Source organism: Podarcis pityusensis, assembly GCF_964106645.2.
Source record: "Podarcis pityusensis genome assembly, chromosome: 1".
NCBI classification, from domain to species: Eukaryota; Metazoa; Chordata; class Lepidosauria; order Squamata; family Lacertidae; genus Podarcis; species Podarcis pityusensis.
The window spans coordinates 31,124,920-31,264,184 of record NC_138028.1 but is presented as its reverse complement, the minus strand read 5'-3'; the positions used below and the strand labels follow the sequence as shown (position 1 = coordinate 31,264,184).

The following is a 139,265-nucleotide window of genomic DNA, read 5'->3' as shown; positions in this document are numbered from 1 at the left end:
TCACAATCCTGTGGTCATAGCATTAAATTCCACAAATTTCATGTGTGTATGTGAGTTGTGTGTTTAAAACATTTAAGTTTCCGCCTGAGGGTGAGTAAGTTGGATGCTAACAGTCTTGTTCCCTCCTCAAGAGCAGCTAGAAGAAACCTTGGCTTGTAAAGGAGATTCAGCTAGTTCAAACATGCTGTTTCTGATGTGATAAATTCCTTGGTGGTCTGCACCGCATTTAGGTGCACATAGGGCATTTGCCCTAGTCTTCCCTGTAATGTATTAGCTTTCCAAATGCAGGGAAATGTTGACATGATGGCTTCATCAAGCAAGCGAAGCCTCATGTACATGCTGAAGTAATTATAGACTGCTGAGAGCAGTGCCAGGTTTATGCACAACCAGCTAAATAAACTACAGCTTAGGTTATCAGATTATTTATTTGTTCAGTTTATATCATGCCCTTACTCCTTAAGGAGTGCCGGCTGGCCAACAACAAGTGTTAAAAACATCTTTAAAACAATTCTAGTTCAGATGCAGAGTGGGAAAGATTTTAACTTAAAAGGCTGGTTGGAAGGGGAATGTGGTCTGTAGGCCTCAAAAGGCAACAAAATGGCGCCTGCCTAATATTTGATGGGTGGGAATTCCACAGGGTAGGGGCCACAACACTGAAGGCCTGGTTTCTATATTGTAACAGAATGGACCTCCTGATAAACTAGAATCTTCAGGAGGCTCTCAACTGAAGAGTGTACTGATAGATTGGGCATATAACAGGTGAGGTGATCTTTCAGATTATGAGGGGCCTTGAAATAAATAAATAAAATGACTAAATGTCACGTCATGAGCAGAACACACAGACTCCTCTATTTGGTAAGTGCTGAACTGTATGTTACTGATCTTGTATACATTAGATGTTTTCATATATGCTAAGTCAGAAATTGTAAGATATTTTTGTTTAAATGTATTTCAAATGCAGATAGGCTTATTGCAAGATACATGCTTTTGTTAGGTGGCTAGTTTTAATTTCCATCTTTACCTATGTACCAGTGATGTATGCAAATATGTCTATTATATCCATTAGCATTGTCTTTAAGGTTAGAACAATACACATTGTTTTGGTTATACTGCGTGAGAGAGGACCATCCCATATGTCATAAAGGAGCCTTTGAATCAAATCTGAACTAAACTATGGGTTGTTGCAGAGGCCAAAGGTGTGGCTTCTGGCATTTATGTGGCACAAGCAAAGCTTACATATCTGAGATGGTATGTCATGCACAGCATTTATTTATTAAACTTATACCCTGCCTTTCCTCCCAAAGACGTCCAGGGTGGCAAACAACAAGTGATTGAAACATCTTAAAAACAATTCCAATTCTGATGCAGACCGAGAAAGATCTCACTATATCCCACTTTACAGCCCTTTTAGATGTGACAGTAAAGGCAAGGATTTGGGATCCAATGAAGGCAGGTGGCTAAGGTTAGGACGTGGCTCACTGAGAACTTTAGAAAAGGTTTTGAAATAGAAAGATAAGAAGACGATGTCCTGATTTATAAGGGGGCTAAGTGTCATATTTGATTGATTGATTGATTGGTTGGTTGGTTTCATTCTGCTCTCATCCAAGGTCCCTGAAGCAGCCATCATCCCTGGCAAGCCCCCACAAAGGCATGGAGGGAGAGAAATATGAATCAAGAGTAAAAACGCAAAAATACGAACAATATTTCAGCTGCTGAGTGGTTCTTGCGTACATGTCACAGAAAGCAAGCCCACTAGACTTCGGAATGTTATCAGTAAGTCTGTTGATTTATGCATATATGCAAGGATGCAGTTCTCTTCCTTTTTTGCTGGGTATCACACCGACCTTTGGTGGTGAAACTGAGCACTTTAATCTCCTCTGCATACCTCCCATTCCATTAACATTCTTCAGAAGCAGGAGGAAATTTGGAGGGAGAAACAAAATAAGCAGAGACTCAATAGAAGGTGCAGCAGAAAGCAATGCATACTCTTGGGAGACAGGAAGGCAGTGGTGTTTGTTTCAGGTCCCTTTTGGGTCCTCCTGACACAGTGGGTGTATCCAGGTGGGTGTTTATTGTGGGATAGGTGCTTCTCATGCATGTCAGTATTTTGCAATCCCACATGACATTGTTGGCATGAAAATGCCAGCCTGTCTTTCCCCCTACACCCATTAAATCCATTAAACCCTTTCTGGAGAAAATTCATCATTATTATAGTTATTATAGTTATTCTTATTTTTAAAACCGTTGCGCATTTGCACCTTGAAAACAGGTACATATGGCATGTCCCCTCAACCCCCTTCCCCAAATTCCAACAGTTCATTGCAAAAAGTAGGGAAAATGTGCAAGCTGCACATATTATAAGATGTCAGTAATTATTATTGCCACCCATGTCGTGTGGAAAAGCAGGAGATTAGCTAGAGCTGAAACACCTTGCAAGACGATATATAGTGTGGATTTGATCCTCTGAAACTGTGCACCCAGTACTCCAATGTAAGAACAATATAGAAAGGCTGAGAGCCTTCTGAGTGGAACTGCACCATTATAAGGCATGTCATATAGCTGTTTGGTAAGCATAAAGCTCCTTGTAGTTCCAAGAGTTGGTAAAAGACTGAGACAGAACTGATCCTTTGGGAATACAAAACAGAAAAGATTTATTTGGCATGAAAATGCGCCAAGGAGAATATTTGCAAGTTTGCAGTCTGCTGTTTCCTGTAGCATAAGCACTTAGGCCAGGTGTGCCAAAATTCCATGGTCCTTAAAAAAAACAACCACTCATGTTTTTTAATAACTCAATTTTGATCCTGTTTGACAGTAATGAATCTGGGTAGCAACTCAGCTGCTATCACGGATCCATGTTCCCGAAGTCATTCCACTTGAGGCGTTATGCATTAGTCTTTATTCGTCCTTGTGTTTTTTCAGTTTCACAGTTATATCCATGTGCTCCCAAATGGGGACCTCATATCACAAGTGGCTCTTTCGGTCAGATTTTTCTGCATGTCCAATTTGCACGTTAGCTTCCACACATTCCCATTTCTTTGCCAAATGGATATTCACTGTTATATTCAACTATAACTCCTTTCAGAATGCTTTTAACTGTAACTGCTTTTACATGTTCCTAATGGCAATTGTTTTTAGATTGTTTTAACAGTTTTCACCTTGTGTTGCTGTTTGCCACCCTAGGCTCTTCGGGAAGGAAGGGCGAGGTATAACTTCAGTAAGTAATAAATAAATATTATTCTGTTGCTTGCAATTCCCATCAGTCAGTGGAGCTTGATGAAATATATTCAGCCTGTGTTCTTTCCCCCCATCTCTTCATCACTCCTCCCTTGCCCTCCATTACCTTTTTGCATTCTGAACATGTGTATAGGTATTTCGGTGTCTGTGTGTGCACACATTGAAAAAGAAATCCCAGGAAGTGTGCAAGAGCACACATTACCATGTTTCACAATGGGGGAAATGAAGCATTGTGCTTTGGGGGTGGTATTATTTACATTAGGTATTTAATTTTTTAAAATATATAATAATAGTTAATATTGAAGTCTTTTGCAAGACCTGTATTAATTATTATTAATATTATTATTATTGCCTGATATATGTCCTTCAATTGCAGTTTCCCAGGTAATACCCCGCATTTACTATATGGAGAATTTCATAGACCCTCTCCTCCAAACTGGCATGTGGCAATAAGTGAAAATAGGTTTCTTTCCATTGGTATTGGGGGCCGCCAGGTGGGGAGCAAACAGAAGTGGGGGTGTAGCAATAGAGGCAACCTTTTGAAATGTCACCACATGTATGCCAAACTGCCCACTAAAACCAGATAAATGCATGCATGGATAAATAAATAAATAAATAAATAAATTCATAATGAGTTATTATTACTTACCTGGTTTTCCATGGTAATGGGAAATCCAGACTAAATGTATGAAAGATGTGCACTGGTGATGATGCTGTATAGATGCTGCAAAAAACATGTGTGCCTGGGTATCACTGATTCCACAATAAACTCCCATCTGGAAGCACCCTGCATTTAGCCTGGGAGAGTATAAGAGCCTGTTCTGTAAGCTAGAAGCCCCTAGTTCAAACCTCTGCTCAAAGTTACTGCAAAAGCCAGTGATTCTGAGCTTCAGTAGCACTGCAATATGAAAATAACAACACTGGCATATGGTCACATCCACATCATACATTTAAAGTAAATTTAACGAGATTGTCCCCCACCCCAGAATTTTGGGAACTGTACTTAACCCTTCACAAAGCTACAATTCAAAGCACTTTTGACAAACTACAGTTCTCTGGATTATTGGGGAAAGTAATGTGCTTTAAGTGCATAGTATGGATGTGATTGAGAAAATGCAGCATTCGCTAAGATAATGTTTGCAAAGTGTTTTCAGCATTTTGGAATAACTAGGGCTGTAATCCCCAAGTACTGTTACTTGGGAATAAGTACACTGACCTCGGTGTAACTCCTGAATAACAATCTATAGGATTGGGCTGTAAGCATTTTTATATTTGGTATGCAGCCCACATTCCACTGTAAGCAGGGACAAAACCTCAATTGATTCCAAAGGATCTGTATTATATCCCTATTTTTATTATCTTTAAAGTAGGTGGTCTTGATGCATGTGGCCTTGATTGGTTAAGATGGTCTTTTCTTCTGGCTGGCTGAACTCATTACTGTTTATTGATCAAAATGTCTAATACTACCAGTTCTAAGAAAGAAAGAAAAACAAAGCAGGCAACCCAAGTATTTCACAAGAGTGTCTGGATTTTGATAATGCCGTTGCATTCATTAGTTGCCAGGACATAGCCTAAACATATGGAAGCATTTAAATCTCTAGTAAGCAAATGCAAATCAGCTTTAAGGACGAAGCGGGATTTTATATTTAATCACCCACCACTACGTACCTTTGTACTCCTCTGAAGCAGATGGACACACCCATAGCTTTTCTTCATTCATTCATTTATTTTACTTTAAACGTTTTTACATTTCTGCCTTTTTTATTACCCACCGAGGGCTTGCAAAAAGATAAAAACAAATTTAAAATTTGGTGTTGGACTTTCAGTGCAAGCGGATGCATGTCCACCCAGTATTCCATTTCTTTCCCAAGGAAAAGAGCTCCCAGAGGGCTTGTTTATTGAGGATTCCTCCTAGGATTTGTTTGTAGGGAGATGAGACGATGTTGCATCAAAGCCAGGGTTATCCCCCCCCTTTCAAACCACAAATGAAAGTTTCCCTTCATATGTTTATAGCTAGGTGCTGCCAGCCAAATGAGGGCACGACTGCACATTTTAATTGGCAGCATCTTACCTGAAACATGTTCAAAACTTCTCAGTGAGCCTTGCTGCAATACAAGACTTCTATTTTGGGCTGATGGAGCCCTGAAAAGAAGCTGGGGATGAATAGCAACATTTTATTGCTGGTCCCCACTTTAGTTATCTATCCTGCAGGTTCCAAATGAAAAAAGCATCTCTCTGTCCCTTTGTTTGCATTAGCCAGGATTGAAATGCATTGTGCTTAAAACCCTTTGCCTGTCCACACCTGCTCTGATCCAGATTCCCCTAGCCTCAGCTGCTGTTCCCATTGCGAATTTATTTATTTATTTATTATTAGTATTATTTATTTATTTTTAATACCATGCTACATCTTGAGTATTTCAAGGCAGCTTGCAATATAAAAATGCACAAAAAAAATATTTGCACCCCATGCATGCAAACTCACAAACAGGTTTGGAATCTCTCTGTAAATGTTTGAAACCCCAGAAAGGGAAAAGCGGCTGGGGGAGGGGGCATTTAGAGCAGATAAGAAGATTAAAGCAGATTAAACACTCTCCTAACCACTTCTTTGCCACAAATTAAACCCACCCCACCCACCCCGCAAAAATAAATAAATCTGCTTTTCCATCAGGACTGGGTCAGCTGTGCTGCCAACAAGTGAACGCAAAGGTGAGAGAGACAATAGTCTTCCTCCTACACACAGTTGAAAGTGGTTTGGAAGAAGAAGTGTTACATGTAGCATTGTGGCAGGTATTGTCATCCCACTTTTGTCTCTGGTAAACAGGTTTGCAGGTATTGCTTCCAAAATCTATTTGGACAAGTTGGGCCAAAAGAAATAGGTATCTACCCCTTGGGATAGTAAGCACTGCTCAAATAATCTTCAGTTGTTGTTGTTGTTTTTTAATCCACTATTGTCTGTTCCCAGCTCAAGATGCATTAACAACACTGGAGCGGTTTAAAACTCCAGAACAGATCAAAAGATGAAACCACTGGGAGGAAGTTGAAAAAGGCAGGGATTGAAAATCACAGCTGGAATAATAACTGATTTTCCAAATCAGGGCCAGGGTGCAATGAAATAAGAGTCCCTGCGGGCTTTGGCTTATGGCAGACTATATTTCTAAGAGTGGTTCAGGTGGGATTCATCACATACCAGCAAAATCAAATTGCACAATCCAAGTTGATTAACGCTCTTGTGCAACAATCCTGTTCTCCACTACCATCAGACTTCTTGCAATGAGGAAAGTGATAAGAAAACGCACCGTTAAATGTGAGGTAGCACTTGCTTCACTCAATATCTTTTAACCTCCTTGCAAACCAATCAGGATGCATGCTCAATAAATAGCTGAGGTTATCTAATCTCCCCACAAACTAATCAGGATGAAGGCTTAATAAACAGGTTATACAAGCAACTGGATGAAGTTGAAAATGTGTTTGAGAGCAGCATCACTCCCCAAGGTGTACCACCTGTTTGTTTATTTTTTGTCCCACTGTCACCTGGTGTGAAGAGGTCCTTCAGGTTTTGGAACGAATACAGAAGCCTGCCAGATCTGTTTATCAGTGGCAAAATAAGTGTACTGTTGCAAAGGGTGGGGGTGTCAGTCTGGATGGAACCCTGGGTCCCCTGCCAAACCTTCAATTCCATACAAGTGAGAGTAGAATGTATAAGAGGAAGCTTGAAAACTAGTTCCTTTGTCAAGGTAATGGCTTTGGCTGGCTAACTAAGTACCACTATTCAGCATAACCAAATAAGTTGTTTTGTGCCATAGAACAAATGGGTGGCGCTTTCCCCCACCCCCTAACCTGGCTGCTATGTAGGACAATAGCCAGAGTTGTGCGTTAACTGAGCTGGAAGCAGGCTGGAGCCTGGAGACACACGTTAGCTCTGTGCTAAGCTTTGGGGCTCCCCTGGAAACCAATGGATAAGCAATATCTGTTGGGGTGTTAATGCTGTGATGCCCTCCACCCTAATTGGTTAGAGTGTGATGCTGACAACAGCAAGGTTGCAGGTTCGACACCCGTAAGGGACAGCTGCATATTCATGAATCTGCAGGGGGTTGGACTAGATGATTATGTGGTTGTATATATGTGTAAATAAAACCATATATCCTAAAGACACCACAGTTTCTGCTGACCTTTCCAAAGGAAACAGCCTGAGGAACACCTGGAGTCTCTCACCGCTTGGAAATTGGGGGGTGATGTGTAACAGTGCACGTCACGAGCAATTCCACAGTCAAACCACCTCCAACCTCCTGGAGGAAAATCATTCATGTTTGGCCTTCTTTCCTGTGTTTGTTTGTTTGATTTAGAGTGTGTTTAATTACATGAAAGTAGCAACTCACCCACTATTGTCAGAATGTTCAGAACACTACAGCAGAATATTCTTGTGCCATTCACTGAAAATTCCTATTGCATGTAAGTTTCATCCAAGCCAGGTGTCTTAGGGCTCTGCTTTGCTCAGGAGACTGACAATTGAGGGAAGTGTTCTGTGTTGATCATCTCCATTGCCATGTGCCATTGTTGTTTGTTTCTGTCAGCAACAGCAGGAAGCTGCAGGCAATTACTCACCTCCAGCTGCACATGGCTGGAACAACACTGTTTATTTTTACTGCCTTAGGGCACATTTGTCTGGCACCTGAGAGCAATGTCAGCCTTGCCTCTGGACAGATTCAAAATGAAAAGGATAATACCAGGCATCTTTGTCTTGATTTGATGCCCAGTGGCAGCAAGTTCTTGGTTCTGATTACTGTGTCTAATCTATACACCCTCCCGACTTCACCTTCACACAAAACACACTGTAAGGGTTTTGTTTTGGTGAGGTGAGGTCAGAGGTGAAGAAATGATGGGCAATCTTTCCCCATTCTACATTTTAGGAACATGTTAAAGGTACAGGAATATCTATGGTGTGCCATCCATTTAAAATGTGCATTTTTTTGTGCATTTTTGTTGTTGTTGCCAAAAATGATTGTGCATTTTTTTGGGAAGTTTTGCTAAAATATATTATTGGTGGAATTTGCCAATATTTAATTAATCCTGCCTTCAGTTTAAAATTATGCATCAGAGGGAAATGACTTTTTTAAGATGGCAAAAAGCAACAGCAAGTAAACAGTTATTAAATGATATATTGTACTGCATGATTATTCATCTAATAATTTTAGTTATGGCCCACTCTACCTCAGAGTTGTTGTTGTTATTTAGTCGTGTCCGGCTCTTCGTGACCCCATGGACCAGAGCACGCCAGGCACTCCTGTCTTCCACTGCCTCCCGCAGTTTGGTCAAACTCATGCTGGTAGCTTCAAGAACACTGTCCAACCATCTCGTCCTCTGTCGTCCCCTTCTCCTTGTGCCCTCCATCTTTCCCAACATCAGGGTCTTTTCCAGGGAGTCTTCTCTTCTCATCAGGTGGCCAAAGTATTGGAGCCTCAGCTTCAGGATCTGTCCTTCCAGTGAGCACTCAGGGCTGATTTCCTTCAGAATGGATAGGTTTGATCTTCTTGCAGTCCATGGGACTCTCAAGAGTCTCGTCCAGCACCATAATTCAAAAGCATCAATTCTTTGGCGATCAGCCTTCTTTATGGTCCAGCTTTCACTTCCATACATCACTACTGGAAAAACCATAGCTTTTACTATACGGACCTTTGTTGGCAAGGTGATGCAGTCTAGGTTTGCCATCGCCTTTCTCCCAAGGAGCAGGCGTCTTTTAATTTCGTGACTGCTGTCACCATCTGCAGTGATCATGGAGCCCAAGAAAGTAAAATCTCTCACTGCCTCCATTTCTTCCCCTTCTATTTGCCAGCAGGTGATGGGACCGGTGGCCATGATCTTCGTTTTTTTGATGTTGAGCTTCAGACCATATTTTGCGCTCTCCTCTTTCACCCTCAATAAAAGGTTCTTTAATTCCTCGTCACTTTCTGCCATCAAGGTTGTGTCATCTGCATATCTGAGGTACCTCAGGGACGCGGGTCTAAAAGGGACACGGGTGGCGCTGTGGTCTAAACCACTGAGCCTAGGGCTTGCTGATCATAAAATTGGCGGTTCAAATCCCCACAACGAGGTGAGCTCCCATTACTCGGTCCCTGCTCCTGCCAACTTAGAAGTTCGAAAGCATGATAGTACATGTAGATAAATAGGTACCACTCTGGCGGGAAGGTAAACGGCGTTTCCGTGCACTGCTCTGGTTCGCCAGAAGCAGCTGAGTCATGCTGGCCACATGACGCAGAAAAACTGTCTGCGGACAAACGTCGGCTCCCTCGGCCAGTAAAGCGAGATGAGCACCGCAACCCCAGAGTCATCCGCGACTGGACTTAACTGTCAGGGGTCCCTTTACCTTTTTACCTTAGGATAGCTTTGGCAAACATCGTAATCATCCATCTTTGTCTGATGCAGACAAACCTGTAGCCATCCAGAGGTTGATGGATTACAACTCCTGTCATCCCTGACTGCTGCCCATGCTGGCTGGGCGTGATGGGAGCTGGAGTCCAACGAGTGGCACAGGGGCACACATTTTCTCCATCCCTGGTCTAACGTAATGCAGTCTTGCCAGTGAGTCTGCTTTTGAAGGTGACAGTTCCCCTCAGATAAGCACAATTCCAGGATTCATGACATGTGATTTTAGTTCAGCTCCAATGTCTGTTTAGGTTTGGAAGCTGACAGATAGCAATGGCGTGGAGGGTTCGTGCATGCATACAAATTAACTTTATAGGCACATGTAGAAGGAAGCTGCCTTGTAGCAAATCAGACTTTTAGTCCAGCTAACTTAGTCTTCTCCAAATTCGGATTGGCAGTGGCTCTTCTGGATTTCAGACAGGGTTCCCTCCCAGCCTTGCCCAGAGATGTTGGGGGGATTGGGCCTGACGGCTTCTGTGTGCAAAAAAGATGCTCTACGACTGAATTAGAGCCTTTCTGTTCTATGCATTTGGCATAACCTCCACACATGGAGTGTCCCAGGTTTCCCTCTTATGCAGATGAGCTTTGTGTGCATCCATTTCCACTTTGTGCATGTGACCCCCTCACTGACACAGCATGTCCATCTGACAGGTGATGGGGCCAGCATGCACATTGTTTCCAGGTAGCGTGGGAAACCAGATTACATGGCTGCATTATGTATTTAATGTTTTTTATTTTGTAATTTTATGTTATGAACCACACTGAGATTTATGGGTATAGGGTGGTATAAAAATTACGCAAACAAACAAAATATGACACACACCCCAAAAAACCATGGGAACTGTAGTTTTGCCCCACAGAACTACAGTTCCCAGCAACTTTAACAAACTACAGTTCCCAGGATTTTGGGTGTGTTTGTCTGTGCTTTAGCTGTATGGTGTATACACAATCTTAATCCTACTCCTCTCAAATGCATTCCTGAGAAGACACATGTGAACTCCCTCTACTGACACAAAGAACTGCAGGATTACTCATAATTTTAAAGTATGACATTCCTTGCTAGTTTTTAGTCCTGGAAGTCTAGGACTTCTGACCACTTTTGTTTTTGGCCGCCTTGCAGGAATCCCCTTGTAACATCCCCAAGGCCCAGATAGTATTCCCAGATCCCAGTCCAAAGAGACAGAAGGGGGAAAGCCCACCCGATGCAGTAAGTTGCTCCCATCACAGCTAAGCTACGAAAAGCTGCACCTGGTGAAATGCTGCCTTCCTTGAAGCAGTTAAAGGCCAAACATTTATCTCAGGATCTGTGCCTGACAAGAAGTCTTGGGAAATGGAAACAGCGAGGGAGTCTCCTGTTGCAGGAATGAGAACTATAGAGTGGCCAACATCTCAGCTGGTCTCTGTTGTTTTGACTTTGGTTTGTTATGCAGAAATTAGCTAGTGATTGTTTATTCCCATATTGTGAAAAACTTCACTTATTGACTTTGGCTGTGTACACACCATACATTGAAAGCACATAACTTCCCCCAAAGCATTCTGGGAATGGTAATTTACCCCTGACAGAGCTACAATTGCAGCACCCTTACCAAACTGCAGTTCCCAGGGTTCTTGGGGAGAAGTCATGTGCTTTAATGTACACTGCAAATAAAGCTGTTATCAGAGGCTGCTAACAGTAGGCCAGGCCTGGTTTCAGTAGGGTTTCCTCCTTCCTCTCTCATTTGGTCAATTAGCCATCCTAGATCTCTATCTTACACCCTGGGCTCATCCCATGACAGGGTTTTCCAGGGCTGGGAGGTCTCGGAAACGGGGGAAATGTCACAAGGAGGGTTAACACGAGTCTTCCTGCTGTCTCTGACCTACCTATTCTCGGAACCACGGCAGACAAAAGGTCTCGCCATTATTGTGGACCCCGTGAATGGAGCTTGGCAGGCCGAGAGGCTCTCGTTCCCATGGCGATCCTGCTTAATCGGCTGCAGTGTTCTGAGCCCGGACAAAAACAAACAGCAGGCTCCAGCTGCCAGAGAGCCGAGCAGGGCTGTTACCATAGCGAGAACAGGCCAAGGAGGATGTCTGGCAGGATTGTGTTTGTGCTGCCATCAAGCACTGTTTACACTGCATGCACTTGCATGCACACACATCCTGTAGCATGTGCAGGAGAGCAGATGTCATAATGACGCACAGTGGGGGCAATCGAAAAAGCAGCCAGGCGGTGCAAGGGGTAGAGGGGTTCCGCTCCACGCAGAAACAAAGAGGCATCGCTTCTCTCCAAAATGCAGACGACTCAGGGCTGTGTACACTAAATGCGCCCCCCCCCACACAACCCCAAAATGCTGCCCCAGGTAATCTGAATACTATGCCAAAGTAAGCTAAATTTATGCATATTGTCTGATTTTTTATGTTCTCATAATTATTTCTACAAGCATTGGCCATGTACTTTTGGGCACATCTGGGCAGCCAAAAGGACTAGAAACGTGTTCCCTGCTAAATGAATGGGTGTGTGCCTTGAGAAAAAAGGGGGGTCCACTGAGGGCACCTTGCCCAAGAGCCCCCCCCCCAAAACCGAGAACTGCCTGTCTGTAATACAAGCTAAGACTCCTATTATAACTAACACCTTGTTTATTTCATTGCTCACAGTTTAATTATCCATATGTTCTGATGAATAAACCTAATTTTTTACCTAGTGTGTTCAGATCTGGCTGGATTTTGAACCAACTGAACCACACGAATGCCTTCATCTTTTCAGTCCAGCTATTGCACTAGGGTGCTTAAGCAGGCTTTCCCAACCTCCCTTTATATATTGGACCACAACTTCCACTCTCCTTGACCATTGGCTGTGCTAGCTCTGGCTGATGGGAGATGGGAGACCAGCAAAAGGTACCAAACTGAGGAAAAGCTTCTATAGGTACTTGGGTGGGCAGAATTCAAGAGGTGGCAGAATAGTGACTTGACAACACCTGTCAGATCTACACCATCACCGCCCATACGAAAAGAGTCCTACTGTTCTGTAAACTCGTTACAGTGGTACCTTGGGTTACAGATGCTTCAGGATACATACTCTGCTAACCCAGAAAGAGTACCTCAGGTTAAGAACTTTGCTTCAGGATGAGAACAGAAATCGCGCAGCAGCGGCGCAGCGGCAGCGGGAGGCCCCATTAGCTAAAGTGGTACCTCAGGTTAAGAACAGTTTCAGATTAAGAACGGACCTCCAGAACGAATTAAGTTCTTCACTCAAGGTACCACTGTATTTTTGTGGCAGCTGGTTATTAACTGGGATCTTTTAGGGTAGACCTAATGCCAGGGATAAAGCTAGGGCACCCAGGCATCTATTTAATTTGGTTTACCCAATGACTAGTTTAAAGAGAACAATCCAAAATTATACTAAGCTTCTGCAAGTGACTAGCAGCTGAGAAAGGTTCTGCAGAAGCATATCTGGAGTAGACGCTCCTCCTTTTGACACACTTCCCTATTCTGGGACACACGTGTGCTGGACAAGAGCCAGCAGAGCACCTGCCCTCACCCCAACAACATGGCCATTGTACGCTTCAAGCCTACACTGAGGAAGGGGAGGAAAGCCAGGGCTTAACCAAGAGCTGGAATGAATGGTTAGGTATTACACAGTGCTTTCCTTTCCTTTCCTTTCTATTGCTGCACCCATTTTTCCAGGCAGAAAACGTCACAGGAGTTCTGGAAAAATGTATTTAGAGAAATATCTTTTGATTACAAGGCAGACTGTCTCCATGACTCCAGGGCTGGCTCAACGTAACTTGTATAGATGTGATATGTTGCAATTTACAAAGAAGAAACTCATAAAACATATATTAACTGCTGCAAGAACAACTATTGCCAGGACATGGAAATCCTTACAATTATTAACTGTGGACCAATAGTATAATGCAATCTGGCAAACAGCATTACTGGAAAAAATGACACAAAAATTAAAAGGAGCAAGAGTCCAAAAGAAACATGATAATTTTTATGTAGTCTGGTGTGTCTTTATTGATTACTCAAACAATGACGCATGCCAAGACCCACAGTCTGGCATGCATGAAGTATATACAGTGGTACCTCGGGTTACAGATGCTTCAGGTTACAGACGCTTCAGGTTACAGACTCCGCTAACCCAGAAATAGTACCTTGGGTTAAGAACTTTGCTTCAGGATGAAAACAGAAATCGTGTGGCGGCAGCGCAGCAGCAGCAGCAGCAGCAGCGGGAGGCCCCATTAGCTAAAGTGGTCTTCAGGTTAAGAACAGTTTCAGGTTAAGAATGGACCTCCGGAACAAATTAAGTACTTAACCCGAGGTACCACTGTATTTTAATTCTTTCCCTCTCCCCCTCCTATGAATTCCTATAGGTTCTCATTGTTGATACAAAATACCTGTTACTTATGGTCACCAATCTAAGCAATACATGCTACAACACATCATTTCATATCTGTAATACCTGTACTAATTTTGGTATATACTCTTCAACACAGCTTTGTTAATATATTCAGAAGCATTTCAGAGTTTACTGTTGTTTTATTTTTAATTTTACATAATTGCTGCATGTCATATGCTCTAATATAAACTCAGATATATCTCAATGCAACCATATTAAACAGCTTAAAAATGAAAAAGAATAAATACATTACAAAAAGAGGTCACAGGAACATAGCAAACTGCTTTATATTGTTATGAGTTTGGGGGGAATCAGTCAGGATGATACTTGGGATCCCTTCCAATTACTGGGATATGTATATATGAGGGTAGAATGCACTAGAGGAAGTTTCCCATACAAGTTCTTTTGTCAAGGTGATGGTTTTGGCTGACTAGTTAAGTACCATGATTTAACATATCCAAAGAAGCTGCTCTGTGTCAGAGAACACCCCCCCTGGCTGGTACATAGGAGAACAACAAGTAGAGTTGTGTGTGTCAGCTGGAAGTTAAGAGACATAGGCAGTTCTTGCTCCTTGCTGGGTCTAAAACTGGACTTGGGGCTGCCCTAGAAACCTAAAGGGAAAGCAAATTCTACAAGAGTGTTAATGCTGTGAGACCCTCCACCCTTTGTTCAGGTTGTATATATGTAAATTAAAACACATATCCCAAAGATACCACCATCCCCACTGATCTTTGTTCCAAGGATACCGAACCTGATAAGCGCTAGACTGCTTGGAGTTTCTTGCTGCCTGGAGACTGAGGTGGGGCCACACAGTGTAGGGGATGGCCTACATTGACTGACAGCAGCTATCCAGACAGGGATCTTGGACTTTTTTTGCATACAAAAGCATGGGCTCTACCACTGAGCTTTGGTCTAATACATGTCCTTGGTTTCTACAATTCAGAAGCTCAAAAAGTCTATGCTCTCAGCTCATCGTGTCTATTTATCATATGGATACAGCTGGCTTTAGCCGTCATAATAATATTGACCCAGACTAAGATAACAGGGAATATGTGTGATAGGTGAGGGATGCAGAAGAGCGAGCGGCTTTGGAGTGGAAGCAGGAGTCAGTACGGTAAAGAAGACAGTGGATTGGTTTTGGGCATGGAAGAGCGGTGAAGAAACTCACTGGGTGGCCTCAGGCAAGATCTTCTCTGCCTTTGCTTGCTTCACAAAATTGCTGTGAGCATAAGTGAGATAAGAACTGTACTGCAGGTTGTAAACTGAAAAGAGTCACAGAAATGATTCATCTATAGCCTATTAATCCCCAACTCAGGCTTATCGTGCAGAGATATGATACTGGGGTATTAGTATTTACCAGAACACTAAACAGATATGGATGAGGGCTGAAACAAGAGTGAAAGAGTACACATTTTGAACATAAATGAACAAAATGCACTGTGGGATAAGGGCAATGCACACTGCAGCTGACATGCCTCTGAAGGCCCAGGAAGGAATTCTGGAGAAAACCATTAATGTGGTCGCCAATGTACATTGTGCTGCTGATTTTGGAGGGTGAAGTAGGGGCTGCCTTCCACCAAGTTCAATAGATGGTTGCATCATCTTCAGCAGTGGTGGCAGCAGCAGTGGGAAGTAGCACCTGAATTCAGTCTGCACACCACTGCCCTTGCAGAAGAAGATGGGGGTGGGGGGAGCACACTGCCCCCGGCAGCGCAATCCTGGTGGGGTGCCATCATGGCTGACCCCCCGCCCGTGCAGGCAGCACACCACGCCCCCAGGATGCACCCCATGCCCCGGGGACGTGCACCATGCCCCCGCCTGCTCTCCGCCCCCCCCGGTGCCAGAGCATGGAGCTCCGCCACTGCACCACTGACCTCTTTTACACCATCAGCCTTTAGTGCTGCTGAAGCGTTACTTTTCCAAATCAGCTGGAAGCAGACTTATCACTGTCGTTCCACATGGTACTTAACATAGCACTATGTAGCACCACATTTCCCATAATGTTCATTCCTTCAGCAAATGCAAAAGTGCACATTGTTGCACCAGCCCTAGCAATCCCCCCAGACCGTTAACATTTGCTTTTTAAAAATTTGTGTATTTGTGCTGTGGGGCAAAAACATTTTTAAAAAGAAAAGAAAAATATGAAAATATGAGCTGTTGAAAAGCAATGGAGGAAGGAGTTTTGCTGCACACAGAAAGACGGTGTTGCAAAGTAATGAGAAAGAGACTGCATTACACGGCATATCATGACGGGGTGCAAAAGAGCAGGGATAGGGGATAAATTATTTGGATTGCATTTTTAAGCAGAGCTTACTAACTTTCCTTTTCTGAACTAACACATGGTGATCATGCAAAATTTGCAGTTTTCTGAATTTTGAGTTGCAGTATTCTAACCAAGAAATGTGTGTCCCTATGTGTGCACAAAAATGAATTACATATGGGGAAATTGCTTTGCACAAATATTAGGGGAATTGCACACAAAAATTAGTATGATTTTTTTGTGCAGAACTGGGTTTTTTTTTGCAAACTGGTATACAAATGGGGCAAATGGAACTTAAAATCAGAAAAACAATAAACTGAAAGAAACCAGAATTGAGAGATTTGCCCGGGCCTACAAATGAGGTTTTTATTTTATAATTCACACACTTTTTATTTAAAAAAAAACACACCTCAAAATGAAATTAAAATAAAGCAAAAGGCAGTGAGGAAATACATTGCAAAAATGTGGAATTTTGCCAGCCCTATCACCACCTGCATCAACAAACATACAGAGGTGATCCAGTTGACACTGTGTACTTTCAAAAAGCCTTTGACAAAGAACCTCACCAAAAACTGACTGAAGTTTAGCAGTCATCAAAAAAGAGGAGAGGTTCTCTTGTGGATCAGTAGCTGGTTAAGAAACAGGAAACAGAAGGAAGGAATAAATGGGCAGTTGTTTCAATAGAGGGGTGAAGAAAGTGGAATCACCTAAGGATCTGACTTTTTAACTTGTTCATAAAAGATTTGGGAGTTAGGGGTAAGAAGTGAGGTAGAAGTGAAGATACAAAATTGTTTAAGGTGGTTAAAACAAACAGAGATTTTGAAGATCTCCAAAAGGACCTCTCCAAAGTGTGTGCATGGGTAGTAAAATGGCAAATGCAATTCAATTTAAACAAGTGTAAATTGATACACACTGGGGCAACTTCCCCTTATGTTCACATACACAGTAGTACCTCAGGTTACATACGCTTCAGGTAACAGACTCCGCTAACCCAGAAACAGTGCTTCAGGTTAAGAACTTTGCTTCAGGATGAGAACAGAAATTGTGCTCCGGCGGCACGGTGGCAGCAGGAGGCCCCATTAGCTAAAGTGGTGCTTCAGGTTAAGAACATTTTCAGGTTAAGAACAGAACTCCGGAATGAATTAAGTACTTAACCCAAGGTACTACTGTACACTCATGGGTTCTGTCCTGGCAGTGACTGAGCTACAAGAAAACCTTGGGGTTGTAGTGAATAGCTCAATGAATGTGTTGACCCAGTGTGCAGCAGTTGTGAAACTGGTCAACTCCATGCTAGGGATCATTAGAGAAGGAATTGAAAATGAACCTGCCAATATTAAAATGCCATAATGCCACACATGGTTCAACCACATCTGAAATACTGTGTCCATTTCTGGTCACCTCACTTATTGTAGAGCTGGTAAAGGCAGCCCTGTTTAGGGAAGTTTTTAATGTTTGATGTTTTATTCTGTTTTTAATCTGTTGGGAGCAGCCCAGAGTGGCTGGGGAAAGCCAGCTGGATGGGCGGCGTATAAATTATGATGCTGATGCTGATGTTCAGAAAAGGGTAGGCAAAATGGTCAAGGGGATGGAGCAGTGCCCCTTTTATTTATTTTATTTACTGAAAACCAAGAGTGTATACAAAATACTCCAATAAATTCAGCCTGATACAATCTCACACATCATACAGTTTGCTTTTTAGGAGTTAAGAAGAGAAGGGGGGGGATGAAAGAAAAATAGCATAATTAAATTAAAGAAAGTGGGAAAAGCCTAACAAATAAGGCTATTAGCATACTAACTAGGTTCAAGTTCAGATTTCAAATCATCGTAAAGTAAATGTCTATCAACATCCATTTCCCATTTTGCTTCTTGTACAGTCATACCTCGGGTTGAATACACTTTGAGTTGAACGCGTTCGAGTTGCGCTCCGCGGCAACCCGGAAGTAACGGAGCATGTCACTTCCAGGTTTCGCCACTTGCGCATGCGCAGACGCTCAAAATAACATCAGACGCATGCGCAGAAGCGGCAAAAAGCGATGCGTGTGTGTGCGCGCAGACGTGCCGTCACTAGCTACGTTTACCTCTAGATGTGAACGGGGCTCCGGAACGGATCCCGTTCGTATCTAGAGGTACCACTGTATTCGTTATAAATAATAAGATATAAAACCCACATAGCTCTGTAATCTTGTAAGCTTTAAAAATGCTTTTATTTGTGTGCATTAAGGTGGACTAGTAGTTAAAAACAAAGCAATTAGTTTGCTGGTTTTGAAAACTTACAACATTATTTGTTTTTTAAACCCATATAGCTGAGCTTGCCTTTTTTTGTATCTTAACCTATCTCTGGTTCTTTCCCCTTGCTAACAACCTTTCCGGAATCTCTATTCTTGGACCACATATTATCCATCTACGCCAGCCATAGTTGAACAGATGCCAATGGTGGGGCTCTGGTGACTGGTTGATTTGCATGAACAATAATATCACACCAAAGTGGGCTAAAAGTGTAGTCTTTTGATTAGCTGCAAATTCAAGCTTCTCTGGCAATTTTTCCAGCATGGCCATGTGCCAGATCTGGTGGTGCCATATCGCATTATGCTCTTACAGAGCATTCCTCCAAGCCAGCTGACAAGTCTATAACACCTGTCCATACAAGAAAGGTTGACACTGCAAATATGTCACTGTAAACCAAGTATTAAATAACTATGGCAGGATAATGGAGAATAAAGATTTTAGCCACAAAATCCCCTGATGTTTCCTCAGGATATGAAGTTTTTGCTGCAAATTTGTCTGGATTCTCCCTGGGATAGAAAGTTTGAGTAGCAACATGACTAAATTAGGTGCATCAATTTCAATGGGTCTATTCTGATTAAAGCCTAGCTAGATACCACCCGCTTATCAAGATTCTCTGAGTATCATAGAATCATGGAATTGTAGAGTTGGAAGGGACCCTGAGGGTCATCTAGTCCAACCCCCTAGCAATGCAGGAATCACAGCAAAAGCATCCCTGACAGGTAGCCATCCAACTTCTGCTTAAAAAAGGAAGGGGAGTCCACCACCTCTCGTTGGAGTGTTCCACTGTCAAACAGCTCTGAATGGCGTTAATTCCAGAGAAAAGGTCTAGTGTGGAAGTGCCCCATTTCTCCCCAAATATTAGTATGATGATCATGTCATTGCTATTCAGCCCTGTTACAGGGATGATCTGCTGTTGGGACTTCATTGTGAGCTGCAGAAGAAGGAATAAGTCAACCAGCGTCATGCTAAATATTTTTTGCTTTAATTACAGCTATGGGGCTTCCAATTCTGACTGGGACTGCAACATGCTGGGAGCAGATGATTTACAGATCAGTACCCTGATCAAACTAAGTGTGAGTTGTGTTATATGTAGCCTGCATTATCACAGCACTAATAACGTGTTTACAAAGCTTCACAGGTTCTGGCTTCCTTATACACTATTTGCTGTCTTAAGTTTGTACATTTGACACCATTTTGAGATTTACTGTGTTGGTGCCTTTCCAGAAGTTGGAAAGAAGAGAAAGAAAGAAAGAAAGAAAGAAAGAAAGAAAGAAAGAAGCTGAAGTTCCATTTCTGAATATCTCATTGTCACATAATTTGTGGGGTAGGGGTAGTTTTGCTACCAGATAGTTAGCTTTGCTGGTGAGCTATGTTGAGGGAGAAATGGCATCTTTGCTTGTCTATATCTAAGAACCAAAAATACAAACTCTCAGGTAAGTTGCTCCATGCCAGCCGAGTGTTGGGACAGGTCCCACGCACCACAAATGCCCATTCTCCCCAAATGCATTTCACTTCACTAGCACATATCAGATTAACAAGATGCATATTACAAAGCTAAGACAAAGCTGGGGAAAACATTGTACAACTGAAAAGGGGAAAGGAAAACGTAGTTGCTACATCAAGACTATCAAGTTCACATAATTCATGGGAAGCACAGTCTTGACAAGAGGAAAGGAGAAGACCACTGAGTCAATGACTCAGCCTTGCAGTGGAAATACAATGAAGTAAGGCACATCTGTCCAGAAAATCAGCCATAAGGCAAAAAGAAAATGAATCAGTGTTGTCTAAATAAAATCCCCGTTTCCTGTATTGGTTGTAGGACTTGAATATAAATCTAAAAGGACTTTAAACATGTTCTTTCTTTCTTTCTTTCTTCTTCCTTCCTTCCTTCTTCCTTTCTTTTACATTTCTTTTTTTTCATAAATTTTTATTATTTTCCATTAAACAACATTTCCAACCATATAATAACCAACACAAAAATCTTTTTGCTCTGCCGAGCTTACGACTTCCCTCCCTCCCTTCAACAGGTATCCCATATCAAATCCAATCGCGCAATTTGTCTCTTTACTCTACGTCTACATTGTAGGATTTATTTCAGTCCTGCTTTCTTCAAATTCTTGCAATTATCATTCAAATATGCAATCTTTCTTTTACATTTCTAGACCACTATCATAAAGACTCGGGAAGCATCAGAACAAACTGGAGAATCCTTTCCTGTTTCCAGAGCCCTACAATCTGCTCTCAGTGGCAGAGGTGAGAGCAGAGGAGAGGCTGGTACTTCATTCAGCCCCACCACTGATGGTATGTTGGGCTGGGCTGATTGGTAATATTGTGAGCACTGGGGTGGGCAGAGCACTTTAAACTATCTGCCCAACTCAGTGATGGGAAAAAAAACCACACCCCTGATTTTTCTAACTGTTGTAGAGCTGGACTGGATGGATAGGTTTAAACGTTTCTGCCCAGCCCAGCCCAGTCCAGCAGAACTGTGATAAGGAGACAAAACCCCCTGGTCCTCTGCTGGCATGGGTCAGCTGAGGAATGGGGGTGCAGTGTCTGTTTGCCAGTCTGTGAGGTGGCTTCAAACATAATAGCACCTTGAGCTGTGGCCAGAAACTAACTGGGAGCCAATGCAAATTAAACAGCAGTGGAGAAACACGGACCCTGCAATGGCTACCTGAAAGCAGTCTAGCCATAGCACCCTGTATCAGCTTGCAGTTTCTAAACACAAAGACACCCTCCCTATTTTGCACTTCCCTATAATGTATCATGTGCCCTTCTCCCTTCATACCACCTTCATTCTCTGATTCTGACCCAACATCCAACCTCCTTGTCAATCACTTTCTGGGCACATTATGCTTTGGAAGTGGTTTCTTCCACTACCAGCAACTAGAGGCTACTTGTTGTGGCTGGAATTATCATCCCCACTGTGTAACTTGATAGTTGTGACCAGTTCCTTTGTCAGCTGCTGGAATGCAAGCCACAGTTATGTGGAAGCGGAAAGCTCCAAAAATATCCTTTCAGGCACTCTCTGGGGATAAAATGGGCATGGCAAATTGACACCCAAGGCTTCATGAAGCCTTGCAGAGTGTCAAGTGTGCTTCATTGACCAGAAAGGGGTTTAGAAGATGCTTAATAATGATAAAGGACAATCCAGCCCCCAAGAGGCAAGCTTGGCCTTTGAAGAATTGAGCGTACATAAGCTGAAGCCGACTAGAGATTGGAAGATGACTTTTCCAGAAGTTTTCAGCAGGGTGTTTAAAAATAAACTTATAAAACCACTTGTCCATGTAAAGCTTCAGTTCCCATTGACTCCCAAGTAGGAATCAGGGAGAAATTTGAGTCAGTTTGCATTTAAATGCCAACCTGCCTATTTTGCCCTTTCTGAAACAATACACAATCTGAAAAAAACAGCTATCCTTTGAAATGTGCGCTTCTCTAAATTTTGCAATGCCATTCTCCAGGCAAATGTGTACAGAGTTGCATACACAATGATAAACAGGGCATAAAAATGCATTATATATGGGGAAATTGTTTGGCAAAAAAAAGGTATATTAGGCAAAATCAGGAAAATTCTGAACCAAAATGCTGATGAATTTTCATGAGGAACTTTCCACCCCTCTCTTTAATTGCAAACTGGTGTGGAAATGTGGAAGAAAAACTGAGTTGAAGATAGGAAAAATGAGAAACTGAGAGAAACCGAAACTGGCAGATTTGCATCATGGCATTCATGCAATTGCATTATAATGGAATGTTCTATGTGGACAAAGAACTGCCCCAATAACAATATAGAAAGGCTTTGGGTGTTAGGAAAATGCAACTCAAATGAAACTTTGAGGGAAGATGCTGTGTTTCTGTGCTTTAAACTGATACTCTGGAATCAGTCTGGCATCGCTCTGTATCTCACCCATTTGTCCTGTGGCCTCACTGTTTATTTGAGAGGAAAGTAAACAAAGCAGACAGGTCTGGGATCCCCTGCCAATCAATTGCATTATTTATTTTGCTCCTTTTTCACAGGTATAAATGTGTCTGGCAGGAATATTGACTCATGCCAAAAGTAGCGGCCAGCCGTGGCAGAAATATTTTAGATGGGATCAGTTGCAGGAAGGGTATCATCTAGGCACTAGATCATACAAAAAAAAAAAAAGGGGGGGGGGGAGCCTGAGACAGAAACATGCACAGAAGCCGGCAAACCCTGCCAAGCGCATGCCATTGGCCAGCACAGCAGCAACGTGATATTTTTTTCTGGGAGATGAGTTGTGCCAGCACAACAGACTATGCAGCCTGGGAAAAGAGTGGGACCCCACTTAGAAATTGACCTTTATGACTTTATAGCTGGCTACAAGAAGGCCCCAGGGACAGAGGCTTTCAACTGTGGGAAGGCAAATCCTTTGGTAATGGATAACAAGGGCTGCCTAAACACATCTACCCGCCCCCTCCAATTTATTAAGGGTGCTTGGAATTGTAGCTCTGTGAGAGGTAAACTATACCTCCCAGGATTATTATTTTTTTTGGGGGGGTGCTTTAAATGTATGGTGCGCACACAGAGGAGGATGGACAGTATGATTTCTGTGGTGGGAAAAGATTTGGGAGTTCAAACGCCCCCTCTCCCGAAAACATTAGCTTACCTGCAACAATTATTCAGGCTGCATATGCACCATACATTCAAAGCAACTCCAAATAATCCAGGGAACTGTAGTTTACCCCTCACAGCTACAATCCCCAGCAGCACCCTTAACAAACTACAATTCCCAGGATTCTCTGGGGGAAGCTATATGCATTAAATATACTGTGTACTGTATACAAAGCCAAATGCATTTCTTCTTCTTCCGAAGATGGCCAGTCTCATTTCTTACCTGCATAAATTCAGACAGATATTAGGATTAAGCCCGGAGTTCCAGCCAAAGTAAGTTTGATCTGGTCCCCAGGGAGATTAAGGAAAGTGGAGGGGATGAATAAGAGAGGCTCCCTGGGGTGAGAACAGTTTCTGCTGCCTAAGCAACAATTTCTACCTTCCAGAAATTACAGAGAAAGGAGCTGCTTTTGGCTTTACCGACCCTGTCCTTCAAGCTGCCAGGAACAGCTACTTTCCCATCCCATTTACTTTGGCTCAGAGTCTCTCAAATATTGCACTATCCAAAATAAATCTAGCAGTTCCCCATAGAGACTCCTTCCTGATGCTTAACATAGACTCTGCATCACTCCCTGAAGCCTCCATGTTTTCATCAGATATAGACTCCTTTTTCTTCTTGATATGGACCCCATTTCCTTCCGATTCTGCAACCTGGCACAGGCTCCATGTTGCCATTAGAAACTCGTTGGACAGCGATGGCTGGCTATTTTAAGGCATAAGGCTGATGGCCTGTCTCGTTCAGCATCCCTCTAGCCCAGGAACTATGGGAATCCAGCAAACAGGACCTGAGTGCAACAGCACTCTCCCCACTTGTGGTTCACAGCAACTGACTGACATACATACATCCTCTTGACAGTGGAGGCAGACCGTAACCATCATGGCCAGTAGCCTTTGACAGCCCTATCCTCAGTAAACAGGTCTAATCTTCATAGGAACTGAAATATACTCGGAGTCAAGAGTGGATTTCATGCTCTTTATTCAGCTCATAGTGGTGGGGAGGAATGAAAGTCCCCCCAAAATATCTGCTTTATATACATTATTTACACAATGGGCTGCACGTGATTGGCTAATTCCGGGATTTTCCTGTAGGCCAGTCAGGTTGTGGATTCACTTCCACCTGAAGCTGGATTGGGTGGCTCCTGCGGACCAATCATACTGCTGCATTGTTCTAGGACCAATCAGACTGCTGCATTCTGGACCGTTTTGTTCAAGGCCAATCAGACTGCTGCATTCTGGACCCTTTTGTTCTAGGACCAATCAGACTGCTGCATTCTGAATCCTATTGTTCTAGGACCAATCAGACTGCTGCATTCTGAATCCTATTGTTCTAGGACCAATCAGACTGCTGCATTCTGAATCCTATTGTTCTAGGACCAATCAGACTGCTGCATTTTGGATCCTATTCAACGCAGTACATAACAGGAACACAGGAAGCAGCTCTATCAGTTTAAAACAGGGGACGTTCTCAGCCCTATCTGAAGATGCTGAGAATTGAACTTTGGATCATCTAAATACAAAGCAGATGCTGAGCTATGGCCCTTCTCTCTTTTAAAGTGGCCATCGCTACATCTTGTGGGAGTGAATTCCAGTTTCACTATGTGGAAGTTCTTTCTTTTGCCTGTCCTGAGTCTTCCAACATTCAGCTTCATTGGGTGGCCTTGGGTTCTCGTGTTATGAGAGAGCGAAATAAGCTTTCCTCTCCACACCATGCAGAATGCACCACTAATGTATCCCGCCCTTACCCAGCTGCCCCCTGCCCCAAATTAATCAATATTTAAAATTCAGCCCTCTGCACCTCCTGACCCTCGGTTCTTACGCAAAACCCTCCTCCCATCTTTCTACTCCCTCCTTGGCTCTAATTAACACTGGCAATAAAAAGTGCTGCGGGCAAACTTCATGGTATGCATAAAGTGATCTGGGAGGGTGGGAGTCGCATGAGCGGTTGAGAAACAAAACGAATGTAAGTCCCATGAGACCAAGCAGTGAAATGAAAACCAAAGGGAGAGAATCTCTTGAACCAATTGTCCTTATCCCCAGCCAAAACAAAACCTTAGTACATAAAAGTTTCCTTTCCCTTTCTATCCCCGGCCTCCCTCTTCCCTCCTATCTTCTGTTGCCCCCCTGCCTATTGAAATTTAGACTCTATACTCCTTGGGATGGGTGGGGACCACTTTCTCCTTTGCTTGTACTTCTCTATAAAGTTCTAAGTACATTGTTGGAACTGTCCAACAACCACCCAGTTCTGGAGGGGAGGTTTCAAACAATCCCTTTTGTCCCCGTGAATCTGGAGAGACAGAACTGATAACTCATGTCCTAATGTATTGCTCCTTCTATAGACATAAGTTTTTATTGAATCCCTTTTATGGAAATCCCCAGGCAATTGGGTGCATGTTATGCTTTTTTCCTTCCTTCCGATCAGAAGGCATCCACCTCTTCCAGGGTGGCTAAATATTGTGCTGCTGGCTGTAAAACTCGCCAGGGAGTAATTTTAGCAAACTCATAATTTTGTTCTTTATGCCTAGCATTCTATATTATGATACCTCTACTATTAAGTTTATTGCTATGGTTCTCTGTTTTGTTTGGTACTATTATATATATTTGGACGAAGTTTTTTTTGGGATAATTGTCAATGACTGTAAAAACGAGATTATATACATACATACACACTCAAAATTCCATTCATAATATAAAGTGATTTCTGCTATTCCTGGAAGATTGATAGCAGAAGGGAGAGGGGTGGGGAACTGGTGTCTGGACCAAAATAATGTACGTCTTCTCCCGGCCATATCACCTCTCTCCCCTCTGCTTCTTGAGGGTACTTGGTGCCAAGGTTACAATAACCTTCCTGGGAAGAAGCCAGATGGGCTTTCTCAGAGTTTAAAATGGATCTGCCTCCCACAGCTGAAATAACATCAGCCTTAACCCAAAACTTTGATATTGGGGCCAATAGGAAAGATGCTAGACGCAGAGCAAATGATACAGGGGCCGGTGGCGACAACTCAAAAGTAGCATCCTACTGTAAGGCCAAGGGAAACTGACAAACCAGGCTGGGTTGGAATAAACCCAGCCAATTAGAAGCAGGTTGCTGATACTCAAAATCGGAACAGGAAGCTCTCTGCAGACATGTATAGGAAAGAGCATGACCTCAGAAATGTCTTGTTCAAATGAGAAATCGTGGGATTGTTACTATTTGGATCAGGGAACACCAAAGGGAGTTATGGGTAAAGAAAACAAAGTTCCTGAGAATTGCCAAGATGAACCTGTCTCAAGTCTCATGGCGTTCTTTTCCAAATTGACCTCACCAGAACCCAAGTTATTGAATATCAGACTGCAAGCTGATGAGCTGGCATGATGAAAGCAAAATGTGATGGGCTACTTCCAGTAAGCCTCAGACATCTGGGAGCACGTTCTGGGTAATAAAACATTCTCCAGAATAATGATTCAGTTACCAGCACAAGCACATATCATGACATATTAATACAGAAATGTGGAAATGTAATGTGGTTATTTCCTAACTGTGATATGATCAGATTAGAGAAAAAGGAAGTGTTATTTTTATTGTTTTTGTGTGACTTGAAAAATACTGAATTTAGCTGTACAACAGTTGAAGAGAACTTATACCACCCAAAGATGAGACTTCATTCTCTGAGCATTCCTTCTCTCTGCTTGCTAAATCTGCTCAGTTTGGCTCAGTGCATCTGAAGGATGGTGGTTCCAGCCCATCAAGGACGGCTGTGGGCAGCATTCCTACATGGCTGGGGTTGGACTAGATCAGGCATAGGCAAACTTGGCCCTCCAGATGTTTTGGGATTACAACTCCCATCATCCGTGTCCTGTTAGCTAGGGATGGTGGGAGTTGTCGTCCCAAAACATCTGCAGGGCAGAGTTTGCCTATGCCTGGACTAGATGATCCTTGGGTTCCCTTCCATCTCTACAATTCTATAATCTATGATTAACCTAGCACACCATATAAAATGAATATTCACCCCTGTTACTGGAAGGACTGCCTAGATTCTCTTTATTTCTTTTCCCTACCTACTAAGGAATCTGTACCTCCATCTATGAATGGAGATAGAACTGAGGAACAGCTGGTTGTATTTCTAGAATTGGAGGACCAACCATCACGTGTTTCCTTCTGCCAAGGAGGAATTGGTACAACCTGATACCTACATAACAGCTAAAAGAGCCTCACTTAAATGTCTGCTAACTCAACCCACACACCTTCTTAAGTCTCTTATCAGATGCAGAGAAGCAAGGCTTGCACACCAGCCAAGAAAAGCATCTTTTCCTGATGTCCTGCCCCTTCCCGATCAAGCATGATGCATAGCTCTGGAGCACTTGAAAGGTTGCACACTATTTTGTGACATTTCAGTTGGCCTAATAAAGGTATTGAGGATGTTATTCATTGCATCCCTTCCTTCATTCCGTATCAGGCGTTCTCACAGCTCAGGTCAGGCTAAGAGAGAGACTGATCCAAGGCCAGTCAGTGGGTTTTATGGCCAAGCAAATACTTGAAGTGTTTTTTTAAATATATATATATATATTTGCATGAAAGAATGAACTTGCCCGGAAGCCACCTTCTACACATCTTCTACACAGGTTTAAGACAAGAGCATTCTTAAGAATTTTCTCTGAATCATTTCCACAGAATTCAAGTCATCTGCTCTTAATTTTATCACTCTTAGCAAATGTAGATGATGTTGAATTAATTATGTACTGCTTAATGCCAAAATAGGCTTCCAAGCTAGGGGTTCTCAGATTTTCTAGTCCCAGGGCCCTCTTGAGATGGCTGAAAATTACTGAGGCTCACAAAATTGTGGCACAGAGACACAATTGCTAAATGGTAGAAAATGGAGGGAGAGTTTGGCATATCAGCTGGCAGTTACTAACAACATTTTCTACTGATATCCAATCCATTTTTGGAAATTGTTAAATTCTTTGTCATGGCATTTTCCTTGTGGCAATGAGTTCCATTGCTCAATTTTTCTAAGGTCCTGTACAACCTCCCAATTATTAAGCAGAATTTGCTGATACAGATACACATGGTCCCCATCTATACTGCACATTTAAAGCAACATCATGCCAACAGTCATTCTAGGACCGTTAGCTTGTTAGGTTTGCTGAGAGTTGTTAGGAGACCCCTATGCACAGAGCTACAATTCCCAGCGTTCCCTGGGATGAGAGACTGACAGTTAAACTACTCTGAGAATTTAAATCCCTACCCTTTTCCTGATCCTTAAATATTTTTGCTCTTGTCTGTGCAAACCTTCTTTTTAAAAAGTCCCAGGAGGTGTGCAATATACTCCGCAACTATCTCTCCTCTGGCTCCTTAAGCATAAAAACTGTATCTTCTATCCTCAAATAAATCTCCTTCCACTACCAACCAGTATCCCTTTATCCTTTGCCTCCAAAGTCCTGGAGCATTAAAACCCTCCATGGCTTTGTCCCACCTTATCTCTCACATGATCATGAGCATAGCCAGGATTTATGTGGGTGTCCTGCCCACCCCACCCCACCCCATAAATCCTGGCTATGCCTATGACCACAATATAAGATGTGAGAGATCTGTCTAGCAGTTTGGAATGAAATGTCTCAACAGTTTTGTTTTTTTAAATCTTTTTATCCCAAGCGCTCAGAAAAATCTGTCAAAAGCTTTCTACAATTTCTATGTTTAGTTAAGTGTTTTTATTCATTTACTTGATTGGGGGGATGCAGCACTCCCTGCTGCCTTTGCCTGTGATCGTGATGCACCCCTTCCCATGATAACCTTTGCTCACCTGTGCCAACACTCACAGCCAGCCAAGGGTGTTCTGCTCTGTCAAAAGACTATTTTCCTCCCCCAGCAAATTATGACAATTAACAGTGGTTCAGAATGGGGGGTGGGGTGCAGGCAGGGCCGGATTTAGGTTTGATTAGGCCCTAAGATACTGACGGTAATGGGGCCCTTTATATGTCCAGCTGCCCTTTGTCAACAACAAATTGTTGCTTTTTTGTGTGTTGAATATATGCTATATGGTAATTTATGGACCTAATAGGTATCTAAAGCCATTTGCACATGTTGCCATGCAACCAGTCCATGCAGAATGTAGCCACCCTATATATAAAGTTAAAGGGACCCCTGACCATTAGGTCCAGTCGTGACCGACTTTGGGATTGCAGCGCTCATCTCGCTTTATTGGCTGAGGCAGCCGGCGTACAGCTTCCGGGTCATGTGGCCAGCATGACTAAGCCGCTTCTGGCGAACCAGAGCAGCGCACGGAAATGCCGTTTACCTTCCCACCGGAGTGGTACTTATTTATCTACTTACACTTTGTCGTGCTTTTGAACTGCTAGGTTGGCAGGAGCAGGGACCGAGCAACGGGAGCTCACCCCGTCGCAGGGATTCAAACCGTCGACCTTCTGATCGGCAAGTCGTAGGCTCAGTGGTTTAACCCACAGCACCACCCGCGTCCCTACCCAATATACAGAAATGAGCAAACCAGTGATATTTTAGGGAGCAGGCTAGCAGGCGGGCCCCATTACTTACATCATAGGAGCCTACACAACACAAAACACTGTTGCTGTATGTAGGTTTTGTTTTACTGTATTTGTTTTTTATCTTATATTTTGGAAATGTACATCCAGGTTTTTTTCCCCTTAATTTTTTTGAGGGGCCCTAAGCTATAGTTTGTTTAGCTTATACGTAAATCCGGCACTGGGGAGGATGCGGGGTACAGCTTCTCCATCCTAGGCAGCTACCTGACATGCTACACCTGCCAGCATCCCTTTTGCAGCTGCGCAATAAGCAGGGACAAAGGAAGCTGGATTAGGCCACTGGCCACCGTAAACACAGAATGCTGGACGAGATAAACCTTTCTGGTCTGGTCCTGCAGCGCCCTTTCCGTTCTCAAAACAGGTGCCGCTTCCTTTGGTCTCCCCGTCCGGAAAACAGCGCCTTCCTCCTCCTGCTTCTTCCGCTTCGATGACGAAAGGAGTCGGAGCGGCCACAACGACGCCGCGTCCCCCCCGGGAATGCACAACCAGACCGCGAGGCAAGCCCCGCCCCCTCTGGGGATCGGGCCTATCAGATCTCAACGGGCGGCGGGGCAGGTTCTTCGGTCGTCCAATGGCAACGGGCCTACCCGGAAAAAAGCGCGTGTGCGTCGGTCCGGCTGGCTACAAACTCCTGTTGCTTTTCGTTCCCCCGGCCGGATTAGTTCCCCTGCCCCGCCAACCCTTTCCATCAACCTTCGCTTCGAATCGCCGGGATGTCGGCCGCGGCTGCGAAAAGGGAATCCGATCTCTCCGGGCAGATCGAGGACTTTGTGGCGCTGCTCAAGCGGGGCGGGAAGAGGCCTCGCTCGGAGGATGTTGCCCGGCAGACGGTGGGCCTGCTGCGGAGGATCGTGGCGAACGGGCGCTGGGACAATGCGGGTGAGAGAGGAGCAGGAGCGGCGGAGGCGGCGAAGGAGCCCTCGCCGCATGCACGGGCTCCTGTCGCCGGGCTTAAACCCTTTCTTCCCAGTCGTGCCCTCCACCCGTTTCTTCCCTAAACCGAGAAACAAAACCGCGATTTTACTTCGGTTGGCTCCTTTCTCCACAAGTAGCTGCAACGATGGCAGGACTTGCCTAGCTCACCATGCATAATTTGCCTTTCCACCTCGAGCGGCCACAGGTGCAATGGAAGTTTATGACTCCTGCACCTTTTAAGCAGAGATAGGAGACCTATGGCCCTGTAGGTGTTGTTGCCCCTCCAGATCCCATCAATCCTGACAATTGATCGTGATGGTTGGGGCTGATGGGAGCGGGAACACCTGGAGGGCCACTTGTATTTTAAAGGGTTGTATTGGAGAGCTGATTATGGAAGGTGCTTCTTTTTCCCCCACCCCTATGTAGCTGCCAACATTTTCCTATACACAATTCTTAGGGGGTCCCTAGATTGGTGTGCAACCCGTCTTCCATGTGATAATGGTGCATTAGTGGTGGTTTTCTATTGGACCTCCCATACATTATTACATTTTATTAGTGGTTCTGCAATGCATCCTCAATGTTATCACAATATTGCTGTCTAGAGGGTCACTCTTGTGCTGGCAAAAATAAGGCAAAACAATAACTCCAGAGCGTCTGTGATATGAGAAGTTACAACATTTCAGTTAAAAGCTATGGGAGATGCCCTGAATTGAAATGAAGCAGTATGTTTGCCCCAAAACATTTGCAGAAGTAAACAGTATTGAGAGTGGGATTGCATATAACCACTCCAATACAGTCATGAACACAAATAATATTGAAAGCCCAATAAAAAGGATGTCTGGGGCCCTTAAAAGGTACATAAGTCAAACGCCTGCAAGTGGTTATCCTGTCCTTGCCTCTGTTGATCTGTGTAATGTAAGCACTTTTTACTGGATGTATCATCCTGATCTGGGTAGGCTTATTTTAATCACCAAATAAAGGGGGGTGGAAAGTAATGCAATGTGTCACACAGCCCCCCCCCCCCCAGGTTCCTGCCAACCGGATGCAGGCAGAGTGAGTAGTTTGAAGTATCATTTGAGTGTCTGCTGTGAGGAGTAGACACCCTGTACTATGTAATTAACTTTGAAAGTTCCTTACATTTCAGGAGAGCTGATAAGCATAATTCGTCAGGAGGGTAAGAAAATGACTGCTGCCCAGCCATCTGAGACCACTGTAGGCAATATGGTGAGACGAGTGCTGAAGATAATTCGAGAGGAGTATGGCAGGTAATGGTTGCTTTTGTTTGATCAGAACCTAGCCAATTTCTCTAATGTAGAAACCACCTGACCTTACCACACCTAAAACTTCTGTTTAAAATTTATATATAACCATTGGAAATCGTTTGTAGAAAGGCTTTCAGAACAGTTGATTTTGGAGTGTTGAACCTTTATTCAGCTATTTTTAGGACCCAAATTATTTATGTGATTATAAGCTGTTTTATTTATTAAATTTCTATACTACCCTTCATCCGAGGAACACAGGGTGGTTTACAAGCAAAAAATAGAAAAATACATAACACAGTAACAAAACAATACCCGCCTGCCCCATTTAAAAGGCCAAAGTTTGTTTAATTAGTAAACGTCTAAGAGAGGAGGAATGTTTTTGCCTGGCTCCTAAAGATATGTAACAAAGGCACCAGGTGAGCCTCCCTGAGGAAAGCATTCCATGTCTATGACAGGGGACTGATATCAAAATTCCCCACTATCAGACCACCCTCTTCCTGCCCAGTTGAAGGTCCAGAGTGTGACCTGCCACATGGGCTGCTGATATGTTGAGACAGCCCCATGGTCATCATGGTAGCCATGAAGCCCTGAGCCACCCCAGAGCACTTTACCATGGCTGTTGAAAGCCCCTAAAACCAGGTGTCCAGGAGCCCTCAACACCATTCTGAGACCTGCTCTTTCAGCTCAGGTTGGGACTGTGGGCAGTGAGGCAGGCAGTAAACCAGCAGAATCCCTAATCTGTCCCAATTGCTTAATGCCAGGAACAAATACTTAGATCCCCCACAGCAGCCCTGCTTTTATTTCACCAGTCCAGCTAGATGATGTAATTCAGCTAGGGGTAGAGTGACAGGTGTTGGTGAGAGTGGCTGAGTCCAGGCCTCAGGGCTTTGGTCCTGCAAAGAGGCATCCAAGCTTAGGAGTCTTCAGCTGTTCCTGGGGTCCTCCCTTGCTTACACAGGAGTGGTGTTTTAATCTGTTTTTAATATTGTGTTTTAATTGTAACCCGCCCTCAGCCCTTAGGATGAAGGGTGGGTAAGAAATTATAATTAATAATGTGTTGCTACTGTATGTACCATTCCCTGGCAAAGTAATTACCTTGAATTAAACCACAATTGCACATGCTATTCTTTTTCTTTTCTGGCCAAACACACTCGAGCTGTGTAAGCAATATTGACCCAGGATATTTGGCTTTTAGAAGGACTAACATAAATATAACCAGATGTTCTTAATTCCTTCTTTGATGGGAAGCCACAATGCCTGGTCCAGCATGTAACTTAGTCTTCCAGCAGGATTGTTTTTCCGTTTTGAAAAAGTCCCTTTTGTTTTGTAGGCTTCGAGGATACAGTGAGGAGAGTGACCAGCAGGAATCACTACACAAACTTCTGACTTCGGAAAGTAGTGACGACACTGAGAGTTTCAATATCTACTATCCTCCACTCAGGGCCAATATCATTGAAATTATTAGTGAACTGTTGATTGAACTAGGTAAAAGAGAGGGTATAATAACAGAAATAACTGTGGGAACTACATGATTGCTAGTAAAATGAGAAAGTTCCAATAATGAGTATTGCTGAAGTGTTCCACCCTTAACTGCTGCATAATGCTGCCTTCCTATTAGGAAGGTCAGAAATGGGAAGAAACAGGTAGAGCTTTTTCCATCATTTTCAGCTGGAGTAGTATAAGAACTAGTGTTAGTACTCATGATATAGTAAGTGGTACAAATATAGCCCACCTAGGTTCAAGATACGCATGTAACCACAGGAAGCTACTTCTTGCATGGAATGAAAGCTAAACAGTTTGTGTCTGTAATCTGTAGGGACTGTTAAAAGTTTATATAATGCACATAATGCCCTTTCATCCTATTGTAATTGCAAACCATAGATACTGTCTCAGCAAACAGTATGTGTCCTTTTTTTCTTTTTAATGCCATAAGCCTTTGGCAATATACGATTCAGGTATGGTAGGAAATAATGAGATTCCACCCTGTTTGGATTAGTGCCCTATTTCCTAGCTAATTTGCAGTGGAGGAGGTGTTGGGCCTGTCTTTTCTCTTATGGCTGGATTTCTTTTTTCTTTTCTTTTATTTGCAGAGGGCACCACTGACAACATTGCCATGCAGGCCCTGGAGCATATCCACTCTAATGAGGTGATCATGACCATTGGCTATTCACGCACAGTTGAGGCCTTCCTGAAGGAGGCAGCACGCAAGAGGAAATTCCATGTAATTGTGGCTGAATGTGCACCCTTTTGTCAGGTGAGGCCTGTTATCTGGGCTATCCTTGTCCCCTGCTCACTGTTGACTATGGAACACTTCTAATTGTATTTTTGTTTTGTTTTATTTATTTAACAAATTTAACAAAAATAGAAACTGTATATTTTAATCATAAATGAAATTTTTTTCCCATTTATGGGAATGTATAGGCTTTGTGAACAGGCAGCAGGTTAAGGGAAACTTCTTACCTTTCCCAGTAGGAGGATGGTAGTGTTTCTGATGATAATGGCTTTTATGGACAGTGTGAAAACCTTGGATGCATGAACAGCACCCATTTCACAATAAATTCTGATAGCTGGCAGTTTTGAGATATAAGAAAGCATTTCTTCCTATAATGCATAGTCAACACACCATTGATATTATTCCCACGCTGTATCAACCAACACTTCTTGTTGTTCCAAAGTCTGCTGTTGCAGGCAAAGCTCTAATACGGGATCAGACTTTCTCTGTGATGGAATTCCCTGTCTGGAATTCTTCTGCTGGAAGTGGCAGGATAATAGTGCCAGCTTTAAACATACCTGTTCTCTTAGGTGTTTGGTGACTGACATATAGGCTATTCAGCTTTGTGTTTACTGATAAATCTATTTGTTGTTTCTTTAATACATAGTTTTATAGTATTTTGGAAACTGTCCTATGGTTCTTTTGTAATGAAGAACAGTCTAAAGGTTCTGTCAATAATTGTTATAAATAAATAACATAGTGATTTAATTGCCACAAGTCTTTGTTGGTGAATGATGAGCATTACTGTTTGTTTTTAAAGAATTAGGTGACTACTTGAGGGCTAAATAGTAGAAAAAATAAACCATAGGTGTGAATCTCCATTTTCAGACTTCTGACTGACCGATTCTGGGATTAAGAGATGACGGATATTGTCAAGGAATCTGTCTCGTTACTGTTGACAGAAATAATGCTTGGATTAGTGGGACCATTGGTGTGACCTGGCATGAGATGAGCTGTGTGCTCATAAAGCTTAAGAAACTCTAGCTTACAAGCATTACTTGCCTGGCCCTTTCAATGCACATTGTCACTTTCCCCTTTTTCCTTTTCAGGGTCATGAAATGGCTGTCCGTTTGTCTAAGGAGAACATAGAAACTACCGTCATGAGTGATGCTGCCATCTTTGCTGTCATGTCTCGCGTCAACAAGGTCGGCAGGATGGGACTGTTTGGTCTTTTCCTGCTGCTATGTGGAGCATCCTGGGAAGCTTGTAGATTCAGAGTGGCGAAACTCTTTTAGGCCAAGGGCTGCATTGAACTATTGTAAACCAGCCAGGGGACAAAACGTAAAAAATGGATATGGCTTTTTGAAAAAAGACAAAAGACAAAATTCTGTGGGCCACAGAAAAAACACCCCCAAAACTTTTGGCATAACAGCATCACAGTGCAATACCTATGGAAGTAGCCATTGAAATAACTAGACTTTAATTATTATTTTTTAAAGTTTTAAATAGAAGAAATGGAGGACGGGCTGGGGGCCCCCACAAAAATCTTTTCGCATCATGGCATCAGAGCCAGAGTCCAATAGCAGTCAAAATTCCTGTTCTGAAAAACTGGAGCTGGGGGGAGGGGGCATCAAAAAATGCTCTTGGCTGACTGCATGTTATCTGGGGATTCCCAAAGGACAGAAATTGTGTTGGGTCAGATGGGTCAAGACCAGCCTTTTTGACAAGCAGAGGGCCAGACTCAACTACAGTTTTGCTAGTGAAAGCCAGTGCAAGAATCCCTGCTATTACAATGGGCTCCCCCCTCCCCCCCATGCTTCCCCCAATACGCTCTGATGGGCTGAGGGACACCCCCAGAACAATGTGTAGGAGGAGGAGAGGAGAGATCATTGGGAAAACAGAAATGCATGTGCTGCCAGAATGATCTCCTTAGTGCTATGATGAATTATACCCAAAATTTGCTCCCCCCTCGAGTTACTGGTTCTATCATACGTTAGGAATGCTTATCATCATGCTGTGTCATGATCTAAGATAAATAACTTCCACCACATTGCAGTTCATTATGATACTCTGGTTTTTTAATATTTCTGTATTGCAGGTAATAATTGGAACAAAGACTATCTTGGCCAATGGTGCCCTGATAGCTGTCAGTGGAACTCATACCTTGGCACTGGCAGCCAAGCACCACTCCACCCCTCTTATTGTCTGTGCACCCATGTTCAAGCTCACACCACAGGTAGGTGTAGTAACCTCTGAATAGTATCTCTATAGTCAAGAGCAACACAAATGCTCAGAGAGAGCCAATGCTGCTGCAAATGGATGAATCCAAATGCATACATTAATATAGACCTTTGCTAGCGCAAGCAAGTTGCAAAATGCCCGTGTGTCTTTTAGAGAAGACCATAAAGTAAATGTGTCAATGCACTCAAAGTCTGTCCTGCCCCGCTGGGTACTATTTGGATCGTATCTCTTCTGAAATCTAACAAGGCATATGGAACATACAAGCGCTGAAAATGATATTGGATACAGAATTCAGAGGCTTAATAATAGTAAGAAATGATAAGTTTTAAAATGTACAAGAAAAGTACCCATGCTGCATCTCCTGCATAGGATGATAGTGATGGTGCCTTTGCTGTTCTCTCTTCCAGTTCCTGAATGAAGATGACTCATTCCATAAATTCGTCTCTCCACAGGAAGTGTTGCCTTTCACAGAAGGTAGAATTTTTAAAAATTCTGTTGAGAGGAAGCTACTCTGTAAACTATTTTTAGTGACTCTGGACCTTTGAAAGCCCAATCTATAAATGTTTTCTTAGAAAGAAATCCCATTGTGTTCAACAGGGCTTACAGCCTGAGTTATTAAGCTTCAATCTTCAATTCACTGACCAAAAAGCAAGTCTCATTGAACTTCATGGGACATACTTCTGAGTAAACATGCAAAAGGTTGCACTGTTAGTACTAGGGCTTCACTGTGCTTACATCCTGATCTACTTTAAGCAATAACTGTTCTGTAACTGTTTCTTCAGCTAATATATTTCGTACATGCCTTCCTCCAACTCATATTGGGCACCGAAGGCAAAATATGGTGTGATATAAGCAGTGATAAGCTATTAAGATGATTTTGCCTAAGCAAGCATGGGCAATGGTCCCTAGCGGTGTCTTTAACGCTGCTGTTCTGAGGGATTATCAGTGCAGTTTTCTTTTGAATAAGCATGCTTATGTTATACTGTTGTGTACTCAGGCTTTGAATAATAGAGCACATGAGGCAAGATAGGTTTTTATTTCACCTCCTTTTGCTGCATTGTCTCAGTTTTTTCACTGATTCTTATGTGCCATACACTAAGTGCAAGGCCAATTTTTTTCTTGTTCACTTCTGTTGTTCATTTTTCACTTAAATTGCATATTTTTCTTTCAGGAGATATTCTGTCTAAGGTCAACATTTATTGTCCGGTCTTTGACTACGTTCCTCCAGAACTTATCACACTCTTCATTTCAAATATTGGAGGCAACGCTCCTTCCTACATCTATCGTCTAATGAGTGAACTCTATCACCCGGCGGATCGTGAACTTTGAGCTGTGGACACCATTTATATCATGGAGTAGACGTGTACTTTCGCCTGAAGAAGCAGCGGCAAAATAAAATGTCAAACTGCAGGAAATGGACTTACTGTCTTCAAAAGATACATTATTTGACCTTTGCTTTCTCTGTCAGAAAAAGCACTGCTCTAGTCCTGGGTTCTGTCAGCTTTATTGAAAGACATAGTATAAATCTTGGCTGAGAAAGTTTTAGGATAGCATAGAGGCCATAGTTTAGTGGTGGCCTAAACATCGAAAAGGAATTTGCTTGCAGCTGCTAAGCCACCTTCAGTCTGTCATCACAAATTCTCCTGTAACAGGTCCAGCTCCTTGATTCTTCTACTTTGCTTCTTGAAATAGGACATAGAAATAAAGTTTAGCTATTCAGATGGTTTCTGGTGGAAAGCAGCCTGCTCTCATTCTTGTTTCAATTAAATGCTGATACTTGCATTCAGGGCAAGCTAAAGTAACCAGTTCTACAAAATAGCATCTGAATGCTTTAATTATTTAGTGAATTACTATAATTTATTGAATACCGCCCTATACCCAGACATCTCAGGGTGGTTCAAAGAATAAGAAGCATTTTATTTTGGTGGTAATTCAGTTTGAAACTCTAGCCTGCATCAGTTGGATAATGCAATCAGCATTTAAAAGTGACTTGAAATACCAAATGACAAAAATACTAAGGTAAGCAGTATAATAATTTGGTTGAAGCAACAGTTCTGATCAAATGTTGAATCTGTGCAGGACCATAATGGTATGACCATAAAGCAATGAGGCAAGAGTGTGATTCTATTATTACTTTACTATTATTATTTTACAAAACAACCTTTCAAAAGCATTTAATTATACAGTGCTAGTGCAATGCAAGTCACTCCATATTTTTCAGGAGCACAGATGTGAATATTCTGCCTCATATATTTTTTAAGTATTAGACAATACTGGTCCTTGCTGAATGAATTCAGGATGCTGAAGTTCCTTCTTCTTTTGTGCTTTCAGAGTTGATCCCGGTCCCACAGTAATTTGTGTTCCATAAAAGGAACATCTATTGGTGTTTGCCTCAAGCACTACCTGTTGAGAGGCATCAGCATTCAATGAAATGTTAAGATCTGGTCAGCGCTTTCAGGTACAACAGTCCTTCTCTTTCCCAAAGAGTTGCCAGCACTTCACCATTTTCTTTAGTTTAGCCAGATTAGGTTTAGGCTGAAGCGGAAAAAATAACATTAATGACTTGGTCACACATACCTTAACTCAAAGAAAACAATCCAATAATATTGCTTATAAAATTCTGTACAAATTGATATTTAAATGGAGGGTACCCTCCGAGTTTACTTTTTGTTTTTCTGCAAAATTAATTAAAACTTGTTGTTATACAATCATCATGAACAGTGCTTGTTTCTACTTGCCTGAGAGTAAGCCCCACTGAACTCAATATGACTTACATCTGAGTAGACATTGTATAGGATTGCACTGGAAAATATCTGCAAGAAATGTATTAGATTCTTGCCTGGTCCTGTTCAGAAATCCACATGGACATGGATGTTCAGTTCTGATTCCTCATGTGTTCCTTTACAGGTATTATTCAAAAAGCTAAATCGTATTTTGAAAAGGCCTTTATAATAGTAGTTCACATAGGACTTCAACTGAACTAATTCTCAGATGAGATGCTGGATAGTTTTTGCACATTATTAACGCTCTCTGTCCAAATTTGAAGTAAACCACACTGGGAAGGTTCTACCCTAAAAGGTTGCATGTAATATACACACATACAGAAGAAGAAAACTGAAGTAGTGTGTTCTATCCAAGCAAACTTGATGGTTAGTATGAAATTTCTGTTAGGATAGGCACACTCAGTCACCACCACATCCTGTGCATTTTGTCTGCTGAATGTAATACCTGACTTTCCTGCTGCAAGTGATCTATATCAGCAAGAGGCAGCATCGAAGGTCTCCCATGAGCACATTGAAAAGGTAACTGACAACATGACAAAGCTTCCATAAGATGGCAGCTCTCCTCCAAAGTCAAGCTGTGATTGAACTTAATAGCACCTGAAAAAAGAAGCTGGATGGAGTAACTCTATAAGAAGGGCAGCTCTTTCCTAGCCATGAAGTTGCATAAAAGGAGAGGGACCCCCCCTCCAAAGGCCTATAACTATGTTAATATCTGTTTCACTACGGCAACCAACAGCACACAACTTGCAACTCATACCTGTAGTAAAACCCATTTTTCCCCCCGTGAGGGTGAGGAAGAAACAATAGTTGTGAAAATGAAAGGCAAATTTTTCTCCACATTTCTGCTTGTGTATGCAATTTTTTCACAGAATACACATGACACCATCCACACAACATCCTCCTCATCAAAATGCCATTTCATTCCCCACTCCCCCATTACTGTTCATGGGGAGTTCGCTTTGGATCCTCCATGAAAATGGTAAATCTGGATTAAATGGGAAAACAACATGGGATGGCATTTTGATAAGGATGATGTTATTTAGATGCAGCACAAAACCTGCATGCATGAGCAGCACTGAGTTCACAGTAAACTGATATACGGAAGCACAGTTTCAGTATGAAACATTATAGATCCCTGCTGTTCTGCTTTTAATGAAAACTACACCAGTCCTCTCTGAAAGTGTGAGGAAGGTTTCTGTAGAAGAAAGGTGGCCCAAGATAAACAATGCTTTCCTTACCATGGCAAGCCTGGGAAGCCAGAACCTTTAGAATTGTTAGAGGCAGTGTTCCTCGTGCCCCTCCTGTGGATTGCAGAAGCTGAAAAACAGCAGGACAGTATTGGGCAATTGTTTCTAAAGACAACTAAGAATGAAAAGGCACAGCAACTAGAGATAGTGAGGTCCCAGGTGGTCCATATAACCTACTTGCCGTTCTCATGCCATGCTCTGCACCAGCAGTCAACTAAGGGCATATCCACACTTCCTGTTGTCCTGCTGCTTTCACTGGGCGAAACCCCTCTTTAGCATTCAATCAGAGCAAACAGCAATTCAGCTTTTCCCCTGGATTCACATTTGCTCCAGTTTAGCACTAAAGAGCAGTTTTTCCCTGGGAAAGGAGCAGGGCAAGGGGGAAACTGCTCAGACACAGCACAAGTGGAAATGGGGACGAGCTCTAAATTTGAAACAATTTACTGTTGCACCCAAGCATTGGACTCCTTCCTCAGCAAGGGGGGAGGGAGTGCTCAGCAGAGAGCTCCCTTCAAGTATTTTGCTCACAAACCCCTTCATAATCCTGGGGGTGGTTTGGTCTAGAGTTACTAATCATTTTCCTTCTTGAGTAATTAACCTCATCCAAGTGTAAGTTGTGAACAGCCCTCAGGCTGTTACAGACTGTTAGTTCCTTTAACAGGGGAATATGAATTCTCCTCTGGTTATTTTAGAACCCTACACAATAAAAGAACAATTTATGTGGAGCACTGTATATTTTCCCTCCTTTTCCATGTAACAACAGCTTGTACCACAGATTCTCCAGTGAAAGGCCATTTGTGGTTTAAACATACATGGTTATTTATTTACTAATGTATCTGCTCCCTTCTAGACACTGTTTTGTTACTGTGTTTCTTCTGGGAGCTTCACTATTTCTGGGCTATGTTGTTTTAGAATATCAAAGAAGGGGGTGAATTGCTGTCTACCAATGGCAAGAGTGAAGAATGTACATTTGCTATGAAACAGTTAGATGTCACAGGTCCAAGGACAACATGATGCGGCTGCTCCCTTTCTTCCAACTCCTCCCCAAGCACATAGGGAGGGCTGGCTTTTCTTATCCTCCTGTTCTGGCCACCGGTGGGAAGGAGTCTGCCCCAACCTCAGGATTCCAAAACATGCAGATGGAAATTCAATATGCTTTCCGACTTTAGGAGGGTAATGTGCGAGTCATGTCTAATTCATACAGCTCTTCTTTATAAACCACACCCACCCACCCACACCATACCTCAATTTCCTCTCGAATGAACTCCTAAAAAATACAAAAGATACAGATCAGACAAATGAGGTTATGTTCTTTTCTCACCCTCACAAACAAAATCTATGTCCTTCAAAAAGGGATTATCAAAACCATGGTAACAAAAAATTAATCAGAATACAAAGGATCTATACATGCCCATTTCAGCACAGCAGATGCCTCAGAGGAAAGTATGTGGATGGAACTAAGAAGCCCACTATGTAGTAAACTTGCAGATCCAATGTTAAATTTATTGTGTTTTAATTAGTTATTATAAACTGCCCTGGAAATTTTGAATTGAAAGATAATACAGAAAACTTTCAAAATAAATTAATGGGTAGTAGTCAACCAAGTTTACTTGGAGTACACCCACTGGAATTAATGGACCTAACTTAGTCATGTTCATTAATTTCAATGGGTCCATTCTGATTAAAACTTGGTTGACTATCAGCCTTAATGGCTTTTCATGCATGAGTATGACTGCAGTTTCCCCAAACACATCTTGCTAATTACAATGGAAAACAGGCTAAGCAAATCCTAGGTATAAAATGCTCTGTAGGTTTAAGCATCATTTCTATATATTTGGATGTTAAATATCTTATGATTTTTAACATCCTATCTACCGTATTTTTCGCCCTATAGGACGCACTTTTTCCCTCCAAAAATGAAGGGGAAATGTGTGTGCGTCCTATGGGGCGAATGCAGGCTTTCGCTGAAGCCTGGAGAGCGAGAGGGGTTGGTGCGCACCGACCCCTCTCGCTCTCCAGGCTTCAGGAGAGCCCCACCGCCAGCCCCACAAGCTCGGGGGACAGCGGGGAGGCGGAACGCCGCCATCCCGCTGTCCCCCGACTTGGTTAGAAGGCTGGCAGGGGGGAGAAGCCTGCTCCTCCCCGTCGCCAGCCCCACAAACTCGGGGGACAGCAGGGAGGCGCAGCGCGCCATCCCACTGTCTCCCGACCTGGTTTGGAGGCTGGCGGAGGGCTTCCCCCTCCCCCAGCCCCGCAAGCTCCCAGAGCGATGCCAAAGCTGCACGCAGCTTTGGCATGGCTCTGGGTCCCATTCTGGGGGCTGGGGGAGGGGGAAGCTCGGGCTTCCCTGGCCCCAGCCCCGCGCCTGGGAGGGGAAAGAATTTTTTCCCTTTTGTTTTCCCCCCCAAAATCTAGGTGCGTCCTATGGGCCGGTGCGTCCTATAGGGCGAAAAATACGCTTTATGAAGCAGCTAATACATCTGCAGAGTAAATAACCTATCCACTTTAGGTAAGAATTATTAGCAAGCTGTTCCAGTCTGTCTGATCAAGACCTGTATGTAGCACTGCCAAATCTCAGGAAAAACTTAACAGGTATAGTGGAAACAATACTGAAAGATCATGCTTTAATCTGGTAGCATCTCTGAATAGAATTTTCCTCATACGTCTTCCAATATTTTTATTCTCCTCACCATTCCAGATCCTCAGAGTCTATGCCTAATGTGCAACATAATCCACATGTGGAAACTGTTTTCAAATACAGATGTCCACAAGTCATTAAATGTGAATGTAATTCCCCAACTACATTAATTACATTATTTCCCTTAAAAGTGCGGCCTTGGCTGTCATTCAGTGCATTTTGTAAAAACTCTGGTTATTACAGAATGTCAAAAACTGAATGTGCCCTTCTTCCACAGTAAGCAAGATGGTATGTGTGCCAACACACACATGAACCAACTTGGAGGAAAGGCAGCTGTTAATTCGCTTCTTTGTCACAAAGAGTACCCACTCACAAGTCTCAATATGCCAAGTTGAGGAAAGCAAACCTATCTCTGTTAACAACGTAAGACTTCCAATACAATTGTACGAAGTGCTCCATCCCTCTTTTTTTAGTATTGGAAAGAGCTTTATAAAACTGCATTGACAACCTGTAACCCACGAAGCAATCCTGAGGTTGAAACGACTCAGAAATCATACATGGTAAATGAGGACATCTGGTTTCCGAAAAGTCATACAAGTTCTGAACTGATCTCTAGCCTGGTTCTTAAATTAAAAAGTCACAAATATGAGGCTGTAGTGGATGGCATGGTAGTGGTGCTCACCTGACCTCCCAACAGCTGAGTTGCAGCTGTTTGCCCAGAAGGTGAGGGAGAGGGGCAAGGTGGCACAAAGGTTGGTGCAATGCGGAGCCAATCTGCCACACCAACCGGTGCATTTGCACCACACCAACCTCTCCAGCTGGCAAGCAGCAGTGACTCCGCTGTCAGGAGGTCAGTTCCACCACGCGGTCTGTTACTGGTGCGGGGTGCCACATAAGAGTTCTCCCACACTTCATGGTATCTTTCTGTTTTCAGGACTTCTTACAGACTCCTAGTTATGCAGGGCAGGGAACAAGAGTAATTGTAATGCAGACAGGACTTCCAAGCAACTTGCTGCCGATCGTTATTATAGAGCAGACATAGTAAATTATTCACATCCACATATCACCTGCACAATGCTCTTCGTCACTGTCTGCCTGCCACGGCGCAATTCATTGGCCTCTTTCTCCACAAAACACAGTGGCACTTTCCCAATAAGAATCTGAGAGCGATTGTTCTCTGGAAAGGATAATTCAAGGCCTAAGTCCTCCAGACTTTTTTGGCAGCACCTAGAAATTAAAATGGAAGCACAAGACTCTGAACTGGAAGATCAGCCTTGGATATTCCTTTCCAGCCAGTGAACAAATTCCCAAACTACAATTACTGCACTTTCTTTAAAAGAAACACAGTATACCGTAATCAAGGATCACCACAATCATTTGCAGATATACTTTCTTTACAAAGAAAAAGTGAGAAATAGTTCTATGGAGGAGCAGAGTTTCTATTATAGAGCACTACTCATTGTCATAGCTGTCAACTTTTCCCTTTTCTTGCGAGGAATCCTATTCAGAATAAAGGAATTTCCCTTTAAAAAGGGAAACGTTGACAGCTATGGTCATTGTTCAGTTCAGGGGGGAAAAGTTTATGATTAGATTTAACAGCAAATGAACTTGCATTTGAACCTATCTTTTTAGACTGTAAATTTTATTATGATTTATGGTCAAAACATACCGTTTTATACCACAACCAAATAAATGTTTATTCAGAAGTAAGTTGCTTATTTCCAGGTCAGTGGATATAGTACGGTTTCTTTAAAGTTTGAATATTATTTATTTGTATAGCTGAAAACATTGCAAAAGATTAAAAATGTAAAACAGAATAAAAGCAGAACAGAATACATTACACAGTTAAAATAAATATTAAAACCAAACTTTCTGTCAGATAGGAGTTTTCTCCATTGAAGAATTTAGGTTATCATCCCCACAAACTTTTCTCCTTAAAATTGCTGATTTAAAGGCAAAACAAGCCACTTTTTCAGAAGTGTTGTGGGGCCTGTACCCTAATAAAGTTTAATCTAATAGCCAATTGATCTCCAACTGGGAGATTTAAATACTTGAACAAGACTGCTCTTCAGTCCTTGGAGATTGAGCAAACAAATCTTTTTCACTTCCAACCAATGTAACTTGGAACTTCATAATCCGTCTACCACAGAAGAGGAACAACTCAGAGGAGGAGATACTCATTCAGCTTCAATATCACCTGTGCAATACCAGCTACGCTGGCTGCCGGTGTGTGTCCAGGCCTAATTTAAGGTGCTGGTCTGTCTTATCCTTGTGAATCTGTGTTATTCTTGGTTTTAGAAATAATTGATTTTTGATACTTGTAGTTTTTATTGTTGTAAGCTGCTTTGGATGGGCTTAAACCAGAAAAAGTTGCATGTATTTTAAAACAGAAAGCATAGCCAATTCACAGTCTGGCTAATACCAACCATAAGAGTCTCCTCTGCTCCTCTGTAATCGCAATCTCCAATGGGGGGCAAACACTGGAGGCCAGCAATTTCTTCTTGCCCAATTTTTCTGGTTGCTTCTCATAGGAATCTGATAACAACAAATGCACTGTTATCTATCTTATATATAAGAAATGTACCTTACTGCCTCATCCTACAGCCCTATGTTTTAGAATGCAACATGCATGCAGTTTGAAGTAACATAGTACAGTATTTTCTTCAGCAGTGGACGCAGGACCTTTAATATTAAGAACTGAATATTCTCTATTTTCAACCACAAGCTTGTTCATGAGACATGAGGATTCCCAGCCAGTATCAACCATGGCCTTCCGAATAGGTAACAATTATAATTTCCTTTAACGCATGACCCACCCAAAAAATAGCCAAGCAAGCTGTTACAAGTATAGTGACTCCATTTAAATCCTTTAGCAAACACTTTTTGCAGTCCCAAGGGCTTTTTACATTCTTGAGCAATTTTCGCTGCCAGGCTACAACCAGAAAAGTTTCTCTTGGACTCTTCCCTGTAGAAAATTCATAACTCTTGTTGACAAGGAGGTCAATGAACTGTTATAGGCACAATGGACTGCTGCTGTGTTCTACTGAGTTGTGGCCAGAATCTCATGAGGCTTGAAAAATACACATCCCTTGTTGGACAGAGGAGATTATTCACAATCAGCTAAAAATATGGGATGTAAAGAAAAATCAAAAGAAGCCAATGTTGGGGATGCTAGTTCTCACAATGAAACTGATCCCATATTTTCATTCCCTACAATTAACTGACATACATCACAACAAACCTAATACAGATTTGCATCAGAAAAGGAAGAAAGCTGCTTTTTTTTTTTTTTAACCACCTGTAACTATACCTGTAATAAGTTGCTCTAGGCGGATTCGCTCATGGGCTGCATGCTGGTCCACCAGGACTAAGAGATTTCCACCTAGATCAAAAGCATCATAAAAAAATTCAGCATATAAACTTGTGCTACAATTTCCTTTTGATCTCATCTCATCCAATAGAATAAATACAAGTTTTCTGAGCATATGCTAGAAATGTTAAAAAAAGAAAGAAAGAGGGGATATTATCTTATATGTCATGCAGCAAAAAAGTATCGGGGAAGAAGATAAAATGCATAATGGTTTCTGTTATTGTTTAAGAGATTCTTTTAAATCCCATTTTTTAAAAACTGAATTATGTCAAAGGCTTGGTATGGGGAAAACCCCCCACCAAGGAAGTAACTTCTTACATACAAGCTGTGGCAATAATATTGTGTGCAAAGGATTGGAGATAACAAAGAATACTGTAAGTAAAAGAATAGCTAAAAAATGTTTAGATTGGGCATTAATGGAAAACCTGTTATATTACTTTCAAGCACTAGAAAAAAGAAAATTGCAGTATTTTTACACATTACCTCCCCAGTCAAAGAGCGATCTTAAGAGGTTTTAAGGTGTTAATATTGTAAAGTCTACTCTCGATGCAAGGTTAATTAGGTTCTCTTTTGATATGCTCTACAGATGAATTCAATAAAAGTCTATTCTACACACTAATTTATGAATTAGCAATCATTATTTGAATCTACATCATATCATTAAGATATTTTGCAGATTTGTCCTATTGACCAAGGGTTGGGAACCTCCAGCATGCAGACCAGTCCTGACCCACAAGGGGGATCCAATTTGGCCCACAAGACCATCTTCCCCAGGTCACCCCCATTGGGCCATCAGCTGACAACATTGGTGACATCAGCTGAGAGGCTGGATGATGGAGTTTAGTCTTGCACTGCCTGTGTGCTCCATTCCCAACACGGAACAGGATCGTGCAGCCAAGGGAACAGCATTTAATCTCTGCTCTTCAACTGAGGAGTAGAGATTAAAGTCTTCTCAAAAGCAACATGGCCCAGGATGCCAGCTTAGAAATGCCATTACTGGTTCAATATGAAAAGAGTTATGTCATTGTCCCAGGTAAAGCCTAGTTCTACAAAAGCTGCAAAACCCCATTACTTAGAGGAAGTAGCATTCTTACCTGTATCTTCATTCTCATCAGCCATAGTATTTATTAAACAGGCAATAAATTTATTGTCCACTTGATTAAGAACCTGTAACACATTCAGTTGACTATTCATTAAAACTTGCAAATAAATCTATAATAACTGTATAATAATTCAACAAAGATGGGACGCGGGTGGCGCTGTGGGTTAAACCACAGAGCCTAGAACTTGCCGATCAGAAGGTCGGCGGTTCGAATCCCCGCGACGGGATGAGCTCCTGTTGCTCGGTCCCAGCTCCTGCCAACCTAGCAGTCGAAAGCACATCAAAGTGCAAGTAGATAAATAGGTACTGCTCTGGCGGGAAGGTAAACGGTGTTTCCATGCGCTGCTCTGGTTTGCCAGAAGCGGCTTAGTCATGCTGGCCACATGACCCGGAAGCTGTATGCCGGCTTCCTCGGCCAATAAAGCAAGATGAGCGCCGCAACCCCAGAGTCGGCCATGACTGGACCTAATGGTCAGGGGTCTCTTTTTAATTCAACAAAAATATTTCACTAGTTCAACAATTTGTTGACATACACCAATAAAACATTCTTTGCTAACAACAGCTATTAACTACTGCACTGTCTGTATCTTTCCAACTCAAAAGAAATGTTTTGTGCAAATTGTTAGCATATTTACCTGCACTGAATCAATCATCTTCTTGGTGAACCTATATGGGTACAGGATGTTATGGATTTTCACAGCAAGATTATCAGCTTGCCCACTGCTCACATTAAGAGCAACCTATAAAACATATAATCAAAATTAACTTATTAGGATGTCTGCTGGAACAACAAATATCAGAACTCAAAATCATATGAACAATTGTTTTTAAACCATGTTCTTCGTAACAGAACTCGAAGTCCCATTCAAATAGTACTGACATGGGTGTTTCCCACACCATCTTGCAAACCTCTGTGGGACGCTAAATAAAGTTGTAACATCAGCAGTGTGCAGTCCTTCTGATCAAGATAAGTGGGTTTTTTTGCAGCAATCTTACCCAAAACATTTAAATTGGTCCCACTGATATTTGAGAAGCGATGTGGTCACCCACTCTAGTATCAGCATTTTGTTGTATTTGGAGTGGATGCAACGAGCTAGTAAAACTATCACCCACTATTGTTGTCACCTTACATAGATGCTTAATGTCTACATCAGTTTGAGATGATAATGATAATGATAATGATAATGATGGAAGCTATCCTTTACTGGACTGAAGCTTGAAGCTGATGTTATTTTTTAAAAGGCAACAGCAGAAGGTTTGCTGCTTTGACTTGACTACTGCCAAGTTAAAATATGAATATAACCTAATGGGCATGGTGTATACTTTCCATCACTGACCAACTCCTTCTATATATTTACTTGAAAACAGTTTCCTTGAAGCTCAGTTGGACTCAATTTCAAATAAATACATTTATTCTAAAGATAGCCATATCCCTCATGAGTAAAGAAACTTAATTTAAATGAGCAGTAAATGCAATGGATAGTACTATAGCTTCCCTATCACATTATAGAATCCAGTTAGTCCTACAAGAATAATCACATTGCACTATTTACATTGCCAGAGATAAGTGAAAACTGTGCTATAAACCATTTAGCTTATAACTAGGGCACAGTGCTTTATCCTCAAGTTAAGATTGTTGTTTTGGTAATCTAAGCAGGGCCTATAAAAGCAATTTGGCTTCCAAATGAAACAGGATAAGCTTTTGGAAAAGTTTGAACAAAAATACCACCAATTTCCAAATTGCATGAAGGACTTGTAGACTCAATAAGCATAATGGGCGTGAGTGGTAAGTTTTTGGACAGTTCCATAAATCTATATAACAATTATTATCTCAGTCCAAAAATCACAATGCAACATAAAACAGAAGCAAATCCCAATAATTAATGGTGACGCAATTCAACCCACCTCTGGAAAGTGAGCAAACACAGGATTGTCCCATTCAGAAAACAAGGACTGGAGAGATTCTCCTTGCGTATCTAGAAGAGAATATATGCAAAGTATTGAAACTATGGGGGTTGGTTCATATTTTTTTCATCTACAAGTTAAGATAATATCCAAGTAGAAAAAGCACACTGCCCATTATGACATTTGAGATTTTATTTTATCACATCTGCACAAGATTAGAAAACCACTTCACTGCACTATTTATATAGAAGGATACAAAGCAAAGTTTGTATCCCCAAACCGCTGCTTAAGTAGCTCTGTCACCTTTAGGTGAGAGGGTTAAAGCATCAGGATCTTCCTCCAGTGTGTGTTTTAGTACAACAATCTACCCTGCCTTGAAATGTTAAAGAGGGCTTGAAGTAAGTTGCTCATTCCTACTAGAGAAAACACATACCAGAACAATGATTCACCTTTCTTTGATTCATAAAGATCTCAAAAATTAAATATGGTGTCATTTCCAAACGAGAACTAGGACAATCAGAAGAAAGGGATTAATTTTCCTCTTCAAATCACTGTTGTTTACATAGAAGTAGGCACTGCATGCTATCCACATTTTAATTGACTTTGACGCTTAAAAAAGTTATTTCCAATTCCACACGTCAAGTGATTCATACAAGTCCCATTGTTAACAGACCTTGAATCACTCCAAGTTCCTGTTGGGACAGCTGGCAGAATTCTTTGGTTTGTTATTATTTAACATAGTACTCTATGTCCTGGCCTACCTCTGAAATCTTGGCTTGCTAAACTCCTCTCTTGCCGAGGTCTTGGAAGGAAGGGCACAATAAGCTCACTTCTAAATGGGTGGCATCTGCACTGAAACCCTAAATACCCAACGAAAGAATTACTTCTATAGATGTGCTTACAAGTGCTAGTCTACAAAAATGTCCACTTGCTGTTTTCATTATAAAAGGATCAATAGGTGATTAGCATAATACAAAACATTAAAGAATCACATCAGTGCAACACTGTAATGATGGAGAAATAAGATTTAGTCAACATTTTATGAATTACGAAAGACACATCAGCAAGGAGACCTGCATATAAACTGTTCAGAAATAAAAGAACAGTGGTTTTCAGCAGGGAGTGGAGGGTGGGGGTGGGGGTGGGGAAGAAACTCCCAAGTGCTTGAAGGAAAATTCATTCCAGGCCCAACATGTTTCAGGGGCATGTTTTGAACAGTTCTCATCAAGTGCATAAAAAAACTGGTGACAATTCTTGTTCAGAGAATGTATTCCCTCTCTCTTGGAGGACTGTTCCAAAAGGTGTTGAGACTGAAATAAATATTTTTTTCAAACACCTGGACTATCTTCCTCCCTCTCCCCCTACTGCCTATCCTGCTACAGGTGGTTACATGGTTTTGTGCTTATAGAATCACAGAACTGAAGGGGGTCATCTCGCCCAACCTCCTGCAATGCAGGAATCACAACTAAATAATCCCTGACAATAAGCAAACCTGAAAAAACACGGTGAACTTACCACTCTCCATGACAACGTTTACAGCCACTGTGCTTATATCTTTAGTACATACAGCCTGAGGTTCCTCGCTGGGAGCAGTATAGGTGCTCAGTCCACTCAGTTTGTTGATGTATACCATCCTACCCAACGAAGCATCAAACTGCTGAAACCATTCAGAATGATGCAACTGTGGCTCTTCCTCCTCAGCTGCACTTGAGTCATCTGCAGCATCCTCTGTATTGCCAGTCAAGTTCACATTTTGCAGTTCAGAGGCTTTCCCAGCTTGCTTTATAAATCCATCCACAATGCCTGTATTTTCACAGGAGCCTTCAGAATCAGCCTTTTTGTTGAACAAAGCTAAACTTCTGTTTTGGGAAACTGCATATTCCCCATCAGTGTCAATGAAACAATGGCTGACAGTATCTTTCGCGTTCCCAGGTCTTGTGCTAGAGATTCCTACAGGATCATCCTGCTCATCAGAGGCTGAAGCAAAAGAAAAACTCTCTGCTCCTGTTTTTCTTGGGGAATTTTGAGGTATTTGGCAAGCACTCTGCAAAAGATTATTTTGAGATAGGTGGTCATGTCTGACTTCATCTTTTTGGCCTGAATGTGCTTGGGATTGTTCTGAAGTATGCCCTAGAGGTTCTGTAGTTAAAGTTTCTATAAGGCAGTCCTTCATTCTAGATACTTTAGAGGCAAGTGTTCCTGTGAAGTTAGTGCCAGAAAGAGGTTTATTTTTTATCTGAGAGTATTCTGTCAGTGTCAGAGGACTCTCCCTTATATGAACAGCTTCTCCATGTAATAGACTTTCTTCTATGGAGTGCTGAGATCTTTCTAAAGAAAAAAGGCAATCATGACCACTGTTATTAGACACAAAATGTTCCTTAGTTGGAATTTCACAAGTACTAGAGTTCTGAAAATTTGTATTCTCATTAGTGGGATACCTGCCACAGGCTGGCCTTTTAACCTCACTCTTTTCCGCATCAGTTGTTGGCGTACTCTTTACGTTCCCATAATGTCTTCTGAATCTATCTAATGACCCCAGCTTTGGATGCAAGCTTAGTTTTGTAAAGCCACAGGATCTAGGCCTAACTGAAGGATCAATCATTTCCCTAGTTCGAGTTGCACTGTCTAGATGATGAACAGGACCTGAAGGTGCCTTATAAATAAATTCTTTGCCATGTGATGTTACAAAGTCAACACTACTATGTGGAGGAAAAGAAACTACCTCATTCTTTTGACCTGACATGTTCTTCTTCCTCATACATTTGTTTCCAATGGCAGCACTGGTCCTCAAGTTTTCTTCAGCACTTGGAGTTTTCTCTGAAAACTCTAGCTTTTTTCCAAATATATCCTTGGCACTTATTGGACCCAGTTGTGTCTGTCTGTTTAATGAACTGTTAATTTCTGTTGTTTTGTGAGGTGGCAGATTTTGCATCAGATGTGTTATAAGGCCTGTGGAACACAACTTAATTTTTTTCCTTCCCATTACCACTTCTCCATTGACATTTGATCCTGCAGACGGTTCCCTACCTGTCACTGGCTTATATTTTCCTATCAATCCGTGTCCAAGAAGAGATTCACCTTCAAACTCATTAACATCTTCCATAGCTTCAATATGTCTCAGAGTGACAGTGCTGGGGTTACTTTCCTGAAGGGCTCTGTCTTGTTGCCTATTTGCACAGTTATCATGTTTCTCAGTACAAAGTGAAGTAGAAGCATACTTGTCTATTTCTAAAGCAACTGTCCTGTCCTGTTCGCCGATTTCTTCTGGACACTTGGAATTAATTGGCTCAACAGGGAGATTATCAGAAATGTCTGATTCTTGGTGTAGGTTACCCAACTTTGGCAAGCTGGGAATTGTCCCATTTTTGTCAGGCAGAAGATTCTTCACATTACTGCTACTCAGATCATGAACAGGTCCAGTGCTAGTCAAATCTGAGCCAGCATCTATTCCCTCCAAATTGTTAGTTGGTGCTGTGTGGTCTGATGTCTTATTTTCATGAATTAATTTCCTTTTGACAGACTTTGACTGCAGATTAAACATTTCATAAGAATCCACAATATTATCAGAAGCTCTCTTGTAACTCTCTTGCAAGTCCTTCTCCTCAAGGAGAGATGGGTGTAAATCTACAGTTTTAACTAAACAAAAGTCATTGTTTTCATTAAATTCCTTAACGTCTTCACCACACAGCTCAATAAATAAATGTTCTCGCTTTAAAAAATATTTTACTCCTTCCTCAATGCAATCTAGGAGAGCATTCCAGTTGTGAAACTCTATTAGAGTTTTTGCAGGTTCCAAACACACATCATACGCATCATATGGACATTTCACATTGATAATAAAGACTCCATAGAGCTCTGGGCCAGAGCGCTGACGAGCAGGACTTGAAGTCGAAGACCCACTTTTTGTCTTACATATAATGCTTTGTTTTCTTAATAAAAAGTCAATAAGTTTATGCAATCTTGTTTTTAATACCAATCTATTATTCACATATAGAAACTGAATAGTCTTATTGTAATGCCCTTCAGAACTGATAAAACCACTTATCTCGAATACTGCAGATTTATAATTTATTTCTCGTAATTTCTGGGATCTACCTAGATCATAAATCTGAGAAAACCGAGATCGTGTATCTTTTGTCTTTGGTAACTGAAGCATCATTGAACAGGAAGCATCATTCCTTAAAGAAAATGAGATGGAGGGATGAATAAGTGAAAGAGCCTCTACTTTATGCCTCACTCTCTCAAATTCCAATCTGGAATCCATGCACTTTCTTCTCACAGGTAATTGGTGGAATAAATTGTATGCAGTCACTGTTGTTCCAGCACTTGGTCTATTCAATTCTGTTTCAGAGACTTCCAGTCCTTTTCCATTGTGAAAAAGTTTCAGGAAGGTTTTTGCTACCTTATTTGTCTTGGATGATATTTCCAATATACTGGCCATGTTTGCTATGCTTGCCAAAGCTTCTCCACGGAAGCCATAAAACTTTAGATTTTCTAGGTCTTCCACTGAGTAGCATTTACTGGTAAAATACCTATTTCCCACTTTGTTGAGGTCATCTCTTCCCATCCCTCTGCCATTATCCACCACCTGGACTTTAAAAGTTTCCATATCCAATCGGACAGCCACACATGTTGCTTTAGCATCTATGCTGTTAAGGACAAGCTCCTCAACACACTGGCCTAGTGAGTTGATGGCCACTCCAGACCGCAAGCTGGTTTGCACTTCTTCAGCCAAGCATTTGATCATCACAAAAGTGGAAGGATGAAAACCTCAGGAGACTGGTATGTACTGCCGCTTTCTTTGAATCCCCTATAAGAAAACAGAGTGGAAACAACCAAAAGCTTAATAGATATATTTAGCCAGACACCTCATAAATTCCTTAACATTTCCCTAGTTTGTTTCCATGGTCATTCTTGTTGCCTTACAGCACAATCCTATATTTGCCTACTCATAAGTAAGCCTCATAGAGTCAAATGGTGCTTAGTCCCAGTTTGCAGCATTTGTCAACAAAATTCAGTTCTCATTTTAGAAAAGTTCAGCAATTGCAGAATAGCTCCATTTGTTTCTAAGTTGATTCAACACTTCTTTATGTTCTGTCCAAACCATATGAACATGCACATATACACAAAATCCAAAGCCATCAATGCCAAAGCTAAATTATGACAAATAACTGATTTTTGGTGAATTCAACATGTGGTTTCACAAGTTGAAAACAACACACATATCCACACAGGATTGTGTCAACTTAATATGAGTGAAATTAAGCATAACTGCTGGACACTAATGCAGAGTGCCATAATTTAGCTGGCACACAGATGGTAATAAGTGAAGATACACAAACATTGTGATTATTACAAATGTTCTAGATGGGGGCTTAATATTGTAAATGGGGCATTAGCAACATTTTTAACCTATTGGATTTTCCACAGAAAGGGTAAATCTAGGGAAAAATTATGCTCTGGTATTTTCATGCGAATAACATTACATGGATGCTGCAAAAATAAATAAAAAAAGAGAACTGATTCCACAATAAACACTTATCTGGAAGCACCCAAAAACTGTACAGTCCATTCAGACTAGTTACACACAGAAAGAAGATAGTGTGGTGCTGGCTTTGAGAGGATGCATAAAGTTAAAAAATGAAAAAGGAAGCACCAGCTAGCCACCGCTTCCTTTGCTTCTTGGTTACTGCAATGCCAACTCCCATTGCTTGGACCAGTATTTGCAGAGCAGGTATAGAGTCATTGTTAAAATACTGGCTGAAGCACAAGTTCAAAACTATCCTCAGTTTTGACACTCACTTAGGCCAGTCTTGAGCCAGTCAGCCACTCTCAGTCTATCTCATTTCATGGGACTGCTATTGTGCCAACCAGGGTTTGAGAAATAAAATACAGTAAATGAGTACCTAGAAAGATTTGAATAAAGCAAACGCACTTTTAAAATACAATTAAAACCCCTTATGAAGCGATTCCAGCTGATGAGGGGAAAGGGGGGGATATATACCCGCCTCTTTGCCTCAACTAAAGCAAGACTTTGGGGTGACCAAAGCTGGAGAGAAAAGCAGGTGCTCCAGACTTTATAAAGACAAAGTAGAAAGCGGTTGGTCTGCCCCGGGTAAACCACTGGCTGGACTGTCTCCTCCCTCCTTGCATCCCAGGCGTGCTCGCAACAGACCCGCTTCTCTTCCTCGCTCCGCCTCCCGCAACCGGACAAGGCACCAATCCACATCCGTGGCAGCCAAATCGACTTGCATCTCCCGCCGCCTCAGCTGGTGAAATTAACTGTCAGACACCACCTGAAAACTCGACGGCGGCAGCGCTGAGGAGGGAGGCCTGCCGTCGTTGTTGTTGCTGCTGCTCAACAGCCACTGGCGAAAGCATCGGGACACCGATTCCCAGCGTACAGAAACACGTTGCAATGCACCCTGGGTATTGTAGTCTTTTCGAAACTCTCATTCGCCCGCCCCGCTGGTAGGATCCTTTGTGTTTGCCGCACAAAGTCTGTGTTGGACGTCTCTGGGGCGCTCCTAATGAAGGACCGATAAGTCAGCCCTGCAAAAGCGGCGTGGAATAAGTAGCAGCAAAAGAAATCTCTGTAGGCAAGGGAGCGAAGGAACTCAGAAAATTTGTTTCTAGCGCTGTGCACAATTGCATTCTTTCCATCCGATGAACTGGGCTCTAAGCCATGAAAGCTGATAACATAATAAAATTTATTAGCCTTTAAGGTGCAATGATAGTGTTTTAGCTGAACAGACTAATACAGCTGCCTCTGTGAAAATTATTCAGAGGCCAAAGCAAATCAGGGGATGAATGTTGGGTTTGAAACACACAGGTTGGAGCCTTTTTTGTGCTCTTTAAATTCATCAGATCTGAGCATTAGCTACATAGCCTTCTCAATGCAGTACAGACTGCATACACATGAAGTGTTTGTAAACCAGTTTTATATGGATAGGCTCCACTGTTAAGAATATAAGAGCCTTGCTGGATCAGGCCAAAGGCCTGTCTAGTCAAGTAACCAGTGTGGCCAAGCACATACCAATGGGAAGCCTACAAGTGAGAAGTGAATGCAACAGCACTCTTCCCACATGTGATTCCCAGCAACAGGCATTCAGAGACATGCAGCTTCCAATAGTGGAGGTAGATAATAGACTTCATGGCTAGTAAGTAGCCTTTGATTATCCTTTCCTCCAGGGATCATTCATTCCACCAGTTTTGCCAAAGGCCCAGCTCTATCATGCACCTCCTACCCCTGAACTATGCAAGCTTGTCATTATAAAAACAACTGTTTTAAAAACTAGTGCCTGAGTGTGATGTGTTTTCCCCTCTTCCCTCCTTGTCCCTTTTTCCTTATGTGTTGTGGCTTTTTAGATCGTAGGCAGAGGCGAATTTTGGGCAGTGCAATCGGTTCCATCGCACTAGAGGGCGCTGCAGGGCTTTGCAACTATAACATAGTGAATTGAGCAGAACCAAAGGTGAGAGGCTGAGGTGGTGCCAGATTTTGGCCTTGCACAGGGTGCCACTGACATTTTAAAGACCAAAGTCTGCCATTGATGTAAGCCTGTGGACAGGGACTGTCCTGTTTTAATTGATTGTATGTAAAGCCACTCTGGGAGCCTTGTTGATTTAAGAGCAGGGTACAAATGCTCTAAACTTTTTTTGGCATCTGCCTGTCTCAAGAGACAATGGAGTGCACCTCCAGGGGGTGATGTTAAATAAATTAATAAACAAACCTAAGCATACACTTTATTAACAATTCTTAACACATCAAGTTCTTAGGACATTCAGTGTAACCAATGTAATCACAATGTAAATAAATAATTTAAATATATAGTTAAAAGTGAATAAATCTGCACATAAACAATTAATATAAAAACTAAAGGGAGTGCTTTCTTCCCAATGAGCTTACTGCTCTTACTATAAATATAGTACTTTCCCCCTGGGGCACTATTATTTGACAATAGAAAAGTCACTATGCTCTAAACGAGCAATCTTCTTCTCATTGCGGAATTCAGCTCTGTCGATGCGGGACTTGGGGCTTCCTGTCTTCTGAAGCCATTCTTGAAGTTGTCGCACCTTGACAGTAGGACCTTGGATTTGGCCTTGCACAGTGCCATAGTCAGTATTCTGCACCCAGCCAACGACACCCAACTTCTTTCCTTCAGTCTAAAAAAATATATAAAGATGCAATTTATATGCTGGAAAAAGAGATAATACGCTGCCTTGTGGGACATATTTGAGAGAAGGAAAGGCTAAGGAGTAAACACTATACAAATCCAGAGTGGAGTCCCTAAGACAGTCGGATGGCGCCTTGTACACTCCTTCCGGCAGCTCCGGCAGCCATGTTGGTGTGAAACATATTGCTTTCCTTTCCTTTAGACCACACCAACAAGGCCAAAAGGAGTGTCTTTTTGTCTAGGCAGCCCAGGTCCTCCATATACACTGCCCAGGCTTGCGCCTCAGGGAGGTCACTTCAGTGCTGCTAACACAGCAGAAACAACACAGGAGGCAGCAGTTAAGAGTTACTGGTCTCTGCTGCCACAGCAGGCACTGTAATTCTTCAGCAGTTTGGCTTCACCTCCAGAGCAGCATTCCATTGTCAACATATATATGCAGACAAACACACACACACACACACACACACACACACAGTAATTAGTCTGAAAAGAAAGGAAACTACAGAATATATTTACATAGCAACCAATACCAATGAAGAAAGAAATAGCCACTGTTTAAAATCCAGACCTTTTGACAATACAAATCAGCGTGGTTTACTCTTAAATAAATGGACTGGAGACAGGACTGTAGCCCAAGGCTGTGTCCACATAGCCAGCTTAAAACACAGCTAGGGATAGATACAGTTGTGGCCAAGTAGTGTATGTATCTCAAAGCGGCAGTAGGAACGCACTGGATGCGGGAGTGTATACACAACATAAGCTGCTCAGCTGCCCAAGCAAAGCTTCTAAAGCGCTCATAATGCTCACGCTTTCCCCGCAAATGCCTGTGTGGGCGCGCTGGGGAGGCGACCGGAAAAGTCCCACCACACCTTCCCTTTGCCTACCCCAGGGAAACCTCAGACTAGAGCACACCCACCTGTGTATTTTTGCGGAAAAACACCCCTTGGACTTTCCCGAACACTTCGTAGTCCACTGAAATGAGGCCGTCTCCCTCCGCCATGGCCGCTGGCGCCTGGACCAAAAGCAGAAACGCGGTTAGGCAGAAAAGGAGACGCCGAGGGTCAGGGTCCCATATTGCCCACCCCTGCAAATGCTGGGAGAAGAAGACGGTAATCTCCGCGGCCTCCGACAAAGGAGCCATGCTTGTGGCGGCGGCGGCGGCGCCTACTTGGCCCAGCGACTCTCCCAGGGGGGAAGGACCGCCTCCCACTCCGCGCCAGCCCCGCCTGCTGCCCCATATTAGGGAGGGCAGAGGGCGAAGGGGCGCGGCGGGGTCAGGGCAGCCCCAACAGGCGCCGCCCGTCATTTGCATCCCCTTGGCTACAGAAGAGAAAGGAGAGACCTGCCGATTCAGGAGCCTCTCGAAGCTCCCGCCTGGCTCGTCGCCAAGCAGCGGAGCCGGTCTCCGAGCTCCCAGTCAGGAGCCAGGGGCACCTGGGCGGCACCAACCGCCACTAACGGCTCGCCTTACCATGGAGCTGCCCTGGGCCCAGGTGACTAGAAGGGCCTCAGAACATGGAGCGGAAGTGGAGACGGTCGTCAAGGAACGAGACTCGACGTCTCTTTCTCTAACCTCCCCCTCCCCCCGCTGCCTCACCGCCCCTTTTCATGCTGGAACGGCAAATGAGCTCGAACCATAGAGAGGGGACGACCATTTCCCTTAAAAATAAATAAAAATAAGTCAACGCACAGAGATATACAGACCCTAAAGATGCGGACAGGAAGCGGGGAGGACGGAGCCGGATGTAGCACGCGGGGCGCTCGTTGCTAAGCAACGGTGGTAAACAGCTGCCCTGTGGATTGGGTGCTGCGGTAAGAAGAGGCAGGTGAGAATAGGCTTGGCTTGGCTTGAGGGGCTGGGGACGAGTGTCTGGAGCAGCCAGACATGCTCTGCAAGGGCGGGCGAGCAGGCAGGGCTTGCGGAGCGCGGGGGTCCAAGTTAACCTGGAGACTGAACAGTTGGGTGTGGGTGTCCCCTCTTGGCTTCATCCCATTTCTCGGTGGAAGATGTTTGCTTGGCTCCTGTTGCCCCCTGTAGAACTGACCAAGCAGTCGCTTGGAGCGAGCGGTAACAGGACGCTGGGTTGAAATCTTTTAATTCTGCACCTAACTGGCAGTCTTGATGAAGAATTTGGGGGGGGGGGCGTGTGGCCAGACACAAATTGTTGGTCTCCAACACCTGTCAGCCCTAGCCAGGATAGGCAAGGGGATAGTCAGGGATGATGGAGGCTGGAGTGCAACATCTGGAGGGCCGCTGGTTCCCCACCCTTGACTTGAGGTTGACTATTAGTTTCACATAGGAATAGCTACCATGATTTAAAAGCATTATTTTGGCAGGTATCTTGCATCAGCTTTCTGAAATTGAGGCCCATCACTTGCCAGCATCTGATGAAGCTTCTACTGTAGTTACATTAAGGTTAGTGTACCTGTAATGAGCTATCAAACACCTCTCAGGCCACCTTCCCCTGATTAGGAATTTTGCTGATTCCATTAGGGTCAGTAGTTTCACTGACCCTAAACACTACCTTAGGTGTACACTATGTTACTGTCTTCTATTACATGAGAACTGTCATAGTGAATGAGAGCAATAGTATATCTAGTTAAATATCCTGTATTCTAGATGCTATACGTATAGTGTCAGCTGAATGCTATATATAGAACTTTATGCATTTTATTTAGTCTGCTGTCTTTGGTAGTCAAAACCTTTCATAACCTTAGGTTGGTGCACCAGTTGAACAGATAGCTTGATCACAGTTGTCCACACCCTGATATAATCTAGGGTTGATGAATGTGAGGTACTTTTGAGTACTGGTATGGTTCAGCATACTTTCTGATCATTTTGAACATATTTCAAGTGTATTTAAAAACTTCACTGGCTGCTCATCAATTTCTGAGAGCTGGTGCTTATCTTTAAATGGCTTGATACCCAGGTACCTGAAGGAAACCTTGCTACCATGTCAGCTTTCCTGTGCTTATCCTCTTTGGAGGCTCTCTTCTAGGTACCCCCACCATTTGAAGTAGGGAGGATGGAGAACAGAGAGGGGCTTCTTGGTTGTACCACCTGGTCTATGAAATTCCCTCTCCAGAGAATTTTGTCTGACACCATTATTACTATCTTTTAGCAGTGGGTAAAGGCTACATACAAATAGCTTGTTTGTTAAAAGCTTATTAAATAATTGGGTAGCAGAAGCAATATTAGAGAAGTGTTTGTGGATCAAACCTGTAGACAGAAGACCAAGTGTGAAAAGGTTTCCTTGCACTAACCTTGAATCAGGGGTGGGATAGTGGATTGCATCAAGTTATGAATCTCCCCACCACCATTTATTAAAGTCTTTGTAAAAGGCTTTCAGTGCAGATATAATGGTTTGATCCCTCCCTCTGCCAGTCCATTTTAAGAGAGGAAAGGAAAGGACTAGAAAACTTGACACACTGTTGACTTCTTGTCCCCTTTTCTACACCATTCCTCCTCCCTTAGGCCCTGATGTCAACACAGAAATTTCTAATGGCATAGGGTCCCCAAGTTTGCCTGGTGCACTTACAACATTTGCACAGATTTAAGGATTCTGGATATTGTGTTGATACAATGTCTGGCCCATATGCAATATTCTGTCATCTTCCCCATATGCCAGTGCTGTTTCCATCACTGAAAAGCAAGGCCCCCTGTATATATCTGTGAAGCCCCCCTAGAGCTGATGTGTACAGTGGTACCTCGCAAGACGAATGCCTCGCAAGACGGAAAACTCGCAAAATGAAAGGGTTTTTAGTTTCTTGAGTTGCTTCGCAAGACGATTTTCCCTATGGGCTTGCTTCGCAAGACGGAAACGTCTTGCAAGTTTGTTTCCATTTTCTTAAAACCGTTAATACAGTTGCGACTTGACTTTGAGGAGCAACTCATAGCACGTGGTGTGGTAGCCTTTTTTGAGGTTTTTGAAGACTTTGGTGATTTTTGAAGCTTTTCCAAAACTTTTCCGACACTGTGCTTCGCAAGACGAAAAAAACCGCAAGACGAAAAAACTCGCGGAACGAATTAATTTCGTCTTGCGAGGCACCACTGTACTTGCTTTCCCCTATTATAGTAGGGGAAAGGGATTCTAGCATGAGGGCCCCAATCATAGCATGTATGTAACTTGTTGCATTCCCCCAGGCTTTACTGGAAATGCTGAATGGCTCATTTGCAGCTGGCCGTGTGTTCACATATGGATCCAATGGCAGCCAATTCCAGCCTTCCTGCAACAAGCCAGGAAAGATGCCACCCTGAGGCTCTTAAAGAGCAGGTCCAGCTAGAACACTTGAGGAGTAATATCCAGCAGCAATTCCTGTGCAACAAAGATAAGAAGTTGGCAGATCTTCATATCCAAAAAGGGCGGAGCTCTTCTTGTTCTCAGCCTGCAGAAACTAGTCAACTGATCTTGGAGAAGGCAGGTTTCTATTCTGCTGGCCCACGCAATTGGTACTTCAAGGGCCAGGCCAACAGTCTGCCCTCCCACTGGAGAACCAAACGGAGAGAAGGTGTGGACAGGTCATACCCTCTAAAACCAGTCTTTCCCCATACAGCTGGGAATGTTCACCTGCCCAGTTCTTGGCAAGTTGGGAGCCCACCAGCTAGAAAGACTCCTCCCATTAGCCCTAGCTCAGAGAAAAAAGGAAGGTCACATGCAGTCAAGACTCATCATGTTAGAGGGCCTTCTCCTTTTTCTGTAGAGCAATCCAAGAGAGCAGCTTCTCATTCACGTAGGGCAGAGTCGGGCTACATTCAAAAACTGGAGGCTGCTGGGCGGAGCTTAGAGGAGGAGATCCAGCGAAAGGAGGCCCTGCTCAGGGAGAAGCTGAGGAGAACGGAAGAAGAGCTTCGAAGAATCCAGTGGGAGAGGCAGCAGGCAGAAGCAGAAGGAAGACGGCAGCGGGGAGGACTATGTATGCCTGAGAGGAAAGCAGCAGGTATTACTCAGGGCCATGTTTCCAGGTCTATAGTTCAAACGCGTGACTGTCAAAAGGTACATATTCCAGACAGCCCTGCTGTCTCAGTGGGGACTGCCCTGCCTCCCCAGGCACTCCACATGGAAAAGCTAAAAAAGCAAAGATTGGTGGCTAGCAACAGTAAAATTCGAGAGAATGTATCCCAGATTTCAGCCACTTCTAGCCCAGAACTGGCTTCCATGCGTGACCAGGCTCCTTCTGCAGCAGCCTCGTTGGGACAGGTTGACTGTGTGGCAGCAGAACCCTCGTATACAGAGGCTCCAAGCAGTGTAGAGGATTGGGGAGAGTGCAATTTCTGTGGGCGAAAGCTTTATTGCTCCAGGTTGGAGAAGCACATAAGCATCTGCAGGAAGAATCATGGCTCCAAGAGAAAAGTGTTTGATTCAAGCAAGGCTAGAGCAAAAGGCACCGAATTAGAGACCTATTATCTATTGAAGGGTACAGACACCTCTCAGGTAATACATTTACTTACTTGTTATGCATACCCTGCTGTTCCTTTGGGTCTGTTTGGAACTTTTAGACAGTCACTGATCAGCCTGGGTTCTTTTTAGCTTTAATGATGTACCAGCATCATTTGCCATCATTCTTTGGTTTCCACTTTGGTCTGGGATGATGGTCATTCTTTAACGCTTGGAGTTCCTTTCAAATCATGTGGAATTCCTAATAAATCTTGATGATCCCTAATATCCCTCTAATTTCCATTCATTTACTTCAATTCAGCCATGGGTAGGGTGACTGCTAGAAATTAGACCAGACAAGAGCCCAATAAGTAGGTTGAAGTCCTGGTAAATGTTTAGTTAAATACACCAAGACTTAGCAGGGAGAATGCTAACTATTTTACCTTCTTTCATCATACAAAAACGAGATGTTGAGGATGTGAAAACAAATTTTCAAAATTATCAAATTAATTTTATGTAACAAGTCAAGTCACTCATAACTAACCTACAAATGTCACAGCTGCATGGTAAGATTAAGATCAGGCTTAGAACGATCCTTTGAAATTAAGAATGAAGAAAGTACTCATATTTAAAAGTATGGAACAGTCCAGTGGCATTAAAGTCGTTCTATTTTAGAGGGTCTGTTCAATTTCATCATCAGATTAACTCTGGTAATTTTACCCCAGTTTAAGAGATTTCATCTGCATTCCAGTTACAATGTTCAGATGATCTGAGTAGTGGCAATGATTTTGGTAGAAAACCTAGTGATATCATTCTGCAGTGGACCTGTGAGTTAGTGATATGACTTTTTAAAAGCATCACTTTCTGTCCACCTAGCAGAACTTTGGTCTTCACATATGCTATGTAGTTCCATTTGCCTTATAGGGACCAAGAACTTGTTACATTAGAAATGTCCTGCTATCTGGTATATGATAACTAAACTGTGTCCAGAACAAAAACAGTGGCAGGAAATATCAGAGTGTGAGCTAACAGGTTGTACTAATAGTTTCTCCCTTTCCCCCTTCTCACTACAGAAAAAGAATTCCAGACAAAATTTTGAGGCTTCCAAGCAAAACAGTGAGATATCTAAGCAAAGCAACTGGAGACAGAAGCACGAATCGTTCATCAAGACATTGCGTAGGGCTCGTGAGCTGCAACGAGTAATCTCCAAAGGAGGGAAGGCATCAGACCTCCCCCCAGCCCCTGCTATGGAGAACCCAGACTACAAGTTATGCCCTTATTGCACCCGTCAGTTTGCACCTAAGGTGGCTGAGAGACACATTCCCAAGTGCAAGAACATTAAGAACAGACCCCCACCGCCACAGCAAAAGAAGCGCTGATAGGAGTGGGCCAAAGTGAGATCTGCAACTGGAATCATCACATTGAGGCTCCCTGCCATTTCCTTGTTTGATAGCACAGAGTAGCAGACAGCATTCCCAGTGCTGCAGTTTCATTTTATATATAAAATACAAAGGTGTGAAATCAGTGAGAAGCCCACAAACCATGAACAGATTATTAAACCCCATGTATTGCATATTAAGGTCCAGTGCTTCGTAAAATAGTTAGACCTAAGGTAGTGCTCTCACATCTGTGTTGCTGCTGTTGGCTGGTCCTCATTCCCTTCCCCGTGCAGTTCTTCACAGAACCCATGCACATTTGTCAGGAACATTAGGATTTCTGTCTGCCTCCTAGGACATGGGATTATGTGCTAGAAAGATACTACTGAGAATTATCAGAAGGAACTCTTACCTGTCTTGAGGTAATCTTCAACTTTGTGAGGCATCTGCTAAGTGGACTACCATTCTTGGTTTACATGTTCATACAAGAACAGATAATTCTTAGCTCCCATAACTGAAATGAAGGTCTTAAACTACCCAGATGCTCAGCATTACGTAAAACTCAAACTATAGAACTGTATTACTAATATAACTGCTGGGAAGGGGCGATACCTACTTGGATATATTGCATGCTATCCATCTCATCTGGCCATTAAGTTTTCTTGCCCATCTACAAATACTGGCAAACAGAAACCTGGTCTGTCCAAATTTCTCTAAAGCTAAAAAAGAATGGCTATGGGGAATATGAGAATGGCGATTGTAAAATGGATTGATTACTTTAGCATAATTTTGCCACTGAATCCTACCTCTTTATGCAGTCATAAGCTCGGGGAGCGGGGAAGGAAAACTAGTTAGTTATTCAGGAGGTGGGCAATTGGACTAGCCATATCTTTGGTGTCAGGCTGAGACATTTTGGGGGCTCACCAACTAGAGAGAGTGTTTGGCAAGCAAGGGGAACAAGTGCATTAAAAGCAGGGTGGTGTATGCATTCATTGTCTCCCAGTGACGAACTCAAGTCTGTAATAAAATATGTGGAATGTGGCAACTTGGAAAACATGGGGGGAAATGTAATCATTGAACATGGGAATGTATTGCTTCCATCACAGCTTCTTCACAGATACCAGCTTTATTTTATGCAATGCAATACTTCAACAGATTATGTGGTTCATAAGCATTGCTACGGATGTCCGAAAGCTTCAAAATGCAAGTGTTGGTTCACTTGTGAGAAATACTGATACAGCTTTAGAGACTGTAAGGACAAAACCAGTGGTGTGCACAAACCCCTTTCATATCGCTGGTCATAAAAAAGAGCAGCAAAGAGTAGTGATGTGTTTAACTGTGTAAAAAGGTAGGACATGGAATTCAGGAGAGTATCCCCACTGTAGGAGCTACTATAACGGGAATATGAAGCAATTATCAAAACTCACTCCACATTTCTGTTACTAACAAAGTAAAAAAAAATTGTTGAGGACAGACTGGTTTTCTCCATTGCACACATGGCTATTGCCAGCTCCCCTTGTTTGCTTTCTGCATGCTTTCAAGGGTGATGTTATCAAAGCAGAGGGGCTGGTTTTCAGTGGTTCTCCTGTACCAGCTAAAGGAAATTTTAAAATCTCTTCAAGAGGAATTAAAGAAAAATCCAGAACTCATTTTCCTTGGGTCACAACCATTTAGAGAATATCTCTTCAACAAAATAGTTTGCACTGTATGCAGAACAGCAAGAAATACAGTGGTGCCTCGCAAGACGAAATTAATCCGTTCCGCGAGTCTCTTCGTCTTGCGGTTTCTTCGTCTTGCGAAGCACGGCTATTAGCGGCTTAGCAGCTATTAGCGGCTTTAAGAAAAAGGAAACAAACTCTCAAGACGTTTCGTCTTGCGAAGCAAGCCCATAAGGAAATTCGTCTTGTGGAACGACTCAAAAAACGGAAAACTCTTTCGTCTTGCGCGTTTTTCATCTTGCGAGGCATTCGTCTTGCGAGGTACCACTGTATGCACTTGGAAAGATTCAGATTGTTTCAAAGGAGTTAAAAACAAGCAGACACCCCCCACCTAAAAAACCTTGCAGTGTACTCTATTATGCATGTGTGGCTAAGGAAGATGCCAAAACCATAGAAGAGAGAGATGGCTCTACTCTTATTAGGGTCTTACTTCATATGCAATATATATATAGTTTTTGAACATTTAAAAAAATGCATTGAGTCCATATGCAAATCAGTTGTGTATAAAGTTTCTGAATACACTTGAGCCTTGATTTGGCACCAGAGGTCTGAGGAGGCAATTTAAGTAGATTGATTTTTGCTACCATCTGTGAGGTATGCAGTTTTTTGACTGGGAATCCACACCAACATCAGCACCACCTCTGATGTGCAATATTAATAGGGGGACTGTATTGCAGAGCTTCTGTAAGTAACACTCTCTCAGCACAGCCCTTCAAGCTGCTATGTGGGTTTAACAGTGAGGGAGTTCTATGCTGATGGGCTGCTTAATTTTTAATCATTTCTAAATAACAGACCATTGTCCCCAAGAATGACAGTCAGCATATGGGAACACTTCACAGCACTGCAAATTCTAGGAGGGCACATCTCCAGTAACAAATATCTGCTATACCTGCTCTCCTTATTACCTTAAAAAAAAACCAGAGATATGGGTCCTCTCCTTTTCCCAGATACAGTACTCTTGAGAAAACGGGGAATCCTCATCTCTATTAGTTGTTCCAGACTCAAAGAAACATATCCACCTCTCAACAGCAAGTTATTTATCACATTTCTAACCAGTGTGTGCTACCCCTGTCTTCTTAGTGCACTGGTTACTGATGGCAAATAAAGCTGATATTGCTAACGAAATTTACATGACGAAAAATATGAGTGATGATAGCTAATTCTGTAGAGCCAAAGTTGTAGAGATTTTAAGATGTGCCTTGCGGGAGGGGGGCGCCTCAAAAAAACTAGAGGCAAACTCTGTCACTGAAAGCGCAAGACATCCATCCTAACATTTTTGATGACTGCAAGTGTACAACCAAGTAATGGAAAAAAAGAGTTTGTTCCATTTAAGTAAGATAAGAAGTCCAGAGTGGATGCTGAAATCATGGATCTGTACTCGAGCTACAAGTAAGCATACATTATCTCATTTCTATTAGAAAAATTCAGAACACACGAGGCAAATGAGTGTCAACATTTATTTAAACAGAAAACGTCAAACCATTCCACCATTGAACCTTTCAAAAAATAGATAATGACAAACTAGTTTTCAACTAGAGTGTCAGTGCAGGCATGTTTCACATTCCATTATAACAAATTAACAGCAATGCTAGCAAGAGACTGACATCTACAGAGCTAGCACTGCTGAAAGAAATGGGTCTGAAACTGCTCAAAGGCACACCTGGCCCATTTGCCCTCTAGCCTAGGGCAAGATATGTGTTTAAACTGCTTCTTTGGTTGCATAGCAGGGTTGGTGCATATATTATGGTCTGTAACAGGCACAGCTTGAACAGCGTGAATCCTAAGGCACATACATATATTGCTGTGGAGCACAGATCATCCTCATTATAGTATCTAGTACTCCACAAGATCCAAGGGGGAAATTGTCTGTGCATTTCACTTACCAAACGTGTAACACGGAGCAACTCCCATTTGCTCAGCAATTCCTTGCTGGACAATATCCAAGAGTTCATTCTCTCTTAGTTCCTACTTTATAACAGGACAGTCTCTACAGCCACAACAGCATTCTCATATAAAAATAATAAAACTGCTCCAATACTTTTGGAGACAAGATTATCGATCAAATAACACAATAACCTACGGTTCATTTGGTATTTTATATTCAAGCTCTTCTCCTTCCTCCACCAACAGTAAGGAAAGGCATACCAACACTATTCTTGGGGCTGAACAGAAGAAAAAAATGGTATCTAAGTCAGTTCCAAGACAGTATCTGGAGAAGAACCAGGTAATTCCTCAACAATGGAACTATTAGGGTAGGATACTCTAGCACCTGTTTCCAGCCAGAAAATGTTTATCAGTCTGATAATAGTTCTAGAAGAGAAAAGTGCATAAGGGGATATTAGAGACAAGTGAATGGAAGATTGTAAACTCCATCTATGACTAGCAAATAAAAGATAAGGGACACAAAATAGATACAGTAACTGTTCACGAAAGTTAGATTAGGGTATTATTTTCTTAAATAAGGAACAGTGGGAATTCCACTCCAGGGTGGGGAGTATGCAGAAGTGGCTCCCAGGAATCACAATTATGCCAATTACACCATTTAGCGAAAGTATCAATTTCATCTTTAAGGTGAAAAGCAGAAACTCTATCTTCAGAGTTCCCTTATATACAGTTTAGAACTGATTAAACTAGAAAGCTTTGAATTGGTATATGTTAGTCTATTACAAGCCAAGATAGCTCAGTTGGTAGAGCATGAGACTTAATCTCAAGGTTGTGGGTTGGACAAGATGACCCTCATGGTCCCTTCCAACTCTACCAAGTCTATGGTTCTAAGTAATTTATTTGGATAAATTATTAAAGCTGACACTGCTTTCTTCCAGCTTCATCAAGAATTAGACAGGAAATGAAAATACTGATTTGCAGAAGGGGCGCAAAGCCAAGAGGCTTTCAACAACTCACTCCAGTACTCAAACTAAGATGAAAAGAAGAAGCAAATAAGTTGTGTGTCCAATTTCAATTTCACGTAGTCCTTGGCTGGCTTGAAAAATAATTGCTGTGAACTCTAGAACTACAGACTACTTGGATAACTGGAAAATACAGCCATTAAAAAAAAAAAAATTGTATCAGAACCGTACCTAGAAGTGCTAAGAAAAGGGTGACAGAGATCCTCTCCCTAACATCCCTTCAGTTAAAAGTTAAAAACACCTTCTGTACAGATTGGAGGAAATATAACCAGAAATGCATCTGCAGTGAAAGAGATTTTCTCTGTTTCCACCTTCAGAGTAGTATTTTTCCAATGCTTCCCCTCCTACAAAGCTGATGTCCTGCCCTTTGACTTTAGGTTGAAAGCAACTTGGAGCATGACAGTTTGACTGTTATTGTTGGTATTCATTTTTTTTCCTTTTTCAGTCGCCAGAAGATGATGTGTCAAGGCTCAATACTGCCTTTGCAAAGTTGGGGGGGGCGGGATTAAGGACATGCTATTGGAGCCATTCCTGCGGTGTGGCTACCTGACCTCAAGGGCAGACTGAGATAATGTATTTATAGAGAGGGCAGGCTGCTGATGTCTGAACAGACCCTGGCTTGAACTTTGGGCTCTGCCTTTCTCTAAATGTCCTCCTAGGTTCATAGCTTAGGGAGGAGCTTCCCCTCTTGCATACATGGACGCTGTGAAGACCCTGACCTTCTTGTTCACAAAGGACCTGAAGCCAGGAAACCTGCTCTCTTCATTCAAGTTAGTGTGCTGTGAAATTGGATAGATTCCAGTGAACTTAAAAGACTACAGGCTGAAGCGGCATGAGTCAGTTCCCAGGAGACACCAGGAGTCAGAATCCAAGTCACGCTTTGGATCTGCTTCCATCTCTTCCTTGGATGTTTGTGTGGCTTTGGAATGAGCCTCAAGCTGCCCAGACAAACAAACAAAAATTACTCCTGATAGAATAAAGAAACACATTATATATTGCACATGAACTCTGTCACTTGGCTGTTCAGTTAAACCATGTCTGCTGCATTCGGTTATTGCACACATGTACAAAGAATAGAATAGTGAGGTTTAGAGTCGAACAACCATCTGCTCAGACTGCCAAGGAAGTGTTATTAAAAAATCTGCTGCTTCCCAGAGACCTGCTAATCTGGAACATATTTACGGGGGGCAGTCTGCCTCTACTATTAGCTAACAGAGCTCAAGTTACACTCCAGACATGGGATGACCAACTGAAAGGAAAAACAAGTGTGTTTTAATAATCAACTTTTCCCCCATTATCAGCCTCCAGGGGTCTTCAGGCAGGGGAAGAGAAATAAAAGTGGAGTGATGTAAGAGAGACCCCATTTGTTTCTAGGTTAAGCCAACACTAGCATCCCCAAATGCTGCTGGTAAATGTAGAGTCAGGCATCCTCCAGCCTTCCAACAAAACAGTCATCACTATATTACAGTCAACAATTCCTAGTCACAAATCCAACAAACCCAAGGTTGTCTGAAGCTACTAGATTACTGCAGTATAAGCCACACGTTCTGCGTCTCTGTTAGCTTGCATCCAACTTTATCAACTGGCTGCTACAGCCTAACTTCTCTTAATCTAGATCTCAGCACCAATTCCACAGAACTACAGGAACATTAGGAATTACTCCAGCATTTAATATGTCATCCTTCTCACAATGGAAACCTTACCTGCTGTGACCCTTCTGTCCTCCTGGAGAGACTCTGGAGCTGGGCACTGAGACGGTTGGTTTGTTGCTGCAGCATCTGCTGGTCAGCCAAACACTTTGATATTAAGCCATGCAGACGTTCCACTTCAGTCTGCAGCAAACTGCATTTGCATGCAGTTGGTACCCCAAATGTCTTCTGCCCACTACAGGGCTCTGCTGAATCCAAGGGTTGCCGCTGCACAAGAAAGACAGGAGATTCAGGAATAAGCTTGTTTGTATGTACATATACAGGGTGAGTCTTTTAAAAGAGGCCCCGTGGAACATGTGTACTCTGTATCCACGGGCCCTCTTTTAAAGGACTCACCCTGTATATCTATGTACAATGTGGAAAATTTTCAAAGCCTATACTTGCAGCAAGCCATGGGTAGAAGATGAGAGCAAAAGTACTGAGAATTTAATACTAAATAATGAAAGCAGAATTCTTGAATAAGTGATGTACTGAAATATTAGCTCATAGAGAAATCATTGTCAAATCTGTAGCTGCAAATATCATATGCACTCTATTTTGAGACTGGGTAGGTTAGGACTACATCCTTTCCCACAGCTGTACCTGTTTCTTGAGATGTTTTCTTTCTTTAATTCTCCTCCTCAACCATAATCTGATTTCTTGAAATGAAGGGTAAAAAAGTGACTTACCAAAGGTGCTCCTTAGGGCGAGGTAAATTAAATTATGAAGCCCTTAAACAGCATCAGTATCAGATAATTCTCAGCAATCTGTCTCCTTGATAAATCAATTGCTGCTGGGATTAATTTCTCACTGTTATCCACTATTCAGAAATGAAAAGACTACATCCTCTCCTATGTACTATCTCTCTTTCCCATGTAAAGTCTGTATTTATACCAGTCTGAATTATTATCCTTGCATCCTATTTCTACCATCAGCCTCAAACTGTCTTGAAGAGTTCCATATGTTTAGCAATTTACATTACCCAAGATCCTGCTTCAGACTTGTTATCAGCATGTGTGGGTGAAGCCAAGTGCAGCCCCTTAAGCTCATTGTAGGGAAGAGTTTCTTTGTCAGATTCTGAAGAGGCTAGGCTCACAAGAGAGGGGTTTTCAGGCATGGGGATGAACTCTGCATTCTCCAGCTCCTGGTTACACACACACATACAGAGAGAGAGAGAGAGAGAGAGAGAGAGAGAGAGAGAGAGAACAATGTCAGATTTTCTTCACTTTCTTATCTACCTTTGCTGCAATCTGAGGAATATAAAAAAGGAACACAGGTGGCATTCTCTTTCTGTTTAGAAAATAGCCACAGTGTGATTCACACTGCAGTTAATGGCTCTAAGAGTCAAACATGTGGAGGTTTATTAAGATTTACTGATGCACAGTTCACATGTTTCCAAACTTTGTTAAGAGTGTAACAATTTTTTGATTTATATCTTTAGATTTTCTGAATTTATGTATTTTTAATTTTTACAAGGTTTTGTGATTTTATGATGCAATAACAACATCCTTTATTCTTATATTTATCTTTGCTTATAGCTTCTGACAAAGGAGTTTTTTCTCTGGAACACATTGAGCTAAATGAACATCTTATTCCAGTAAACACTGGAGCCTGTCTCCTTTCTGTTCTACTTGTCTTCGTGCTATTCCCCCAAAATATAGAATGTCATTGAATGTAACAGAGAGAAATTATGTGTTCTTGCAATATGTATCCTTCTGTTCTTAGTGACAGACTGAATTCAATAGAAGTGGCAGAACTGATGAGCTGTACCTGCCTATTTGAGGCAGAATCTTGATAGTTTGGGTTTCTGCCCCAATAATATTTTCTTTGGGATGATTCAGTGGATAAGCTTTGTTCAGTGTCAGGATGCAAATGACTGCCAGATTTCATAATGTTTGTTTCATTGGCACTTACAATAGACTGCTGTCCAACAATGGCAAACCATGCTCTGATATGTGTGGATTTATCTGTGAAAGAAAGACTTTGGTATTGCAGCAATGATGGGCTGATATTAAATTTTAGGCTCTGCCAGTTTTACTTGCATTTTACTTACTTATCCTGCTGATCAATTTTACAAGGGAGGTCAACAAAATGTATTCTACACATTATGAACTAATCTGTGCAGTCCTACAAAACTATTTTCTTGTTTCTATGTCGCTTTTTAGGGTTTTGGTACTTATCTATAAACTAAGGAAAATTATCTGAAATGGTTATGTTTTTAACTGCTTCAGAACCTTTTTTAGCATTATAGTCGTACCTCTGAAGTCAAACAGAATCCATTTTGGAAGTCCGTTCGACTTCCAATACGTTCGGGAACCAAGGCGTGGCTTTCAATTGGCTGCAGGAACGGCGGACGTTCAGGTTCCAAGGAACCCGGAACAATTGGTTTACGGTGTTTGGGAGCCAAAACGTTCATCTTGCAAGGTGTTCAACTTCCGAGGCACGACTATACAGTGGTACCTCTACTTACAAATGTGACCCGTTTCAGGGTGCCTTTCACACCCCGAAAAGTCAGTGAGTAGAGTGCCGCTACTGCACATGCGCAAAGAGCAATAGAGCGCTTCTGTGCATGCGCAAAGCATGAAGGTCGCTTCTGCGCATGCGTGCACGGCGAACCCCGAAGTAAACACTTCCAGGTTTGCTGCGTTCGTAACCTGAAAAGCCGCAATGTGAAGCAAACATAACATGAGGTATAAAAGAACAGGCACTGGATAAAAAGAGATCTCATTGATACAAAAGGCTAGATGGGATATATTGTAGCTTTAACTTGCTTCAGCTCAGTTATTTTTACTAGAAGCTAATCAGAATGGGAAAAAGGAATTTTATATCAACTTTCAACATCAGCTTTCAGGGCATTTACAAACAAAATGATAAAAAAGCACATCATGAAAAGGAAAATATAAACAAAATGCCAAAGACAGTTTAAAATGGTTTCTACTTTAATCTTAATCTCTCAAGCTTTGAATCTGGATTTCTGAGCCCATTTCTTGTTTATTTGTTTTAATTAGAAGTATTTATTCACTGCTAAATCACAAAACACTCCAAGTGGTATACATCGTAAAATTATGGGTTTGGAATTCAAAACCGATCATCCTTCTAATCAAGGTTTCTCTTCCTTCTTCTGAAGTGAGTCTGTTACCTGAAAAGCCCCACCTACAAAGCTATTCAAACTACGCCCTTAGAAGTGATTCCGGAACAGAGGCAAAATTTACCATGGTTTTTTTATGATCTGCCAAGAAAAGAACATTCGGAATAACTTTCTGACAGTAAGAGCTATTTGAAAAAGGAGCAGACGACTTCAGAAAGTGGGAGACTCTCCTTCACTGGAGATTTTAAAACAGAGGTTGGATGGGCACCTATCAGGGATTCTTTAGTTGCGATTCCTACACTGCAGGGGCATGAACTAGATTATCCTTAGGGTCCCTTCCAACTCTACAATTCTATGATTCTAAAGTTCTATGATTCCAAAATTCAACTAAACTTCAAGGAGAAACCTCTCACCCAAAAATTCTCCACCTTTATTGGAAAAATGCTATTCAGTTTTCCTGTACCCACTTTGCTTTAGGTGAGATAGAAATTGTTACCTTGCGTAACCAGCTAGGGCAGGAGCTACTGGCAGAACTGCTGTCTGCAACTGCTTCTGTTGCACTAATCCGATCCCCCATCCCATGGTCTGCTTCCATGGTTCCTCGGAAACCTCTGCTGGGGTCAGGGGTCTCAGAGTCCCGCTCACTTTCCTCCTCTTCTCCTCCTTCAGCTGTAGAGCTTTGAGCCACTAGCAGAAATGGGTAGAGTATTAAAATCCTTAAATATTTCCCTTGTTCGCTCAGGAGCATCTTCAGCCTTGGGAATGCAGGTCTTGTCAGACCTCAGAATGGTGATGCAAAAAGAAGATAATCCAACAGTAAACAACATATGAGACTCAGGTACATCAGCTCACATAGGATCCTGGGCATATTCAGAACATACACACATATACCCCAAAAGGTTTGGAATTATTTTTTACTAGACACACAATTTTGGGCAATTGTAATAAATTATACTAATATCCATACACTGGTTGTGGGGGGCATGGAGGGGAAAAGAAACTAATTCACTGGGGACCTACAGTAGCTTACGCTGAGCCAAAAGTTACCACTTTCTGGAAATGCAGACCCCTTAGATTTTTGTGATAGATAAACCTACTATATATTCTCAGACATTTGTCTACAAACTATTATTATTTCAAACGTACAGTGGTACCTTTGGATGCGAACGGGATCCATTCCGGAGCCCTCTTCGCATCCTGAATAGAATGTAAGATGCGACTGCGCATGTTGTGTTTTGCCGCTTTTGTGAATGCGCGTGACGTCATTTTGAGTGTCTGTGCAAGCAGTGAAACCTGGAAGTAACACACTGTGTTACTTCCGGGTCGCCGCGGAGCATAACTTGAAAATGCTCAATCTGAAGCTCATTTAACCCGAGGTATGACTGTAATAGGAAGAGACTTATTTTATTACCCCTGCCCCTCTTCCCCAACTTTAACTTTCACCATCTTTTTCTTTTCTGGCAATACCACTTATCCATCTTCTTAGACTAGTTCTCCATCTACTGATTCAACCAGGTGGGCTGAACCAGGTTAGTCAAGGAAAAGAACCTTTGTGCTCTCCGATGTATGAAATGGGGGGAAAGAATAAGCTACAAAAATAGAATAATCTACCAGAGGAGTTTTAAAAAAGAAATGAATGGGCTAGATCAAGATGAGGTTTTCAGATAGGAATGAAGGTACACTGAGTCAGCCCATTTGGTCCATCAAGCAGCAGGCAAGATGGCCTGAGAGCCACGTGCAGCCATTGAGGCCTCTTTGGTGGCTCTTGGCAACATCACACCCACACCCCTCCCAGCCCTCATGCTGCCTTCCCAAAGCCGGGTAAGCAAGGCACTGGGCTTGGGGAAAGAGGTAAGAGGGCCTAGAGTCCTCCCACCTCCCACCTCCTTCCTAAAGCCGAGTTGGTGTTTTCCCAGCTTTGGCCTATTATTAAAAGCCTGATTACTTACCAGTCCCAATTGAGAGGCCACTGCTACTGGAGCGGAGGATGGTTTTAGAATTTATAACTTTTTCTGGAGAGAAAGTAGGAAAATTTTCTCAGATGAAGATTCCAAAAACATGCTGATCTATTTCCTTAGAAAGGTTATCGCCTACTCTTCCAGTGAACTTGTTACATTTTACATTTCCCTTATGATTAGAGAAGACAAGTATTCCTGAGTAGGCTCCTGTTTCCCAACTTTTTAATACTCACCAACAATTATGATGGTGTGCCAGCCGCGGCAAGATAAATCTGGGACGTAATGCAGGGAACCAAAAATGGGCCGGGGCCATGATGTACAAATATCAGAACTATGAGCCCTTTCTGTTGGTGTCATTGCTAAACGGCCATTTCCACCATTACCCCAGGCAAAGATATGGTTATCTGGGGAAGAGAAAAGTGTTATTAGTCTCAAGTCAAACACTCCAAACTGCCTTTCAAGGATTCCTATACAGCTGCATTTCATTCCACTCAAATGGCTCACCTTTAGTTGAAATTTTAATAATGCAGTCTAGAAGAACACTATAAGACAGCGGTTGAGAACCTATTTTCCGCGAGGGGCCAGACTGGCACTTGCCCAGTATTCTGGGAGCGTCATTCCAATGGTGGGTGGGTGGAAGAACTCCTCAGAAAAGACAAATGCATGTACCTCTAATCCCCCATTGAAACACATACACCAGACACCTCTCAACTTGTACATGTACATACATGCAGTAATATACTCATACATGCACTCTCACACCAGGTACGCATGCATGCACATACACTCAGCATTTCTAACTATCTCCACTCCAGTTCTTGGAAGGGGTAGGGGTGGCTGGAAAGATCCCTCTGCCTTAATTTAACAGAAGATCAGGGATTTTATCACCCTTTATTAGTGCTAAGCACCACAGCACTAAGGTTGGAGATAGGCTCTCTACTTGTTCTTTAGAGAAAGAGCAGACAGATGGTTTATCTCCAATCTTGGATATATGTTGTTTTGCACAAAGATATGAGGGTAAAGATCAGGCAGAGCTATTTCTTAACAGTAAAAGACAGAAGGCAGCATTTCTACCCTCACCCCAGCATTACAGTGGCAGAAAAGGGAAAGTCTGCCTTTTATTGTCAATGAGTAGCCAGAGGGCTTATCTCCAATCTTAGTGCTGTAGTGCTTAGAATGAAGATTAGATATCCCCTTTACTGCCTCACACCTGACATCACAGGTCATCGGATGTTTGACAGGTGCGTGTGGCTTGCACAAAACAGCTTGGCAAACCAAAGGGAGAGGTCTGGCAGGCCTACTTAGGCCAGAGGTTCCCAACCACCAGCATATGACACTCCTGCAGGAACATTATGTTTTGTGTTGCTTTACTACCATTATTGCTAGACAGCAAAGTTCCTCTCCTCTAATGCAAATCAGTCGGGATGTTATTCTCCTCCAGTATTGCAGGTAGCCACCCTTGGCCCTCTGCAGATGCTGCTTACAAAAAATCATGGCCAACTCACCAGCACCAACACTCACCATCAGTAGCAGCTATAGTGAACTCATCGCCACAGGAAACCCTGATGACCTGCTTCCCCCCAAGAGGTCCTCCTAGCAGATTAATACCCAGACGTTTCTTATAGTCTCCAACACCCAGCTGCCCACACTTGTTGGAGCCAAAGGTAAGCAAACGACCCCGTTCTGAAAGAAAGGAAGAACAAGGCTCATTGCGGATACCACATCAGTGGCTAAGCTCTACTGGAGAACCAGACAGGCTTCCTCTTTATCTGATAGTTGGGTTTGCTACATCACCGGTAATTCTCAGGTTTCAGATTTTTTTTACTAATGTGGAACAAAGAAACTAATTTCAAAATCAGCATCGGTCCTGTTCAATAAACCTCAAATAGTTTTGTGGGGATGCAATGACATAGTTTGTAGAGCTTAAATTTTGAAACAGCAGATTTAAAATACAGTGCTAAATGCAAGGGTGCACTAATTTTAACAAGTCTGTACTTTATTAATTTACAATGTTTTCCAGTCGCAAACGGATCTATGTTCGCAAGGGATGTGATGAACAGATTCTGATGTTGAAACATACTTTAATTCCACTCTTCAACACTCAATCCATTACCCTGGTCGTTTGTTTGGGCCATTAAGCACCCCCCCACCCCAAGTATTTTACAGATTTTATTTTGTAAGAATGAAATACAATTACAATGGGATTAGATCTCACCATCTATGGCAGCTGTGTGTGTCTTTCCTGGGGCAATGGTGCGAACTTTGTAGAAGGAGAGTTTCTTGGCCAAAGTGAAGCAGGTGGTGTATGGAATTTCTTGGTAAGCCTAAGGGAAGAGAGCAAACAGTCCAACAAATCTATCCATGTGGTGCTTCACTAAGCCATAGTATCATACAGGTCCCTCCAAAGCAAACAATTTTTGCCTAGATCAAATTCTATTTTCTTGTACAGACTGCTCAAATACACCCAACCTGTAGCTGAATGTACCACACAAAACTGAAAGCAGCCTACTGCCAAGCATGGTATATCACATTAGTTTTTCTTTTCCTTCTATGGCTCCAACCTAGTACTCAATAAATATGTTATGTTTAATTTATTAATGATTATTGAAAATAAATTCATTTTTATTAATAGATACACGTTTGCTACTTCCAGAACTTTATTTCCCACGCAATTTGAAAATTACTACTCACATCGTGATTAATGATCCCTGAAGTGCATTGGTTCAGGCCCAGTTTGTTGAACTCATTCAGACCGCAAGCCAAAACTTTGCCTGCCTGTGTGAGTAGGAAGGTTCCATCACTGCCACACTGGACTGAAACAATATTGGAAGTCTTCTGAATTTCTACCTATAGAGGAGAAACATGATACATCCTTGCAACAGAATACTGCAGAGTCAACAAGTAAGAGAAATTTTAGTTCAGTAGCAGAGTAGATGCTTTGTATGAACAAAGTCCCAATGCAATCCTTAGAACCTCCACTTTTAAAAAAGGATGAAGTAGCAGGTGACATGAAAGACCTCTGCTTAAAACCTTGGAGACCTGCTGATAGCAAGAGTAAATAATTCTGGGCAAATTGGACAAATATTCCGACCTGGTTTGATAAGGCTCCTATTTTCCTAAGTGAAGACCAAATATAATAATATCTAGACTAGGTAGAAAGGAGATCCAGCACCGAGGGCCTTCTGGTGGTTCCCTTGCTGCAAGAAGTGAAGCAACAGGGAACCAGGCAGGGTGCCTCCTCAGTAGCGGTGCCAGAGTTAGAAACTGAGATATGAAAGCTAGGAGCTAAATGGAACCATAAACCTACACAACAGCAGAATGTCTAGGTGCTTTTATAACAAGAATACAAAGATGTAAATGAATGAACTGAAACTAAAATATTATGCTCATTTTTCACATGGTCTAGTCCAGGGGTTGGCAAGGTTTACCTCGCCTGGGCCGGTTCACTCCCGCAGAGATCGCTCCGTGGGCCGGATTGCGTCTGTGCAGATGCAGTTTCTGGTGTCTGCGCATGTGTAGAAACGATTTCTGGCACCGCAGAAGTGAGTCCCTGCTCTGCGTTGCACCGGTTTAGCGCAGCGCGCGGGGACTCACCGAGTGGGCAGCTCATGGGCCGTTAAAAAACCCCCCATGGGCCACTTGTAGCCTGTGGGCCACAGGTTGCTGACCCCTGGTCTAGCCTTCCCCTGCCCACCTCCCTAATTTTCTTAAGAGGGTCTCTTCTACAGTCTTCAGAGAGTAGCTGGAAGTGGGGAGGCAGAAAAGGTCCTCCTTTTCTTCCACTCTGCTGTTTTAGTCTGAAATCTTAGGCGCAATAAGAAGCGATCTTTGAATTACTTTCTTCCACCAGCTTATCCCTATTGATTATTGAACTGTACCAAATTCGTGATCTTGAAATTGTTATAACTTTAGAAAACTGTCTTAAGAGAGGACATACCCCACAACAGAGCCACAGTGGACCTGTGTGAAGCCCATAAAGTATGGCAAAAGTCTAGTCAGTTTTACCTTCTGTGGGAGGCAGTGATCCTCTTCTGAATCCAAACCTAAGCGACCTGCATTTGAGAAGAGACAATAATGAGAAATTTCCTAGTGCTGAAGGCAGTGCCATAGCTATGGGGGGGGGGATTGGGGTTTTTGCCCCGAGTGAAGCATCTAGAGGGGCGCCATTGAGGCTCCAAACCTGTGTGTTTGTACACAAATGCGTGGGGTTGTGTGTGCGCGCGCGCGCCAATCTGGGTCTTTGACCTGGGTGAAGCAAAGCCTAGTTTCGCCCCTGGCTGAAGGACACTATTACAGATAATGACTTTCAGATTTAAAGCAGACTGTCCAGTCTGAGGAAACAGGGCTGCCTCATTTCTCATGTTCACAGATCCAACATCATAGATATGACCATCCATCTTTCCAGAATTAAGGATCCCAATTTAATCTGATGTCTTTCATAACAGTAAAAGTTGGATCTGTCACCGGTCAGTTACCAAAACAGTGCCTCTCAATTGCCTGTGATTATACTGTAGTTACATTTTTATTTCACACAAAAAATGATACCATTTGATTTTAAGAAAACATCTAAGTGGTTCACAACCATATACAATGAAACTTGAGAAGGAGCATGCATGTTTTTCCTTCGAATGACTCTTATTGTGTGCATTTTGCCTCAGTCTCTACTGCCAGTATTAGAGACTGCAGACAGAAAGCCACATACCATATTCGCCACAGCCCCATGTGTAGACCTCTCGGTTTCGGGTCAGCACAGCCACATGGTTATCGCCACAAGAAACCTGCTCCACCGGGTTGCTGAGGAACACGGTCAGCTGCCTGGGCTCCAAAACCTCAGAACCAAATGCCTTGGAAACACCTATACAGCCATAGTAGTCTGAGCCAAAGGCAAAGGCTTGACCCTCATCTACATGAAAGGAAGGGACAAATGAGTAAGATAGAGATTCTGACTCCTTCAAACACAGGGAAACCAGACTACCATGTTATCTAATTATCTAGATCAAGTTGGGTCAATTACATGCTTGGACTAATGTGCCCTGCCCTGCGTCCACTAAATGATAGGGTGCCCCATATCTACACCGTGTATGCATATCACAGAGGTTACCATGCAGAATCTTTTTTGACTGTAAAACATGTTTTCTTCCTCATCTTTTTGTGTTTTATTGTATTGGTTTTATGCTGTATATAGATGTTGGTGATATATAAATGTTTAAAGCAACATGAAATAAATATTGATCTTGGGAAGCTGCACTAATTCCAGTGCAGCAGTACAGCAATTCCCTGTATATACCTATGCCATAATATTTCATGCTCTCTTGCTGCAAAGGTCATTTTCTTTTTCAGCCAATACATATGTTATTTGTTTATTTATGTTTTACATTTATGCATCACCCTTCATCCAGGGACCACAGGGTGGTTTACAATGTATATAACAAAAACAAGTTAGCATTTGAGTTCTTCCACACCATTTATCTGCTGGTACATTTTACCTGTCTCTTACCTGTAATGCAGACAGTAAAGTCATCTCCACAAGACACTTGGCGAATGGCTTTGCCCTGCAGTTTTTCCACATGCTTAGGCTGCCGATAGGAGGCTTTGTCTCCATGTCCCAGTTGGCCATGCAATTTGGTGCCCCCTTGCATGTTCTGTAATATGCAGAAGCATGGTAAAGGATGGTAAAGGATGCATCCTGGGAACTCCAAGGAGCATTATTAGCAGGTCTGATGCGAAGGAACCAAGTAACAAACTATATATACTTCAACTGGGATCCTGAGAGACCCATGTACACCTTCATGCACACACCGGGGAGAGTGCCCTATTTTTCTTTCAGCAACAGCCTCTCACATGTTATAGGATGTTGCTGCACTTGTCTGAACCTTTGGGGCGTTTTCCTGGAGGTGAAATAACTGCTGCCATATATAGAAAGCAAAACAAACAAACAAACAAAAACCCTGTGCATGTTTTAGACCTTGAACTTAAGCAGCATAAACTCTTGAATGGGGAGTAACACCTCTTACAACTTTTTGCAACTTATTAACTAGGAATATCCAACTGTACTGACAATCAGTAGTGATGTGACACCTTAAATATGACTCATGCAAGATCCATTCTGCACTGCCTTCACACATTATCCAAGTTTCCAAAGTACTTTTCATACACTTCACTTACCACCCAAGTATAGAGCTCCTTTTCTACTGTAACCACTGCAAAATGGGTGTTTCCTGCACAGACCTGTCGTGCACTGCAGCCACTTTTAATGGCATCCAGCTTCTGAGGGGATGACTTCCCACCCCCCCAGACATATACTTCACTCGTGCGTGATGTCACCACAGCAATAGGAGCCTCGTTCATGGTGCTTGTTCTGTAAAACATGAGGTCAATAGGGGAGTTATGAAGAGTCATCACTGTTTAGCATGAGTAGCTTTAGAAGCCCTGAAATAGAAGACAAGCCGGAAGAAAATTAAATTCCCAGGTTCCAGGCAGAAACATTTTATATAAGCCTTAGTGGTACTCGTGTTGTTCAGAAGCCACATAAACAGCATTAGGAATTTAAAGGTAGGGAACCTAGGGATAGATAAACAAAGGTTGAAGAAGATTACTCCAATCTGCATACAAAAAAAGATCAGAATCCAATTTGATGACTCAAGCAAGGCTTTTGAATTTCCAGAAACAGTAGCATGAGCGAAGCTTCACAGTTAAAAATTGAAAAAAATATGCAAACACTTCAGCAACTTTGTTTAGAACATCAACATTTTGTTACACGCAAATTTACAGCATTCCATGAAGGATAATCTTCCACAGCAAGTGGCTTTTATCTTAAGGAGAGAAAAACGTAGTACAGTGGTGCCCCGCAAGACGAATGCCTCGCAAGACGGAAAACCCGCTAGACGAAAGGGTTTTCCGTTTTGGAGGTGCTTCGCAAAACGAATTTCCTATGTGCTTGCTTCGCAAGACGAAAATGTCTTGCGAGTTCCTGCAGGGTTTTTTTCCTCCCCCCCCCCTTTTTCCCAAGCCGCTAAACCGCTTATCAGCTGATGGCTAAGCCGCTTATCAGCTGATCTTTAAGCCGCTTAACAGCTGATGCTAAGCCACTTATCAACTGATCTTTAAGCCGCTTAACAGCTGATGGCTAAGCCGCTTATCAGCTGATCTTTAAGCCGCTTAACAGCTGATGCTAAGCCGCTTATCAGCGGATCTTTAAGCCGCTTAACAGCTGATGCTAAGCCGCTTATCAGCTGATCGTTAAGCCGCTTATCAGCTGATCTTTAAGCCGGCTAAGCCGCTAATACTGTAGCGCTAAGCTGCTAAACCTCTAATGGGCTTGCTTCGCAAGACGAAAAAACCCGCAAGACGAAGAGACTCGCGGAACGGATTCTTTTCGTCTTGCGAGGCACCACTGTAGTATCAGCAATGAAGTATTTTTAAGTGCAGTTTGGTGTCAAGTCAATAGGTGGCATACAACTAAACAGTTCTGCTAGCTGCGCACAAAGACTTTTAGCTGCACAATGGAATTTCCCCACCTTCTCCTTGTGCATCCCCTGAACAGATTTAAGTGTCACAACAGGAAGAGTTGTGGGCAGGTAAGTTCCACTGCACAGCTAACTCCTTGCATTAGCAGAACTGCTTAGTTGGATGCTGTCCAATTCAAATCTGTAGAGAAGAATGGGCACAGTTTACAAGAGTGGAAGCTGCCTTCTTCCCTTTTGGAACTCAAGGCAGTGTACACATTGTACCCAGGTAGTCTCCCATCTAGGTGCAGACCAGACTCAGACCCGCTTAGCTTCAGCAAGGTGGTAGCCTCATGCATTACCTAAAAGATAACATTGAAAGTGTGAAGCAATCAAGTAAGGATGAGTACGTCTAGGGACCTATTTCCTTTAATTCCGCTGTACAACATACACTCCATTACCTTGGTCGTTTGTTTGGGCCATTAAGCAGCACAACTTTCTCTTCCATCTCCCTGCCATGAAAAAAAAAAGCAATAAGAATAGCAACCATCTGTTATTACAGCACTTCTGACAGGGGATTCCAACAGGCTTAACAGACACTAAATGCCATGCAGAAGAATCCTACCTAATCCTACTAGATGGCCCTCAGGGTCCCTTCCAATGCTATGATTCTAAGATGTGCCTCATCAGTCAATGGCCAAAGTGAATGAATGTGGGAAGCATTGACATGACTAGTAGGCTGTACAAGATTCTGTAGCTCTCTCCCAAACAACATGGCCTGTTCATGTCCAAGGAATGTACAACTCTTTACCTCCTGTGCTTGCTGATAAGGGGACTCTCAAGCAGCTCATCAGCAGTCGGCCTCTTCTCAGGATCCTGAAAGAGGTGAGTGACAGGTCACTCCCTAAGGAAAGGGATCATTTTTCAACAATTAAGTCTCAGGGCAGATTAACTAACCACATTCTTATGGTCTTTACCCATTTCCCCAATACACAGAGAATCAAAGGAATATTAAAGTTAGCAGAAAGTGTCAAGTTAAAGGCCACTGTAGATTCTTCACTTCAAATACAAAGGTATTTTTACAGTTTCTAAGCTGCTGCAGATCTTGGGCAGCCAAGAACACACATTCTGCAGAGCCCATACACAAGGATGCCCAGAAACTTACATATCCAGTCTTGTAATTAATACAAGGCATTTACCCCACTTTCCTCTGAAGTTGTGTCACTGAGGCAGCAAAGTTGAAAGAAAACTGTATCTCACCAACCTGATCAAGGCAGGAGTGGACCATGTGGATTAGGTCCAGAGAATAAACACTGGAATCTACCTCCATTGCTCGGTTCCCTTGCACAATCTTCACACAGAGGTTCAAGGGATTCTAGAAAGGAAATAGTGTGATTATTCAAGTGCATCTGGAGAACCTGTTTAAGAAGATGTCCCGTGGATCTGCATTATATTCTCTCTCTCTCTGTTTCAGATGTTACGTACTATTGGAACATAGTTCAGTGGCAGAACATTTGCTTTTCATGCAAAAAGTTCTAGATTCAATTCGAGTATTTCCAGGTAAGGCTGGAAGAGACTCCTACCTGAAACCCTAGACAACCACTTTCAGGCAGTGTAGAAAATACCAAACTACATATAGCAACTGTATGATTCAGTAGAAGACAGCTTCCTATACACTTTCTAGATAGACTCAGAACATCAGCAAGGGACAATTTACTGGGTGATATCCAAGTAAGTCATATTCAGAACCACTTATATCAATGGACTTGTTATTTGGGTCCATCAATTTCAGTGGGTCTAATTCAAGCATGATAATCATCCCTGAACAGGAGATACCCAACTGACCTACAGCTCTCACTGTAACACATTCTTCACAACTGGGGGCTCCCTCTTGCGCTCTCAAGCACACACAGAACATTAAAAATGACTAAAGGAAATTATGTAGCGTTAGGGACCAGTCAAAGTGTGACTTACTGTTGCATCAAAAGTTCTTTTCAGTGTGAGGAGCTCAAAGGCAACACAACCAACTGCCCAGATATCAGATTTGAAGTTGTATTTTACTCCCTGGCAGAGCTCTGGAGACATGTAGTACGGGGTTCCTACCAACTACACAACAGAGCAAAAATGTTAGAGATAGTCTGCCCAACTCCTTGATACCAGTGGATCAGACACAGTTCATTGTTTTCCCTGCAAGTGCTAATTTCTAGTCATTTTATATAAGAACACCCATCTCCCAAACATGCTTATATTGTGTTTCAGCATGCAAAGTAAAAACTTAACTACTGGATTATAAGACATCTTCTATTCTCTTTCTGGGCTGGCCCAAGACTGTTTTGTCACTAAAGGCAGAACAGAAAATGCCACTCCAACCCTCCCACTGCCTCTGCTGCACACCTACCGCCTGCATGCCCACGCCACCTGCTTCTGGGTGACAAACAGGTGCAGCAGCAACAGCAAGACTGCATGGCTGTGGGCATGCAGAGGAGAAAGAGGCAGTAGTGGTAACTTACAAGAATGCTCCACGGAGGCTGGATCTGCTGCCCTTCCCAACTGAAGGGTTGCAAATCTGAATGAATACATATTTGCTAATGGCAGGTTACAAAGTAACAGGATATATTTTATTTCTAACAAGACAATTCAGAAGTGGAGTAGGAAAAGAAGCAAACAGCATTAAGTGGCATCAAAGGACCCCAAGCTCCTGATTTGCTCACAAAATCCCAGACAGGTACAAATAAATTAGTCTATCAAAACATGAAAGTTTCAGACACTCACTGTTTCAGCCATCGAATATTCAGAGTTCAGCTTTTTCGCCAAACCATAGTCACCCAGTTTTATAAGATTTGCTTTAGTGAGGAAGATATTCAGTGTCTTTATATCTCTAGAAAAAGAAGCATTACACTGTAAAGTGATGTAGTTCTTCCAGTCACCAGGTATGGGACTCAGTTTGCTGCTATTCCTCCTCTATTAATGTTACTGTGAAAGGATTTAACTCATTCCTCTCCACACCTGATGTCACAGATTTTCGTAGCCCTACAACAACTGGTGGTACCAAGGTTGAGGAAGACTGCACTAGGGTATTAAGTTATCTGTAATATAGAAAATCCAATTTCTGTGCTAAGAAGAGTGAAGCAAATCAGATTGCTTCCCTTTACTCTACTTTTAGGATGGTATCCAATGCACTTGTTTCATTAGCACAAGGATTTCCATTTGCGTAACAGAACTCCCTGCCCCACACATGCACCCAGTGCCCTCCCCAATCTGATCCAGTGGGTTGGAGGAACCCACAGATTTAGGGAGCATGTGGGAGGCTCACATGGACAGCTGGGGAAGTTTCACTGATAGAACAAGCATATTTAATACCGCCCACAATTTGTTATGATAAATATTTATTCCCTGTCATCATATCAAATGCCCTAAGCAGTTAACAACAATAAAAGTACCAATTACAATAAAATACCAAGTAAAATAAAATGCTGTTAGTAAAATATTTAAAAATAATAACAGACAATTTAAAAAGGAACCACTGTATATCTTTTTATATGCGACGGCGGCAGCAAGAGTTTTGATCGCAGCAAAATGGAAGAGTAATGAAATCCCCTCTATACAAGATTGGATCCAAAAGCTGACAGAATATGCCAAATTAGATGGTTTATCAGAAAAACTAAAGAATAAATCAAAACAGGAATTTGTTTCTAAATGGGAGGTTTTCAAAGAATATCTGAAAAATAAATATAGTAGTTTAAATTCTGTTGCAGCATTCGAGGAACTTCAGTAATAGTTGCTAGGTAGATAGAAGAAATTAGATTTATTGAGAATAAGTTTAATTATGAAAAAAAAGTGTATTGGCAATAAGTAATATGAATTTGAAATATGGAATAGACGGGAAGTTGGGTCTTTAGTGTTAAGACCAATAGATGTTTTATTGTTTGCCAAGAAAATTATGTGTCTATGGTTATTTTTGTAATTTGTGTGTAATTTGGTATTTGTGGTTTTTTGTGTGTGTGTTTTTCTTGTTGTATAAATAAATATTTTTAAAAATAAATAAATAAATAAAAAGGAACCACTGTAGATGCTCAAAAAATGCAGCAACGGAAAAACTAACTAAAATGGTATTTGCAGCAGCAGGCTATCAATACTCTCAAGCATGTTTTATCTTCAGGCATTAGGCCACAAGTTAGCCCAAGCTTCATTAATCACACCTACCTGTGAAGGATTCCTTCCCTATGGATGCAGCTCACTGCTGATGCAATCTGAAATAGGTACCACACTACCATCTGCAAAGAAAGAGAGTTCACACGGGAAACACTTCAGGAAGTTTATTTTAGAAAAATAATTTTATTATTCCAATATGAACAACTCAGTGTTGAGATATTTTTCAAGGTGTAATCTTTCCAGGATAACGTAGTCTCCATGGTGTAAGATGACAAGTGCTTGTCTCTTCACGATATAGTTTATGCCAGCAAATGAAAATGTTTAATTGTAAAGGCTATTGCCAGAATCTGTCAGTTACAAACACTTGTTATATGCCTTTGAGTTTAGTTTTAGCTTTTTAAATTGCTTTAATATGATGGTTTTTAGAATGCTTTAAATAATTTTGAGCACTAATTCTAGATGCACTTACTAGCCCAACTGAACACTTACTACTGGGACTTACTACTGAATAAACATGCAAAGTATTGCACTGTCAACTGCTGTAAAGATGACTAACAAATTTATAAATAAAAAAAATAAAAAATCAGTAATTGCATGTATTATTCTACTTACCAAATTTAACAATTAGATTAAAGATATTGAAGAATGTAAATACCTTTGTTCCTTTTAAAAAATATAGAATGGAAGAGCAAGTTTGGAATTCTAAGCATACTGGCAGGAATAACCAGTTTCTACATTAGAGTTGCTATCCTACGATTTGCTGTGTAATTGTAGTCATGCAGATTCTTAAATCTCTTAATAATAAGCCAAGGGCAACCTACAGAAAACTAGTAATAATAGCTAACTAGTAATAATAGCTAACCACAGTTATATCTAAGGCTGCAATCCTATACAGTGGTACCTCTGGATGCGAACGGGATCTATTCCGGAGCCCCGTTCGCATCCTGAGTAGAACGCAACACGCGACTGCGCGTCTGCGCATGCGAGGATCGCGTTTCACTGCTTCCGCGCATGCACGTGATGTCATTTTGAGAGACTGCGCTTGCGCGAGCAGCGAAACCCAGAAGTAACGCGGAGTGTAACCTGAAAACGCTCAACCTGAAGCATATTTAACCCGAGGTATGACTGTATATACTTACCTGGCAGTAAGTGCCACCGAACACAGTAGGTTTTAATGCTGAGTAAACATGCACAGGGATTGCTCCGCATGAGAATCCTACAGATAGACACTTACTGCACTACTTACAAGCCATCTTTAGAAATATGGGCTGAACATCAGGCCAAAATCAAAAACTAAAAAGAGATAAAGACTGTGAAATCACAGAACTAATTGCCATGGCATGGCAACCCCTCTGCCTCCTCCCATGTGCACTTTCCCATTCCACAAGGTCCTTAAGCACAACCCTGTTCTTCATGCCCTCATTTACTAAGACGAGTACCATTAGAGAAAGGAGTAAAATCTTTACAAAGGTTGTGTTTACACCCTGGAGCTCCCTTCCCAAGTAAGGCTTGCTCCCTAACTGTACTCTTGTCATACAGTGAAGAACAGTTCTGCTACTAAAGAACTTTTTTCACTGCATTTCTGCTGCTCACTTTTCTATGCTATTTTTAATTGTTCTCAAAATTACACTAACTGTTTAAGTCTTTTTTAAAAATAAAATAGTTAATTAATCTTTTTATTTATTTACAAATAAAATGTAACGTTCTACAAGATTATCTGTAAATTAATGAACAATCCCAGAAGAATACCATTCCATGGGGACAGGGAACAAAAGACCTGGACACCACTGAAACCCAAATACAGTGGTACCTCGGGATACATACGCTTCAGGTTACATACGCTTCAAGTTACAGACTCCGCTAGCCCAGAATAATACCTCGGGTTAAGAACTTTGCTTCAGGATGAGAACAGAAATCGTGCTCCGGCGGTGCGGCAGCAGCAGGAGGCCCCATTAGCTAAAGTGGTGCTTCAGGTTAAGAACAGTTTCAGGTTAAGTACGGACCTCCAGAACAAATTAACTACTTAACCCGAGGTACCACTGTAACATCTTTATTCTTGCTACGTGATCAACAACGAAGGATCAAAGTGTTCTGTTCAAGACTAGAACACCAAGAAAAGGCTAATTGTTTCCTGGCACAAGTGATGCAATTTGCTAATACTATAGCAATAAGCATGAAATAAACACTGGGAAAATGCAGCACATCAAACAGTACTAAACTCTGTTCTGTTACTTCTCAGTTTGTTCAAGTTACCTCTTCCTCAAACAACTTGTCTTTCTGCCGCAGGATCTTATCATAGAGATTTCCCCCTGCAATTAAAAGAGAGAAATGCTTTACCTATCGATTGTAAATGTTCTATTAGCATTTACCAGAAATCCTCCAGGAATTTGCCATTTCCCCAAACTTTTTCATTATTATGATTATCACCTGCTCTTTACCCTAAGCATCCCAAGGCAGGTTACAACAATCCAAAATGCAGCTTAAAAGTATTTAAGAACTTATAATTAAAAAATACAATCACAATCTTTTCTTTTTTTTAAGGGTGGGTTCTGAAAATGCACATCTCAGGTGTCAAAGGCCAAGGCAAAGAATTGTGTATTTCTTATTTGCTGAAAGCTGTATAATGAAGTTGCTAGATGCACCTCTGTGGAGAGGGAGTTCCATAACTTAGGGGCTGCCACAAAGAATGCCCTCTTCCAGGCTTCCCCTGCAAGATTCTGCAGATTTGTATCTGATTTACTGAGCATTTAGTGCCTCATCTTTCCTTTAGCTATTTCTGCTTCCGAAGTTTCTTCTTCCCACAAATACATTTTAGAATATGTATCTGCGAAACGTAAGTGGCAGTTCTCCAAGATGACTCTGGTTTGTGTTAGAACTGTCACTAAAGCCTGCCATCTATAAACAAGACAAAGTGATTCTGCATTTCATCTTCCCTCACAGAACCTAAGATGGAAGAGATGTCTGCTGTTTACAAGACAAGAGTTCTCACCATTACAGTATTCCAGTTCAATCAGAAGTGTAGTGTTATCCATGAAGTGATTGTAATAGGCAATGATGTTGTCATGTTGCAAAAGTGCAAGGATAACAATCTCATTCAAAGCATCACGGCGTTCTTTTTCTGACAGTCTTGTAAGATCCACTTCCTTCCACACTACAAGTGAGTCATCCTGGAATACAAAAAATCTAGTTAGCTAAATGCACGTTTAATTTCTTACAATGTATCAATCTTTTTTGCATTCACTTTCAGATTTAGTCTGAAAAATTCTCTATGGGCATTTCCTTATTTCTGATGCCAAAAATCGCTATCTACAACTAACGCTTTCTTCCTTTTGAATAATAATCAAATAGCATAAACTTTTCTGAAGAAAGGTTATTGTTATTTTATACACAACTCCACACAAACACTGTCTAAATTTGCTAACAAGAATTGATTAGCTCATAGGACTTGTCAGATATTCCAGCAACAACATTATATTAAAAATGATATAAAAACTTGGGAGTAATTAGTATTATATCCTTGAAGCAGATTCCTGATCATTCTATGGTTTTATCTAGCCAGTCTATTAACTCCCTGAAGCTATAGCAGAATCTGTGATCAGGGGCCTTCAGGTTCTCTGTAATGCCATATTAAAAATATATCACTGACTGAACTGTGCCATCAAGTTTCCTTTTCCGCACAGGAAATGCTGGTGAACTGCCCTGAGATCTTTGAAGGGCGGTATATAAATTAAGTCAATCAATAAAGAAATAATAACCTACCACTGTTAATGATGCAAAACAATTAATAAAATGGAAATGTATTAAGGGAAGAGTTTGGCTGATATTCTGGAAAGTGACAGAAGTGGGCATTTCTACCTCAACCTCCAAAAACCACAACTACACATCTTTGGGTCCTTTAAATTAACTGGGCCCTGTTAGCCTTTTTGCTGAGGAAGCCAATGATAGATGTACCCTTTCACAATCTATATAGCACTGACTAGGGTTGCCATATTTTGAAGAGCAAAAAAGAGGATGCTATGATGACTATTCAAAGCAAATAAATGCATTTTGTCTCAAATCTCACCCCTGAAAAAGAGGACATGTCCTGGAAAAAGAGAACACATGGCAACTCTACCACTTACTCACCCGCTCTGCAAAGGTTAGTGTCCATATGGGTGCGACACTTATAATCTTGTGTAAGACACTTTCCTGAAAAGTTGTGCTTGTTTTTTCTGTCTATGACTATCCTTTGTTATCAGCCTCTGTGCACTGTAAATGATATGCCTGACATATCCTTGCAGAAATATGATGCAGCTCTACAGCTGCCTTCTCCCTCTTCCATCCTGTCATTCTTTTTATTCCTGTACAGGAAGCTGTTTGAGAGGAAATATCACCACTACATCCTTGTGCCACATTTCATTTTCAGCTACCCAAATTCCATCAGCTTCCAAATGCCAAATTAGAACTGGGAATTAACAACTGGTATCAATGGAAGCATCTCTCCCATGCCAAACAACAGCTTCAATTTTAGTTGAGATCATGGGCCAGGAGAAAAAGTGTTTACCCCTTTCCTTATGAATATCCAGATTAACCAGATAACATTTTCAGTTAAAGAATCAATCACACAACTCCAATGAGGCATTTAGCAACAAGTGTCCTTTAGCCCTAATTGCACCCAGTTCAAATTAACGCAACAGAAGCTCCTGGGTTTTGCATAAACACCCTCCTGATTTTATCAACCCTTATCAGAGAGGCATGTGTCTTCTGAGGGGCTCCCTTCTACTTCACACTTTCCAGAATCAAGAACTGCTTTGTCATTTACCCTCCTGTGATAGCTCAGTTGGTACAGCATGAGATTCTTTATCTCAGTATTGTGGGTTCAAGCCCCACCTTAGGGAAAAGAGTCCCTGCATCGAAGGGGTTGGACTAGATGACCCCCCATGATCCCTTCCAACTTCGTGATTTCCGAAGTGTTAACTTGTGTCTTCCTTTGCGAACAACCCCCCTGAAGAACTGTTCACACTTCAGCCGAAGTATTCGCGAGGACGCTACTTGGATGCATGGCCAAAGTTTGCTTGCTTGCTTTCCTGGCTGGGTCTCTGGCGTCTTTGAACATCTGCAGGATATGTCACTGACAAGGGAGGGAGGGAACCCCGAGGGGGTGGCTATCTAAGGAGCATTTCGTGTCTAATAATGCTGCCATCTTTCGCGGGGTTAGAGCTGGGGTTCAAACAACGGGGGAGGAGGGGAGCCTCTTCAGCCAACGCGCCCGGAGATGGGAGGAGGGAAAGAATGGCGGGGCGGGCGCAGATTTACCTCGGTCCGGCGGTACAAGGTGGCCTCTCCGAAGGCGCCCCGGCCCAGGACGCGGATGGGGGCATAATGCAGCTCCTCTTGCTCGCCGCCTAGGACAGGGCCAGGCCGGGGGCCGCTCCTGCCGGAAGACTCGTTGTCGAAGTCGGAGTTGATGGAGTCGCAGTGCCTCTCGTACTCGCCCAGAGACATGGCTGCTGCTGCCTGCCTGCCCTGGGGCTGAGGAAAGGGGCGCCGAGGCTTCCCTGCCGCAGGGCTCGAGCGCCAGCCGCGGCCCCGCTGCTGCGAGGGAGACGGTGGGCAGCAGCAGCAGCAGCAGCTTCCTGCTGTGGCCTCAGACGCTGCCGCGGATTCCACGGGGCTCCGGCAGTGCGCACGCGCGCCCCTCTCGCGGCCTCAGAACCAGGCGAGCAGCAGGGTCGCGTCCCCCCCTCGGGCTGCCCCTTGCCTTCCTTCACCGGCTTCCCGGAGGCCCCGCGGGCCCCCTACGCTCCATGTTGGCGGCTTCTCCCGACCCGGAACCACTTCAGCCCAGGCGCGGCCTCGCGGCAGGGAGGTTCGCGACAAGCCGTTGGCGAACCAGGCGCGAGGCCGAGGGGAGAGCCACGCGGGGAGCTGGCGGGAGCAGCGCCTCAGAGGCGGCGTCTGTGCTGGGGGGTTGTCGTGTGCGCGCCTCGCTTGCATTTCAGAAGACACCGTCCGCGTCCCTGGGAGGCAGCTCGCTATTGTCCCTGCTCTAAATAAAATGATGGGGCGGCTGTTGCTTCGCGGGGATTTGAGCCGGATCCTCCCATGCCGCTTAGGGCTGTCCCCCTTTTGCAACAAGCGATAGCCTCTTTCCCCGTCGAGGTGCTTGCTTGCTTCCCGGGCCAAGGGAAAGCGCGGCCACCGACTGCCCTCCGGCGTTTTAAGCCGGTTTTTGTTTGTTTGTGTTTGCTAGCGTCGCTTCACCTAGTTTTGGCATTTCCCGTGACTAGAAATAAAAAGGACATTTGGCCAGTGACTTCGTTCGAAAGATTCCCGGTGTGAAGTAAACCCATTTACTACAAAAGGGTGAACAGCACGAATCATCCACAATAAGCTTCGTGCTTATTGTTTCCACAGCTGTTGGTAGAGTATGTTCCACGAGTTTTTAGCCCTGAAGATGCTTCCGGACTCTCTGCATATTAGGACAATTGCTCACGTAGGTTTTTAGTAGTCTGCATGCACACTTCAAATATACACACAAAAAGCCCACAAAAACACAGTATCTCTGTGGAACCCTCCCTTCAGATGTCAAGGAGAAAAATAACTACGGTACCTAACTTTTAGAAGGCAGCCCTATATAGGGAAGTTTTTAATGTGTGATTTTTTATTATGTTTTGATATATGCTGTAAGCCACCCAGAGTGGCTGGAGAAATCCAGCCAGATGGGCAGGGTATAAATAATAAAATTGTTGTTGTTGTTGTTGTTATCTACACGTTGGTTATTCTTGGAAACTCCTGTGTAGGTATTTGTATATGAAACAGATAATTATTAGTAAAGTATCACCAAGGCATGCATTCTTTTTCTCTTACATGGATGGTGAGCAATGGACTGAATATTCACTTAAACATGAAAGAATTGAGTGCTCCATTATTATCCCTCACCACTGCACACTACTCTTCGTTAACATATACTACTGGGCACTATTGAAGACAGGGTAGTCAAGGTTATTAAAAACATGTTTTATTATACTATTAATATAAAAATAAGCACACACAAAGTACCTTTCATCACCATAAAAACAGAATGCAATGTTAACCTATTTCCACCAAGTTATATAACAAGAATGGAGAACCTGTAGGCCTTAAAATGTTGGCTGGCCTTCAGTCACAACAAGCCAAGGTGGATTTAGGGGAGCACAGCCGGTTTGGTCGCACTGGGCACAGAGCCTTGGGACAGTGCAACTATGATATAGAATGGCAGGCAAGAGGCGTGTGTGTGTGTATTTTGGCATCACACAGGGCACCGCTGAAATTTGAGACCAAGGTCCGCCATTGCATGTCAATTCTAAGAGCAACGCAAGAAAAAAGCTGAGATACTGACTGTAGGAGTGAATCAAACACAAAGTTCTCAAAATCTTTTATTACTGCCCAACACATTCTGAAAACAATAAATTTCTTCCGGGGGGGGGGGGGGGGACGACGACGACACTATAAGCTATAAAGTCTTAAATGGCTCAGAACCACAATAACTCAAAAACCATCTCTCCCCTTATGAACTGACCCATACCCTACAATCATAATCTGAGGCCCTTCATGTGCCGCCTCAGTGAGGTCTGGAGGGTGGCAACACTGGGAATAGGCCTCTTCTGTGGTGGCCCCCACTTGTTAAATGCGCTCTCCAGGGAGACTCCCCTGGTGTCTTCGTTACGTATCTTTTGGCACCAGGCAAAAAAATATTCCTGTTCTGCCAGGCCTTCAGCTAATTAAACAATCCGTGACTTTTTAAACTGTGGTGGCAGGGGATTGAGGGTTTTTTGTCATTATGGTATGTATTTTTGTGTTTTTAATATTGTAAACTGCCCTGTGATCTTTGGGTGAAGGGCAGTATAGAAATTAAATTAAAATTTATTATATTTCTCTGATTTATTCCAGCTGTAATCCAACAGCATCTGGAGTACCACAGGCTCCCCACTCCTGTTCTAAGTGGTCAGGATTCACAGCCATTACCAGAACTAAAAGTGAACTTTAATTACATGAACATGAGTCACACAAAATTCAGTTTTTCATCAACACAACTTGCAATAATAAAACATCCTGCATTTTAGACATTTGCTCACAGGACAGCTTGCTAAAAAAGATCTGATCTGATACAGCAGGGTTAACAATATAAAGCAGCATCTTTAAAGGAAAGTTTGCCCCTGCACAGGGTTAAATGGAACAAAAACTGAATTGAAGCATTTTCAATGTAGCAATTTACTCCCATATCAACCAGCAGTAAAGTACAGCGGTGCCCCGCAAGACGAATGCCTCGCAAGACGGAAAACCCGCTAGACGAAAGGGTTTTCCGTTTTTCAATGCGCTTCGCAGGACGAATTTCCCTATGGGCTTGCTTCGCAAGACGAAAATGTCTTGCGAGTCTTGAGATTTTTTTCCGCTCCCCCCCCCTTTTTCTAAGCCGCTAAGCCTTTAATAGCCTTTTAGCAGCTAAGCCGCTAAGCCTTTAATAGCCGCTAAACCGCTAACAGCGCTAATCCGCTAATAGGGTTGCTTCGCAAGACGAAAAAACCGCTAGACGAAGATACTCGCAGAACGGATTAATTTCGTCTTGCGAGGCACCACTGTACTTCACCTTAATTAGCTAGCCCCACTACTTCAGTGGAGAGTAAAATTATTGCAAGCACTGTACTCTGTTTTGTTCACAAAACAGCAGACCATAAAATTTAATAGCTGAGGAACTCCTACCTTTTTGTTTTCCAGAGTTAGAATAAAAGCAATATACAGAAATCACATCCTCTGGAACTTTGTTGAGGGGGGATGACTGACACAGCACCATTTGTGTCCAAAGCCTGCAGTGCATTTGGATACACTCACTCCAAATTACTCACTTCAGTTTCTGTTCCCTGAGAAGAAAGATGGTTGGTAAAACATCTTATCCCTACAAGGCTGGTTGGATGTTTTCAGTCCTGGGTCACTGGTGCCTCTGAACACGCACAAAGTGCCTTTCCTAAACCACTACCAAATCCAGCATACCTTATCTGTGGAACTTGAGTCATACTCCTGTTTCAGAATATTAACTGTTAGAAAACAGCTTTGCAGCACTTACTTGAAGCAAGGGCAAGTGGACAGAGTGTGCTAACTTGAAGATGCTGGGAATTTCCCCTTCTTAAAGATCTCACATTGTACTTTCAAACTAGACTTCTTCACATCTGACTGAACAAGCCCTCGGAGGTATTTGACTCGGCACTATTCAAATAGGGTAGTCTAGAGAAGGCAGCTCAAAAGCGGGCTAGTTGTAACCTGCAATGCAAGTTCTTTGTGCAATGAGACTAAACTTGATACACACAGAAGGATGGATTTCACCGACTTCCCAGTTATCAGGTTGCAAACTCCTTTGAAAACAACCTGCATTCAGATTTGTAATCTTTCACTTCAGTCAACTGTGATTGGGAGTCAGTTGAGTGCTGCGAGGGGGAAAACACTTTATTACCATCCTCAACTGCCATTCCCAGTCAACATCCCCATGCAGTCCACCTTGGAATGTCGTTAAGTAACACTACATCCAGCAGCAGGGTTGAGTTCCTTCAAATGTAACTGTTTTTTACCCCAAAGCAAGTGCTCTAAGATAGCGTTAGAAGTGCCATGCAAGCTCTGTTTTAAGGTTGCTATTGTTTACAGCTGGAACTAGGCAGCCTGGAAACCTGGTAAACATACACCATATACACATGATATGGGGGAAATGCACAATTGTGCTGAATTTCACACAATCCATACAGAATCAACTCCTGTTCCAAAGCAACACGGATACAAATCGGTCCCCACTCCCTCATAAGGCTTGCTGCTAGCACAAGCACCCCAGACATCAAGCTGCTAGCATTCCTTCAGCTAATTTTATTAACTGACATATCAGATGTGCTAATTGTGTGCAATGGCTCCATCCACCAAGGCCAAGACCAATCAGGTTTGCCGTCACTGACTTAACACACACAGACATGCTGCTCTTCCTTCAGGAAACTCAAAAGTAGTTTAATAGAGAGAACATGCAGAAAGTGTTTGTTTTAGGCAGGGACTAGGCTGAGATCTAGCAAACATGAAGAGTTTTCTGCGTTCTAATACGATTATCCAGAGAAGTCGCTTTTAGTTTTAATTAACCCTTCCAGAGATAACTGATTTATTGGCAAAGAGGTTACCATGCTTTGCTCTACAACTTGAAAACCATTTAATGTTAAGAACTAGGGATGGTTGAGCTTGCTATTTGGGTCAGTATGATATTCTGGGTAAAGCTTTGGGTTTCGTTGTAGGGTTCTAGGTTCAAGTTCCTACTTAATCGTAAGCCTCTCTTGGTGGGGATGATAAATGAGGTAAGTTATTATATCTGTACACTGAAGCACAGTACAGAAACGATTCTGGTGTCTTGTAAAGATAGGACTTTCACCCAGGCCTTTTTAATCCTGATCTATAATGCTTGATCCCCTTTTTACTAGATTTCTCTTTTATTGTTTTATGCTTGCAATTTTGTACACCACTTCAAATTAACAGTTTAGAAATGCTTTTTTCAAACAAACAAACAAACAATCTACTTAAGTAACAGATGCTAGAAGGAAATAACTGATTAAGTAAATTAATGCATACACTTATGAAAGATTTACAGAGACACCGCACTGGAGAGCATGTCCCCCCTGCAAAAACTTTTATTGAGAAAAATTGACAAATCCCCAACCCGCTTGTTACAGGTAAGTCTGTACAGGTTTCCGCTGGCCGTTCTACTCAGCTTCAGTTACACCACGAGTTAGAAGTGAAGCCATGTCAAGCTACACCACTAAGACTAAAGTTTAATGGTTCTCAAGATGTCACATAACCCATCAAAAAAGGTCATTTCTCATTGGCAAAGTAGTGGCAAATTAAAATGAAAGGCCAACAGGGTACCAAAAAGATGCTTTTGCTTTGAACTGTAGAAAATTTGCTATGGGAGTCTAAAAAGAGGAGCCCCAAAGTACTCACTACATCTGTAGCACAATCTTCCAGCACAGTTTCTATTTATTAACTGTTTCCAAAGTAAAAAAAGATAAGCAGGAAAGGTCTTAAGCTCTGAATTTAAAAGCAGCACTGGACACATGAAGGCAAAACTCACAACAGTAATTTTGGGCAGTGGGAGAAGAGACATTTTACAAGTTCCAGCGTTTCTGATCAGTGTAGTTAGCTCTCAACATTTAGGCTTAAGGAAATTTGCAGAAGGACATTTTCCCTCTGCCTTCTCCACCGGCCACTATCAGTATCCCCTGGTTTTTCAGTGTGGGATGGGGAGTGGGAGGGTGGCTGAGGGAGGGGAGACAAGGATGGGAAACTTCCCCTTCACAAACATCCTTAGGATTCAAAATGGATTTGGGGTGATTTCCCCACTTCCCCTGTTCCCCTTGTGTATCATCCTGTGTTGTTCAAGAGGGGGCCCCAACCCTGCCAAGGGCCAAGGGGCTTTTTAGGGGACATAAGTGCCTGCAAGGGAAAGGAGGGGACATTAAGATTTATTTGTGAATTTAAGTTGGGACCCAATACTTTTTTGTGATACACTGATCTGAAACTTGATATGCTTTGAGTCAGGGATGATGTATTTGTTGCTGCTATAAGCCCTGAAACTTGTAGAGCCCAGAAAAGGCACAAATGTCTTAAAAACTGAAATGACACTACAGCTCATCTACAGTTGCTCCCACTGACTCACCTGCCTGCCATTTTGCATCCAAATAACTTCTGGTTTCTTACTGTGGGAAATGGCTGCCTCCCACACGAACAGTCCCCAGCTGTGCCAGTAATTCAGGGTTGATATGGGGGTAATTAACCCTGGCAGACTCCCCAGAGTTATATGGTGGGTTATAAGCATCTGGATATAACTTACAAGTTCATTAAAATGCAGGTCTAAGATTGCCCCAACTTCTATCTTTGGTAGAAGACATGGTTTTATATCGCCCATGGGGGTGAGGGAGAAGAGACCTATCCCCATCCCCTAAGGATTAACCCAACTGTGTATTCAAGTATGCATCAAGCTGGTGCCTCTTACCATTAAAAATGGTTTTTCACAGTATCCAAGGTGCTTTCAAGAACTGCTTCATTTTAGAATAAGGGAAGCAATGACTTCAGAGAATGGGATAGGATGAAAACAAGAGCATTTGTAGATAAAGCCTTTCTTCTGTAATTTAAACAACACAGCTCTGTTATTTTCCAACTGTCCTTCCTGCTTCTACACATAAAAATATCAAATATTCTGACAGACAAATGCCACTGGCAGTTCCTTCTCCACTCCAAAAGTGTAGCTACTGATCAATTGGCAACAAGATCTGCTTCTGGGATGCTTGACTCCGAGTGGCTCCCTCTCAAAACTCTGTGGTAAGAGATAGAATGCTGAAAGTTTAACAAATTGGATGTATTCAAGTGGCTTAGAGGATCAATCTGGTGACATACAGGAAGAGGTCACCTGACCTCATTTGTAAGGGAGAGAAAAAGACAGCGTAAGAGCCAACCACAGCTGTCATGACAGTTTTATTTCATCCCTGTCCAAGAGTCCCCAAAATCACAACTCCCACCGTCTTCCATGTCTATCCAATAATAGTTCAGAAGCATCTTGACCATGTTCTCTACCAGTATTTCCCTCCCTCCCCCTGGGGAGCCATTGCAGAAAAAGCTCTGTTTGGCAGGTCAACCCTGAGGTGGCTCTAAAAGGCCATAGTTGGGTCTCTGTTGTTCTGCTGGGGTTTAAAAGAGGGGGAACTGCCCCTATTCAATCAGCTTCTTGGCCTTGAAGAAACGACGCAGATAGAAGACCTGCCAGGTAGCCAGTCCAATGAGGCAGAACATCGAAAAAATGCTGAAGTATAGTACTCGAATGTTGGTAGATTCTGAAACGGGAAAAACAAAAAACAAAAAGCTTGTTACTCAGAACAAATGGCAAGAATCCCTAAGCCAGCCCTCCAATGCCTTCAACCCCCCAAACCATCATCTTTTCATCTGAAGCATTCATATAAAACTAAGTACCAGAAAGATAAGCTCTTTGAACTGTGGGCCAAGTGGATCCAAAAAAGGCTCAGCTTTCATTCAGTTAAAAAAAAGGGCAACTCAAGATGCTCTCATGGCTACTGAAATTTGAAAACTGTGCAGGCGGAAATTATTACCATTTCTATTACAGTGGTACCTCGGGTTACATACGCTTCAGGTTACAGACTCCACTAACCCAGAAATAGTACCTCGGGTTAAGAACTTTGCTTCAGGATGAGAACAGAAATCGCGTGGCGGCGGCGCGGAAGCAGCAGCGGGAGGCCCATTGGCTAAAGTGGTGCTTCAGGTTAAGAACAGTTTCAGGTTAAGAATGGACCTCTGGAATGAATTAAGTACTTAACCCGAGGTACCACTGTACTATAATTATACAGGGGTTCTTGCGAAAGGCTTTGGTGTTCACAGATGGAGCCTGTCTGCCACACATGAATATTGGTTCCTTCACCATAGAATTTTTATATCTCTGCTGCCAACCTCTTGCCTATACCTACACTTCCCACTGGAAGGGGGGAAAGTCAAAATTCTACAAAAGCTAATCAGAGTAAAATACACACTGAAGTTGCTTACACAAATAAGTACAAAATAAAATTTTGCCCATTACATTCTGCACACAGAATTTGAATTTTCTTGGGGCCAAATAAGAACAGTCCTGGCTGCAGATGATAACAAGAATCCCAAGCGAGTGTAAAGAGAAGGGAGTGTCATGACTCTAGTAGATTTGGTTGAAAGGGAGCTTATGAGCATAGCAGCATAACAGTGGTGGTGAAACATTCCGGTGATCCTAACAGTATGTTTATAAGTTGATAGATGATGCATCAGACAGCCTTGTCTACACTAGCAGGTATCAAGTAAGCATCATGGTAACATTATCCCCAACCATATGCATTAGTGAGAGAAACCTAACAACAATATTACTCCCTGAGTTGGAGTACGTACCGTTGGTGTCCCGCATCTCCTCTTCCCGCTTCTTCATGTAGGCAAAGTCATTAACGATAGACTCTGAAAGATCCTCCAGGCGTCGCAGCTCCAGCTCCAGTGGCTTCAGCTTCTCTACTTTAGCAATCTGTGAAAAAGAGAGACAGAGACTGAAAATCACAGCCAGAATAAGATTGTGTTCCCATCACTTGAAAAGAGAGTCCTGATGCAAACAGTCCTGTCTGTGGCATAGTCTCTAGTGACAAAATCAAAACCAAACTAACTAACCACTTGCACCACAGAGAATGCAAATGAAAGAATGGGGAGGGCGGAGGGAGAGCCTTGAATAGACATCCTCATCTGCTGTTCGTAACCAGGGAGGATGTCTTCTTGTTCAATTGCCTCCTTTTCAGTGCCTTGGCATGCATCTCCCCTCCTGGGTAACCTAAAATAGTAATCTGGAAGCCTTCACAGCAGATTTTTGAGGTCAACAAAGCCATAATTTTTCAGCCCACAGAATCTCCAATATCCTTAATCTCTTAGAGATGTTAGGAAATTTTCCAGTGCCTAAACCAGTGACAAAGCCACTTCGATAGTTTCTTGTTTTAAAACAATCAAGCAGTAAATAAATGTAAATAAATAAATAAATATTGAACATACACACCAAATCTATAATTAAACACCCATATTTGCATTTTCCAGGAGGGGAGATACATGCCCAAAGCTGTGCAAAGGCAACCTTTTAACAAGATGGTAGCCTCTCCATATAGCAAATATGGATGTCTAACCAAGCGTTTTCAGTTTTTTCATTTGCATTCTCTATGGTGCAAGTGTCAAATTGGTTTTCATTTTACACTACACTTCTGGACAAATTTCAAGAAGAGGTATTTCAGAGGAACACAAAATGTTTGGTGAGAGGATTCTCATTTTGCTGCTCCACATGGACAGCACAAGAAACATTTAATAAATTTTGTAGATTAATTAAGAACAGATATGCATGCATTGCTGATGAGGAGTACACCTCTTACTTATCAAACTACAAAAGCCTGAGCAAATAAAGATGTTTTCAATCAGCATTTGAAACCTCACAATGTGGGACTGTTGCATCGCTAAGGGTGATTATTCCAGAGTAGGGGACCTACTACAGAGAAGGCCCATATATACATCCTTTTACTCTAAACCCTGGTGGGGGGCAATCTTAAGGACTGAATTGGCTTGCATTGAATGAGGAGCTCCTGCAGGTATCTGGGGCCCAAGCTTTGTAAACTATCACCAGCACCTTGAATTGAGCCCAGGAGCATATAGGGAGCCACTGCAGTGCTTTACTCCCAGCTACATGGGTACAGGACTGCAGCCTAAGAGTAATCTGGTATCACCAGGCCCATGCAGAGTTTGTCTTAGGCCTGGGTCGGTTTTGGCATGACAGCGGCCCGTCAGGGCCCCCTGGCCCTCTTAGGCCTCCCCCAGGGCAAGTGTACCTGGCTGCCCCTGTGTCTCCCACGGGCCTGGATATAACCCCTAATTTAAAAATCCACATTTTTGTTGCTACAACAGAAGTAGGAAACACGCTGTCCTAGCCTCCTTTGCCACTACAATACTGTGAAAGAAGAAAAATGGACATACATGGTAAAAAAAATATCTGTGTTACAGATGAGGATTAAAGATGGTGCCTGGCTTTGAGAATGTTGAAGGCCACTGTTCTGTGTTTTTTATTTTATGTTGTTGTTTTTTAAAATGGAGCAAAGTAAGTCTCTGACGCTTACCTTAAACACATTTACCCAAGTAACCTCCACTGCACACAGTTGGACTTACTTTTGAATAAGCATGGGAAGGACATCTCTTAACTTTTTTGCTTACATATTTCTCCAAGTTGCACCATACATCCCTGTTCAGGAAATATGCTACCAAAGATTTAGTAAACCCACCCTCTGATGTCTGGCCAATGAGAGTAAAGGCACTAGGATGATTCACAAGCAGGGGAAGCAGTGATTTCCTGTTTCATTTCCCTCCATTGCCTATAATAACCATTTATGGAGAAGGGCAATGTATCCTTACTTCCCTCCTTTGTCAATTATTTAAAAAATAATTTGTTCTACGTTGTCCTGATTTTTCTGACTTATGAACAATAGCAGCGGGTGCACTGTATCCTTTTTTCTAGTTCAGCTTGGTGGCCTCTAGGCACTTTAAAATTAACATTTAAATAATCTTGTAAAAAATTAAATTAATAAGCATATTCGTCTGTAGCACAGAAAACAAGTCTCATGCAGCCAGAAAAGCTGTTTGGGAAGAGCAGCATAGTTGGAGGAGCTATATCCGAATACAGTAATGGGTTTAACATTTCCACAAGTTCAAACTGCAAGGGGTTTAATGTAGCTGCAGTGGAGCTGGGCAGTGACAGTTCATCACAGCAGGGCACAAGAGGAGTGGGTGGAGGTGAGGAGAGGGGCAGAGCCTGAGAGGGCAGTGGGCCAGGTAGAGAAATGACATCGAGGCCACTCACCCGTGTAACAGAACAAATCATAGGACAGTAAATTTACTACAATGGTGGCTGTTCATTGCAAGGCCACAAGGGGGCAGTCAAACCTTGAGGGACAGCAAACAGCAGCTTTTCGTAATTTACCGGTAGCTAAATTACTGGATTAAATAATCCTCTCATGTTTTAGTTCTGAATGATAAAATCAAGGCTTAGGAAGCTACATGGCCATAACTCTACCAAGCAGAATCTGACAGTTTCAGGAGAACTTTACAAGTTCTGTCACTTTTTTGCTTGGATTTGGTTTTTCATAAGCAAGGATGCAGAAAGAAAGGAAAAAAACCCAATGCTCTGTTTAGCAAGAGAAAAATACTGAAAAGCTGGGAACAGTTTTTGCACAAATCTCAATATCCTGAAAAGTACCTCAATTCATGAGGTCAGCTATTAGCTACTAGCCTCTGCTCTCTCGCCCATATACCTTGTCGCAGGTGCCTACTGGACTCCAATCGTCTGTTAAACCGACATCTTCTCTCATTAAGGATATGTTTTTAGGATTACATAGCTGTAAAAAGAATCTGCACTCCTGACATATGCAATCCATGCATAAGGATTGCACTGATTCCCCTGTTGTTTTCTGCTAGTCCAAATGGACCCCCAAATCAGCACAGTACCAGACCTCTACACTCATAATTTATTTTATTAAGTGCCCCCTCATTCCCATTTAAGTATACCAATACAAGGGAAAACAGCATTCAGAAGCACCTTTAGTCTCCAACAACAAAAACGAAATAGGTTTCTGTTTTGACTCTCTTAACAAAGCATGCCAACAAGGCACGAGAGCAATGGTCCTTCCCTGCCACTGTCTATCCCAGTATACTGCCTCTAAAGATGGGAAACTCTATTTAGTGATCATATGTTATTAGCCATTGATAGACCTATCCATGAATGCACCCAATCAGCTGTAAAAGCTATATATGAAACAATAAATTTCTCCTTGCAATGAGATAATCGCTTTCTACATTGGGGGAAATTGTGAATAAAGCAACTCTGACATGTTTATCTTAGACTGGTATCATGCTCCTATCCCAGTCTGTGCAGGAAAGGAACTGAAATGTAAGAAAAGGGTTCATGGCCATCAAAAAGCAGTATAAAAACGGAAAGGTCATACCTTAGTACTCTGAACGTATGAGAGTTACTTTCGTCTGGATTGAATCAAATGAAACTGTCTTATCCAGTCAGATAGTACTGATCCATATAGTCCTGTATCAGGTCTCAAAGATCTCAGACAGGAGTCTTTCCTAGCACTTCCTGCCTGAGATCCTTTTAACTGGAGATACCAATTCAAGACCCTCTGCGTGCAAAGAAAATGCACTACTACTGAATTATGCATTTCCCTTTGCATGCACAAGACTGAAGTTTCAATCCCTGGCATCCCTAGAAAGACCTTTTCTGAGCTTTTAAGAGAGCCATAAATACTTGGCTAGATGGATCCGTAGTCCAACAAAGTACAAGGTAGCTTCGTGCAATGTCAGCAGTGTTAGGGGCAGTATTTTTCTGAATGCTAGTTGTTTGAAACTGCAAGCTGAGGGAGTTCTGTTCAACTTGGGTCCTGCTTGCAGGCCTGCCGTAGACATCTGGCTGGCCACTCTGAGCGAAAAAATGCTAGATATCCTGTTTTCCGAATAAATTCAGCTTCGTAGCTGATAAATTCCTTGCCAAGCAGCAGATTCTTCCCTAAAATGTGTTTAGCAACTTCAAAAAAACTGTTCTAGATGAGCGCTTCACTCAGGGAAGCCCTAGGAATCAGGGAGACTGGGAAAACAGCATTGAACTGTGAGCCTCAAGGCCACATACAGTTGTCACGTGAGTGTCAGGAAGAGAATCAAGAGGCACAGGCAGCAAAAGCAGAGATGTACCTCCTCGTAGTTCTTTGCTTCTACTCCATGCTTCATGTTCAAGGTCACGAACTGGTCTGGCATCCGCCCTGTTCCTGGAACTGCAATGAAAGGATTCATTGTATGAAGTGCTCAGGCTGCCAGGAAATTCCCAGCCACCCGCCCCCCAATACACAGCAGGGAGGGATTTGCGGCTCTCCTCCTGTACAAGCCTCGGAACAGCTAAAGAGGCAGTCCAACTATGCCCAAAATCACAGAAAAATCTACAGATAGCATTGGCTAAGGTAGGAACTCTGAGAAGTAATGAGAACAAGCTGCAATGAAGCATGTGGAGCGTGCAAAACACCAGGCACTCTGATTTCCTGGTCTTCGTTCCACTCTCTAGCAATAAGGAAACATGGAATCAGTTTAGAGCTAGACAAGCTGGTAAGAACTAAGTGCTAATTCTAGCCAAATAGAAAAGCGAATATAAACCTGAAGTGGTGTATTAGACTGAACAGAAGAAAAATAATAACACAGTGACTAGATTTTTCTTAAGTTAAAGTTCACCTAGCCAAATATAAAACCACTGTGGAATGGAAAATCAGAAACAACCCTTGTGGCACTGCTATAATACCTGATTGACCCCTGCCCTCCTTCTTACCTCCCTTCTCATTCAAATTATCCCTCCCCAACCCCAAACTTCAAAACTGCCACAAACCTGGTTATCTAGTGAGTATAAATAGTTCCCAAGCAACCAGGTCTGGTCTAGAGGGTCTTCCCTCTGCAATTTACCCCTTGATAATCCAGTTCAACCCCTGCCAATGCAGGAAATCCACTACTACTATAACCTCAACAGTTTCTAACTAAGGAAAGCCCACCTTCCTCTCAAGCAGTTTGTTCCACTGCTGAAAGCTCTCCCAGTGAGGTCCACTTGGTGCCTCTACTGACATAGTTTTGGTACCAGGTAATAAAATACATTTTTTTCTCAGACATTTGATAGATTATGAAGATGATGCTGTGTCTGTTTGTGTGCTACCAAAGCTTCTGGCAGCTGTTATTGGGGGGGGGGAGGTGTTGTTGTGTATATTTTTCATGAAATGCATGTTTCTTTCTGAATGCGTTAACATTCCAATGTATTTTTGTTTTTGTTTTTACCGTATTTTTCGCTCTATAGGAGGCACTTTTCCCCCTTCAAAAATGAAGGGGAAATGTGTGTGCGTCCTATGGAGGGAAGACGCCATAGCCCCGCGACCCTCTCCTGGCTGGAGAGGTGACGCGCGGCTCAAGAAGCACCCCACAACCCTCTCCCGGCTGGAGAGGTGACGCGCGGCTATGGCAGGAGCCTCTATAGCCGCGCGTCACCTCTCCAGCCGGGATAGCGCGCGTGGGGCTAAAAGAAGCCATAGCCCCACGGACTTCCGGGTTGGCGCCTCTGGCAATGGCGGATTTCCTCCGATCGGGAGGAATCCGCTCCATGGAAAACAGGGTCTGAACCGCCACGGCGAGGCGGAGACCATCAAAAACCACAGGCGGGAGAAGCCTGTGGACGTGGGATTCGGCTGGCACCTTTGCGCCCCCCCTACTCGCGGGGAAACCCGGTTTCGGGGATCCGGAGCGACGTGGGGTGAGTGGCGCGGTGCCTTCAATCGACTGCTTCTTTCACGGAGTGAAGCCGCATTGCTGTTGCCGGAGAGCGCTGACTTTTTCCTGTGGACAATTGGATTTTAAACAACTGCCCGTGAGTAGAACGGAAAATTGGATTAAGAAATTTTTTTAATTTGGCACTGAAGCGGGAAGGTCTAAACAGGAAGTCCACCTTCCGCTTTTGTAGATAGATTGAAGCAAAGACGCGGCAAGCTAGAGTTTAGAAAGTCGTCTGTAAAGGACCAAAATTTCATCATTTAAAATTACTGAACCCCCCTTGGAAGCAGGAGAAGAGGGGGGAACCCTTTTTTAGACTGTTTAAACCTGCAGGAGAGAGAGTAAAGAAAGGCAATTTTCCACCATCTTGAACCTGGGAGCGGGGTGTCAGGACAGACATTCTGGGGAAGTTCATTGACAATGGACAAACGTTTTTGACAGATAGTTAAAAGAAGAGAAACATATTGATTCCATTGTTCCCCTTCGTATTTAAAAGGAACAAAATATTGACAAAATATCCGAAAAAGGAAAACTTTGTTGCTAGATCTGCTTTAAAAAAAAAAAAAAAAAGGATGGATACAAAAAGAAATTGTTTCCCCTAGAGGGAGCTTGTGAAACTGTCAAGCTGGAGTCTCCCCGAGTAAAAGGAGCAGAAGACAAAGTAAAGTACAGGTATAAATATGAAGAAGACCTGCGGAAGGGACATGGAAGAGACTTAAGAGCCTCGGACATAAGGTCACCAGGTTGATGGACTAGATGGATGGGATAGAAAGGACTGACAAAACCCGAGACCAGGAAGAAGAGACGATGGATGAAGATTGGAAGAAAGTTTTAAAAATTCATTTAGAAAAGTATTGTAAAATTAATGAGTATTAGAAAAATGTTGAATGAAATTATTGGGCTTTAGCAGAAATGTTAAAAAGAATTATGTAAGAATATGTAATGGGTAAGAGAATTTGGTATAAATAAGATTTAAGTTTTAAGTTTTAGGACTTTTTATGGTAAGATAAGGTTAAAATAGATTAAGGTAATTTAATGACAGAATATTGTGAAAGATGGAAAGGATTTGCTGAGATAATTAATAACTAGAATACAAAAAAAGGAGGTGCGAGGAGGTCGATGAAATAAGGTAATGACAGTTAAGGATCTGGGAATATTGGATTTGTTTTTAAATTTTTTGTTTATTTTTGCTTTTTGATTTTGATGTATTGTGTGTTTTGTTTTTTCTTTTTGACTTTGGTTTTTATTGATCTGTATTGTTTAATTGTTACTTTTATCTACTTTTTTCTTTCCTTTTTTCTTGCTCTTGGTTTTTCCTTCTTATTTCTTTGTAACCTTAAAATTCTCAATAAATATCATTTAAAAAAAAAAAAAAAAAGAAGCCATAGCCCCGCGACCCTCTCCCAGCGGGAGAAGTGACGTGCGACTATGGCAGCAGCCTCTCCGCTGCGCCTTTCCGCTGCTCCCTGACCTGCTCTTTGGGGCTGGTGGTGGGCTTCCCCCCGCCAGCCCCAAAGAGCAGGTCGAAAGGAACCTGAAGCTTGGAGAGCGAGAGGGGTCGGTGCGCACCGACCCCTCTCGCTCTCCAGGCTTCCAAGGTAGCCGCCTGAACGCACCTTAAATGGCACCTTGTTTTAGAGCGGGAAAACAAGAGGGGGAAATTCTCCCCCTCTCTGTGCAGCGCCTCCTGCTGCTTCGCTGAAGGGGCGCTGGGCAGAGAGGGGGAGAATTTTTTTTTCTTGTTCTCTCCCCTCTAAAACAAGGTGCGTCCTATTGTCCGGTGCGTCCTATGGTGCGAAAAATACGGTAAGTATGTTTCAATTTGTTTGGAAACCTCTGTGTATTAAGCAACTTACAAGTCTACTATATTATGATGATAATGGTAGCAGTTTATACTGTTTGGAAGTTCTTCCTAATGTTTAGACAGAATACTTTATATTTTAGCTACCTGCTTTTGGAGTCTGATCTCTAGGACAACACCAAATAGATTTGCTCCATCATCTATGTCAGTGGTTCTCAAAGAGTGTAGTGCGCTACACTGGTGTGGCAGGAGAAGATGGCAATTACAAAATAGTTGTGTCCTGTGTTATAAATCAAGCACTGCTAGGAGCTGCTTCTTTTTGTTTTCCGATGTATTTCTTATCAATAAAAAATTCAGTGTGGTGTGAGCAAATTTATATTCAGAAAGTGTGGCCCAGAGAAGAAAGTTTGAGAAACACTGAACAATGTGATAGCCATCCTCAAGTATCTGAATGGCACAATCCTTCTTAATTATCTCTTCTCAAGGCTAAACATACCCTAGTCCTTCAACCTTCCCAAAGAGGACTTTATCTCCAGGCCCCTCTTCATCTTTGACATCCTCCTCTGGATACATTCCAGTTTGCTGATATCCTTCTTAAACTGCAGTGACCCAAACTACAACTATTTATCTCTTAAGAAAAAAGGGAGGTAGAACTGCATGCATTTTTCTCCTCAGGCTCTCGGTTCCTAGATAATTATGTTCTCAGCACTGATAATAGGTTCTGGACCTAGCAAGATGGACCAGATTGAAGGAGGGAAGAAAGAACATGACCATCTACCTTAAGCTCAGAGCTATGCTGTGAACAACCCCTTTGCATGTTTACTTCAAAACAAGTCACCCCAGTTTATGGGTCTTACTCACATTCCTATAAACACTTACCTGGGAGTAAGACCCACTGATAATATTTGGACTTGCTTCCTGAATATGCATGCATAAGAAAGCTGCATTTGTCAGCTTGGTCAGAAAAGAGAAATGTTTTGAATACACTTTTTTAATCTGGCTATTTTGGACGAAGGGGATAAATTGCTTCTTACTATTTCTACTTTGAAGTAATTCTCTTTCTTTGTTAATCTGCCAATCCCAGATCAGCTGTTTTTTGACCCATTACTTTTAAGGGCATGGGATTAAAGGATTTTAAGTGGGGTTATGAAACTGTAGTTATGCCAAATGGAAGAAGTATGGCACAGTATCAATTGGGTCATGTTATGTCAGACACAGCATTACTTAAGGTAACAGATATCTTAAAACAAGCTCAGGACATAATAAAGAGCCCATGATCTAGCCAATCAGTTTGTCATTCTGATGTTTGCATTCAGCATGACAGGCAACGAAAACACTGTGGAGAAAATAGTATGAGGCTGTTCTCTCCCCCCCCCCCCCCCATTTTTAAAAAATTAAGGAACTATCCCCTGTTTTGCAACATATGCAAACAGCCTGCCTCCCCCAGACTTTAAAAAAAAAAAAGCTAGCTAACCAAACTCCCTATCCACCAAAGACCCCTAGCTAGTACATGCACCTCTACTACCATGTTAGAAAGTAGCCTGACACCAGGCCCATTTTGCAACTGGTGCAGGTCCGATTGTGACCACGTGGAGATCTCTGGATGCCAGGTTGGCAACTGACATCTCCATCTGGCTTTCCCTTCCAGCTTTCTTAAGCGGGTAAGCAGAAAAGCTTATTTATTGCATTTATATCCCAACCTCTTTCTCCAAGGAGTTCATGGTTCATCTCTCTCCTCAGTTAATCCCTACAACAACCCTGTGAGGTGGGCTAAGAGGCCGTGACTGGCTCAAGGTCACCTGGGGAGCTTAATGACTGGGTAGGGATTTGAACCCTGATCTCCCAGGTCCTAGTCCAACACTTTAACCACTACACCACACTGGCCTCCTAGAGTACTTCTGTAGGGTTTGCCATATGTCTTGAATTTCCCGGACATATTCGGAACACTACAGCCAAGAGGAGTGTCTGGGCAGAAATTGGCGAAATGTCTGGGGAAATCGGCAGTGTCCTTTTTGCAGATTTCCCTCAGAAATAGCTCAAAAACATCCAATTTCTTTGCGATTTTGCTCAACAACTTTTCTGTCCGGATTTTCACTTTTTGAAATATGGCAACCCTAACTTCTGCTATAGGACAACTATATAAACTAAGCAGGTAAATAAATATGGGGAAAGCAAAATGTCACTTAGAGATGGATCTGAAATATTTTCCTTGAAGCTTTAATTTATTTTATTCAGGATTGTTTTATTTGATGTTTTGATGTGTTGTAAACCGCTTTGCTTTGAGATTTCCCCCCCCCCCCTTTAAAATATGAAGTGGTATAGAAATGAAATAATAAGACTAAGACAAAATCCCACTGGGGGAAAATGGTGCCTAGACATTCTGCTGTGGCAACTGTAACCCAGGTTTAAGCTGCCATTTGGAGATCGCTTATACACCTGAGTTTCTAACACTGTTCTACTACTGGGATCAGATACATTAGGCTGTGGTCTCACCTCCTCCATGAAACAGGGAAGGGACCAGGTGTTGGCATTGGTGCAGTACCTTTAAGGAATGGTCACCAGAAGTTTCTAGATCCTTTCTGTCAACTTCATGCAGCCAGTGAGCAACTGCTGGTTCCCACAGGAGGAGAGAGTACTTTGGGGCTTAAATCCTGCTTACAGGTTTGCCACAGGCACCTGGTTGGCCAGAGTGAGAGCAGTAGGCTGGGCTAGATGGACTACTTGGCCTACTCCAGCAGGCATTTCTTATATTCTTATATACCCACCCTTCTTCTATGATTCTGCCAATGAAGATAGATTTATTTCCGTGTCCCAATTCACAGGTAGGTGGCAGCACAGCACAGTATATGAAACGCAATGTGGGGGTAGGGAAGAGAACTGCTCTTCACTGGATAGAAACACAAGTACTTTCCATGGTGCTGCTCCTGACAGCTTCCAAGATGCCATAAATATATGTAGTTTTCATAATGGTAAATGAGCAAGGCAGTCCCCTGCTACACATGCCACAAGAATCATTGTTTCCAGTTTTTATGCAAGCTTTGAATTTCTGCTATAGCCATGGAAACTAATTTACACAGTGAATTTGAAAAATACTAATTTCAGTGACATACCGTATTTTTCGCTATATAAGACGCACCAGACCATAAGATGCGGCTAGTTTTTGGAGGAAAACAAGAAAAAAAATATTCTGAATCCCAGAAGCCAGAACAGCAAGAGGGATCTGGCTTCTGGGATAGCCTCTTGCTGTTCTGGCTTCTGGGATAGCCTCTTGCTGTTCTGGCTTCTGGGATAGCCGTGTGAAGCCTCTTCCGGGCAGCGGGAGGAAGGCTCCCCCAAGAGCCACGCTCCCTTTAAAGAGCGTGCGGAGTGTGTGTGCGGCTTTTGGGGGCTTTTCCCCGAGGAGGGAGAAGGGCAGCCAATCTAGTCCAATCTCCTGAAATGCAGGAATCACTGCTAATGCAGGCTTTATATGAAAAATAGTTTGCACAACATTCTAGCCAAACGCTGCCCATAACAGTCTGGAATTGATGAACATATAAAAATCAATATGGGATAACTATTTACACTACAACAAGGCAACCTACAGATCATGCACTTTTAGTTGCAAAGTTGTTCCTCAGAGCAGAACCAAGAATCCAGCAACATCTAGTCTCAGTACAGTATCTGCTTAGAGAATTGGACTAAATCCAAGCTCATAATAAAATTAAGACTGTTTTGGTTACACAATGTTATGAAGTATATATGACTCTCATTCAAAAAAGTCACTTAAGGTTTGATGGTTAGAAAACAATTTCTGGCTATGGGTCCTGTGGGAAGGACCTTTTTAACAAAGTCTTCCACTTTTAACAGCAAAATAAATAGATAAATAAATAAATAAATAAATAAAGGGTGAACAAGAGAATGAAAGGAATGTTCCAGGTTAGACTTTCAACACGTGCTTGTTGTAAAAAAACAATAGTAATACTTATGCAGAATTAATTTTTACATAGTAGATCATTAAAAGTCATTCTGGTGTGGAGGATACAAAACAGCAATAAGGCAAGTGAGTAACACATGCAATATATTCCAAGCTTCCACATACAATACAAGAAGCAGAGTGGCTGGGGCAACCCAGTCAGATATGTGGCATATAAATAATAATTTTATTATTATTTTATTGTTACAAGCATAGAATTACACAAGCACAACTGTGCTGCCCCCAAAGCAGAATGTGTGACGCAAGGGAAGAGCTCTGGGATAACAATTTAGCGCTCACAATGGGGATCTCCCTAAGTCTTGCAAGGCAGCTCTTCCCTCTACTGGGGTCCCTGCGCAAAAAGCTGTGCCTTTCGCTTCCTCTTCCTCATTTTTGTGGCCAAGTGCTTGAGAAATCACAGTTGCTCAGGCCTCACCTGGCCCAACCGCCCAAATGTTGCAGCTCTGCCTTCTCAAGGCAGCTAAAACCCTACAGCCACTGACCGCCACAGGATCCTCAGCTACTCTGCAAAAAACATGTCTAAACTTCTTAATGCCAATAATCTAATAATACAAAGAACTGTAGAGATTATTTGTTTAGGGGCACTCTGCTACTGTGCATTGTGCTGGTAATAGGAACTACCAAGGTTTGAGATGAACAGGGTGCTGCCGTTAGTTATCTTGGGACACAGACAATTCAACATCCTTCAAAAGGCAAAAACAGTCTGTAACAACCTCTTCCCCTTTTTCTGCACAATAAACTATTAAGGCATAACCCCCAAAGCTAGCAATCACATAACTAAAGTTTTGCATGTTTCCACACAGTGTGGGAGGGAGGGAAAAGAAATATCTCCTCAAATTTACACCTCTTAAAACCTTCCTTGGTAGGCTAAACAACACCATTCATGCATACAGGTAGAATCTGACAAACCTGACTAAATTTTTGTATTCTCGGGGCCCCTCAACAGAACTCATAGCTGCCTTGTCCCCATCTGCCTTTGATGGACACTGCTCAGAATAGTGTCCTGGGATCCTTCCTTGTCAATACAGGGTATTTTGCTAATCTTTTATTTTTAATGCAACCTACCATCTCTTTGTCCATACCATTGTCTTTACTCTTGAATCATTTAATAAATATATTAAATTTAAAACCTAGAGTTTAGTCATGAGGCTCCACTTTAGGAGCCTTACACACTATTTTGCTGATGCTACTGAATAGCACTAAAGAGCCTACTTAGGTCTATCTCTCATTTATGATGCTGTTACATTTACGTCACCCATGTAATCAGATTAACGTATTTAAAAAGTATTCTAATAAAATCCCACACCTATATTCTTCTGTTCTCAGAAAGCAAACAACTTTAGCCAAGGAATATACTCTTCCCCTAAAAACAGTAGTGAATTTCACTCCAACATAGTTTTTCTGGTATAGACCTCTGTTGGTAGACTAGAGGTATTTTTACATTTAGAAAGGCCATAACACATATGTTCACTGGTAAGTATGTTGTTAGCTGGTTTTAACAAGTCTTTTGAGTCACCTGTTTGTTTTTATGTGTTTTTTAAAAACTTTTATTGCTGTTTGATTGTATTTTTAATATTTTGTTGAACTTGTATTACTGTTAACTTGTGGAAAGGAAGGGCACAAAATTAACAAACAAATAAATAAATAAATCTATGAGATTTAGAACATTGAGACTGTCCCACCTAAGTACATCATGGGCTCATAGCACAGAAGACATATATATGACCTTGAAGTTCCAACAGTGACAGTGACAGTGGAAGCAGGAAGATACCTTGAACCTCAACAAGATGACCACTGTCCATTTGTGTTGAGAAACAGCATTAAATGTGCCTGGAGGTGTTGTGGACTATTTGCCCTAAACTTCAACCCAAATCTTCATGAGGAAGAGGGGCAAATGCGTCACTCCCAAAGGAAATGTCAGCTCTAAGACTTGTTAAGCAATTGCCCTCAAGATCTGGGTACATAATCAACGTCCTGCACACTTCCCCTTCTCCCTCTCGTGATAGAATATACCAATGCAACAGGCCCTCGGTCATTATAACTAAGTGCCACGTCTCTACAAGAAAAGGGTTTCTGGCTGGTTTAGAGATGCTATCAACTGATTAATGAAGAGACTGAGTTCCATCTCCAAGAAGTGGAAAGTGAACAAGCAGGGGAGCATGGACCAATAAATAGAGTAGGGAACAATAAGACTTAACACTGGCTTTGAAGACCCACACAGCACAGGAAGAGTATTAGCTGAGTGAGGGAATGATAAAGACCAAATTTAATATTCCCTTGCCTCTTGTACAGAAAAATCAGTGTACTGATGGTGGAATCCCTCTTGGATGTCTCATATGAATAGGGAACAATGGTGTTAATTTCTAACTGAAGCAGAAAGGAGAATCAACTGCAGTGTCTGTGTTTCTTCCTTCCCCCTCTCTGTTTACTGGCTGGGAACAGTTGGTTGTGCCCGTGCCCTCTCAATGTCAGGTGTGTACAGGCTACAGTGTGGAGAATTTGGGCTCTCTCCTAAATAAAATTCCAGTAACTGCACATCTCTATCTGCTGTGGAAGACAGCAAAGCACTTCTTTCATGAAGAGACTCTTAAGACTTCTGTCATAGCCAACCAGTCCTCTTCTATTATCTTGTTTTTCTTGTGTCTCATTCTGGATTATAAAATTTCCTTTGGGTGGGCAATTGTGATTTCAGCAGTGCTCAAATGCAAACACTTCTGGGAAGGAATGCAACAACTGGCATTCATTAGTAATTTTAGGAACTGACTCCCTTGGGATTAAATGTTCTCTCTCAGTCCAGAAGACCTCAAAACACTTGGCAGAGCAGATACCCCTGGCCCTTGCTCAACATTACCCTTTTAAATGGATCCTACAAGAGATGGATGAGAAAGTAGAGAAGAGGCATACCAGGAGCACCAAACAGGGACTATCACACTTACCCACAGGGAGCTTGCTCTCAAAGCAGGCTTCAAACATGTCATAATCCTCCGTGGTGAAAGCAAATTTGCCCTTTGTTGCATCCTCCTTGACATAGAGAATATGCCCAGCTGAGTCAGTAATCTGTAGGAAATATGAAAAATAAGAGAGGCAAAGTAGTTAATATTCAAGTTCTATGTTAAATTTTATGGGAGGGGGAGGAAGAGAAGACCAAGATCTTCCTAGAACACTTGGGCAATTGACTTCTGTGCTTTCCTTGTCCCCACCATAGGTGAAGAGATTTTTGCTAAAATTTTAATTTCAAATTCATTTATACTGTCTCCATTATTAGCCTCTGGCATGTTAAGTTGAAGACATTCCCATAAAAGCATCCACTAAAAACAAAAGTCAGAAGAAGATGTAGGAATTGGGGGGGGGGGGATGAACTCATTCACTTTACAAAACATACATTATCAGCAGCTCTGAGTAGGACAAGTTTTGGGTTTACAGTGACCAGACAATAATTGCATAATTTATAATTGCATAAGCTCTAGGAGACAGCACATTTGTATGCTCCCCCACTGCCAAAGGAGCAAACATAAAATAAAGCAAGCTTTAAAGGCCCCATGAGAGCATGTTAAAAGCCATGTGAGGCCTTGTTTACTGCAGTAATAGCTTCTCCTTAAACATGTTTCTTCCATAAAGAAGTGACTGATGCATGCACACACAAACTAGTTCCTTTCCACCATTAGATGGGCCACGTCCAAAAATATATTATGCCAGCTCTACTTTTCTCTTCATCTGGCACAACAAGATAGTTGCCTACATACTGCCAGGCACGTTGCCCTAAGTATACCTAGTATGGGCAAACTGCTTAAAAGACAGCCTACACAATTGTGGGGGAGCAGCCATTCAGGGAGGGGGGAATGTTCCACCACAATACTCTGGCATTATGCACAGTAACATCATCATCCTTCACAAACACAGCTTTTCTCCCCATACTGCCAGCTTGAACAATAAGCACCCACACGAGACTGAGATCAAGTAGGATGACAGCCATTAAAGAACCTCCACTACGTAACCAACTAGCACATTGGGTACATTCTTCCAGAACGGAAAGCCTAACTGTTAATTATGGGATGTCATGATCAGAGAGCAAGCACTACAGTGATGAGCTATTAAAACACGTGAAAATGGCATGACAAAGAATCACTGTTAACGGCAAATGATAAATCCCAGTCAACAGCTGATCTGAGACGAAGGTCTTCAGGCAGAATATTGTGTCTGGAAAATAAACTAGTGTGTGATCATTAATAACTTGTCTACCCTGACAAGTTAAGGTGCTAATGTGAGCAGCTGGTCAAAAAAACCCAGACTTAAACCCCAGAATAAAAAGTTTTATATTCTGGATGAGCAGAGCAGGCCCATGCAGATGTGGGGGCAGCCAGGTACACTTGCCCCAGACCTTGGAGGGGTAAGCAAGCTGGGGGTCCCCACCAGAGACCAACTGCTTTTTTGCTTGAATTTATAACTTTATTCTAACAAAACTCCCACCCCAGGCCTCAGAGAAGATCTTTACATGCCTGGAGCAGAGGATATTTGTTCTGTAGTTATTTCATCAATTGCCAAAGTCAGGACCCAACAAAGGCTGCTGGCATATAACACCCTATTACATCAGTGTGGCCTTCTGGGGGAAGGAATTCTTAATGTACAATCTCAAACTAAGTTAAGACTTCATTGACCAGCATGCTAGACTACTCCTGGATAATGAGTATTTGGGTGGGGGTGAAACACAGGCATCATTAACAGCAGTTTTAGGTAATTAATGCTAAGCCATGGTTTGTTTAGTCAAATTGTGGTTTGTTTTGATGTCTGAACCCAGTCCAATGTATTAATGGTGGTTTGTTTGCTAGCCATAAACTATGTGAAGCCATGGTTTGTCGCTGGCTTATGAAACATGGCGTGTTTCAACTCCTTTGGCACAATGGGTTCGTGTGTGTGGCTGTTAACCAGAAGGATTGTGGTTCGAGCCTACCCAGGGCAGAATGTGGGCAGAATTTCTGCATTGCAGGATGTTGCACTTGATGGCCCTTGGGGTCCCTTCCAACTCTACAATTCTATGATTCTAACTATATTTTGGTCTATATTATGTCTAAACCCAACAGCTTTGCTTAACCATTAACTGTTTGCCAACCCCACTCCAAGCTACAGAGCCACAAGGCAAGAATAGTTGGAAAACAAACCAAGCGTTGGAGAAACAAGTCATGGCTGATTTGCTAATTTACAGGACAATTCATGCTTTGTAGCATTTATGGGTGAAAGCAGCCATTGTGTAGTAGCATCCAACTCCCACCCACCCAACCCACAAGTACATGTGTAGTGCTGCACTTCTGAAAAATGTACTTTCATAAGCAGGCTGTTTAATTTTTATATGTTTATAATTTTTTGTTTCTAAGTCTCACGAAGGAAAGCATACACACAGAGAAAGGAACGGGGGCAAATCGACATCAGACAACATGGTGTAAAAAGTACTTGTATAAAACTAACATCAGAACTGGGGCAGGGGGGCAGAATCCACCCACCTATGAAGCAAGTGCCTTTTTACAAGAGATACAACTAATTTTTAAAAATTACATTTTAACTCCCAGAATCTTTCTGAACGCTTAAGAACTTCCACAGCAGGAAGCATTTCTCCAAAAGAGGATGGTGAGGAACCTGGAAACCAAGTCTTATGATGAACGGTTGAAAGAGCTAGTGGGTGTTTAGCCTAGAGAAGATGGAAGGGGAGGGAGGAGGAATGTGATGATGGTCTTCAAATATATTGAAGGGCTGTCATGAAAAGATGGAGAATACTTTTCTTCTCTGTTGCTCCACAGGGCAGGATTAAAAGCAACAGGTGAAAATTCCATGGAAGCAAATTTCAGCTAACTTCCTAACACTAAGAGCTTTAAAAGAATATTAGACAAATTCATGGAAAACAAGGCTAACAACAACTACAAGCCATGATTGGCCATGTTTTACCTCTACTGTCAGAGGCATTATGCCTCTGAATATCAGTTGCTGGGAATCATGGGTGAGTAGAGCGCTGTTGTATTTGTGTCCAGCTTGCAGGTTTCTCACAGGCATCTGGTCAGCCACTGTGAGATAAGGATGCTGGACTAGCTGGGCCACTGGTTTGATCCAACAGGTTCATCTTATGTTATTAGTTGTTCAAAAAGGGAACAGACTACCTCAGATTGGCTCTCTTTCACTGGGATATTTAAACAGAGGGTGGAGAGCTATCTGTCATGGGTGCTGTAGTTACACCTTATGTAACAGAACCTGCGCTGAACAGGGGCTGGATAAGATCACTTTCAGGGTGCCTTCCAACACGTATTTATTTATTACATTTATATACCACCTTTATCTTCCAAGCTCAAGGTGGTATACATGGTTCTCCTCCCCATTTCATCCTCACAATAACCCTGTGAGGTAGGTTAGGCTAAGAGATGGTGATTGGCTCAAGGTTATCCACTGAGCTTCATGTCTGAATGGGGATTCAAACCCTGGTCTCCCAGGTCATAGTCTAACCATTACGCCAACCTGTCCCTAATTTCCTCTAAATTAGACTACTATGATGAAGGAAGGGAATATTAGAAACCAATAATGGTTTTTTGTGTGACAGGAAAGCTGTGGAACGAAAACAAATTCCAGGGTTACATCCTCTTCGTTTATTTCAAAAGTACATTGCCTCTTTAGCCACTATTTTGCACCTGGCTTTGGTTGGTGGCTGTTAGTATTCTAGTAATAAAGCAAAGGAGATCCTGCCAGCATGAAATCTACCCACCACTAATATACAGAAACCTGGGCCACAGGCCTTTCTGCTTGGTTTTATGCATGCTGACTCAGACATAAGTAAGTCTCACAACTTCAATGTGATTTATTCCAGAGGAAGGGTGGTTAGGAATGCAATCTCTGTTGCATGTAACAGACTGTGTATCCCAAAACTGACATGTCACTCTAGTAGTTGCAATTATTCTTCCCCAGACTGGTCATACTGCGTGGTATCCAAGACCAAAGCAAAATTCTTTTCTTGGTCAATTAGGACAGATCAACACAAGAAAGAACCTGGGGATGCTGCTGAAAACCAACAGCCATATTTCAAGGGCCCTACATTACTGGCTACTATCTAACCCTATAGGAACACACAACGTACCAATAATTGAACATGGGCCAAGTTTAACTATATTAGTACCAGGATGATTGCTCAAAATGGGGCTGCTCCATACGCTTTGTAACAAATTATTCTGCTCTTATATTCAAAAGCAGCTGCAAAAACTAATATCAGAATGTCACAGCAGTGTTAGAAACTCAGATATAGAAGCTAGGCGCTAAATGGCACCTTAAGCCTAAGTTGTGGCCACCACAACAGAATGTCTGTTTGCCAGCAGGTTGGACTAGATAACCCTCAAGGTCCCTTTGAATGCTACAATTCTATGATCTCAACTACACTGGCTGACTATAGCTTACTCTTACCACAATTCACTTGTCCCAGTATGTGAGGAGAAACACACACAGTGGAAATGGTATTAACTATGTACTTAAGGCAGAGGTTTTTTTAACTGTGGTCAGTGAGTTCCATTTGTGTGGCCTGTGGAAAAGCTGTGGGACAGTCAGCTATATCTGTACTCAGCCCTGCACTTACTTTCCTTGATGTGACAATGGAGGACTAAGATGCCCAGCAAGGGGTCCATGATTCACACAGCAGTGCAGAAGAACAAGACGTGTCTTTTGCTGCGCCTGAATCAGCAGGCTCGATGGAGATGCCAGTTGCCAACCTGGCAAGAAATCTCCACCACACTGTTGCAACTGGACTCGCCCCAATAGCAAAACGCACCGGGGAATTTCAAACACCGTGTCATAGAGCCCTAGCTTTTCACAGCATGGGGATACACCTGCCTTGGTAGCATCACTGCTGTCGTGAAAACTACAAACCGTTGCACCATTTCATCACTGGAATTCATCTTTCCATCACCTGGCCGCCTAACAACCACTCTCTTTGTTTTCTGTTTCATGGTGGGGGGTGGGAATGCTTTCCTTCTCTTGAAACTTGGGATGGAGTTCTTCAGTCCACTTCTTATTCTGAGGATGCAACAGCCCCCTCGGACTATGGGCTGCATGCGCTGCATGCTCAAAAGCAAAGGACTACTGTACTAAGGAGGAACAAAATAAAATTTAAAAAAATCAAAAAATCATTCCAGTAGCACCTTAGAGACTACTGGAAGGATTTTTAAAATTTTATTTCGACTATGGCAGACCAACACGGCTACCTACCTGTAACTTGTACTAAGGAGGACAAAACTCACGAGAGGGCGGGGAAGAGATGGGAAGTTAAAAGAGCGTGGGTACGAGGCACGGAAGAGTGTTTCCTCAAGAGAGCAGAGGAGGGCCCGGAGCTGAGGCCTAGTTCCGCCTTCCGCCTTTCGGCCTTATCAGGAGAGCCGCGCAAAGCTGACGTGTCCTTACAAGGGAAGGGCCTGGAAGGCAGCAGAGCCGCCGGTAGCGCCCCGAGGCCTACGCAACGCCTCCGCCCGCGGCTCCCCGCCCTCTCACGGCGCGCTGTGAATAACACGGGCGGGGGGTGGGGGCGCTGCCTGCCTGTGCCTGTTCTGGGTCAGCCTCCCGGTGTCCCCCCCGCGCGAAGCCCCCGCTTCCCCTCTGCACCTTGAGGTTGGCGGACGGGCCGCTCGACGAGCCCGGCGGGGCGACGACCTCGTACTCGCCGGTGACGAGCATGTCTCGGTGGATCTCCTCGCGCAGGCATTTGCGGGCCTTGCCCGGCAGCTGGAAGGAGATGGGCCGCGCGGGGCCCGGCAGCAGGACGAGCAGGAGGAGGGCGAGGAGGGGCGGGAGCGAGGCCGGCCTCGGCGGGGAACGGCCGCCGGGGAGCGGCAGCGGCAACGGCAGCAGCATGGCGCGAGCACGTCCGAGCGAAACAAGGCCGGGATTTCTGCCTCCGCCCCCCCCTCGCGCCGCTGCCGGCTCCAGGCACGTGACCCGCTGCCGCTTACGTGACGGGAGGGAAGTGGAGGAGGAGGCCGCTGCGAGCCCAGCCAGGCAGTTGGGAGAAGCCTTAGCGGGCATGGCCTGGAGAAGGAGGGAGCTATTGGCTCCGAGATACTGGGGCTTAAATTGAACCCCAGGAGCACCGTTTTCAGCGTCATTTCAGGGCTGAGGCGCGAAGAGTCACCCTGAGGAAGGGAGCTGCCTTTGAGTATACGCAGTGTACCTTGTTGTTGTTGTTTAGTCGTGCCCGACTCTTCGTGACCCCGTGGACCAGAGCACGCCAGGGACTTCTGTCTTCCACTGCCTCCCGCAGTTTGGTCAAACTCATGCTGGTAGCTTCGAGAACACTGTCCACCATCTCGTCCTCTGTCGTCCCCTTCTCCTTGTGCCCTCCATCTTTCCCAACATCAGGGTCTTTTCTAGGGAGTCTTCTCTTCTCATGAGGTGGCCAAAGTACTGGAGCCTCAGCTTCACGATCTGTCCTTCCAGTGAGCACTCAGGGCTGATTTCCTTAAGAATGGAGAGGTTTGATCTTCTTGCAGTCCATGGGACTCTCAAGAGTCTCCTCCAGCACCATAATTCAAAAGCATCAATTCTTCGGTGATGAGCCTTCTTTATGGTCCAGCTCTCACTTCCATACATCACTTCTAGGAAAACCATGGCGTTAACTATACAGACCTTTGTTGGCAAGGTGATGTCTCTGCTTTTTAAGATGCTGTCTAGGTTTGTCATCACCTTTCTCCCAAGAAGCAGGCATCTTTTAATTTCGTGACTGCTGTCACCCTCTGCAGTGATCATGGAGCCCAAGAAAGTAAAATCTCTCACTGCCTCCATTTCTTCCCCTTCTATTTGCCAGGAGGTGATGGTCCCAGTGGCCATGATCTTCGTTTTTTTGATGTTGAGCTTCAGACCATATTTTGCGCTCTCCTCTTTCACCCTCATTAAAAGGTTCTTTAATTCCTCCTCACTTTCTGCCATCAAGGTTGTGTCATCTGCATATAAGTGTACCTTATATGTGGCCTTTTCTTGCTACAGGATTAAGCCAAGGTTGGATGGCCATCTGCCATGGATGATTTAGCTGAGATTCCTTCCAGGGTTGGACAAGATGACACATGGGACCCCTTCCCAACTCTATGATGCTATCTATGAACGTTGCCTCTGTATTTGGAGTATATGCAGCTAGATCAAAGCGGGTAGGTGGGTGGGTGGCCGAATCTGCCTGTGTCGGTGCTGTAAGATGGTGCTCCTTACTCACCTGAAATGAAGTCTTACTTAAAGCAACAGGATTACTTTTTACTGGATGGGTTTAGGATCAGCATGGCTAGTTTGTCTCTGCATACCAGCTGCTGGCAAATCAAACGTGGGACGAGTGTTGTTATTGCTGCTGCTTCTTTCTTCTTCTTTGGCCATCACTTGTAGCCGAGTAAGATTGTCTTCCATAAACACGGTTTGAACAATGAGACTGTAAGTGACTGTGGAGGCCAATTCTGGATCCACACGTCCTTCCACAATGGGGACATTGGTTTCCAGGCAGGAGTTGATCACAGTGTGAATTTGCCAAGCATGCCTTCGTCTTGGCACGTTTCTCTTGTGTCCTGAGTTTGAGTGTCTTTTAGTACTTCTGTTAAATGGAACATTAACTAAAATACTAAGTAGCCTGGAAGCTGCATAGGCACACATTATAGTTTGTGCCACCATTGGAAAGGAAATGGCATCTGTTGAAGTCAAGGGATTGCCAGTTTGTGTTCTAGAAAAAGCAGCCCCTGTTTAACAACACCTGCCTAGTGTTGCAGACCACTAACATACACAAACCTAGCTTTGAAGAGTCCTGCCTGCCATAACAGGCAGAAGGCTGTGTGAGAAGAGGACTCCATAACACCAAGACTGAAGTCAATATGCTTGATTAGCATCTTCCTTAGCAGTCTTTCTGTGAAGAGCTTGTTCCATAAAGTAGGTGCCACACACTACTGATTCTTACCCACCATCTTATGTTTTTAATGTGACATAGCATATCAGTATACTTCTTTTGCATCTAGTAGCCTCTGATTTTGCATGAGCAGTACCCACTCCTTGCACGTATGTCTTTTTTTAAAGCTACGTTAAGCCAACATTCAGAAGAAGAAAACTATTATAAAATAGTGTTGGCAAACGTATGTCTCTGTATAGCTTTTATCAATAAAGTGTGAAATTCTGCATTGATCCTGGGACGATTAATGCACAACCTAAGTGTGCAGATTATATATATGTAATAGAAGAACCAATTTCAGGCTTGTGCATGGCCTTTGACCATGCATAGAACCTTTAATGTAAACAGAGACCTGGGATATATGTGCCTAAATACAAGTGCAGGCCCTGCTCATAAAACCCAGGCACACTTTTTTCATGGTATAGGAATATTGTGCAAGCCCAAATTTATGTGCCCCACCATGTGTATAACCAGACACCAGGACTGCATGTGAACTGCACTTTGCACTGGTTTAAAGGTCCATGTATGGAAGCATGCTTTCAGTTAATGTACTGTATATCTCTCTTAGTGAGTTTATTTGTTGTTCTAGGCTTGGCACAAGGAGTTTAAAAAAAGTCATAGTTGTCCAATCGTACAAAGTGTATGTGCATATGACAGGAGATATGTATATGTGCAGCCAGAAATCAGCTTTGACGTTTCTGTTCATGGCCAAACTGGCAAGTTGCTATTCAGCTTAAAATAAGCTTGCTTATTCAGCCATGTTAACTTCAAAGACACCACCAGCTGCATATGCACATGGCTTTGTAGGATGTTGGCCAAAATCAACTAAAAGCGAACATGAAAATAATTTCTGTATTGAAGCAAACTATCATCACTCCATTTCCTGCACCTGGTGCAAGGTTAAATTGGTTTGGATAGGGAAATGAACATGGCAGAATCTGATCTGAAAGATACATATTAGGTCAGAAAGAGAAGTGAAGAACTCAACACAACTGAGGATCGAACAATTCTTCTGATTAGGTTTCATGTTACACATTTTGCAGCCTGTCTCCACTGAAGATGCTACAAATGACTGAATAAGTAGTCTTTCATGCTTTTGCTGCTCTTGAGCTAACAAAGGCCATGGTTTCATTTTTATAATAATTTGTGCTTTCAGGACTTGGGACAATCTTAATACGGCACATGAAGAGAGATAACATGTTCCAGCTATCATGCTCCCATCTGTCAGTCTCCTCATTCAAGGCTTCTGAAAAGGAACACCACAGTTCAGATGGGCTAGCTGCAGTAGTAGTCAATATGGGAGACTAAATTATTTCACTCTCAGGAACTGAGAATAAATAATAAAATTGCCTCCCTAAGAAGGAAGGATCAGAATACAGGCAATTTATGACTTCATTACAAAACAAAAACAAAAAACAAGCCACAAAAACCTCTCGAAACCTTTATATAGAAAATTTACAGATTGAGAGAAAAGCAGGACCAAAATCTAACAACTCCAATACACAGGTCTGTTGTTCCCTCAGGCCTGTTTCCAGAATCTTAACACAAAAGATCCCAAGCTCACTTATTCTAGCATTAACCTATAACTAGATTACCGTACTTCTAAGGGGTATGTAAAGGACTGGTCCTCAACTGGTGGGTGGGGATTTACCCCTGAGAATAAGCACAACTGAACTCAGTAGGATTTACTTTGGAATGGACATGCCTGGGATTGTGCTGTCAGACACGTTGCTTGGCTATTACAGTGGTACCTTGGTTCTAAAACTTAATCTGTTCCTGAAGTCCATTCCAAAACCAAAGCGTTCCAAAACCAGGGCGCACTTTCCTATGGAAAGTAATGCAAAATGGATTAATCTGTTCCAGACTTCTAAAAACAAGCCCTAAAACAGCAATTTAACATGAATTTTACTAACGAGACCATTGATCCATAAAATGAAAACAATAAACAATGTACTGCAGTCACCAAATCAATCAGTAGCTGAACTGGGTTCCACACAGTCACAAAAACCAAAAAAGAGCCGCAAAAACACAAACACAAAATAAATAGCAAAAACAGACAGACCTCAGCGTGACACTCAAAATGGAAGCATAACAAAATGGAAATGTGGCACTCAAAACGGAAGTGTGGCACTCAAAACGAAGCACATTCGGCTTCCAAAAAAAGTTCACAAACTGGAACACTTCCGGGTTTGCAGAGTTTGGGTTCCAAGTTGTTCGAATACCAAGGCATTTGAGAACCAATGTACCACTGTACAATAAATGGAACCCCATCTCTTGGATGTTTACTTGGCTGCAGTAAACTTGGCTGATCCATTAGGGCAAATGGAACACTGCCAAACCAGTCTTGATTCCTACAAGGCTACACGCCTGCCTTCTTGCTTACAAGTGGTAGGAGAAAATGTTTGGGAACCACTGGCCTAGACAATGGAGCAAATACAATACTTCAAAATCAGGACATCTTAATGCCTTAAGATTCCCTAGCGCTATATGTCTGTTGTGGGGCAGGGGGTTGAAGGAAGGAGGAAGTTGGCTTGATAAAGACTGAGTCAGCATGAGGCCAGTGTGCAAAAAGGTAGGAATGGGAAGCACTGAATGAGCACAGGAAGTCCCCTTTCCTCCCAGCACAAGAGGAAGGCACTTGTCCTGGTCCCCCACCCCACCAAAAAAAGCAGACTGGCACATGGAGTGAGGCAGTATTAATATCTTTTCTAAAGTAAGACTTCTGCAGGATTTGGTGCCTCATCCAGACCACAATAAGTGTGACTTAGACCAGATGTGGGTACTTCTGCATTCTGAAGTTCCGTAAGAAGGGCTAGACTCACCAGCTTGGTTGGTTTGAGGTTCAAAATGCCCTCAAGGACATGGAAAAAAGGAACTTGCTGTTAATATGGCACCATGGATTAAAGCCATCAAAAACATTTTGCAAAGGAGGCATGTTAGGCAGTAAGGTGGTTTGACACAGGAAAATGGCCAGCATCCTTCGTTGACTTAGCATAGCCAGTCTTTTGATCTGTGGTGCTTTCCTGAAGAAGAGCTTCTGCTGATTTGGGAAAATTTACATAGGTAAGTTGTTCCTCTAATGCCTGTGAAGGGTCCCTGTGTCTTAGGCAGTTAATAAGCACTGGCAGGACTATCGACTGTCTAAACCCAGAAGACAAGTGTGATAAATGCAGCAGGCAGGACTCCACAGGCAGCCTAGATGTGTTTGTGCAGTGCACACATTATTTTTATTCATGAACTAACCACCTGCTAACACAGCAAAATAAAACTACAGATATAACTACAAAAGCTAGAAACAAAGGAAAGTCAAATAAAAAGGCCTGCTGTAACATTAAATGTGTTCTTTACTGTTGGAATGCCATCAATTTAGGCGTCGAGGCTCGTCCACCATTCTGCTTGTCTTGTGCCTAGAAACATGGGCCAGAGCAGTTTTCCACTTGACCCACACTTTCTAGGCATGAGTCTGAGCAGTTTCCCCTTGTCCCACTCCTTTCCTGGGGAAAACCCTCTCTTTAGTACTCAATCAGAGCAAATGTCAATCTGGAGAAAGCCCAAATTGCCATCTGCTCCAAGAAGGAAAGCAGCGGAACAAGAGGAAGTGTGGATAAAGCTATTAGTGCTGGTGTGGTCTTTCCCATACACTTCCTAGGGTTGCCAGTGCCAGCTAACCAGAAATTGCTCTTTGAGAAATCCAGGAGCCAGAAATGGAGGATAGAAATACGGTATATATTTCTGTGATCATTCATACCTGTGTAGAGCTCCACACTTTTGGTGTATGTGCAAAAGCAGCTACCGTATTTACTTGAAGGTAATGCACACCTTCTTTGGCCAAATTATGTCACAAAAATTAGGGTGCACATTAGATTCGATGCAGCGTTAGATTCACATAAATATGGTATATGCAAGCTTCTGGACAACAGCTCATTTTCCATGCTGGAGGAAGACAACACCAGCCAGTCCATGGAACTTGAGCCTAAAAGCCCATAACTTTATGTTAAATTGGCTCTGGACTGAAGTATACAACAGAGGAGCTAGGACTGGGCAGTGCGTCTCTGAAAAAGATCTATATTTAAGAACTGCAGAGAGAAGAAAATTCCACCAGCTGCTGAATTCTTAACACTGCAGCCCTGTAATGGGATGAAGCACACCTCTCGCCGCATGCAACTTTCACGGCAAGCGTCTATTAAGAGGACTTGTGTAATTTTAAGAGAGTCAGCACCCAGCAACCCTATGCACTGGTATTCCTCCTCCTTGGGTCATGGAACATTCTCTAGAGGTCACCACTGCAGAGACACAAACCACAAATGGGCAGAGGGAAACAAAACTTAATTTACTTAGGGGTGCAAAAAAACCCTGAGTGTTAAAAATCCCCCCCCCCTTTAAAAACACACACAATAGCACTTAAATGAAAGAGTGTTATAGCACTGATTAAACATTTTTACTATCCCAGCCTGTACTGGTATTGGATTTGAAATTGTTTTTATATGAGTTTTTATTGCTAAATTACTTTGGGAAGCAATCAATCAATCAATCAATCAATCAAGGGGCAGAGGAATCCAAAGAAGAGCTTTGTGCCATGCTGGACGGGGTGGTGGCAGATTGGGCTGAGGTGTTCCTCTGCCCAGCTAAAGCAGCCTCCCATTGGCTGCCACTGGAGTGATGCAAGAGTCCCTCCACCAAGGTTATCCTCTGATGGCACTGGACACCAGTCAATCCCTCCCTTCCCCTTTATGTTGGAAGAAATGTGGAAAGCTTGGTTCATTTATTCCTGTTTGGTGGGAATGCCCCCATGTTCAAATTTTTTGGAATGGAGTATTCTCCATTATATCCTCAGTTACAGGCTAACCCCCTTCTCCAAATCCTTCCTTCCAAGAAATGTGGTTCCTCTTCTTTAACTACGTATGTTAATGACCAAAATCAAGACCTTGTTATTCCAACAGCTCAATATTCTCAGTGGAGAGGTTACGTTAAGGTGGAACACTGAATGTGTAAGTGTATGTCTAGAGACAATGGATAAAAGAAACACCAGTACAGTGGTACCTCGGGTTAAGAACTTAATTTGTTCTGGAGGTCTGTTCTTAACCTGAAACTGTTCTTAACCTGAGGTACCACTTTAGCTAATGGGGCCTCCCGCTGCCACCGCCGCACAATTTCTGTTCTCATCCTGAAGCAAAGTTCTTAACCTGAGGTACTATTTCTGGATTACCAGAGTCTGTTACCTGAAGCGTCTGTAACCCAAGGTACCACTGTAGATGAACATCTATCTTAGATGTAGACAAGTGTTTAATGGTTATTTTATTTGTTTAAAAACCAATAAATATTGTTTTTCTGACTTTTTTAAAAAAAGATTCACTCCACCAGTGTGAAATTTCTCCTTCCACCCTGCAAAAGTGTGGGCAGGGCATTCCAGAGGCGGCAAGGTTTTTGAGGCTGAGGGGACAGTATTTATTAGGATTGTGGCAGGAGAGTAAATGGTTAAACCTCACCTTCCCCAAGCACTGTGTTCCAAAAACCCACACACAATGCAGCAGGCCACACAGTTAATGTCATGTGCAGTTAAAGCCCCCAGTGACCATAACACTGCAAGGTTAACACTGCCTTTGGTCTGGATGGGGGAGACCTGGAAACCTCTCAAGTTACCATTGATACAGAAGATATGAAGAAGAGCTTGTGCCCTGATGCAGGTAGCATACAGACATCCTGATGGCTGTTTTTTTCTTCAAATCTGAGTCAGCCAGACAGACCACTGAAGCTGTGGGGATTTCCAGGGCAATTATCAACATTGAATTCCCCTTGGATGCCAACATAGACAGGGTGCTGTTCATCCATATAATGGGCTTCTGCTTCCCCTTTGTGCAGGAAGTACCAGATGCCACAGAGAGTTTATTTTGGGGTTTAGGGATCAAATTTGCTAAGAGGTTATGTGCAGAAGGCAATAGGAGTGAAGCATTCATATTCTCCAGTTCCTCTTTATAATATTGAAGGACCAAAGCTTATGCCACCGTCTAGTGAAAATAAACCAAAGTAAAATAAATGAGAATCTCTAAAAATTCTGCTTCTGTTCCAGGGCTTTGTTGTTGCTGGTGTGTTGTTTTTATGCTCTTAATATTTTAAACTCTTGGCTACTTTTTATAGTGTGTGTGTGTTGTATTGTATTTTACGGCATCTCATGCTATCTATAAGCTGCCTTGCATGTCGGCAGAACCATGCAGCGGAGTATAGGTTTTATAAATAAGTAAAACAGGAACACCATCCTCACAGCAAAACAAACATGATATTCACACTTTCTCAAGCAGGAATAGCAGTTTACCAGCAACTGCATTTAGTAGAGTGAGTGCTGGGAAGCAGCAATTCCTCCACAATGGAAGAACTTGCTAGGTGACATTGTCTGGGTGAATTAGTGATGGTCGTGAGGTCTGTTTTCTCCCCTTCCTCCGGGAAAAGTGTAGTGCCTGGAAAGACCCTTGGCTAAATTAGGCTGTACTGTATGAATAATTCTATTGCTGCTTTTTTCCACCAGCAAATGTAACTGAACACTTGAAATCACAGGACCCAGTTGGTTGCAATTTTTTGTTTTTTTTAGCACTCTGACTGATACAGGCTGGGAGACAGACAATAGTTTTGTCAATACCGCCCCTGCCAAAAATTTATGTTTGTTTGAAAGAAAAAAAAGTCATTGCATGTGGGACTGACACTTATCTTACTTTCACCTGAAGTAAACAGATGTTGCAGGTATTACAGTGGTACCTCAGGTTAAGTACTTAATTCGTTCCGGAGGTCCGTACTTAACCTGAAACTGTTCTTAACCTGAAGCACCACTTTAGCTAATGGGGCCTCCTGCTGCTGCCACGCCGCCGGAGCCTGATTTCTGTTCACATCCTGAAGCAAAGTTCTTAACCTGAAGCACTATTTCTGGGTTAGCAGAGTCTGTAACCTGAAGCATATGTAACCTGAAGCGTATGTAACCTGAGGTACCACTGTATTATTTCAATCCCCACCCCCTAAAAAAACCCACCTCTGTTTGACCAGAGATAAGAGACAGCTGCACAAAGAAATGTGCATATTAACATGGGAAATGATTCCCTTCAAGGAAAGACTAAAAAGAGGTTGGGGCTTTCAGCTTAGAAAAAAAAGATGATTGACTGGAGAACAGCAATGGATAGAGCAGCATGAAGAGAGTTAATAGGGAGAGAGAGTGTGCGTGTGCTGGCACACACAAAAACACGACTAGAGCCTGAGGTCATCCAACTCAGCACAACAATTTCTATACCTTTACAAACAAACAAAAAAAGGCAAATTCATGAGACTGTAGCTATTATCTGATACACAGGCTGCCAACAATGGTATGGGAACTTCTGTGCCATGCCTGCTGTCACACAACTGTCAGTAAAATATGAAGGATAGTAATTATGTGCTGCCTTGCTCTGGGAACCAGCAGTGTTAATATTGGAAGTAACAATATTGGAAGTAACTCCGTCATTTGACTGTTTCATTCCTTTAAACACCTGTGTGAAAAACTTCTCCATTTCATCAACTGTTGCCTCTACCATTTCACCCTCCTGCTCTGACAATCCATCCATAATGTTCTTCAAAGTCTCTGTGTTATCTTTAATTTCACTTTCCATTTCATCCTTCTCTGATCTGCTTTCATTCACCATTTCATCAAGCTCAGCTCTAATCTCTTTTATTTGCTCATCAAACAATTGCTGAAAAATGCCAAAAGTCAATGGAATGTCCAACGATGTATTTGCCATAGTGAGTATTCTTGATCTTATTAACAATTCAGTCTCTACCTTAAGATCTTCACAGTCTCCCCTTAAGAATTTAACAGCATTGTCTCTTAATAATAATAATAATAATAATAATAATAATAATTTTATTATTTATACCCCACCCATCTGGTTGGATTACCCTAGCCACTGTTATCAAACCACATTCCTTTCCCACAGAGGAAATGTGATGTCAAAAAATTACTCAGTTTAAAGGCAACACTTTTGTTGGGAAAATGGAATTAAAAATAAAATAAAAATAAAAATAACTAGGATTCAGAACTCCCTTGATAATTTTCAACTTTCTTGGTTAAAAAAATCAGAATATGCTCTTTGTTCTGAAGCCTTCAGTCTTTTAATGATCGACTCTTCTTAAATCCAGAAAGTAGCTCACATACCAGATGTAAATTTCAACCAACAGACAGAGAAACCTCTCAGTTGTAAATTGTACCCATCTCAAAAATAATTAGAGAAAGGGAGGCTTTTGCCAACCTTATGCTCTTCAGGACACTTATTTGGGCACGATATTGATTCCTCCACTCTAAGTCACTCACCCTGTCCAGATTCCATGGAGTTGACAGCTTCTCAGTCTCCTCATGTAGTAAACAACTTTTTCAGAGAATCTGAAGTTAATCTCCTGTTCATTCTTATCTCTAGAGTGAATTTGTTAGCCAAGATTTACGCCTTGGCTATCATCAGTCACCATGTAATTATCTCCATTGGCCAGCTACCAACAGAATATGTTCAGTCTGCCATGTTCCTCCCCCAGAAATCCCTATCCTATACATTTTACTGACAGTGATGTAGGATCCACACGGCATCAATAGTCATGCTGCTGAGAGTAAAATATGGTTTGGGTGTGACAGCTAAGAAATAAAACCTCTTATGATTTCAGGTGCTGCATGACTTTGCTAGGTGCTGGAACTATACAGCTGGGAATGGCTATCTCTATCATACTTGGCTTGTGAGTTTCTGAAGGAGCATTTAGTTGGCCACTTATGAAGATAGATCTTTTAGTCCAATTCAGTGAGACAATTATTAGGTTCTTATGACACTTCAGTAGTAGACCCATACTGCTGAGAGGGCCCAGCCTCCCCACCTCCAGACTGAATTCCAAATATCCCAGAGGCTGGCCCAGTCCAGGCAAGTATGGTTGCAGTAACCTCAGTCACCCATAAAAACTTCATATATACTTAATGTTCAGAGAGAAAGCACTGATTTCAATGGATGGAAAACAACTAACAAAAATAAGTAAGGGACACCCAATATTAGAGGGAAGGAGGACTAAGAATGTGGTAGGAACAGATGTAGACTGGTTGTACTGGTATTTGTTGGGTGTGTCTGATTCCTCTCTATATTTGGCTTCTAGATAATGAACAGCGTGTCTATCTATGATTTTGCACTAAGTCATTCTGATCTTTTTCTGAAATAACACCTCTAATTAGAATCTGGGCCATAGGCTATTGAAAAGAAGCTAAAGTCAAAGTGTTCAGAGTACAAGCCTGACGTTAGATACACAGCCATATATAGGCCCTTAAATCAGCTTTGACCTGGTTTTCCAAAGCCTGATCTTTACTCCTTTGAAGGCATTGAGAATCGTGGCCAGCATCTCTGAAAATCAGCTTCAAGCATATTTACATGCTTTAATATGGATCCGAATATCTAATACCATCTGTAACCTAAGCATTTTCACCTCATTTTCTTGTGTAGTTATTCTGAGTTTTCAACAAGATGTAATTTACAGCCTTACCCCTTCAGCAAAAGGCCTTTATCCATTCTAAAGAGGTGATATCTCAATTGCAGATAATCAAGGGACAACAATGATTAAAATTAGCCACTTCACCACTGTCATTGCCTCAGATTCCAGTAGCTTTGAAACCTATTTTTATATGGGTAGACTTAAACAAGCTGTGTATTTAATAAAATTCTGATGTAGATACAGGAAAATTCATATTAATTTGGAAATATTCTGTGTGCGTGAATCTGCAGTAGTCATTTTCCCCATTTGCTTTTTATACAACTCGAGTTTATCTCTGGTGTTTCTTAATCATAAATGGCTATGCACCATTTAGTTACCCTCCCCATCTCCTGGGTTCATGCACAATTGCCCTAGTGACAGATTGTGCTCGAATGCTCTGGCAGCCTGTGCTACTGATGGCAATGCCCTGAGCCTGGCTTTCTCTGTCTCCCTGGAGTCCCTATGCAGACGTAGGTGAACGTCACTGCCTGCTCTAAATTTATCCACGCTTGATGGAGGAGACTAGCTGAGCAGCAGGGAGGCAGCTATTTTGGTTTTCTCTGTGGTTCTGGGTTATATAAAGCATCTAGCCATGACCCACATTGCTTTGGAGCTGCCTTGTTTCCTCTCTGGTTCTAATGCAGCTAATCAGCACCATATATTTCCACACAATTTTTCTCGCAAATGCTGAGCAGTACTCTGTGCGTGTGTGGCACTTGAGTGCTATATGCGTATGACTTGGCTGATGCCACTCTTTTTTGAAAAGCAAGGAAGCTTTATTTTTAAAACAAAAAACCCCCATACAGATGGAATCCTTGTCCCAGCTATTTATTGGGCACAATTTGTGTGGTGAATTACCAGCTGCCCATCCTGTGCTTTGGAAAAGGTAAGCTAACACATGCAATAAAATACCAGTTAACAGTAATCGAAACAGAGAGTATTTTTGCCATTTAATTCTCAGTTAATGTTTAAAAACACCACACAAAGATAGGTGTTACAAGATCAGACTCTCCAAAGTCTCAGTCTCCTTGATTAGGCTTAAAGGTACATTGCCACTATCAAATTCTTTCAGCTAGCTGATTATGGAAATAAGGAAGGTATATCGGGAAATGGGTTTACCTGAGTCAATGTGTAACTATCAGGAGATTTAATACACAGCTAATTACTACAACTAGTTCCCTGCTTGGACTGCTGTATTTTTTACTCACTTTGGGAAACCAGGGCCCTCTCCGTAGCATGGAGTTGCTATAGAGAGCATCAAAAGAACACATGAATTGTAGGATCAGACCAAATGTGTCCATGCAAAATCTCTAAGCTTTTCCAAGGAGGCAGGGCAACAAATTTAACAGCATGCACAGTAAAACAGTCCTCACTTCCAAGTGAAATCCCAGATAACATTTTAAATACAGAGAATGCACACATAGCTTTTTCACATCAGCTCAAATGGAAAGATCTTACTACAGTTGCTTCCAATGAAACTCAGATTTTAGCTTTTGTGTCTATCTGGAAGAAGGGGAACACCAGTTACAAGCCATCATAAAACAAATATATCACATTCACCAAAATGATTTCCAGGGCTTCAAAATAGCCTTTGCTTAAGGAAAAAAATACCCCCATTAACCAATAGTTACAGTATGTTTTTGTTATAAAAATAGAAATGAATGAGACATATGCTTTACATGTGAATTGCAAATGTTATGTGTATTTATGAGCTTTGCTCCTGTCACATAACTCCCTGGGCCTAGGGGCTTCTTGGATTTCATCTCTGGCAAAGATCTGTCTTGTCCCAATTACAGTTCCAGTAATTTCCCTGGCAGAGCCTATATTCCCTCATGAGATATTTAAGAGTACATATGATAATTCAATACCATTTGGGTGTTTTTAAAGGGGCAGCTACCAGAATATCACTTTCTCTGTTCATACTATGGTAAATTGGTAGAAGGGCAATTTGTTATTGTCAAGCTCCTAGAATAAACAGAAAACCCTCATATCTGCTTATATGCTCACAAAATAAAACAATTGTATCCCAATCTGCCAGCAGTTGGTGGGAAATGACCAGAGAATCAAGCTGTTTTCGGGTTAAGAAAGCTGGATCATTACCTTAAGTGGCAAAATAGTGAGTTGCGCTGTAAAAAATAAAAATAATTTCTGGACAGAACACAAAACTGCACAGGACGATGTGCAGAATTTTTAAAATGCCTTCTGTATATAAACAAATACAGCTCATGCCAGCACTTTTCATTACATGTATTGGCTATGTAAACAAACAAACAAAAACCCCACGAAACTAGATATGCAATAAAAGAAAGAAAAACAAGGACAAGGATTAAAGATTAGGCAAAAATAATCACTGATTATAATCAATGGGAACAGAACGTGAAGAAAGACAAGGCTATGTCCCAGACTGCCAGTGCCAGAGGCTATTTATCAAGGTCCTAACATGTTCCTACATATTCAGTAAACTGCCTGGCCAGGTATCCTCTCTATTTTATGTTTGTGCATTGCGTGGTTCTTTAATGGGTGTGACTTTTCCAATTGTCAGTGTTGAATTTAATTTTCTTAGTGCCATAGTACTCCAGTTTGATTAAATCATTTTTCTTTCATTTATTCCAATATTGAAAATGTCTGTAGTTCTTCTCCAATTTAGATTATCTGCTAATCTGACATGTATACTAGGCATTGCAACCTTTCGTTTAATGATGGACATATCACATGTTGAACACCACCACATACTTGTCAATCTACATTTATGATGTTTCTCCACTGTGATATCAATCTGCTAATAATCAAGTAAAGGACTGAATGTGTATAGCCGGGCTATTGTTCTTCTTATTATCAGCATAGCATAATATGGCTCCTTATGCCATGCCACAACATACCATTCATTTCTTACATCCCCAAGATAGTTGTGTGCAGTGGGAGAAGGGGTGCACAGTGATTGACCATCAATCTGACACAATTAAATTAAATTAAAAGAGTACAATTTTTAAACCCTTCTAGAAGAAACAGCTATATAGACCACTTTCATCAAGGCTTTCTTTTACAATGTGGAACAAAAGTAATATTCATAAATGTTCTTTTTCTGGTTAACCTCTGTAAAATTCTGAAATGCTATTTGCTAGAGCATCAAAACATGCCACTTACTAAACTTCCATATGCATAAAAATGGGAGTGCATGAATGGAAAGTGGTTGATACCTAAATTGGATGTAATTATTTCACAAAAGAGAGCTTGTTCGCAAGGGCCATCATATAATGCTTCTGAATAATGTGATTATTAAACACTGACTGCTACCCTCAAACCATCTAATTAAGGTATGTTTTACTAAAGTATGTGGTGCTTCTGAGGAAGAGATAGTCTGCAAGTGGCAGCCACCATATCTATAAATAAGAAAGAAAGGGAATGCGTATTTTTAAAACCACAAGGTAATACAGAATGCATTTTACAGAGTATCAGAGCCATATGATAATATTCATCCAGAAAACCAATTATCTCAAGAGAGCAAAAGAAATGAAGAATCACAACAATGAACAAAAAATAAAACCTATAAAATCTACATACAGGTGGGAAAGAAGGAAACACAACACAACACATCAACACAGCAGTTATCTCTAAAGTAAACATGCAAAACGAATGGTGGCTTGTTAGTTCAATCTATAGTTAAACCTTATTTCTTACACTCATCACTGACTGGGGAAAAATCAATTGCAGATGTGACTTAAAGAGAAAAATCCATGGATTAAAATACATTTTTAAAAATTGTCAGGACCAACCCAAGACATTTTGCCGCCTGAAGCAAAGGAAAAGATGGTGCCTCCTCCCTTCCCCCTCCACATACAGAAGCCAATGGAGACCAGCAGTTCAATCATACAGTGGTACCTCGGGTTACATACGCTTCAGGTTACAGACTCCGCTAACCCAGAAATAGTGCTTCAGGTTAAGAACTTTGCTTCAGGATAAGAACAGAAATCATGCTCCCGCGGTGCGGGGGCAGCAGGAGGCCCCATTAGCTAAAGTGGTGCTGCAGTTTAAGAACAGTTTCAGGTTAAGAACGAACCTCCAGAACGAATTAAGTACTTAACCCGAGGTACCACTGTACTTCAGCACTAGCAATAGGACAGCATCCTCCACAGCACCAAAGGACAACAGGTTAGGTTAAAGGGAAATGGAGAGCCTATCTTCCATTGCTGCTCCCTGCCCTTGAACACCTTCTGCCTAAGACAGCCTCCTCACTTTGTCTAATGGTAGGGCCAGCATGGCTACCTTTGATTTTTCCAAGTCCACATACCATCTCTGAAAGCCTAGGTACATCATGAGTTCATTGCTGTAAGATCAATTGTATCATACACCAAATGAGAAATATTTATTTTTACCACCATTGGTTGTTTCTACCTGACTGAACCAGCAAAACGGCAGATATTTAGCAAGTCTGGAAAAAGATTAGGAATTACGCAAGGAGATAATAGTGATGTCATATGAGTAATTCACTGTCTGCTCCAGTACATGCTTAAATCCACTGATGAACAAGATTAACAAACTAGATGACTGGGGATGTTGGACAATATACAGCATACTGCATAAATAAGTGACTGTCACATATTTGCCTTATGGGAACCCTCTGTGAGAAGAGATATAAAGTCTGAAAACAAACACATGAAACTCTAGGAGCTTGGAATTTCATATGGAGCTAGGGTTAGCTGATAAACACTATAGCTAATAATCTGTAATCTAGAACAGAACAAAAACACGTAAGAGAAGACATATGACTGGAAACAAATCAGCCTGGCCTACTTTCATGACTTTAGCAGAAATTTATAGACATTGCCTGGTAAAGTTTTTAACAGCATTGACCTAAGTGTTACCACCTGTTAATATCTGCAGATTAAAAGCACAACAGCAGGGAGCAGTAATAAAAAGAAAAGTGACACCTCAGTAGGGAGAGATGAATGGGTTCTACCCAGTGAGAAACGATGAGTAGAAGTTGGTGGGATAGTATATGATATCATACTACATTAGGATAAGAGACGAGATTTTACCCAGCTGTCTGTATTCTGCTAATGGCTTTTGTTTTTAAGTATTGCTACCTTCCCAAAAACTTTAGGATAGGGCAAGCTGTGGGTCCAAAGAAATAAACTGGCCATAATGTGTTTAGGTGCATATCTAATATTTTGGAACATTTAATAGGCAATCCTTTTTCTAAGGCTGGATACTTCTCTAATTCTGCTCAGAATGCACAATTGTGTACCTGTACTTCTGGATTTAAACTATACCCAGAATACAGTCCCTAAAATATTTCTGGCAACCTTCTTCAAAAAGGATGGAAGTGATAGCTGAGAGAAATATTTATTTATTTATTAAGAAGCATTTGCATTGCCAATGGAGGAAAGAGAACTGCAGAGTAAGGTAACAAGCCCAGGCTTGTCCAGAATAAGATAGGACAATCAATCAGTAATTTCTACCCTTTGCATAAGAGAGGGACACACCCCAAGCTAGTGTTCAAGATTGTATTTCCCTATGTCAACAATCACTTCCTCTTTTTTACAGCAACTTATCACTATTTCAGAATTGCTGCCTAACCTTCTACGTCACTCTCCTGAGGACATGCATCTTACAGACTATAGTTTTGTAACATATTCATTATGATGAAAGGGAGTTCATAGATTGCCGTGAGAAATTGCTGTTAATTCCCACCCCACCCCACCCCAGGTTCAGGGTGAGGGAATCCCCATATGTAAGTACTATACTACTTATTAGCAGATAGGTGTGGTGCAAGAACAAGTCTGAACTGACCCTGCAGTCTTTTAGCAGGCAGAGGATATAGAGATAAAGAAAAACTT

At 42.4% G+C, this 139,265-nt stretch overlaps 6 protein-coding genes and 2 long non-coding RNA genes across 12 annotated transcripts; 3 read left to right on the top strand and 5 right to left on the bottom strand.

The window, feature by feature from the left end:
* The first annotated feature begins 30,356 nt into the window (after window positions 1-30,356).
* EIF2B2 (eukaryotic translation initiation factor 2B subunit beta) lies at window positions 30,357-39,080 on the top strand. The gene is made up of 8 exons (XM_080979096.1): window positions 30,357-30,621; window positions 31,802-31,922; window positions 33,250-33,404; window positions 34,010-34,173; window positions 35,241-35,336; window positions 36,230-36,367; window positions 36,780-36,846; window positions 37,544-39,080. Exons 1-8 carry the CDS (start codon window positions 30,456-30,458, stop codon window positions 37,699-37,701), a joined length of 1,065 nt encoding a protein of 354 aa, XP_080835222.1. The 5' UTR covers window positions 30,357-30,455; the 3' UTR covers window positions 37,702-39,080.
* MLH3 (mutL homolog 3) lies at window positions 37,793-55,853 on the bottom strand. 4 transcript variants are annotated; one of them, XM_080977634.1, is made up of 13 exons: window positions 55,714-55,833; window positions 50,933-54,227; window positions 50,179-50,277; window positions 49,418-49,488; window positions 48,148-48,252; window positions 47,505-47,577; window positions 46,351-46,422; window positions 45,467-45,575; window positions 44,108-44,267; window positions 41,646-41,669; window positions 40,394-40,472; window positions 39,601-39,752; window positions 37,793-38,907 (listed from the first exon to the last, which is right to left on the bottom strand). In XM_080977634.1, exons 2-13 carry the CDS (start codon window positions 54,162-54,164, stop codon window positions 38,827-38,829), a joined length of 4,257 nt encoding a protein of 1,418 aa, XP_080833760.1. In that variant the 5' UTR covers window positions 54,165-54,227; window positions 55,714-55,833; the 3' UTR covers window positions 37,793-38,826. The 4 variants fall into 4 exon arrangements, with proteins under 4 accessions (XP_080833760.1, XP_080833759.1, XP_080833761.1 ...); XM_080977633.1 differs by having other exon boundaries at window positions 55,593-55,802; XM_080977635.1 differs by lacking the exon at window positions 50,179-50,277 and having other exon boundaries at window positions 55,593-55,801.
* Window positions 55,854-57,146: 1,293 nt separating this feature from the next.
* ACYP1 (acylphosphatase 1) lies at window positions 57,147-59,478 on the bottom strand (the record flags this gene model as incomplete). The annotated part of the gene is given in 5 exon segments (XM_080979924.1): window positions 57,147-57,580; window positions 58,508-58,603; window positions 59,296-59,346; window positions 59,348-59,440; window positions 59,443-59,478. Coding segments are annotated over 5 exon segments (492 nt in total). The 3' UTR covers window positions 57,147-57,364.
* Window positions 59,365-65,396, top strand: ZC2HC1C (zinc finger C2HC-type containing 1C). Of its 2 annotated transcripts, none has more exons than XM_080978423.1 (4): window positions 59,365-59,417; window positions 59,929-60,007; window positions 61,736-63,023; window positions 64,040-65,396. In XM_080978423.1, the coding sequence occupies exons 3-4, from the start codon at window positions 61,755-61,757 to the stop codon at window positions 64,343-64,345; spliced, it is 1,575 nt and encodes a 524-aa protein (XP_080834549.1). In that variant the 5' UTR covers window positions 59,365-59,417; window positions 59,929-60,007; window positions 61,736-61,754; the 3' UTR covers window positions 64,346-65,396. The 2 variants fall into 2 exon arrangements, with proteins under 2 accessions (XP_080834549.1, XP_080834550.1); XM_080978424.1 differs by lacking the exon at window positions 59,365-59,417 and adding an exon at window positions 59,441-59,556.
* LOC308462797 lies at window positions 60,383-97,863 on the top strand. Its single transcript, XR_013979363.1, has 2 exons — window positions 60,383-61,423; window positions 95,693-97,863. It is a non-coding gene; the product is annotated as an uncharacterized lncRNA (long non-coding RNA).
* Window positions 67,504-93,889, bottom strand: NEK9 (NIMA related kinase 9). Its single transcript, XM_080977739.1, has 22 exons — window positions 92,593-93,889; window positions 90,287-90,464; window positions 89,551-89,606; window positions 87,349-87,419; window positions 85,918-86,023; window positions 85,120-85,251; window positions 84,410-84,520; window positions 83,957-84,021; window positions 83,607-83,657; window positions 81,866-82,058; window positions 81,198-81,342; window positions 80,403-80,603; window positions 79,706-79,752; window positions 78,392-78,547; window positions 77,916-78,024; window positions 77,222-77,383; window positions 75,934-76,104; window positions 75,692-75,754; window positions 74,239-74,429; window positions 71,637-71,798; window positions 70,670-70,882; window positions 67,504-69,904 (listed from the first exon to the last, which is right to left on the bottom strand). The coding sequence occupies exons 1-22, from the start codon at window positions 92,779-92,781 to the stop codon at window positions 69,782-69,784; spliced, it is 2,895 nt and encodes a 964-aa protein (XP_080833865.1). The 5' UTR covers window positions 92,782-93,889; the 3' UTR covers window positions 67,504-69,781.
* Window positions 97,864-97,946: 83 nt separating the features above from the next.
* Window positions 97,947-121,910, bottom strand: TMED10 (transmembrane p24 trafficking protein 10). The gene is made up of 5 exons (XM_080979288.1): window positions 121,614-121,910; window positions 115,934-116,054; window positions 105,619-105,698; window positions 101,251-101,377; window positions 97,947-100,160 (listed from the first exon to the last, which is right to left on the bottom strand). Exons 1-5 carry the CDS (start codon window positions 121,860-121,862, stop codon window positions 100,039-100,041), a joined length of 699 nt encoding a protein of 232 aa, XP_080835414.1. The 5' UTR covers window positions 121,863-121,910; the 3' UTR covers window positions 97,947-100,038.
* Window positions 121,911-134,365: 12,455 nt separating this feature from the next.
* On the bottom strand, window positions 134,366-137,653 carry LOC308462763. The gene is made up of 2 exons (XR_013979325.1): window positions 137,536-137,653; window positions 134,366-137,307 (listed from the first exon to the last, which is right to left on the bottom strand). It is a non-coding gene; the product is annotated as an uncharacterized lncRNA (long non-coding RNA).
* Window positions 137,654-139,265: the final 1,612 nt, after the last annotated feature.

Bases quoted from the DNA above. Each gene is read 5' to 3' on its own strand.
- MLH3 (XM_080977634.1), bottom strand. From the start codon at position 54,164: ATGATCAAATGCTTGGCTGAAGAAGTGCAAACCAGCTTGCGGTCTGGA. The intron at 44,268-45,466 runs GTTGGTATTAGC...TTTAATTTCTAG, and splicing joins GAGCAGAGGAGACTCTTATG to GTGCTGCCAAAAAAGTCTGG. The intron at 40,473-41,645 runs GTATGGTGTGGG...GCTGTTTTTCAG, and splicing joins TCATTCGAGAGGAAATTGAG to CTTCTGCAATCCACAGGAGG.
- TMED10 (XM_080979288.1), bottom strand. From the start codon at position 121,862: ATGCTGCTGCCGTTGCCGCTGCCGCTCCCCGGCGGCCGTTCCCCGCCG. The intron at 101,378-105,618 runs GTACATCTCTGC...TCTTTTTCACAG, and splicing joins AAGCAAAGAACTACGAGGAG to ATTGCTAAAGTAGAGAAGCT. The intron at 100,161-101,250 runs GTACGTACTCCA...TTCCCGTTTCAG, and splicing joins GGAGATGCGGGACACCAACG to AATCTACCAACATTCGAGTA.
- NEK9 (XM_080977739.1), bottom strand. From the start codon at position 92,781: ATGTCTCTGGGCGAGTACGAGAGGCACTGCGACTCCATCAACTCCGAC. The intron at 78,025-78,391 runs GTGAGTAGTAAT...CTCTTCCCTTAG, and splicing joins CAGGGATCATTAATCACGAT to GCTTACCAAGAAATTCCATA. The intron at 76,105-77,221 runs GTGAGTGTTGGT...TCTCTTCCCCAG, and splicing joins CACTATAGCTGCTACTGATG to ATAACCATATCTTTGCCTGG.
- ZC2HC1C (XM_080978423.1), top strand. From the start codon at position 61,755: ATGGCTCATTTGCAGCTGGCCGTGTGTTCACATATGGATCCAATGGCA. The intron at 63,024-64,039 runs GTAATACATTTA...TTCTCACTACAG, and splicing joins AGGGTACAGACACCTCTCAG to AAAAAGAATTCCAGACAAAA.
- EIF2B2 (XM_080979096.1), top strand. From the start codon at position 30,456: ATGTCGGCCGCGGCTGCGAAAAGGGAATCCGATCTCTCCGGGCAGATC. The intron at 35,337-36,229 runs GTCGGCAGGATG...TCTGTATTGCAG, and splicing joins TCATGTCTCGCGTCAACAAG to GTAATAATTGGAACAAAGAC. The intron at 36,368-36,779 runs GTAGGTGTAGTA...TCTCTCTTCCAG, and splicing joins TGTTCAAGCTCACACCACAG to TTCCTGAATGAAGATGACTC.